We start from the raw sequence: 129,264 nt of genomic DNA on the forward strand, positions 1-129,264 counted from the left end.
TGAACAAGTGCCAACTGTGTATCTCTTCTACTGCTTCTATGCTTATGTGGTTGCTGTGTTTGCTTACCATACAGACAATGTTCACAGAATTCAAAATCATTAAATGAAAAGCCAGGCAAATAACCAGAATGAGACAAGATTTCCATTCCCTTCTTGGACATATGTCCTAACCGGCTATGCCACAAAGAAACGTTCGGCTGCTCGGTTACATTGATTACATTTTTAGAGACATTTGATACATAAATCATGTAAAGTCCTCCAGACTTTACTCCATGTGCTACTGTTATAGAACCCTTGGATATCTTCCACATGTTCTGTCCAAAAGTGGTGACGTAGCCAGCATCATCAAGTAAACCTGTGCTGATCAAGCTCTTTGTAATTGCAGGAACATGTCTCACATTCTTCAGCGTGAAAGAAGAGCCATTTTGAAACTTCAATTGAACATCTCCAACACCTAAGATCTCACATGTCTGCCCATTGCCTAGCCGAACATGATCTTTAGTGGTCACATAAGAGGTAAACCACTCCTTGTTTGGAGACACATGAAGTGATGCTCCTGAGTCTATAATCCAGTCACTCAGTGCATTTCCATCAGATGCTGTAAGAAGAGCTGAGTCCATTGTATTCTTCAAGAAGTAGATGTCTCCTGACACTAGACTGTCATCCTCTGCAACAGTGTTTGTCACATTTATTTCTTGAATCTTCACTGAGGACTTGTTCTTCTCACCATGGTCTTCAACTTTCTCTTTGCCTTTTTCTGCTTTCCATTCTCTGCAGTCTCTTTTCATGTGACCCTTCTTGCCACAATGGTAGCATTCTATGTCACTCTTGCCTTTAGCACTGCGGGACTTGCTACGAGACTGATTCCTCTTTCCACCTTTGTACTTTTCTTTGGTCCTTCCCCTGACAACTAAGGCTGTTTCTTTGCCTTTGTCCATTGTCTTTCTATTGGTTTCTTCAGTAAGCAGACTTCCTTCTACACCTGCTATGTTCAAACCATCTGGAGGTGCTGAATTACTCAAAGCTGTGCGAAAAGTGTCCCAACTTTCCGGCAATGTGATCAACAGGAACATAGCAGAGTTTCCCCTGTAAACTGACCTCTGAACCAATATCAACCTGTCAAATGAACTAAGAAAGCTTCAGATTTTGCATAAATTTCGACAGAGTCTCCTTTGTAAAATGGCTCTAGTGTACTCAAAAACAGACCAAAAAACAGCTCAAAAACACTGTCTCTCTGACACGGTAAGCTGCGGGTAAACCTGTCCTGCACCTGTACTGTCTCTCACTGTCCTGTCACTGTCCTATAAGCATAGATTGCGACAATGCCTCAACGGCAGTAAAGCAAAGATGCAATCCCAACTGTCTAACTCACAGTCAATACATCCTAGCTGCCTATCTAAGGGTGCTCGAGGGATCACTCCAAGACCTGTATCACCGAAAGGATCTCAACATTCGAGAATCCCCCAACTCAATAAAACCTCACTCGACCCTCAAAAAAGGCTGCAGTAAATCTGACAGTACATAGACTTCCCACAAAGTCATACATCCACAAATTTCCCACTGTATGCTATAACCGCTGCGGGGGTTGTTTGCTGCGTGACTCACAGCCAGCAAACCCTCAACAGACATACATCATCTCTGACAATACATCCCATGTGGAAGTACCTACAATGTCAGGATGAAATCTGGAATATCAAGCAGCAAACACAAGCTACCTGATGAACTAGTGGATGTCGACTACAGTCTGTGTGTAGATGTGCCCGTGTCGTATGTGACACGTCTCCAAGAACTGTGAGCCGTCCTTCGATGTGTAGACAGCCACAAATCAACACTCTGGGAGTGTCGATATCCTCAGCACCTGCAATCGTAGGCCGAAAACCCCAAATTTGCAGAGTCGGATCTGCACCCGCCGAGACCACGTAGTCAAAAATGGCCTGCGCAGACCTTTGTCGAAGCCGAACGGTGACCGAGATGACCTCAGAATGAAATTCTGAGAACATCGAGTCCTTCGAGCTCACCCACAGGATTTGGGGCCGTGTCTTCTCCTGTCGAATTTCACTCCAATCTGAGCTGGTGACTCTAGCCTCCTGCAGTGCTGCCCCGAGCCTCGATCTGAGCTCTGATACCAGTTGAAGGAGTACGAGCGGAAGTGCGACGCGAGAGAGAGTGCGAGAAGAAGAGCACGATGATATGGTGAACTCGCTCTACTGTAATGTGTAGAGCATAGTGAGTTCTTATTAGGTTTTTACAAAAGAATATGTGTACATACCTGGCGGCCCGCCCACTTACCTGGGCGACCACATTGGGCTTTATACCCCAACACTTTCTGATCGAGCTGTTCCAAGACAGCTATGTCCTCACAGCTCATGCCCACAAAGTGACAGTGATGCCCCGGGATATCAATTCTCTTGAGGCTGTTACGATTTAGGAACGACAAGACACTTGCATCGGTCCATCTATCTGACAGGAGAATGGACAACATTTTGGCAATCCCTCCAATAACCAAAGTGAAGGTGACGGATGTGAGCACCACACATCATATATACGGCACACATTTGAATGTGGAGCGGACCCAAGAGGCACTTGTGGAAGAGCCTTCAGAGGAGTCAAATGAAAGGGAGATGTTTTTTAGCAGTTGACCAAGCTAACAATGACACCCTACATTTCCTTGGCCCAGCTTTCGACGTAGCACTTCTTGTATGGTGCCAAATTTTGTACTTTCGTTTCGGCCCTCACGAGATAGGTGAAGTGGGAGGGAGCTTACGGACCAAATTATCAACTTCGGTCTCTGGTATATTAAATTATTTTTGCAAAGGTATTTATTTGATTTTGGCTTATTGGAGATCCTCATCAATTAATTTTCTCAATGCAGCATGTTGATTTCGAACCTTGCATGGAATCTACAATCCGAGGTAGCCATTTTGGACGCACAGCTGTCAGTCGTGCTTACCTCGGAGGACACTTCCCTAGTTGAAGTCGTTGATTGGTTTCAACGAGTGAACATGGACACGGCAAAAGTTTTACGTTTAGCTTACAACAAAAAGTAAGTATTTTTTATACCGCTAGTCTTCAATATTTTGTATACTATGAATAGCAAACTAATTCCTCTTTTTGTGCAATCAGTTCACATTAGAGCCTTGTAGGCTTAAACATTGAGCACAAGCATTGCTACCTTGCAAACTTTGCGCATGGTTATCATGGGAATATCCGAAGGTACGTAGTTACTTGTTTCTTGATTTTAAAATTTCAATGCAACGTGTGGTCACCATATGCTATGTATTGCAAGTATGTTCAGAAGCTTGTTGCTGCATGGCAAGCATTGACCCAAGACAATGTTTGGGAAGATATGTTGATTTTGAGTTGCAAGGTTCCAAAGCAAGACGACGCGCATTCTTGTGAATGGAGAGTTCTTGCAAATGCGGAGCTTCTTCTGGAACACATTTATGCTGAGGAGCGTAGAAGTGTAAGTGCAATGTTTTGCTTTTGTAATCCATGCACACATGATTTCTTTCAATTACATATAAAAGCTCTGGAATTCATTTGCAGACAAGGAAGCTGGCAAATTATTCAAACTTGCATGTGGAGGCATTCAGGACAACGATCATTCAAAATATGATCAATCTTGTGGAGACTCGTCCTGAAGGAGTCGCCGATGCATTTGTCGTGCCACCGCCACGACCACAACCTCATCCTCCACCTCGGAGGTACGAAGCACCACCTCCACCAACGACAGACCAAGCACCCAGACCTGCGTCCCCTCGTGCTTCTGGCCACTCAACCTCTAGTCTTTTTATAATACCCAATTTTATTGAGGAAGACGAGGCCACTGCACAATCTTTTCCTCAACCGCAAGCCCATGACCCAACCCCAAACCGTCTCATCAGCCTTTGCATTCTAATCATGATAATTAAGCCAAGGGGAGCTCCCCTCAATTGTAAATGAGGGCTACTAAGATTTAATTGGACATTATTACAATGTACATTATTAAACCCAATGTAATGGAAACTTGAGTCAATTTTTAAAAGATAATTGTTCTCAGACTTTATTTGCAAGAAACTCCTTAACAATGCATTTTCGCATGAATATAGACTGCAAGCTTGATGTCCACAACTTTCTATAATATTCACAGTATAGAGCAATGTGATATATTGTGTGAGCCGCCTTCTTCAATCAAGAGTTGCATTGCACTAAAAACAGTCGATCATCCTTCATCTCTACGCACAGTGTCTTCTTCTCCTTTCTCTGAGACACCTGCATGACAGATAATCGAACAGCTATATTAGACCAATATTTTGTGATGATAACCAACAGTAAATGAAGCACTAATGTTTACATACAAAACATACTACCTTTCGCATGTTGCACTGGAAAAGAAATTTTTGAGGCAAGCTGAGGTCAACCTCATTCTCTAAATCCTCACGTACTTGTCATAGTGTCACATTGCCTCGAATGCTAAGAACAGTTATATAGCAAATCAGGTCCACACCATACCTCAAGCATTCTCAAAGGATTGTTAAAGTCATCAGTTAAATCTTGGTCCAAAGCTACCAGATGACTATTCACTCGATGCCACCTTATGTACTGGAAGGAAGCTATGAAATTTTGAGAAACTATCATGCACTTACACACAATAGACTTCTTATTTAACTTGCATAAAATCTCATTCTCTCATCTTGGACTTAGCCTCTATCCCCTTCTCCCCCCATGTCACTCTCTTTACCTTTGATGTGGAATCCTTGTACCCTAGCATTCCTATCCAGGAGGGACTTAACGCTCTGAGAAGCTCTATCCTTGGCTTCTTTCCCTATCCCAAGATCCTCTTTATTCTCTCCCTTGCCTCTCTCATTCTCAACCATCACTACATCTCGTTTAAAGGCAAATTCTGGCATCAGGTCAAAGGTACCGCTATGGGGTCTAATTTTGCAGTAGTATACGCTTGTCTTTTTCTTTGCTCTTTGGAAGAAGATGGGAAACTTTTCTCTTCTCCTTCTCTCCTATACTTTAAGAGGTTCATAGACGACGCTTTTGGAGTGTGGGAAGGCCCCCCCGCCATCCTAGAAAAGCACCTCCTTGAATATGGGCATCCTCTCCAAGAGCATATAAAGATTACCCCCTTCATCTCTTCACAAGAAGCTTTTATCTTGGACATACACCTTTTTAAAGGGCCCTCCTTTTTTCTCTATGGGGATTTTAGACACACACTACTACCAAAAACCTCTTAACTCTTACAACTACATCCCGTGGCAATCTTGGCACCCCACCCACGAGAAAATTGTCTTTATCTTATCAGAGCTCAAGAGGTATATCATTAGGGAAAACTCGCTTGAGGGCTTTATTTCCATTCGCAACCTTCTTTTCCATCGGCTGAGGGCCAAATGATACCCAACGCCTTTTTGAAAGAGTGTTTTTTGTATGTAACATATGCATCAAGGCCCAATCTCCTTCTTAAGATAACCAAAAGAGTGCCCCACCTTCCATTGTCAAAATCCCTTTCTCACCCTTCACCCGTAAACTCAACCTAGCCCGCTCCATTAACCAACCTCTTTCTAAACTTCTTGAAAAAAAACCCGAACTCCCCCCTACTCCCAAACGAGTGCGTTTTATTTGCGAGCTTTCAATTTCGAGCTTTTGCAATCAAACCCAATTTTGCGAGCTTTTTGATTTTAGATTTAGAGCCTTTTCTAACGACACAAAATATTAATCCAAAACAAAGACATCAAAATATTATACACGACCAAAAAGATCTATAATCTCACAAAAATTTGGCTTAAGATTTTGAGTCTCTTTTAACAATACACACCAAAAACATGTACAAGATTCCAAAAGCCCTAATTTTGAGCTTGTACAATTGTCTAGATAGATACCACAAAGCATGCTTCTCTTACTAAAAGGAGAAATAAAGTCTCATATGTCTAGAAAAGCTACTCCACATCTAATACAAAAGAGAAATCTACTTCAATGCATACCTCTACAGGGCAATCTCTAAGATTTAGACTCACTACACCACTGGCTTTATCTTGCGGGTTTGCCCTAATACAAATGCAAGGTCTGTGGGAGTTAGTGCAGGCTGATGAATGACCATGTGCTCTTTTGGTTGAAGCCCTAGAATATGTACATACACATAGTACATGTGCTTACATGCCAAAAACGCTTTATGTGTAGATTATCTCTTGTGAAAATTGGGACAGGTGCAACTAGGTTCTACCTTAATGTGTACATCATAAAAACTCTCTGTCAATATTCGAAAAACTATGTGTTGTTCACTCCAATCTCTTTTGCGCTTCTTTGGAAATACCATGTCTCCACTTACACTTCCTGCTACTACTGGAGCCTCCTTGTGTAAGAGTAGCATTTGTATTGTTCATGCGTCGTAGTGGTGTTGCAAAATCTGCAAATTGAAATCCATTTTGTACCAAGCTGTCACTCTCTTCCTTTGATAAATTGGTTCCAATATCCACTTGCAAGAAAGTAGGAACGATAGGTGAGAATTTAACTTGCCTCTGTACTTTTTGTGTGTGGCCTACTTCATAATTGTAGAACCATATCCACTGTGCAATTGTCTTGTCTTTAAAAGTTCTCTCAGACCAAAAACAAGGAGCAACCATTCCCACATTACGGCTTTGTAATTTGTTACCACAACTTTTCTTCCCTACCATTCCAAAACATTTCCTCATGCAATTGGCTGGCATCCTTCGTAAAGCCCACTCTTCACGGGCAACTTGGACCTCTTGAATACACCTTGTTGAATTCTCCCCAGGCTGCACTGGAATGCTATTGAGGCGGTCCGGGGTGGGCAACAAGAAGAGCAACCTCTAGACACCCTTCAAGGCTCCCGTGCTGCTCAATGGGGCTGGGGCACAACACAACACAAACCAAAACAACAAACCCACAGCCAAATCCCAACTACACAAGGGGCACCACCTAGTTCAAGAGCAAACTAGGACGCAAAAGAGGAGAATCGTTAGAGCAACCCACAAACAAGTAAGGAATTTACACTAACCCTAACACCAATGGAACACTCTCACACACTAAAACACGAGAGAGAGAGAGAGAGAGAGAGAGAGAGAGAGAGAGAGAGAGAGAGAGAGATGGTGCTCGGGCTGCTTTGAAGTGTATCGTTAATGATCAAGCAAACATAAATATATATATGTAAGAAAGAGAGAGAAGGGGGAAGGGGGTGCTTGTTGCACTAATACCTTCTTACAAATCTGTCATGACAAATCAAAGTGAGATTAGTATTTGTTCAACATAGCTTGCGTAAATTTCACCACAACACATCACAAGAAAAGCCACCCCAATCACTGTCTTAAGGCCAGGGGAGTCCTCTCCACCCTGTCGCCCTCTTACAGTATGTGGGATTTATGGCTAGATTGATGACAACACCAGAGACAAGCTATCAAGAACTTAACAAAAAACACCAAGACACTTACGCATCATTGTTGTCCATTACTTCACGTTGGAAGGGAGACAAAGTATCCAAGCTTAGTCCAAATCCACCCTCCTTGATTCAGCAAATGTTGGGCTTACACTAGTAGGAGAAATGATAGATTTCCTACTCTCAATTGAATGATCACTCTCTCTCTTACAATGGCATAGAGTTCCCTTGCTAATCCCCTATTACAACACATGCACATGCATAAGACAATGAGCTTCCACTCAAGAGCTCCTTCTAGAGAGGTTGAGCTTGGCTTCTCAAGCTATAGCATAGTGCTCTTGCTTATGGCTCTCCCTTTTTTGTGCTAGCTACACCCTCCTTTTATAGCAATTTTGAAGGCTAGGGTTACTCCTCTAACCATGTTTGGGTTAGATTTTCCGCAATTTATCTAATTTCTTTTGCTTGGAATTATCAAGAAGTTGGTGGGGAAAGAGAGAGGAGAGAAATGGAGGTGATAGGACTTTTCATAGTGGGTTAGTGTTAGTAGAGTTAGTATTAATTTACAAATGGAATTGGATATTTACAATGGGAGTATCCATGTAAGATACAAATAAGGAAGAAAAACTCTTAAGAGGTAAGAAAAGGTGGATTTCTTACAAGGTTGATGCTCCAAGTGTCTTGAGTAGGGGCAATTTTTGACGCTTGTTGACGGTCCACTAGCTTTGACGGTACATTTTTTCTCCACTCTTGACCTTCCTTGAGAGACAAGGTAATTGAAGCTGAGTAATCAACCACCATGATGCTGTCTTTTAATAGAAGAGGCTGAATTTTGTGGTTTTTTTGATAGATATGGGTAAATTGGAGGAGGAAAAATGAGACTAGGTGGTCAATTTTGGAATGGAATTGTGTGTGGGAGGTATGAGTTCACCATGGTTTCTCTTATTCTTCAAGGTTGAGGAGAAGGTGAGTAGGGTGCAGATAGGAGTGGTGAGAGAGGTGGGGATGATGAGTGGAGAAGTGTGTGTGAAAGAGGAAAATGATAAAGTGGAAGAGAGAGTGTGGCTGCATAGCATGGGAAAACTGGGGTCCACTAATAAAATCATAGCTCACAGCTCGTAGCTCAAAAAAATATGAAAAAATTTGAGGCAAAAGTTCAGCCCACGAGCTACAACTTTTGTTTGTATCACCTTTTCAAATTCGGAGAGCAAGTGAACTTTAAAAATTCAGCAAAACCGATCGTTTTTTTTCCACTGCACAAGGTCCTTGTGGGGTCCTTCTTTGGATGATTCTTTTGAATACCTCCAAGAGTGATCCCTCCATAGTGTATGTATGCATGCCACCTACCCTTGACCTTATTTGGTAGGTCTATAATTGAAGATATTGTTGAGATTATGATATAAGTGAATAGTACAACTAAGAAAATCAAATATTGAGGGGTCTAAAAAATATGTACATGTCAAATATAAATAATATAAGTGGAAAAAATATAAAGGGGTCAAAAGAAATCTCTCTCATTATGAGGCTACCATAAAAAGATAAATATTTTTGGTGTTCTAATTTTTTAGAAAAAAAAACAAAATAGATGTAGGAAGGGAAAAATCACAATAGTGAAAAAATATACACATAAATAAAACTAGTTTTTTTGGATTTTTGTTGGGGTGGAGTTACACCAAATATAAGAGAAGCTTACATGAAAATATTTCTATATGGAATAAAGAGTATGAAAAAGGGTAAGAAAAAATTGTGGTAATGGTGAGACAATGTACAGAGCATAAATAACACACACCTAGGTAGAAATATTTAAATAAATACCAAAATAAATATGAAAAAAACTTTTATTTAGGCTCTATATACAAAGAAATATTTACATATGCATGGGCCATAATATACTTATATATTTTTTTTTATATTTTTTTTTTGGCTCAACTAGCCCAATGACTAGCTAATTGAGGGTTTTTTTAAGAAGATATGGGAAAAGTCCCGTGACTCACGCACGCCTATGTACAGTGAAATGGTAGGGATAGCCACAGTGTTTGGGTGATGTTGGTAGGGTGAGGTAACTCACTGTGGCAATTACAAAGAGCCGAAAAACGGCTATCACTATCTCCTACTTCACTGTCATTGACAACATATACTTCTTCATTATCCTTTCTATCAAAATGTATACTCCGTGGTCTCCCTCTGGTTTTTCGTTGTCTTGCTTCCATTACATATCCAGGTTTATGTGAGCTTGTACCGACTTCACATGTTTTCTTCTTCCGTTGTATTGTCTCTTTGTCACCTTCCATCACAGGCTCCTCATACAAAGGACTACGAGCAACCAAGCCTTTTAATGTACTCGTAAAATGATTTGGATTTGGAGATTCTCTGCGTTTGGAACTGGCCATCATTGCTTCTATGGAAGGGTCCGTTCCGATGTATCTGCCTGTGGTGTATCCCAATCTTTTTGCACATTGAATATATGCATTCAAAACATCGCTGACACATGCATCATAAAGTGAGATTTTACGTTTACCACCTTCACTTGCCATCCAACTAGCATGGATGCTCTATGACAAGTTTATACTTGGAATTTGAGCTCTCTCCCATGAACTCTTACTGACCTATAAATACAAAACAATTAAAACCATATAAATGTAAATCTTTGTTTTCAAGTATTTAATAAGAACCAAAAAAATGATTGATATACCATTGTCTCAGCGCTTCCCCAATGGGCAATCCGTTGCTCCCACCAATTAAACCATCTCTCTAAAGCCTTTTTATTATCCCCTATCACATATTTCACCCACAATTCTCGTATTGTGGAAGCTATACGAGATGTTGGAATTAGGGTTGCAGAGAAACACACACAGCTTGGAGAAGACGAAGGAAGCTCAAGGCACACAATAGAGAGTGTGTTACTTAGTGTGCTATGGAAAGATAGATAGCCCTAGAGTGATGGGCGTATATACAATGCACGGGGGAAAAAACCTCCTAAAGAGGGAAAAAATGCCCCGGCGGTCCTAGTGTGTTCACACACATCACTACCACATGTATATGGTAACACGAGAGGCCTCATTTGTAGTCTTTGCTAAGCGCCATGCTTCACACATTTCAATGTGATGCATTTGTCTATCTGTAGCAACATGTTTTTTTGTATGTTTGTGTAGACTCTGCTCCCAATGGAAAAGACACGAGCGCTCCGCTCCCTTCCCTCCATTACATTATGCCGTCCACCATTGTATACAACTCGTATTGCTAGCCAATTAGCCCTAGCTTCATCAGACATAAATCCAACAAAGTCTGCTGGTTCATGCCCACACCTCTCCATAACTGTGTTTAAATTTCTCTAAAACAAGATTTGTGTTTCTTCGTCTTCTTCTTTACATTCACATATTGCAATCACTTGCAACGCTCGCATGCTGTACACATAGAACAAATAAGTAATAACATGTGTCTTATATCAAACATGCTATCTAACATATTTTTATAAATTCACTTACCCAGGATCATAAACCGAGCAGGACATAGTTGCCCATCCTTCAATTCGATGAGTATGATCAAAGTGCACCCAAGCACTACTCAAATCTCCTGTCCCTTCTCGCCTCATTCTATTGACTAGTTCAACTCCAGAAGTAGGTCCTTTTGTGGACATTTTGAATACATAACATTTGTCGTTAGGTCCACCTTGGCCTGGAAAACGACTTCTATGAAAGAATGGAAAAACACACCGTTTCTGTAGCAATAGTATATTGTCGTATCCATCACCAACAACCTGACCCTGTTTAGCTTTTTCATTTGACAAAATACTTTTGAATCCCCTATTTTGAACAAGGGGCATCATTTCCTCAAGAAAATGGTTAAGCTCTACATTAGTGGCTTCTAAATCATCTTCTTTAGTCAATGATTGAAATAGCATTTGAGGAGCAACTAACATCTGTACTTTTCTAGGACCCCCCTTCTCAATCTTTAAAACTGTCTTAACAAGATTGTGCACTTTTTCAAGAGCTGCCCTTCTAGTACATGGCTGTACATTGTGGTCATGCACTCCCAGATGGATCACCAAACGTGTTATTGTTGTTTCCTTTGGCATCACATAATAGATCATACACTTGCAAACATTTGAACAAGTGACTATTCTGTCACAATAGTGGCAGGTTATTTTAGATTTACCTTCGCTAGCAGGATAGCCCGTGTTGATTTGTTTTTCCAGATGTCCATGAAAGAAGGCATCATTGTATTTCCTTTCACCAAGGTAAAAAGGGCATGTCACTCTACAACATTGAAGGCTTCCAAGACAATAACTCAAACGCACAGTGCAATCTATGGCCATGTTGGTCGATGCTGGGCGAAACCAAAGGTGACCATCGTACTTCTGCTCCATACCGAGCATCCTATTATTGTTGTGAATTGGAGGAATCTCGAAACAAACATTGCCATTATAAAAATTTGGGAGCTCGTCAACCTTTTTGGGAGTTCCACAAATCTCTAAAAGTTTAGACAACCTGCACGATTTACCTTTGTCTTTCATCCATGAAATGATGGATATATCCTTTGAATACTCCTGCATTGTATGCTCCACCCCATCTTGTGTGTCTTGAAAGGGTCCTGGTGACCTGGTTAGTTCCACTATCTCCAAAACAACTGTGTTTGTACCTTCATCAATATCAACATTTAAATGTGATGGAGTCGAGATTTTGTTACATGGTGTAGCAAACATAGAAGAATCACCGACGTCTTCATTTGTTTCTAAACTGTCAGCCACATAAACATAGCCATCTGAATGAAGAATGTGGTAAGCTGAGGACAGAGAATGGTCAAGAAGGTAATGCTTTTGATCTTCATGATCCCATCTAGGCAACACATTGACCTTAGACTCAAAGCTCCCTGTCTGAACGACTGCTTGCAAGCCTTCAAACTGAATAGAAGGAGGCAATAGGCTTTGAAGAAAATATTCACTAAGTAGAAGCTCTCCATTTCTTAATGAGACTCTATAATCCATATGAGCACCATTAATCGTCCATGAAAGCATTGTTGTAGTTGTAGTTGTCATGTTTGAGACAGACAGGGAGGAATAATACTTGAGGTTTAAAAAAAATGACGAAAAGAGAAGGAAGAGAATGTGCATAAGGTACAAAGAAAGTGTAAAAGCATGCAGCTGCAAAAAGTTATTGCTGCGTTCATTGAAAATTGTTCGAAATTTAATTCATTCATTGAAAAGGTTCTAAATAGATTTGGAATATTCACTGTTTAAGATATGCACAGTCATAGCCATTAAGATACATTTGAATCAGCATGTTGTCAAATCCATCTGTTCACCTATCAAGCTTTCAAAATCTCCCAAAATACGCGCATATTAAAAAATTGAACATAGGAGTTATAAAATATACAATGTTTTAAAAATTATTTATAATATATGTATATGTATATATATATATATATATATATATATATATATATATATATAGTATAGAGTATAGTTTTTTATATAGTATAGAGTAGAGTTTTTTATATTCCCAATTAAGCATTAAAAAATTAAAATGGACATAGTATAGTATATATAGAATATATGGTATTTAAGTATATAGTATATATAGTTACATTACATTATACCAATACCAGTACCGGGCCAGTCCAGTCCAGTAGCAGTACAGTACCAATCAAGTCCAGTCTAGTAGCAGTCTAGTCTAGTCCAGTCCAGTACAATACCAGTCCAGTCCAGTACCAGTCAAGTCCAATCCAGTACTAGTCCACCCGGTACCAGTCAAGTCCATTCCAGTCGAGTACCAATCAAGTCCAGTCCAGTAGCAGTACAGTACCAATCCAGTCCGGTCCAGTACCAATCAAGTCCAGTGTAGTCCAGTCCAATACCAGTCAAGTCCAATCCATTACTAGTCCACCCAGTACCAGTGAAGTCCAGTCCAGTCCAGTACCAATCAAGTCCAGTACAGTCCAGTCCAGTACCAATCAAGTCCAGTCCAGTAGCAGTACAGTACCAGTCTAGTCCAGAACCAATCAAGTCCAGTCCAGTCTAGTCTAGTAGCAGTACAATACTAATCAAGTCCAGTCTAGTAGCAGTCCAGTCCAGTACAATACCAGTCCAGTCCAATACCGGTCAAGTCCAATCAAGTACTAGTCCACCCAGTACCAGTCGTGTCCCAGTCCAGTCAAGTCACATCCAGTCCAGTCCAGTAGTTGTACTGTACCAGTCAAGTTCAGTTCAGTACCAGTATCAGTCCAATCCAGTACTAGTCCAATCCAATATCAATCAAGTCTAGTCCAGTACAATACCAGTACCAGCTCCAGTTCCAATCCATTACTAGTACTAGTACAGTCCAGTACTAGTACCAGTACAGGATAAGTCCGGTCCAAGATAAGTACCAGTCCAAGATAATCCAGTCCAGTACCAATCCCAATCCAGGATAAGTTCAGTCCAGTACTAGTCCAGTCTAGTCGAGGATAAGTTCAGTCCAATACCAGTCTAGTCCAGTAGCACTACAGTACGTTATATAGTATACATAGATTATATAGTATATAATGTTATACTTACAGTAAAAAGTATATAGTAAATAGACTATATTATTTATATATATATATATATATACATATATATATATAGTGATTAACATATATTGTACATAATACAAAGTATAGTAATGTTATATAATATTTATCGTTCATTTCACCATTTTCCACAGTCTAGGACTTTATTCTAATCATTTTCGTGAAGTTTCAAATTTTGACCCGGGACACCTGTTGGGAGCTAGTTTTGAGGATGCTAAGGTCAAAATTTGGAAAAGTTTTGTATGTATGAATTTTAGTCCTCTATACGAGTAAAAATATTGCTTCTTTAAGTTTTTTCAGATTCCTTCATTTTGATACTCGTTTCAGCCCGTAGATTAGGGAAAAAGTGAGAAAATGCTGTTTTGCGCTGTTTTTGTAGAAATTGTCAACTTGCATGTGAATTTTCAGCCAAACTGAGCTGGATATGAATTTTTTGTATCACACAACTCTCGAAGAGCTTGATAAGGCAAACAAATTCATGTGAGTTGGCCCCGGGCAAATTCTGAACCATTTGGGAGTTATGGCTCGCTGAAAATGGCCAAGAATCGTTTTGCTTAAGACTAGAAAGAGGTCAAAAATAGTGAATGTCAAAGCTTAGGTTTAAAGCATTACTACTTTGAGGTCTACCTGCTCAAGCTAACACAGTCCAGTACCATCGTGCGCGCATCATGTTGGTGCCTCCTCTCCTCTCTCTCTCTCTCTCTCTCTCTCTCTCTCTCTCTCTCTCTCTCTCTCTCTCTCACACACACACACACACACACACACACACACACACACACACACACACTTGTCGTTGCGGCGCCAGAAGATAGACCGCAGAGAACCGTTCAACGCGGAAAATAAGGGGGGCGCAGAGCCCGCCCATCATCCGCGTGCGCGGATGATGGGCGGGCTCTGCGCCCCCCTTTTTTTCCGCATTGATCGGTTCTCTGCGGTCTATCTTCTTACGATGACTGGCTTTCTTCAAGTTCTAGTTCAAAATGATTTTGGTGTTCATAAGACATCTATCTGATAAATTGTATGCTTTAATAAGAAATTACCAAAAAAAGGGGGGGAGCTCTGCCCTCCCCCCCTTTTTTTGGAAATTTTGGATTAAAGCATACAATCTATCAGATAGATGTCATTAAATTTTGGGATTAACTCCAAAAAATTAATGAAAATAGCACAAAGCTCACCAAATCTACAAAAAAAGAGAGAGGCATAGCTCCCCCATCATCTGCGCGCTCTGCCTCCCCCTTTTTTGTCGATTTGGTGAGTTTTGTCAACGGTATTGTAGGAAAAATTCTTTTGCTTGAGGTTATTGAAATAAAACCTAAATTATTTGTTCAATAAACACATCAAAAACGTAAAAAGAAAAATGAGGAGACAGAGCAATCCCATCATCCGCACGCACGGATGATTGGGGAGCTCTACCTTCCCCTTTTTTTGTAGATTTGGTGAGCTTTGTCAATGGTGTTGCTGGAAATAGTCTTTTGGTTAAGGTTTTTAAAAAATTTTTCCCCCATCATCTGTGTCGACAAAAAAAGGGGAGGCAAAGCTCCCCCATCATCCGCGCGCACGCGGATGATGGGGAAGCTCTGCCTCCCCCTTTTTTTGCATTTTTTATGTGGTCTTATATAAACTAAAAACTATATTATATGTGTTGTGTAGATAATGGCACCAAAGAGGGATAGCAAGAAAAGAAAACCTATAGTCTCTCCTTTTAGCAACTGTCAAGTGAGCATGAAGCTTAGGTCCGGTTGTATACCAAAGGGAGCTATCGATCAGGAGGCATCATCACAAGTCCGACATTTGGACACTCCACCAAATAAAAAGAACAGGATTCTCAAAAGGTGTGTTTTTATTGATGATGAGGTTCAAGTTTATGAAGACTCCAACAACATCGAAGATGACGTAGAGATCACAGGTAAATTATGAGTGTATGCTATAATTTGGACACTCCACCAAATAAAAAGAACAGGATTCTCAAAAGGTGTGTTTTTATTGATGATGAGGTTCAAGTTGATGAAGACTCCAACAACATCGAAGATGACGTAGAGATCACAGGTAAATTATGAGTGTATGCTATAATTTGGACACTCCACCAAATAAAAAGAACAGGATTCTCAAAAGGTGTGTTTTTATTGATGATGAGGCTCAAGTTGATGAAGACTCCAACAACATCGAAGATGACGTAGAGATCACAGGTAAATTATGAGTGTATGCTATAATTTGGACACTCCACCAAATAAAAAGAACAGGATTCTCAAAAGGTGTGTTTTTATTGATGATGAGGCTCAAGTTGATGAAGACTCCAACAACATCGAAGATGACGTAGAGATCACAGGTAAATTATGAGTGTATGCTATAATTTTATGTCAATACATAGTTTATATTATAAATTTTTCAATGGTAGATTGTTAAATTTGATGGACGTTTTTTTCGTTTGGAAAGTTTGGTAATTAATAACCATGTGGGAGAGTAAGAAAGGGTGAACCATTTTTTATATACATACCATTGATAGTTGCAAGAGAAAATATTAAGTATTGTTTTTGTTTATGTTGGAGAAAAGGTCCTTAAATCTCATGTGAGAGCCCTACATAGGGTGTGCGGTTTTTTTTTTTAAGTTGTCTCCGTACAAAGGAGACTCTGGCAAAATTTCTGTAAATTAAATACTTTACACTATCTAATCCTACTTGCATATGTTTTTGGACAATTGAATGTTTGTCACTTGTTATCTCTATGCAGAGACCAATGTTCACATTGAAGATCATCATGACAATGAAGAAGATAGTGATCCTGAAGGGGATGAGGAGAATAAGCATTCCAAACACCTAGGCAAGAAAATTTCGCTTGGCTTGATGAAAGATGTTCTAAGTCAATTTTATGTAAAGAAGAAGACATTGCCTCCTCCGGTTCCACTTTGTCGACTCATGGTACATGAGGCTGTTAGGTTTGCTAGAGATGATGTAGAATGGCTCATTTCCTCATTTGATTCTGCTGGGTATTTAAAAACTATGGGGCATTTCCTTGTGTCCGTTGGGGATTCTAGAGGAGATATCATTCCCGTGACCGCAGCGGATTTGGAGGAATGGGGACCACTTTGGTGGGAAACAAATGTTGAGTTCGAGAGATCACTTGGTAGAGAATGGTAGGAGCTCAAAGGAAAAAAGTTTCTGGTATGGGATGGAAACCATAGGCTAAAAACATGGTGGAAGAGAATCAAAGATAGTAAGATCTTTCACCTTTTTCACTCTTTTGTTGTAAAGCTTTGTTTTTACAAATGATGATTTTTTGTGTGTGATAGAGTACTCGGACAATGGTCAATACCATGTTAGTGTTCATTGCCAATTCCTTGAGTTGTCCAGAGCAAAAGAAGCAGAGTTTCTTCTTGCACTTGACACTTCCAATGCGTAAGTTTGTTAATTGCATGTAGACTCTCATGTTTTTGCAAGCAATGCTTGTGTTCAACTCTTTGTTTTCAATTTTTCTGCAGCATTTCTAGGGCAAATGTCATGCCAAACATCACTCATGAATTTTATATGTTTCAAAGATTTGGCATGGCAAATAAAGAATCAATCCTTCAAAAATTGACACCTGATATGAGAGAATGGGCTAGGGTGGAGATGACTGTGGAGGCAAGGTACTACCATGGTGCTGCACCATGGTACAACGCTCCATGTGGATTGATATCTCAACTTGTGTGGAAGGTGATACCTACTCTACATGTTGGGTAATTAATGTAAAATTTTTTTATGGTTTCAATACAGTGTTTTGTATTAGGATGAGTTCACTGCATTATATGTCCAAAGAAAGAGCAAAGCTAGATGCACTTGGACTAAATGATGTTGAGAAGAAGAAGATACTGGACAAGGCCACAAAGGTAGAAGAGGAACGGTTGAAAGATAGGGGCTACAAGTACTTGTCAATCGCCAATCCTCTTAATGGTGATGAGTTCTTCAAGTTGCTTTTTAGCAGTAAATGGGATGAACCTGGAATGCTAAAGATTACTAGAGATAAGCTCTATTGTTTGACAAACTCTAAAATCACTCCTGAGAGGTTCTCATTTTTAATTGTATTCATTCAATTTTGTTTTTCTATATGATTAAGTGGTATGTTGTTCTTATTGCTTGTAGAAAGAAGATAATTTTGCACCTCATGAGCCTCACTAAGTCTAAGGATCCACAATATCTTCATGTTGGTGATTACAAGCTTTTTAGAAGTTACATGAAAAAGGAGACTTATTGGGCTCACTTGCATGGGGAGGCTATACTTATGATTGAAAGGATGCAAGTAGAAGGTCCACAACTTCCTAATTCTTTTGACCTATTCTACAAGATGAGCATGAAGAATCATATTTTGCAGGTAGACGTTTGACCATTGTTTTTAAAAGAATATAGACATGTTTAAATTTACACAAGATCAAGTTGAGTGTGCTTTTTTATTGTTACTATGTATGTAGGTTTTTATGTATCTAATGGATGCGGTGAAGTCTTCCGACTCTAGTGAGAAGATTCCGGAGCTTGTGTTGTCGGCTAAGAGAGTGATTTACAGATTTGCATCTTCCACTTGCACTTTTTGCAAAAAAAGAGCATTTCATTTTTTTGTCATGGTTTGGTGATAGTGGGTCATTTTGAGAATGATGAAATTTCATTTTGTGTTTACAAAAAATCCTTAAATTCCCTGTGGAAGCCTTGAATATGGGGTGGATGGTTCTTTTGACAATATGCGTGTGTATAATGTCTATGTTGAAAACACTTAAATCCCTTGTGGGAGCCCAAAATAGGGTTTATGGTTTATTTTGAAAAAGTATTTTCCATACAAAGGAGACTCTGCCTTTTTTTTTTGGGGATACATGACATATATTATGCCATTGCGTTTATATGCTTTTCAAAGTGGATGATGCTCTAAAAATTGTGTAGATGGGTTATGCAATGCGTTGAGCCGCAGGAATTGAATGAAGCCCCATTATTCACTAGAGAGTGGATTGATGTACATGATGAGAATACAATGTTCTCTCCCTCTTTGATTGAAAGGAATCTGACAACATGGGAAGCCAAGGTTTGTCCTTGGTGGTTGGATTATCCACTAGGAGTTATTCCAAAGCAAGAGTTGGAATTACGTAAGAGTAAGTATCTTAACACTAGTGGCTCTTTTATTTTGAGAATGTATATATCTTACTTTAGTACTAATTTATGTGATATTGTGCTATATGGTTGTTGAGTGAAGGGTTTCAAAATGAGAGTGATGAGTACTTACAGGAGACACAAGAAGAGTCTCTCCCTCCCATTTCTCAAGGAGTTACTCAAAACACCATTGAGAGTGGCTCTCAAGGTACTCCACTAGCAAGCAATGTACTCAAGAAGGGTAAAGGGAAAATGGAGCCTCCAAGTACATCAAGGAAATCCACTCCTTCTTCAATGCCTCCCATTGTGCCATCTCCAGAGCCCGGCATGTCCTCTTTGGGAACCACTATACCCCATATGGCACCCTCTTCTATTGTGCCCACTACATCCTCATTGGTGCACACTACTTCGTTTGTTGCAGAGTCTTCACTTGGGCGAGAGGCTTGGGAGAGAAGGCCGATCACACGATCTGTTGGTAAGTTTAAGAAAATTGTTAGCATATCTGTCTTCCATATTTCTTAATTCAAAGCTAATTTGGATAATGCTTGCAGGGTTCCATTACCAACTATTGTAGATGTTTTGCTTGTGGATATATCACAAATTGATAAGTTTGCCCTTGATAGGTCGATTTTCATAGTGCTTACTTCTTTGCATTTTCTTCTTGCATTGTTCTATGATTTTGAACATAATTCATGCTTGGTTTTCTTATAGCATCAATAATTTTTTTGCAAAACAGAATACAAATCTATATAGCAAAGATGGTGTGCCATGTCGTGAGGTTGCTAGGCTTATCTTTGCATATTTTCCTACAAGTTTGCTTGTGGATGGTCTAGGACCAATCCCATTGGGTAAGTAACTTTTCTTTGGACTAGTACCTACAACTAACTATGGTATGCTTACATGTCATCATTCACTTTTGTAGAGGGCATGAATGTTCCCAAGTGGAACACATTTTCCAGGGGTCTAGTGACAGGGTGCATTTATGTTGCTCGTGAGTTTTTGGCCGATGAGGGGTTTTTAGTGACCATGTGCATGGCTGAGCATATTGGAGATTTTATTGCAGATGCAACTAGGGTAGGACTTATGCTCTTACGTACATGGACTCTCATGTGTAATAAGAAGGCATATCGGCATCCACTCACTAGAGAGGCGGTAAGATAACAAACTTAGTTTCATAGTTTAATTTCCTAACTAAAAACATTGTAGCTATGCCATTCATTCTTTGAGTTTTTTATTCATGCAGGTACTTGATCTTACCATGTGTCTTTGGTATCGTATTGGCCATCCTGTGCCACACTATGATAGAGAGGCAGGGGAGAAAATTGCTGAGAGATTGTTTCCAGCATATTGTAGCTACATGATAGATGATGTAGTCTTCCCCATTGAGATTGATGGTGTTATTCTTAGAGGCGGGGTAGAGCGGTCTTCTTTGTTCTTTCGGTAAGACTAGTCCAAAGTATGATACTAGTGAATGTTATGGTATATGTGTGTTTGCATTCGGTTTCTAATTTATTTTTTATATGGTCAGGTGGTTGCTGGCAACATTTACTAAGCCTCATGACTATGTTTTGGACTTGTTTGCGGGGTGTGGTGGTTTGGGCCGAGCTTCTGCGGAAGATATGAGGCATTGCATGTGTCTAGAGCTAGATCATGTGCTCTATGAAAGATGTTTGACCGATATTGCATGTGGACCTGTGAAATGTTGATTGCGGATGCACATTTGGTTGAGGAAACTCTATTCTGATAGTACACATCTTCATGTTTTGATTTATGTTTTTATGTACATGGCAGCCGTATGACATTGACATGGCATTTTGGTATGCTCCATACATTTCATTTGGATACTTCATTTGTGTTTGTTTGGTACATGACCGCCACATGATGTGGAGATGACTTTGATTGGAGCTTTCTTCTGTAGTTAGATTATGTTGACACCATTGGCTTGTGTGTTGATTTTTGTGAGATAACAAAATCATTAAAGTGATGGAAATAAGAGTTTATGTGAAAGAAATGCCATGTGGGAGCCCACGTTTTCAGTACAGCCTCAAAAATACATACAAATGGTGCTTTTTATAAAGTTTCATTTTGCATAAGCATAGACATGCTTCCATATTTCTTAAAAGTGTTTGGTAGTTGAAGGATTGTACTGTAAGGTTTTGAGTTTTTCCACTATACAATGATATTTAAAGATATCATTGGTGTAAAATTTGGGTTCAAAAGCTCGAAAAAACAGTTCCAATTGTAAAAGCTCGAAACTAAAAGCTCGCAAAAATAAAACCCCCCTCCCAAACCGGTCATTTGCTGGCTTAATGCACCTAATCTGGGCAAACTTCTCTCAGATAGGAACCCCCCTCCCCCTTTCCCTTACCTCCTCTCTATTCCTTAAATTTTCCAAAACCCCCCCCCCATACCACCCTCTTATTTCTCCATACTTTTGGTCGTTTTTTTCCCTCCATACCACCATCCTTGTACTCCATACTTTTTGTCTCTATTCCCCCCATACCACCCTCCTCTTACTCCGAAAATTTTGGTCATAGTCACCCTCCATAACACCCTCCTCGTTTTCCATAAATTTCTAGTCCAAGTCCCTTTCTCTTGGTACCCCCCCAATTAACACTCTTTAAACCTCCCTCTTTCCCTCCTTTTCCTACCCCATTTAAGAGCTAATCCCTCTCCATTAAAGTGACCTCCTACTCTTTAAAAACCATGTACCTACCTTGGGAACCCCTCTTCTCTCAAATGGATACCTATTTAAACCCTCCTACTCCTCTTGTATGGTTGACACCACTAAAGAGCTAATTGCGAAATGCGTTTGGTGTTTAACCTATTTTTGCAAGACCTCCTCCCCCTTCCCCACTTCTCTAAACTCTAGAGAATTACTTCTCTCTCCCCTCTCGCTCACCTTTCTTTATTGGGCAAAGTTTAATTTTCGCTCGCTCAGTTTGCTAGCTAGTCAAGTTATTGGGTATACAATTTAAGCAGTGTGATGGTGGTATTGCCTTGTGTCAGAAAAGTTACATAGAGACATTGCTATGTAAGTTTGGACTTGAGGATTCCAAACCTATTGCCACTCCCATGGAAACAGGTTTGAAGTTGAGTCTACATGATGCTGGCAATCCTATTGATGTCACTCTTTATCAAACTGTTGTTGGCTGCCTCATTTATGTAAGCAACACGAGGCCATATATTCAATTTGCAGTCTCACAGGTCAGCAGATTTATGCATAGCCGAGGGTCTAAGCATTGGCAAGCTGTCAAGAGGATTTTTTGCTACCTTAGTGGCACTTTACATCTTGGCTTGTTTTATCCCAAGGGGGGGGATCATTGCCTCCAGACTTACATGCTTTTTCGGACTCAGATTGGGCTGGTTGTTTTGACATGCGAGTTTCCACATCAGGTTTTTGTTTCATGCTTAGAAGTTCATGTATATCATGGTTGAGCAAGAAAAAACCTACTGTGGCCACTTCGAGTTGTGAGGCTGAGTCCAGGGCAGTCTTCACAGCTACGGTTGAGTAAAGTATGGCTCAGACGCCTTATAGCTGATTTGGGTGTTGGACAGAACACTGCCAACACTATCTACACTGACAGTCAGAGCGCATTGGCAGTTGTGAGGAACCCATTTTTTCATGCTCGCACAAAGCACATTGAGGTGCATTACCACTATGTCAGGGAGAGGCTCTCAGTAGGAGAGATCAGCTTGGCTTATGTGCCAACACAGGACAACCTTACAGATCTTTTCACAAAGGCATTGTCTCGTGAGAAGCTTGAAGCTTTCCGCAAAGCTTTGGGCTTACTCCCCTTTGTGGACTGATCATGTCGTTAGGGCATGGCACTTCCCTTTACTCATGTGCCAGCTCTCGTTCACTGCATCACTCCAGGGGGGATTTGTTACCATATACATGTGGTAGTGATGTGTGTGAACACACTAGGACCGTCGGGGCATTTTTTCCCTCTTTAGGAGGTTTTTTCCCCCGTGCATTGTATATACGCCCATCACTCTAGGGCTATCTATCTTTCCATTGCACACTAAGGAACACACTCTCTATTGTGTGCCTTGAGCTTCCTTCATCTTCTCCAAGCTGTGTGCGTTTCTCTGCAACCCTAATTCCAACACAATGGCTATTTGGGTTATTCTCGAGGGATAATATTTGAATCACTTAGTAGTTCTAAAGAACTTACAGAATTACACTAATGAAACACATTGTAGAATCTCATTACTCAGCTACATTTGTTGCAAACTAACTATCTCTTTGCTTAGATGATCCCTTGGAAAGCATATTCTCTAAGAACTTTGTGCTTGTTTGGTTTGGGCTTTTCTGTTTTTTTTACATAACATAGTTTTTGTCTCATAAACTGAGAAATAATCTCCTTTTTTGGAGTGTGTTCGATAATTTACTTTTTTAAACCTTACTATGACTGATGCTAGCTACAATTCTTGATAAAATGGGATGATTTGCTGCTAAGAGAATATAATTTTCCTCTTTGATTGGATTTGAGCTACTTATACTAGCTTAACAATGTTTTAGAAAAAATATTTTGAAACCCTTTTAAACAATAGGTGGATGATTTGATTTTTGTTGCTAAACTTGATATGTTATTGCTAAACAATGGATGAGGCTAACTTACATGCCTAGTACCTCAGACATAGAACCTCCTTGAATTTATTGTGTTGATTGTGAGAAAAAAACATAGGAATTTACTGATTTCTTATACGTACAAATTGTGATTTTGTGGTTTCAACCTTAAACTTACTACTAGGAAATTTGCCAAGGTCCTAGTCTCAACTTAAATTGCTTGGATTAAAGCCTAGATTATGGCTTGTGCAAAGATTTTTAGCTAGTCTTGGATATATATGATAGTTTTCAAACTATTGATTTGCCACTTACTGAGGAATCTGAGTGAAGAGTGCGTGCGAGAGCATGTGTGTGTGTGCAACAATGGAGAAGAGAGGAGACACAGGTTTGGGTGGACTCCAAACACAATAGTGTTAGGGTTATGAGTCCTTATTCTTTTGCATAGAATGAATGAGTGCCCGACAATGTGCAAACCGCTCTGAAGGTAAGCCCTTTGTTAGAAGATCAACAGGATTCTCAGTGGTGTGAATTTTGGCAAGCTGCAATCACTTGTCCTCAAGCACCTCACGAATGAAGTGATACTTCACATCCACATGCTTTGTCTTTGCATGGAATAGTGGATTCTTTGCCAATTGTATAGCACTTTGGCTATCGCAATGTAATACAGGCATCTCAATATTGATTCCCAAGTCTCCCACTAGCCGACCAAGCCATATAGCTTCCTTGCAAGCTTCTGAAGCTGCAACATATTCAGCCTCTATAGTAGACAAGGTAACACAATCTTGCAAACGAGATCTCCATGAAACTGCACCTCCAATGAATTCAAAAACATAGCCTGAACTTGTCCAAGTCTCCTGCATAATCTGCATCTGTGTAACCAATGACACATGCTTTCTTTCTTCCAAAGAAAATTCACATGTCTTTTTTACCATTCAAATATCGCATAACCCCTTTCACTGCCTCCCAATGTTTCTTGCCTGGATTTGACATATATCTGCTAACAACTCCCACTGCAAAAGCAATATCAGGACGTGTAGCAATCATAGCATACATCAAACTTCCAACTACAGATGAATAAGGCACTTTTTCCATGTCAGTCTTTTCCTCTTCAGACTTTGGGCAATCATTTTTAGAAAGTTTCACATATGGAGGCAATGGAGTACTCAATGTCTTCCCCGTCTCCATATTGAAACGCTTGAGCACTTTAGCAATGTACTCAGATTGAGACAAATAGACCAATTTCTTGCATCTGTCTCGCTTAATGCGCATGCCAAGGATATGGCTTGCTTCACCCATGTCTTTCGTTTCAAAGTTTGCATGTAACTCTGACTTCAAGACTGAAATCTCATCCCTGCATTTCCCGGCAATTAACATATCATCCACATAAAGGACCAAAATAAGTAACTACCATCTTTAGCTCGCTTAGTGTAGAGGGAATGATCCATATTGCTACGTTTGTAGCCTTGAGAGAGCATGAATGAGTAGAATTTACAATACCACTCCCTTGATGACTATTTTAGACCGTAAAGAGTCTTTTCTAACTGACACACCAAGTCTTCATTGCCCTTCTCAACAAAACCTTTTGGCTACTGCATATAAACTTCTTCTTGAAGATCACCATGCAAGAACGCCGTCTTGACATCCATCTGGTCAAGTTCCATGTCGCCTTTAGCAACCAACGCAAGTACACACCACGGAGTAGTCATCTTGACAACCGGAGAAAAGATTTCATCAAAGTCAATACCCTGTTGCTGCTTAAATCCTTTAGCAACAAGCCGTGCCTTGTACTTGGGTTTATTATCATGAGGTGTAATTTTCTGCTTGTACACCCATTTGCATGGTAATGCCTTTTTACCTTTAGGCAACCGAACCAACTTCCTAGTTTGATTCTTATGCAACGAGTCCATTTCTGATTGCATAGCTTTCTCCCACTTCGCCTTGTCATCCATGGACATGGCTTCCTTATAGCAGGAAGGCTCTCTGCAATCTGTCAACATAATGTAGTCCAATGAGGGAGTAAATCTATCACGAGGCCTTGAAACTCTTGTAGACCTTCTAATAACTGCTTGAGCCAGTTGTCCCTCAGCAACATCTTGTACTACAGGAGGATTTTGCACTTGTTGTCTAACATTAGGCACTTCAGCCCTATTGTGGAAAATTCCATCTTCTTGGAAGATAACTCTCCTGACCTCCACTGTATGCACAGGCTTCTTATGCATCTTTTCTTCATTCATGTATACATCATTGCTGCGAACTATCTTTTTAGATTCAGGATCCCATAAGCGAAATCCCATCTCGCCAGGATTGCCATAGCCAAGAAATATGCATTTCTTTGACTAGGGATCCAACTTGCTTCGAAACTCCTTTGGAACATGGCAATACGCTTCACAGCCAAAGACTCTAAGATGCTTGTAAGAAGGGGACTTCCCAGACCAAATTTGTTCCTTCCAAAATGGGAAGTTAGTGCCATCCAGCTTCTCAATGCTGAACAAAGAGTTCTCCGATGATGAAGCCATCATTTGACAAGAACAAAAGTGATAGATCCGCTCCACTAAAGAAGATGATAGAAAACTTGGAAAATTTCGGCAGAGTCTCCCCTGCAAAACTGACTTCTGAACCCAAAACAAATGTGTACAATGACTGAAACGCTGAGCAAAGTAGCTAAACCGGCAAGATAAAATCTCAAAGAACTGTCACTGTCAATGTCTCCAACTCTGGAAGAGTGTCTCTGACCAACTGAACGCAATCAAAGGCATACGCATAAAGATGACAACAATGCCAACAATGGCGGGTCAGCATGCACACCAATACTGCACTAACCGCATAAACATACATCCTATGTCGATGCCGAAACTATGGGGATGTCGTGGGCTCGCTCCAAAACCTGTATCACCGAAAGGATCTCCACATTTGAGAATCCCCCAGCTTAATAAAACCTCACTACGACCCTCAACAATAGGCTTTGCATATTTCCATCACAATACATAAACCGCATAAGATCTTACATCAACCACAAAAACTCTTTTTTGTAACCGCTGTGGTGGTTTGTCTGATATAACAGACCCTCAAGACCTTACATCAAATATGCATGTGACAGACATTGCAGAAAGAGTCTGCAACGAAAACATGTACGTAGAAGAACCGACGAGGGTAGACCACCCTGCTGTCTGAACTGAATATCTCTCAAACTGTGCAAAATTTGCAGAAACTTCCACCGCATAAACATACATCCTATGTCGATGCCGAAACTATGGGGATGTCGTAGGCTCGCTCCAAAACCTGTATCACCGAAAGGATCTCCACATTTGAGAATCCCCCAGCTTAATAAAACCTCACTACGACCCTCAACAATAGGCTTTGCATATTTCCATCACAATACATAAACCGCATAAGATCTTACATCAACCACAGAAACTCTTTTTTGTAACCGCTGTGGTGGTTTGTCTGATATAACAGACCCTCAAGACCTACATCAAATATGCATGTGACAGACATTGCAGAAAGAGTCTGCAAGGAAAACATGTACGCAGAAGAACCAACGAGGGTAGACCACCCTGCTGTCTGAACTGAATATCTCTCAAACTGTGCAAAATTTGCAGAAACTTCCTTCTGCAAAGTTGTAGACCACGCAAAAACGGTAGGGGGACGTGGGAATGGACTTGAAATAAGCTGTTTTTATAGATCGAAACAGATCTATAAAAAACTGCAGCTTCTACTTCACGGCCTACAGGCAGTCTGAGTGATATATCTCAAAATTGGTGAATATTTTGAGAAAACGTTCTTCTGCAAAGTTGAAGAGGACGAAAAATCGGTCAAGGAGTGCGGGAATCGGCTTCAATAAAGACGTTTTGATAGTCCAAAACAGATCTGCAAATACGTGCTGCAATTTTTGCTGCTTCTCTGCCCGCTTCCCCGCTAAGCTCCAATGGTGCTCCCAATCCCTGAGCTCTGATACCAGTTGAAGAGTGCATGCGAGAGCGTGTATATGTGTGCAGCAACGGAGAAGAGAGGAGAGACAGGTTTGGGTGGACTCCAAACACAATAGTGTTAGAGTTATGAGTCCTTATTCTTTTGTATAGAATGAATGGTCAGTGTTAGTTCCCGGTTAGTGTCCGGCCGCCCAACACTCAGGCGCGGCACATTGGGCTTTACCACCCCAACACTGAGGACTTTGCTTGATTTTCACCCCTTGAATCTTGACTTGTTGCAATCCTTTCTCTAATTTACATCATGGTAATTATGGAAGGAGCTTTTGCTTCATATGGTCGTATTTTTGAACTGCTTAGCTTACTTGCAATACATTTACCACACTAACTAGTAATTATGGAAGGAGCTTTTTCTTCATATGGTCGTATTTTTGAACTGTTTAGCTTACTTGAAATACATTTACCACACTAACTGGTCATGATATAAAGCATGATCCTTTTGCTAACTATGAGCACCATCGAGTTCAAAGTGAATGCCTAAGTTGGAAGAGGATATGGGAACTATACTGCATCTGTGTGATTCAGTTCTCAAAAAGACAATGAAATTTTGTTTTTTTCTGTCTCTATAATCATAAAACCTTGGAAAATTTTCTTCATTACTTTTTTAACTCAAAAAATCTAGTTGATTAAGTCAAATCTATTTAAAACATATTACTTTTGTATAAAACAAAACTATATTAGGTTTTTCTAGGGAAAAAGACCGCTTAGTGGTCCAAAAAATTATATAAAAGTATAGCCATTTGCATCGGAAGGGGTGATGGCCTTCTGATGCTTCACATTTTATAGGAACATTTTAGGACAATACTTTAAGTCAAATTTTTTAAGTAGAGCAAGGCTAACAACTGATAGATTTGTTGGCACGAATGTTGTCTTGTTTATATGGATGTAGGTGAGAATTCCATCTTTGCTTAAAAATCTTTAGCTTTACTACAGTCTGACCTAGAAGATGAAGACGTATTTCATCCTGTGAATATGGTTTAGTCATGTTGTATAGGATAACTGGAATGAGATGTCATTCTGATCATATTGTACAAAAATGAGTCGAATGCAGGAATGTTTTTGTACAATCCACCTTCCAAACGTCTAAATTAACTTGTCTTTTGAACATAATGTTCTTTTGTGTATAAGTAGTATTTGAATATCGCAACACACATACACACAATATCGCAACATACACACACACTTTTGATAATTTCTTTTTCACTTGCCAGCTTAGGTAGGGTTCTTCACCTTGATACTATAAGCTTGACTTTCTCAAAACTTGGAGGGATTGCACTTTGCTACACTAAACGTGGTCTCCCTCCCTCCCTCCCTCTCTCTCTCTCTCTCTCTCTCTCTCTCTCTCTCTATATATATATATATATATATATATATATATATATATATATATATATATATGCCCACCTTTTTCGGGGTCGTGGCAACACCCCAAAGATGGAAAACCTTGATCATCTTCAAAATGAAGTCAAAAGACTCCGCAAGGAGAACAAGGATGTGAAGCAAAGACTTGTCACCATCGAAGCCCAGATCACCACAATGGAGAACTGCAAGAAAACGGATGGAAATCAAGCTCAATTAAACAAAGGAAAAAATAGAGCCCATCCTCACTAAGGAGTTCAAGACTCAACTGTAGGATTTCATCTCCCACAAGGTTGAAGATCATGTGGCATCCACACTACATGAACGACAATGCCAAGAGGATATTGCCCTCAATGTTCGCATTGGTGGGCCTCCAAGCGATTGAAAAGGGGAGGGGGACCTCAAGTTCAATGAGTCCTTCGATTGCATCCAAACAACAATCCACATGGTACAGTGGGACCCATCAACAGTCACCTCCCTTATACACAAACACCACAACAACCATGCAATCCTCACTTTCAAGACCAAGACAAATCGAATCAAACTCATTGAGCAATTGAGGCTTCTCAAGGAAACTAAAATTTGGTTTGCAGAAGATCTTACACCAACCCAACTCAAATAGAAGAAGAAAAAACTCCAAAAAATGCGAGAAGCGCGCACAGTTGGGAAATGGGCAGTTTATTGAGGAGGTAAAGCCATTATCCAAGAGTTCTGAACTCCCAAACCGGCTCCCTCCTCACCTACCCCTCTTTATGTTTTGCTCATTTTTACCTTATCTTCTCTTTTCCACCACTCATTGGACCCTCTATCCTTAACTGAGATGTATCTAACAACCCTTTACTTAGAAGTAATGTTTCATTTTTGTTCTCAAAGGTCATATTTGACCTCCATGGACAATGATTCGATATACCTATCTATCTATTCATCTCAACACCACTATTTCTTCCCCCAACTTATGTATATTGACACTTTGGTTATCCCTATTGCTCATAAATTTAATTTCAAAACCATTGCATTGTGGGATACTTCCCTACCAAGTGGGTGGTTGGAAGTAAAGTATTCATTACTTTTGATTCTCCTCTCTTTATTACACATCTCACTCCTTGTTCCCCCCAACAAACTTTGTGCCTTCAAGGAAGCATCATGCTAATTCTCACCTCTCTTTCTGACAATTCCTTATTGCGATATCTCTTTTGATGTACTAGAAGGTCCCTCCAACTCCGATTCACTAAATGGTTCTCCATCCTACTTTCTATGTATGCAGCCAATGGGCTCTTTTTACTGTTGTAAGATATGCAGACTTACCCCTCTTTGATTTGAATATGGCCCCATGTGGGCTTGAAGAGAATCCGAAGGATATGCATCTTACCATTTTTTTTCCAAGAAAAAGATCCTTCTATTAGTTAATGAAACTGCCCATAGGGCTACAACCACCTCTTTGAGAGAGGGCTACAACAACCATGATGGGGAGACTCTCCCAATGAAAAAACATCATATGTACAATGAGGCTAAATCATGAAATGGGGGGAGGCAAAAGCCACATAGGTGGATGGTAGTTCCATCTGAGTACACCCTGGACCATGGTGAAAAAAGGCCCAGGACGCCAAAGTCGAAGGAAGGCCTCTCTGTGCTCCCTCATGCAGTCGGAGCTGCCCTACAGTCTCTCGAGTTGTCCTCTGAGGATGTGGATTAGCTCTAACCAAAGATCGCGAACAGTCTCTGTTGGTGGTACAGGGCAAGCCTCAAAGATGCGGAAGCAACGGGCCCACGAGATGAACCAGAGTGTCAGGCCACTGATGAGCTCCCATAACTCCTCTCTCTCAATACACCACTCCTGTGGAGTAAGCTCTGTTGGCAGACTGGAGTGTAGGTCGCCCCCCCCGCATCACTATCATCCTGCTGGTAGAAGATAGCTCAAACTGAAGTGCCGGGCTCGTGAGAGTGGACCAAGCAGTTGTCCCCCAAGTGTACTGCCGAGCCGTGGAAAGAGCAGGCATCAGCCGAAGAACACGAAGCCACACTTGCTGTGCCAAGGGACAGTCCCAAAGACACTGACGCTGACTCTCCACAACATGGTCACAAGCTGCACATGCGGCCGAGAGACCACTATGCACTAGCCAACTCCCAATTGTTGTAGCTCTCTGTGCGACCAACCACTGAAACAAAGTGATTCGCCTCGGTTGTCTGGAGTCCCAAAACCTCTCCCAAAAAGCTGCCAAGAACTCAATTGTGAGACCCTCCTCCTGCCAATGAGGTGTTGTAGCAGGGCAAGCCTCTCTCTGTGATGCCAGTGTGTGATGTCCCAGTCGAACAGTGTACTTGGGTGGTATACAGAAGAGAAAGAATCCCTCCATAGCCACTTTCCAGGATCCCAATGTACTCGTGCCAGTGCACTCCCAAGCCCACAGTCTCCAATGTCTAGTCTCAAGAGCAGCTGGGTCAAGATCGATGACACAAGTCCTCCCACAGATGCCCACCACTCGGATCCTCTGAAAACAGCACTCTGCCACCTGTGGGGCCTCTACTGCAATTCAATGTAAGCGTCCTTCACTCTGTAACTCAAAAAACAGGGAGGGAACAGTCTCTAAGCATGCCCAAACTGAGATGAGAACCTCCAGTTGCGTGAAGGCTCCCATCCATCTGGGTGCTGCTGACTCGAGAGGTGTGAGCCACTTAGTTGGAACTGCTTCTGAGATGTCCTGGCACATGCTCTGCACCCCTCTCATGCCTAGAAGCTGAAATCCATGCAGCTCTTCTGACAAGCCCGAAAATTGTAACCAGTCACCTAAAGAGCGTGTTGGACCCGCTGCCATGGGACCCAGGAAACATGAGGCCGACTACCAACCAAGTGGCCTCTCTGAGTGCTAACCATGGGGTTCCAAACAAGGGGCTACAGGCACTCCTCCGTGCAAGTAGGCTGCCGCTGCTCTAGGCCTCGTCGCAAGTGCTCCCAAGACCGAAGCAAACCCACAGCGAAGCGGTCCTCCAGTCTCTCGCTCAAACCAACTCTGCCCATCTTTGTGAAGATCCATCTGGTCAAAGGTTGCCAAGGGCCTCCTACCTAAGGCACCCTATCATGAAGCCACTATAGCCAGAACTCCTTCCAAGGCTCCTCCTGGAAGAAGTCCTCGGATGATGAACTTCCCAGGAAGAGCTCTGCTCTGTTGTGCTGGGTCAATGATCCCAAGCCCTCCCTGTGAACAAGGAAGAGTGATGACCTGCCAAGCCACTTTGGCCCGGGCTGTTTGATTGTCACGCCCTGACCAAAGGAAGTTCCTAATCAGTCTCTCTACCTGGCTGATATAAGAACTCAAGAAGATCCAGCAAGAAGTGATGTACACATAGTAGCCAACAACACCTGGTTGGCCACTACAACTTTGCCAGCCAACGAAAGTCAGGCGGAGCTCCAATGTAACAACTTCCTCCTGATAGACAGGAGGAGGGAGTGCTAAGCCTCGTAGTCCAATAGCTCATCTCCCCGAATAGGGAGTGCTAAGCCTTGTAGACCAACCTATTGTGACACCAAAAGCCTGCTCATCGCGTCAGCATAGAACAGGAAGAGGAATAAAGCAAGAGGGCAGCCCTGTCTGACCGAATGTGTGAGCATGAAACGATCACCCCTACCTCCTGACAAAAGTACCTAACTATGTACCCGTCCGTATAAAGCTAACACCCCTCTGATGCAAGCATCTGAGAAGCCCATCTTGCGTAGAGTGCCCTCCAGAAAGTCCCAGTCAACTCTATCGTAGGCCTTCTCAAAATCGAGAAGAAGAATCACCAAATCCTCACCACAAAGCCACGCTAGGGCAGAAGCCTCCCAAAAAGTAAAGATGTTGTCAAGGATACTGCGCTCCTTGACAAAACCTGTCTGAGTCCCATGTATAAGGCTCTCTAGAAGTGTGAATCCTTAAACTCAGAGCCTTGGCAAGAATTTTGTAGGCTAAGTTGAGGATGGTGATAGGGGCGCCACTGTCGAATCTCATCCAAGGAGCCACCCTCATTGGAAACGAGGTAGATGAAACCCTCACTCATGCTGTCATGCATCTCTCTTGTGTGCAAGATGTACTGAAAAGCACTACAGAGATCTGGGCCAAGCAAGTCCCAGTACTCCAAGAAAAAACTGGGAGTCAAGCCATCCTCACCTGGACAGCTACCACGAGGGAGTGCACTAAGAGTCATGTGCAACTCCTAAAGCTGAAGTGGTAGCTTAAGCCTTTGACACATCTCCTCCGTCAATCACAAGGCAAGGCATCTGTGTCCACACCTAATCCCTGCATGCATCTTGACTCTTTGACTGAGGCTCTGCAGATAGTAACTCACGGTAAAAGTCAGTAGCAACTGTATGCATGTCCTCTGGCTCAGAAGCAACTGATCCGTCGGGCATCCTCAACTGACTGATCTTGGCACGCGTATGCCGAGGTCCCACTGCCTCAAGCACCAGCCACTCTGTCACCCACTTGTGTCCACTGAGAGGCCTGTTGATGGAAAGCAAACTCATGGCGCCGCTCCTCTGTGCTAACAAGCTTCTGGCGAGCCTATTGTAACTGTTCCTCCAACCAAGGACTGTCTGGATGTTGCTCCTGCATCCTCTGCAAGAAAGCAACACCCCGTCTGAGATGCTGCTCCTCCTCTCTCACTGCAGCCAGGCAAGCCAACGACTCCTATAGAAAGAAATGACTAAGCTGAGCTAGTCCTTAGGCCACTCTGTCAGCAAGAGAATCTTGCATGTCCAAGCTCTCTGTCTAGAGAGCCTCTACTCGCTCTCTGAGTGCAGAGTCCAGCAAGACCCTCTCAGGGATGCGAAGCATTGTGCTCCCCCTCCTCTGTCTATCTGCCACTCTGAGGATCACTCGTGCATGGTCCGAGAAGGAAGTCCCTGCCAAAATGCAACCTGTCCCGCCCAAGTCACAGAAATGGTCACTAGTGTAGAAGCGATCTATGCGCAATAGATTCACTCCTCCCACTCTGCGGTCCGAACAAGAGAAGGCCAGGCTGTCTGGGGGCCTCACAAAGCTAGAGTGTTGCCACACAGCGAAACCCTCAGAGTCATACAAAACCTCTCCTAAGCTACCAGCTCAACTCCATGCACATTAGCATGGCTACTACCAATCCTGTCAGAAGGGTCCTCCAACATGTTGAAGTCACCCCCTATGCACCACTACTCTGCCTACGGCAGAGACTCAACAATCTGTGACCAAAACTCTGCTTGTGCACTCGCCAAATTGGGCGCATATATGTTCAGGAAACCCACAAGGCAACCCTGAACGTGCATAGTGATCCACTGAGCCCTGCCTGGCACAATATGCCTATGCCCACAATGGCCTGGTGCAAAGAATTCACAATAGTCATGCATACCCCACCCTGGATGCCTCCAGGTCCAAAAGCAGTTGACCAAAAAGTATCATATCGTCCATGCAAGAGCTGACCACAACGTCTAATGCGGCTCTCAGACATATGATGCTCCTGTAGCGTAAGGAGATCAATCTCGCCTCCCACAAGGCAACGTTGAAGCTCCTGACACAGTCGACCCCTCTGACACTGAAACTGAGGCCCACCTAGACCCTGCACATTCCATGAGACGGTCCTCATGGGGAGCGAGAGAGAATAGATGCTGTCACAACAGCTAAACGTGCTATCTTCGAGGCTGGCTTGGATGGGGAGTAATCCGCACGCGAGCGTCCTCTAGATAGGCGTGACTGCAAAGAGTACCTGGCCCAAGCCCAAGTAGACCGAGCTGTACGTAAAGCAACCTCCTCTGTGCAGGAGTCTGCATATGTGTACATAGCATGGCAAGCACTACGTGTCAGCAAAGAAGTGAACCACAATGTTTCTACATCCTGCTGCATCTGGAGGGGTCACCGCAAACTTGGCGAATGGCCACAGAGTCTGAAGCATGTTCTTAACTCCTAGGTCTTCGATGTGGTGAGAGAACTCTAGGGCCTGTGTATGCAACCACTCCAACACTGAGTCGAGAGTCCACTCAGTCTGGTCCATGCCGCAAAGGGGAAAAGAGAAGCCAACTACTGAGTCCAAGGCCTCTATCCCCCTAGCTGCAAGGAACAGAACATGAACCCTGAAGCAGGCTGCCTCATGGTCTGCTGAGGAGTCACCGAGAAAGCGTGTAAAGTCATAGCCAAAGAAGTCTCGGCACCGAATGTCAAAGCTCGTCAGACCATGAGGGACTGCTGCAAAGGGAGACGTTTGTACCTGTAAAGGGGGTCGCAAGAAAGGTTGTCTCTCTCTCGCCAAGCGACTCATGGCAAAGGCGCTACCAAGAGATCTCCTAGCAGCCGGGGATGGCCCTGCCCCCTGGGGCGACTGTGGAACTAGAGCGGGAGGGGGGTGTAGGAGCAGGGGGAGGTGGGGGAGAAGAGGGGCGAGGGGGATCGGCAAAGGTAGAGGGGCGAGGAGGAGAGGCAGCGGGAGCAAAAGGTGGGGGGGGGGGGGGGGGGGGGGGGCTGTCGAGGGTGAAGATGAGGTGGGGGCTGGTGCAGGGACCTCATCCTGCTCAAGAGGATCGAATCGATTCCCCATGGGAACCCATTACTGTTGGGCAGGCTCTTGAGGACCACCCTGAGTGCCAGGCTGTCGATGTGGCCCCTGCCGTGTTCAACCACGAATCTGCTGCCATCCCTCCTCTGCTGGAGCCCCAGGCTCGGAGGGTGTCTCTGCTTGTGTACTCTCTGTCTCTGCCTGTGGCTGTTGGCTAGCCCTTGCAGGCTGGGACTGAGGCTGTGGTGTAGGTCGGGGCCTCCTTCGTGGACAGGCCTTCGCAAGATGGCCCATCTGTCGACAAACGAAGCACTGGTTCGGGAGGCCTGAGTACTCCACGCTTTGTCTAAACCAACCCCCACTCACCCGAGGAAGGAGGATGACCTTTGGGAGAGTGTGAGTGTCCCTAACCAGAACGCGAACTGAGGGAATGCCGGCTGCCTTGGCAGCTACTGAGGCTGTTGCGCGAGGTGTCTCCAGGACAGTACCAATCGCTGAGCCTATCCTAGCCAAAAGTGGTAGGTACTCCCTCCGCAAACCAGGAAAACAGACGGAGATGGGAATGTCTGCCTCCTGTACCAAAACATCTGAAGCAGGGTCAAAACCATGTTTCCACTGCCGAAAGTAGGCTCGAGCTGTTCGGATGGTCAAGGGGCTCATGGGGATGACCTTGGATGCCATCTCAGAGGTCTCAAACTTGATCTGATAATAGCCTCATTCGAGGATCTGAACGTCCAAGATCTTGCCCACCTCTTCGAGAAGGTGGGCCTGGAGAAGGTCACGCAGCTCTCCTCTGCTAGGTCTGGTGCCGAGAATCTTGCAGATGACAGAAGTCGCTTGCAAGCGCTCTACCTCTGTGGCTAGGCTTGCTTGCTCTGTCGATGAAAGAGCAAGTCAAATGGTGGGCTCAGCGGGGTCGGGCGAGGGGACTTCGGAGGAGTCCCTCTGTGGCGGAGCTTGAGCCTCCATCTGTGTCTGCTGTTGTGAAGAAAAAGCAAAGATTCATTGACGAGAGGAGGCCGGGGATGCGAGGATGCGAGGCGAGGCTGGCGGGATTGGGAGGTGGGGCTAGTGGGTTGAGGCAAATGGCGGGGCGACAAGCGGGTAGGGCAGCGGTGATGGGCGGGCAGGCGAACAGTGGGCAGGGTGACGGACGGGGTTGGGTAGCGGGGCAGCGGGTGGGGCGGGGGCGCAGGGCGCGCGGGGGGGGGGGGGGGGGGGGGGGGGGGGGATGGCGAGAGGGTGGGCACGGCAACAACAGCAAGCAATCTTGATTGGCAAGAAACACCGTTTTTATGCATCTTACCATTGCATATGGTGGTTGTGAATATATTGGTACATTGGATGCATGAGTGTTTACCCTTCTCAATTCTTGCAATAAACTTTATGTCTACAATGGTCTCTGCCTCACCTATCTCATTTTTAAGATACACAGTTTGTAGGTAGACTTTTTGGGCTTAGCACCATGCAGTTTATAGTATGTACCTATCTTGCTGAAGGTTCAATTGCTTTAATTTGTCCTGCCTAACATGGTTCAATTATCTTGTTGTATTTAATTCCTACTAAAAGTGGAGTTGGACCTAAATGATACCTTGTTAGATAGTGAAGTAGCTGCCTGCTTAGACCCAAGCCATAACTCTATTTAAAGGTGAGGGATCTCTATCCCTAACTTAGCTTTGTGTGTTTTATTTTCATGGCCACCAAAAAATGAGTGTGTGAGTTTATTGAGGTAGCGATACTCTAAGAAAGGGAGAGCTATTGAATCTTGGGCATGCTAATTTTTTGTATATGATGAAAATAATGGGCTTCACTCATCTTATCCTCGTGGATTTTATGGGAAGGATGTTCCTCATAGGTTTTTTCTTGATTCATTAAAGTCTGTCTTTATTTTAATAGGAAAATTGGATGGCATGCACTTTGTGGGGGAATCTAACCATGACTAATGGCTTTGACATTTGTTTACAATCCTTGGATGGGTCAACTTCCTAGTTTTAAAGACTCCTTGCTCTAAAAAAATCTTCGTTTTGAAGGTTAGTTGCTATAAGATAATGAAAAGTGATGGAGAGCTTGGCTTGAATATGTATCATTTCTATCAAAAGGCTTGATAGATATTTTGAAGGTTAGTTGCTATAAGATAATGAAAAGTGATGGAGAGCTTGGCTTGAATATGTATCATTTCTATCAAAAGGCTTGATAGATATTTTCCTTTTTGAACTCTTTGGTCTTGATTTGAAACTAGGATGTTCTTGTGGATCTAGTTAAACTTGGAAGCATATTATAATGATTGAGAGATCCCAATACTTCTTGCTTTGGCATTACCTAGTAATATTTTATATGCTATGAATAAATGAGAAAAACATGACCCAAGGGTTTTTGACACTCTTGGGTCGGCATGCCTAAATACTCTGTCTATTCATGTTGTGCACTAACCTTGAGACTTCAAACCAATAAACCAAAAATGGTTTCTGACACTTTTTTTATTCCTATGATTGGGTGATCCCATAACTTCTTGCTTTGGCCTATGTTCAATTAATTGAATGTGCTTGGAACAATTCTTTGAAGTAGAATACTAGCCTATTCTTATTTAAGCCCGGTTAGATTTATGAACTGGCATTCTAAAGATATGGTTATCTAGGTTTTCAAAGTGATGTATGGCCTTATTGAACCACATATCACTTTCAAAACCTAGCTAAAAAATGTATAACTAGATTCAACAGTCACAAAAATTAGGTTAAAGTTGCCATATATGGACCAAACTCTTTTAAAACTGATTTATAACTATAAATGAGATCAGCAAAATCTTGTTGTTTACCACAAATAGTTAGCCAATTAAGCCAAAGGAGCACCAAATTCTGAGATAGCCGAGATTAAGGTAACCATAGATGACCCTATCTTTAGATTGGCCTCACTCGCTTGTATTGATAAATTTTTGCTAGAGTATTCTTGCTATGATATCTTTTGCCCTCCGACTATACTGAGAAATTCATGAGGGACCATTATGTTGTTGATGATTGTGTCCTATCTCTATGACTTAAAAGGATGCTATGATACTATAAATTCTAAAAATACTTTGTGTGGCCTTACCTACTTTTGAATTGTTGCTCGTTTGATATACTTATGTCTAGGCTCCTGTAAAACTGGAACTTAGCATGCTTGTAGGACTACCTTAGACATCGATTTGGAACTATGGCTGCAGTCTCACTAATCACATAGTGACTCTTGCTCTGATATTTGGTGCTCATTGGATGTATTGGGAAATTCCTTAAGGAGTGTTCAAATATTTGTGATGAACTTCAAAGTTTCTCAAAAGTTTTTTCAGTACGATTGAGGATTTTGGTAGAAGAAGTTTTGGCTTCTACTTTGATGGCTTGGAGGCCATGTGCTAGTCTGGCAGTGCTCTATCCAAATCTCATGATATTGATACATGGATTCTAAAATCTGTCATGATAATTCATAATCTATACTTGCTAAGAATGGTTTGGGTGTTCCTTGGAAACACTTCTATTGATGGATGTATTGCTAGCTATGGGAGCATCCTTTTTATCTTGATTCTTCTTGGTCTTTTTCTTTGTGTGTTGCGTTTATATAAGCATTTGACACAAGACCCTTGGCTTAAAGAAGTGCATCTTGCATGTGCATTAGCTTTGATTTGGTTTGGGATGTAGTGTAAGATATAAGCTCGGGACATTTCCCTACTCTAAACATATTCCCAAGCTTAAAAGGTATAGGGAGATGCTTTGAAGACTATGTTGCAATTTTCTTTTGCAAAACTTTGGTTTTGCTCTTAGCCTGGAACACCTTTGCTAAATTGAGGTTTTTTGACATTTTTGAGTGATGGTCTGTAGACTAAAAAATTTAATTTGCTTTGCTAAGGCTTTTTTTGGAGTGTCTCGGCACTAATAATTTATTTATTTTTGAAATTTGGGGATGGGACTCTTAAAACTAATCCTTGTTTACTATTAAGTGCATTATTGTTTGAAGTTTTGGCCCTTGACTGATCTTATTTTTTATTGGGATGTCTTTGGCAATAGATCTTCCAGTTACTAGAATTCAAACATGATGCTCTTCCTATGGCAAGTTGGAATTCTATAGCTCTTGTGATTATGCTCTAAAAACTATGGTTCTATAGTTTACTTAATGCATTGATGGCAAGGATTGACTTGGATATGGATGATTAGTGATTTGGTTCTCTTTTACACGGATTTTTGCCCTCTTAATTTATGCCTTGCTCGATGGCTCCGACTTCAGGTCTCAACCATAAAATTATTGAGGATAGTGCTAGGAAGGATGGAATGGTTAAAAAAGAGGGAAGAGTAGCTCAGGGTTGCTACCTCAGATTGTAATTTTAGCCCTTGAATGGGGATTATTTGATCACACTTGAACTGCTTAATGATAGATAGAATAATGATTTCCATAAGGTGGTTAGCTGGTTTCTAAGTTGCAGCTAAAATAGAAGGAAGATGTGTGATTTGTATTTAAAAACACTTGGACTCTATGGTGAGTTGCATCAAAAAGTTTCCAAGCTTCTTTAGAGAGCATTAGATTTTCTTCAATATTTTTAAGTAAGCTTCAAAAGGTTCAAAGGAAAGGACAATTTTCTAAGCTCAAGTATGGAATCGAATAAAGAAAACGACTACATCTTTCTTGAAAATTCTTTTGAAACAATTATAGCCATCCCCATCAAAAGAGGTGATGGCCTTTTGATGGTAATCAGGAGTAACACTTCTTAAAATTTTACTTCCATACCTCCTATTGATGGTTGAAATCTTGTGGAATAATTACAAAACATACTCTTTGATTTGTTTGGACTAATAATCTTTAACACTATTTTGGTGTCAAAGCCTTTTTTTTACAAATGCTACTTGCATTAGACAATGTATTTTAGATTAATTGTTACTTGCATTAGACAATGTATTTAAGAAAACCCTCTTGATATGCTTAACTATGCCACTTATAGGTTCTTTCAAAATATAACCTTGCATTTTAAAAGATATCATGATCAAGAATTACAATCATCAAGTGGACCCCCATACAACTGCGATTGATGCTTTGAAGAGATCAACCTTATAAGCTCATGAAAAAATGAAGAGACCTTGTAGAAAATTGTATGTTACTTTTCCACAATTGTGCTATCGATAATAGCAAGTTTCATATGTAAAAAAATAACTTAAAAGTATATAAAATAATGTGAAGCTCCACGTGTTTGATATGGCCATTTCAAGCATAGCATTGTATATAAAAAATATGTTTCCGATATATTTGTGCATTTTAAAAAGTGACACATTTCTTACCCTCTTCATTGAGACCTCAAGTTGGCAAGTCACAAGTGCTTTGGGAAGCAACAATTATTGGATCATTTCAAATATTTCATACTACGCATAAGAAAACTTTGATTTTTTAATTCTTGAGACATAAGCATTCAAAACCTCAAATAACTTCAAACTTTCCACATAGATCAACTAGATGTGTACAAGTACATGGTACTGACACAATTGGGACACCTAAACCCTTGGTTTCAGGTGGAGGACTCGAGATTTTCAAGAAATTTTGCACAATAAAAATTTCAAGATAGGGTTCAACCAACAAGACTTAACTGAGTTAGGGAGCCAAACAAAATACATATTTTCTTTGTTTCAACATATAAAGTCATTTGTAGTTGCCAAACTCCATTAGAATAGCCCCAATTCCATAAGAGGACCTTTGGAAGGCCAAAAGTATGCTCATAGTCAACACATGCTCAAGTATGCAATTATGTCTATAACTTGCAAGTGGCTTGGAAACTAGTCTTTGAAGGGCTTTCCATTGGTTTGTAAAAAACATACTAACAATTGGCTTTTACAAACATTAAAAAGTTCATCTCCACAAAAAGATATAAGCATTTTATGATTTTTTCGGCAAAACAACTTGAAAATTCTCTAAAATTTACGACTTAAAACTTACTACAATTCTTTTCATAGGGCTTGTATTTTGAGTTGGAGAAAAATCCAATGTTTTCTCCCTCATAGCCAACCTTTGGTAGAAGCAAGGTCTAAAAAACTTGTTTCTGGCAAATAAATTGCCAAAACTTTGTAGGAAAACAGGACACTTAAATGTCCAATTACAGGACTAGTGTTAAGTAGGATAAGGATAACAACTGATAGGTTCTTTGATACCTGTAAAATATATCCAAAGCTAACAAACTCGCTGTCTTGCTTATGCAAGTGAGAAGTCTACCTTTGCTTAAAGAGGTTTAATGTTGCTATAGTCCGACCTTGGAGATGAAGGCTTATTTCATCATCATAAACTAGTGTAGTCCTAATGTATAGGATAACTGGATTGTTATTTCATTCAGCTCATATTGTACAAAAGTGAAACAAATACAAAATCCTTTTTGTGCAAACCACCTTCCTAATGTCTAAGCCAGTTGTATTTTGAAGAAAACGTTCTTTTGTGTATAAATATTATTATATTACAACAACATACACATATGTACTTAGAATCTTTCTTTGTTTGATCATAGGGGCTTCCCAAATGAGGTACACTAAACAACGAGGTAGTGTGAATGAGCCATGGGAAGATCAAGTAAGGGCAAGAGAAGGTCATTTGCCTCAAATAGTATATATTAATGAGATACCATACTCGACATACTAAAAGAGTGTAGACCATACTTCTCAAATCATGGCTAGTTCAAAATACACTATAAGGGTGATTATTGTAAGGGTTGTCACTTACGTCGTACATGTTACCATATACATGTGATACTGATTTGTGTGAACACACTAGGACCGCCGGGGCATTTTTTCCCTCTTTAGGAGGTTTTTCCCCCCGTGCATTGTATATACGTCCATCACTCTAGGGATATCTATCTTTTCATTGCACACTAAGTAATACACTCTCTGTTGTGTGCCTTGAGCTTCCTTCATCTTCTCCAAGCTGTGTGTGTTTTTCTGCAACCCTAATTGGTATCAGAGCAGGTTGCGTCCTCCCGGTCTTAGTCGCCAGCAACTCCAACACATGCTTGCTCATTTTTCTCCAATTTCAGTGAACTTTGGCGAGCGTTCGCAGGTCGACAAAAATTTCAGGAGAACACGCAGAGCTTAGTCTGCTCAGATTTTTGATTCAGGCTCATTTCGGCCTCCGTTTTCACTATGGCTAAGTTTGCACATGCAATTTTGTCATTTTGTGAAAAATTTCTATCAGTACCAAATATCGCAAAACAGGTCCCATACAGTCTACCGTGGGTTGTGCTATATAGCACGTGCTGGTCTCACTCAAGTTGTCCTCAATTTGGGACAGTTTTCACATCAAGTGTAGGCATTTTCCATGGTTGACAACAACACGAATGTGTTCAAGATGTTTGCTGCTAAGGACAGATTGGATGGGGACAATTACCCTATGTGGGCTTACATGATGTAACATGTTCTTCCGTCAAACGGCGTCTAGAATATTATGCAGGGCATTGATGTACAGCCTGGTTCAAAGGATGTAGGCGATGTTGAGGATGTGGTAGGTCTTGCTGCAAGGATTGCTGCTATTAGAGTTGTTTTGCCTACGGCAGAACAAGATCATTGGGAAGTAAAGGATGCACAAGCTCATGCAGATTGCGTTGTCTGTGAAGCGCACCATTACTCCTCACATTCATTTAGCGAAATCTACAAAACAAACTTGGAATATTCTGGCTGACCTTTATGCAAGCCGCAATGAGGAAAAAATTGCATTGTTGCATAAAGAGCTGGAGTCAAAGAATATGCATAAGAAAAATGATATGGACACTTTCCTTGTTGGTGTCAAGGATATCAATGAGCAACTTATTTCTGCAGGTGAAGTTATTTCAGACAGTTCCTTTATGCAAACTATTCTTGATGCTTACCAGATTCTTACCAGACTTTTGCTAGTACTTCGAGACTTATGACCCAAAGAAATCCTGAAGTTGTCAAGTTTGATGCATTGTGCACATTGTTGTTGCAAGAGTCACTTTCCAAAATAAACAGAAGTAGACAGTGTGCAGTTGAACAGGATTTTATTGCTTCTCAAAGAAAGGGTGGTAACAGCAATGCAACCACTTCTTATGGTTCTTTTGCGTTATCACATGTTCCTAATGCTTCTGCTGGCAGCAATTCGTCTAAAAATTCTGGTGATAAGGGCAAAAAGAAGATGAGTTGCCATTATTGTAAAGCTAATGATCACTTGATCAAGCAGTGTCCTAAGTTAAAGGCCAAAGAGGCTAAGAACAAAGGGGGTGGTTCCACTGCAAATGTTGGTTCCACTATAAATACAGTCATTGTTGAGTCTTCTGTGAAAGGAGACTGTGGTGCTGATGTTGATGTAGAATGGGATTTTAGTGCAGAGTGCACTTACAATCCTGTCGTCCATGATGCATACATCTCAGTTGCTGCAGATTCAATGTGTGGTATTTCGACAGTGGTGCTACAAAGCACATTACCTCACATCGTGAATTGTTCACCTCTCTCAAGTCCCGTCCCTCATGGGAATCCAATCACTTGTGCCAACAATGTCTCTTATTCAGTTCAAAGAGTTGGAAAGATTGTGCGTACTGCTACAAATGGCATTTCTTTCATACTTGTTGATGTACTTTATATACTTGGGATCAAGAAGAATCTTTTGTTTGTATATGCACTTGCTAGACTTGGACTTATAGTCAAATTTGTGGATGACAGATATACAGTTCATGATCTCAATCTTAGTTATGAAATTGTTGCATCTGGTTTTTTGTATTGTGGGTTGTATAAGCTCACTTTGTATGACAAGTGTTGACAAAATTTTGCAAATGCAGTTGCAGATTCAAGGGCTATTTCAGATGCAAAACTTTGGCATGCACAATTTGGTCATCTAAATTTTACCAGTTTGTTGCATTTGTAGAAATCTGATATGGTTGCTTCTTTGCCACCTCTTGAAGCACCTGTCAGACATTTTTGTGAAGGCTATATTTTGGGTAAGATGCAGCGTTCAAAGTTTCCAAAGAATGGTTCAATTAGGGCCACATGTAGGTTGCAGCTTGTGCATATTGATGTTTGTGGGCCCATGTAAACTCTATCCTTGGGCAATTACCTTTACTTCGTGACTTTCATTGATGATTACTCCATGCATGCATGGGTATTTCCGCTTAAAGCGAAGTCCGAAGTTTTTATATGTTTCAAGCAATTTCTAGCTATGGCTGAAAATGTCTCGAAATGTACTATGGGCACCCTTCGTTCCGATTAAGGAGGAGAGTATATGTCTCATGAATTTAATGCATTTCTGGCTAGTCGTGGGATAAAATACCAATGTATGTATAGTGCCTCATACGCCTCACCAAAATGGTGTTACTGAGAGGAAAAACATGTCACTTACAGAAATGGCACGATGTATGGTCAAAAGTCAAGCTTTGCCGCATTCTTTTTGGCTACTGGATTTTTATAGGGAAGCCGAGAAACCCAATACAAAGACCACACATAAAGTCGAGTTAAGAACATTGGGTGTCACCATAGCCGATCCTCTCACACAAAATTGGACATGCCCAATATAACCAACAGTGCAGAAAAAAAGAAGCATACCATCAAGGAGAAGCAGACCCACCAGGGGCAGACCCGCACAAAAAGCTCTGGTTCGAAGTTACGGGCGACCATCAAGAGCATCCTTTGGCTTTTGCAGGCGATCTAGACATCATTCCGGAGAGCCAAGACCGCCAACGGAGACAGAGCCCACCAAGAAGCAAAGGCAAAGCAGGCCATGAGGGGGGCCAAGTCCCTTCAAAAGAGAGTCCCATTGCCAGTAGCCCAAGACGCCTGCCACTCGCCACAGGGCTACCGGGACAAAAACAAGCCTCCATTTCCTCCCGTGGGAGAGGAGGAGCGAAGCAACATCGGGGAATGGTGACACCCTATTGCTCCGATGTTCCCCTTGCGGCCCTTAACACCCAAGACGCCTGCCACTCGCCACAGGGCTACCGGGACAAAAACAAGCCTCCATTTCCTTGGTTATGCGAAAAGAGACAAATTCACATATATATAGAACTTAACGAGCTAATTAATTTTGGTGGTACCCCATAGTCAAATAGGAAATGCATCAAGCAATGTATTCTAGGTGATAAAGGAAACAGAGAACAAAGACAAAGAGCAAAGATCAAATCAAGGGTACAATGGAATGATAAAGGAAACACTATGACCTTCAAGGTTTTGGAGAATAAGAAAAAGAACAAAGACTAAATCAAAGGTAATTTGCTTTTAAGAAAACAAATACCGTTTGTAAGCACACTCATGCAATGTGTTATAGGTAAAGTAGGACAATTAAGTAGAAATAGAAAGTGCAATGACATGCTTGATTATAGAACCATTTGAGAAACCAAGATATCTAACCATTATTCGTGTTCTGATTAAAGGAGATCACTTTGCGTGAGACTAAACTACAAGAAGATTTTTACTGTTTTGAGTTTGATAAAGCACAATACATACATGCAAAAATTAATTGTTCATTGTTCATGTTGTAGTTTGCATTAGACCAAGCTTAATATGGCGGCACATACATGTTAATTCATGCTCATATTTGCAAATGAAAACTCTCATCTACATCATGGTATCAAGGGCCTAATTATTGGATTGTGTTGCTAGACCATTGCAGATGATTTCAACATGATAATTGAAGTATTGATTTTAATTCCTCCAAATTGGGATAGTTCTTTCCATAATTTTGTGGTTGGTGTGGCCATAAGTTGCTGCTAAAAACCTATGCCAATTGTTGGCTTGAATGCACAATAGCATTTAAGTGTAAAATTAAGCAAGTGTTTTAGAAGATTCTCCTCTGATTTTGGCAATGACTGATGAGCATGTTATTCATCATTAACCACTAAGTACTTTCTCACTGAGTTTGTCATCAAAATTTCATCGATTGTTTAGTTAAATTAAAGATCCAATGGTTTCATGATTCTTGTTGACGCTCTTGTTTTGTCCTTTCACACAGCCAAGTGCTACTTGTTATCTTCATCACTCATCAACTAATTTTGAATTGGGCATTGCTCACCTTTATCCATGATTAACTCTTTAATAATCACATCGTCTCTTATGAACGCGTCAGCAATAATTGGATAACATTGGAAGGTAATATCTATTTGTATTACCTCACGTTTTTACAAAATCTAAAGGCAAAAATTTACCAATGTAATTCACCCTTTAATATCCATGTCATATTCATAACTTGTGACATTTCTTACTCCTTTTAACTTTCAGAAAATGGAGTTTGGGGGGGGGGGGGGGGTCACACATATATGTGCACATAGGAAGTGAGTTCAACAAAAGGGGTTATTGAGCCCCAAATTTTTTCTAACCTCCTTAACATAGAGAGAAACACCAATTGAAGGGGACATACATGAGCTGAATTAGAAAAGGGCATATTATACGCATAACTCTAACTCCTTCCACATAGTGCTCACATATCACAATTTCTACTGTAAATTTTCCACTCGTGTTCGTCTTCAATGTAACCCTTGAATTTTTGCAACATCTTTCATGCTAGAGAGCTTTAAAGCAATAGAAGAAACACTCAATAGCGAGCTTTTACTAATACAAATGTCAAAACAGTTTACAAGACATCCCAACCAAAAATGATTAGGCATTGAGTAGTACAAAGTATGACAGATTTGTATGAAGCTCTTTCATTAAGTAGTATAGAGTTCTGACAAATGTCGCTAGTGTCCATAAGAAATTGATGTTCACAAGTGTCGGTACCAATTTTATCTATTAGCTAGCTATCTAGAAAACATAGCACACTATGCTAAGATGCTACTTGGCGATATTGAGTAGTAACATATTGATATGTCGCCAGTGTTTGTATTAATTTTATCTATTTGCTATCTATCTAGAGAATATAGCATACTGTTCAAAGATGCTACTTGGAGATCTTTGCAGCTAACTCACGTACAAGCTTGGCAGCAACCATGGCTGTCATTCCATCAACTGTATCTCGTTGAGGATTGAACTCGACAACATCCCCTGCTACAATATCGCCCTTCAAGTTCTGTAAGATATTCATCACATCTCGAAATGACAATCCACCAGGCTCTATGTGGGAGACTCCTGGTGCGAAAGCTGGATCAAGGCAATCACAGTCAATTGATACATACACGCCCTTCACACCCACTCCAAGCTCCTGTAGAAGAACAAAACAATCCAAAAAATGAGAATGTGTTTCTGAGATACTGCGCGGGCTTTAAAATTGAGAAGATGAGACAAAGGATGCATGAAATTATTATTTCTTTAAAAACAGCTCTCTCCCAAAGAAGTATGATGCTGAAAAATAGTAGTATGATTTGAGAATGTGAGAAAAAAACCACTCCAGAAATCTTAGTACACCAATGACAAACTAAGGGATGACTCCAGAAAATGTTGTGAAAAAATTAACTTTGATTAGCAGGCCTTCTACAGAAAGGCAAACAAGTACATAGCTATAAATCACCACCCTAGGGAACGGGGAGCGGGACACAAATTTTTTTCTCCCCGGAGGGGGGGACCCGATGGTGGTGCATTGAGACGTACCTATAGATCATAAGAGTTCAGCAAATCAGTAGGACGTTCGGAGGTCCAGTCAAAGGTTTGGCTCACAGCAAGGGACGGCGACAGCAGGAGATACGAGAGTCCTTGAAAGGAGGGGGATTTTGATTATTCTGCTAGCTTTGCTTCTACTTTAGATGTTCCATTGTCCAGCTGAGACTGCCACATTTTCAATTTCGTCATGGAGGATGAGTAAATTCCTCCCCACATGTTTACCAGTATGGCTTTGCAAGAGGACTACAGCTTATTTTTGAAGACAACATAGAGATCTTATGAGCTGGATGCAGATGATGTTAGAGAGACAGCACAGGGATTTTTGGTTCAGTGGATTGTATGAGACACCACAGGATTATGCTTTCTGTAGAGAATGATCCTTGAGGTCACTGTGATAGGGAAAGCTGGACTAAACGGTTTCCCTATGTTGTTTTGGGTGCGAGTAGATTTATGTGTCATCTCTCTCTCTTTCAGTTCAGTTGTTATTGAAGTGCTAAAAGTCTATTCAATCTGTTCTTTTCCGTTGGCATGTGGTGCCCGTCTTGTGACAGTGGTATTAGAGCATCAGGCGTGTGCTTTTCTGAAAGCATACGGTCCTACCAAAGAGCAAATAGAGCAAGATCGCACTTCCAAAGTTCATTGGAAATTTTAGCTTCATGCTCCGACCCCAGACTTAATAGCCATTACCACCCTTACTTCATCGCGCATCGGGCGCACTCCCGTCTTCACCGGCTTATGTCTTACAGGGCATAAGCCAAAAAGATCACTTGCAAGAGAAGGATCCAAGGTTTGTTTCAAATCACTGTTTTTTCTCAAAAGCAGTGCCATGCAGATGTTGATGTCTATAGCTACCAAGCAGCACACTCCAAGTACTTGGCAAGCTTTCAAGAAATTTTTGCCCGAAGTTAGATGGTTTTTGACATCTTCCTTCGAAGTCCAACTTGTGGCAGAGTGGGGTATCCTGAAATGCTTGCCATAAAAACCCTAGCAGATTACAACTTGCAATCTTTGGACATCTCTCACCAGGTGTCTCATCTCAAGCTGATAACGTCTTCGGACTACCATTGCTGCCAAAGAAACACTGTCTCTCCAAGAGCTGACTTTTCGAGCTCGGCTGATGTCGAGATTGTTTTTTTAAGTTTGAGTTATGTTTGAGAAATTGTTTGGTGATCTTGTTTGAAATTTGTTTAAAATGGATGGTATCTATTTTGAACCTCTCTTGGTGCCGATTTGAACTGTTTGACTCTCGTTTTAATATTGATTTCATTGATTGGTGATTTTTGCTCCCGGTGGAGAAGTGAGAAATACTGTTTTGGTATTGTTTGAACCTCATAACGGCGCAGGCCAATGCCTGGGGAGCGTTTCGTTGTATGTTTGAAAATCTCAGAACGACGCAGGCTGATGCCTGGGGGCGTTTCGTTGTATGTTTGAAAACCTCGAAACGACGCAGGCCGATGTCTGAGGAATGTTCCGTTGTATGCTAGAAAACCTCCAAATGACGTAGGCCGATGCCCGAGGAGCGTTTGGTTGTATGCTTGAACCTCCAAGCGATGCAGACTGCAGTCTGGGGAGCGTTTGGTTGTACAGTCCTCTGAGCTCATGGCCCGGACCTTTTTTAGGTTTTTTGCGGGGGAGTGACGAGGTAGTCGTTGAGTAGCTTCATACCGCAGACCGTTTGTCTCGAGGGAGTGCTCAGCGGCGCTGTTTGTTGTTGTGAGGATTTGTGTTGCATTGTGATGTGACAACTACTGAATATTCCTAACTGGATGAGATTGCCTGGGTATGTAATTTTAAGTGCATCAAGACACCCGTGGAAGATCAGTGCGGTCTGGGTGTGAAGGCTAATTTTACTACGCCAGCATATCAAGAGTTCCGATCTGGACGAAAGGAGAAGCCAACTCCTTGATCAAAAGAGCCGAAAGGAGAAGCAAACTCCTTGATCAAAAGAACCAAAAGAAGAAGCCAACTCCTTGATCAAAAGAGCCGTAAGGAGAAGCCAACTCCTTAACAAAAAAAACAAAATAACAAACCAATTGTCCCTCGCAAATTTTTTTAAGCTAACTTGGAGTTGTTTTGCAGATATGCTGTTATCGCGGACGATTACTTTCTTTCAAGAAGGGGGGATGTCACAAACTGCTGACGTGTCAAGCCCTGAAGAATGGAGCCAACTTGCAGATCATGGCCGAGGGGCCTAAACCCTAAGTGAAGAGGCAGAAACAGCAGAAGATGAACCCGAATTTCCGTTGGCACATGGTGCCCGTCTTGTGACAGCCAACGCAAAAGAACAGACTGAACAAACTTTTAGCACTTCAATAACAACTGAACTAAGAGAGAGAGACGACACGCGACACGGAGTGGTGGAATTCCACCCCAGAGATATTGGCCCCAAACCTTGGCGCCCCTTTCGGTATTTCTTTATATTGCATCAACATAGTACAAGCCGGTACTCCGGACTCTGCACCTTCTCCAGGAAGCATGCCAAAGAATGAGCCCATGGCCTCATATTTAAAGGCCCTAGGCCCCAAAAGCAATTTACGGTGAAAAGCAAAAGCTTCTAGTGCAAAAGCAATGCCAAAAACCTGCCAACGTAAATCACGGATTTCGTACAACTGCCACATCAGCAGTCAGCCCAAAACGTGGAAACCTGTACAGTCTGCCACGTCATCATGTCAGCGCAATTCACCGGATTCCGTACAGGCAAGGCAACGCGAAATCCGGATTCATCTACTGCTGCTTCTGCCTCTTCACTTAGGGTTTAGGCCCCTCGGCCATGATCTGCAAGTTGGCTCCATTCTTCAGGGCTTAGACACGTCAGCAGTTTGTGACAAGTTTCCTCTTCTTGGTCCATGAGACACAAGGACAGTTTCCAAAGGCGCTGCATTGTGCGCGCACCCCCCCCCCCCCCCCCCCCCCCCCCCCCCTTTTCTCTTTTCTCTTTTCTATGCCAAGAAGGAAGCAAGACTTCAGGCAGTGGTTCCCACATTGGCAGGATATTCAGCGGTCTGCAAGCTTACCAGGGCCATCACACCAAAGGCGAGCTTCACACGACCCTCTTAAGAGGTATTTGCTGGAAGACGTTGGCAGGATCACAAACAAACAGCCCATTGGTCGCAATACCCTCTAACCATGGTGGCAGGGAAGGACAGCCAACAGACCAGACGATTGCCGCCATTTGGAGGTACGACAAATGATGCTCTTGATGGGCATCACCAAGCAGCAGTCATTGCTGAGGGCACTATGGACCTTCACAATGCATTTCATGCGAGTCTATTGCGACCTTTCAAAGGTGAAGTGCCAGTGGACAGGGAGCTAGATGAGCAGCCCGAAGTGGAAAAGACAAAGGAGATTCTCATTCTCGAACATGTCTTGGGAAAGTAAAAGGTAATTTGACACGACGGTATTTGGTCATGTTCGGGAATAATCCGGCTCTTGATGCCAGTGGATGGAAAAGGAGGACCTGGCAGATACTCCTCACATATTAGAGCTTTACCTTGAAGCTTTTGGTTAAGCACAAAAATATTCCAAGAGTTGCCGATGAATCGCAGGTTGAATCTGGTGCAGAGCGGACTCCACAAGAGGAGAGTTATTCCATCCTTTGTCACAGGTTACCTCAATGGAATAAAGTCGCTGATTTCAGGGATACTGACACAGTGGCCCGTACGTTCTCATAGGGAATCATTTTGACATAGTCCAAGATCGAAGCAGGGTGGGCACCTCGCAAGACCCAGTCGAGCAGCTGATTCTCACTCCTTTAGATTCTCACCTTCATCCCATCCAACACCCCAGACTCTTTTGCCACACCTTCGTCAGTTCCTGCCACCACGTCGCCCTGCCGTCCTTCCCCTCCCTTGGCACGACTGGAGCATGGGAAGTTCCTACATCACTTGGGGTGTCACACACTGGTGACGTGGCTGTCGAGTACACACACACACCCTCTCTTGCAAGGAACCCCCGCTGAAATGCTGCTAAAATGCTGACGTGGCCCTGCCGTACTGTCCCCGCATTTCACGCTGACGTGGCATGCTGTACGGACGCCCTCTTTTTGCGACGCTTTTTACGGAAGACACTGGCAGCTTTTGGCTACGCTGGATCCTACGCAAGAGGAGAGAGAGAGAGAGAGAGAGAGAGAGAGAGAGAGAGAGCTTTTATTTAAAAGCCTTGCTTTATTTCTGCCTAGCAAAGGGCTTGAGAGAGAAATAAAAAGACACCTTTATTCTTAAAAGTGCTTTTAATTGGCAGCTTTTGGGGCTCTGCTTTTAGCATCCCTTGTAAACCTATATAATAGTGGCTTGGGCTCTCACTTCTCAAAGCATCTGGACGCAGAGTTTGAGAGTGAGTCTCGACCACTCCCTTGTACTTTGAGTTGCAGATTAATACAAAAAGAAATACCGAAAGGGGCGCCAGTCTTTGGGGCCAATCTCTCTAGGCACGCAACTCCGCCGGGCCAGTGTCAAATCAATTGTGAACTGTGAACTGTTTTGAAGTGAATTCTTGTAGTGTCGCGGTAGATTCTCGACTTGGAGTGTCCAAGTCTGTTACAGTGGTATCAGAGCGCGGCCGATTTCTCTTCTACCGGAAAATCCGATCCTTTTTGCGCGGCACTTACGGATTCAGACAGAGATCAATCGACTTCCTTTGCATCTGGAGATGCGGGAAGAGATCACGAAGAAGATTCACGCGAGGAGTACGGCCGACCTCGGCCTACTCCGGCGGAGCTTGAAGAAATGGAGCATCAACGATTGATTGACGATGCAGGAAAGAAGATGTTAAATTTTGCGAAGGACTCGATATTTGCAAAATTTATGACCCAGACCTCCTTCGACGAGGTGTATGCACAGTGGCAACAAACCACAGAACCACCCCCAAACCGGTACTCAAGAGACCTTCTACTCCAAGGATGTTTACTGAGCAAGAATTAGAAGAGGTGGTTGATGAACGGATTTCTCAGCTTTTTGACAGGCAAAACAAAACTGAAAAGCACCCGTTCCCCGTTCCCCGTTCAAAGCTCCCGTTCCGAATCCCCGTTCCCATTCCAAGCTACCATTCCGAATCCCCGTTCCGTGTTTCAAACGTGAGTACCTGTAACAGGGAATGGCATTTTGTTCGGTGTTCCCGTTCCGCGTTCCCGTTCCGGTTTCCCATTCCTAGTAACTATGTCCTATAGAGATCCGAGATCACTGCTTAGAGAAAAAGTCAAATTCCATTCACGAATTGATGAGTCATGCAAAACGGGGTTTTGCCATTCACTCAGGCAATTTGACCTACCCACAGATGAAATCATGACACAGAGGAATGAACAGACTTCGAACAATTAAAGTAGAAAGAAGAAGAGTAACCAAGAACAGAAAGAAAAGGATGCACGACCCCAGCTCACTCTTCGAGAGACGGTCAGCTATATCAAAGAGGGAAAGTGCTTTGAATGCGGGGAAACTGGGCACATCTCCGCGAAGTGACCTAAAATGGCATCGAATGAACAGGATGAAGAAAGGTCAGAGAGTTTGAAAGCAACTGAGGAACGTGGCAGAAAAGGCAAATGAAAGCAGAACTGGTACCACATTGTGTGGAGCCCGAACCGAATCAAACAAATCAAATAAATGGAAGTACAAAACTTTGCTGCTTTTAGGGCAAAGTGAAAAATCAGGAAGCCCTCTTTTTTCTTTGATGAAGGAGCCAAGGCCAACTTCTTTTGGCGGCTCGATTTCGAATTACACCCGACAGGCTGAGGCCACAGGCGGAGATACTTCTAGCGGCACCCGGACGGGATGTTGCCATTACACCGATCGTTGGCAAACTTCGTTTGCAATGTCAAGGGTGTTTAGGGCACGAGGATTTCTACCTAATTCCCTTGGGAGGTTGTGAAGTCCTACTCGAAATCTGTTGGCACCACAAGAACAACGTCGTGGTTGACTACCGGGCCGAGAAAGTGACTTTGACAAATGAAGGGCACGCACATTGTACTTGATGAAATTCAGTTTCTTTACTTTTTGGAAAGGACTGAATGACGATTGAAGGTCGAATATGTTTTGACCTCGAAAAAGAATGCCAAGATTTTCTCCACACTCATGCCGATTGCTTTTCAGTGTGCATGCCAAGCGAGTTGCCACCAGCTCGTCCTAAGGATCATACCATTGATCTGATACCTGGAAATACACCACCGAACCGGCCACCTTACCGTGTGAGCCGAGCCCAGAGATACACTGTTTGGGACACATTGTCTCAGCAACAAGAGTGCAGATGGACCCGGCCAAGATAGAGACTATCGGTAATTGGCCCGATTTGAAGAATGTCCATGAAGTTGGAAGCTTCTTGGACTTATGTTCTTACTACCGGCGGTTCATCAGAAAGTTTGCAGAGGTTACTTACCCCTTTGCATTTGTTGGGAGTTCTTTTCTCGTGGGGACCCACAGAGGTAACTCCCTTCAGAAATTGAAACGGAATTTGACTACAGGACCAGTTTTGACTTTGCCGGATTTACAGAAGTCGTTTGAAGTATAGTGTGATACTTGTGGTCGTAGTCCGGATGCGGTCTTAATGCATGAAGGCCATGTCATTGCCTATGAGAGCTGATTGTTTTCAAGGCCGGAATTGACAGTACAGATATGTGAGAAAGAGCTTTTGGTGATTATCCATGCTCTTACTCAGTGGCAACATTACCTACTCGGAGCCGATTTTACGACAGATGGTTAGTTTACGCTACTTCTTGTCACAAAAGCAGCTATCGGAAAAGCAGATGCGGTGGGCAAACATCTGGTCACACTTTTACTTCCAGATTGTCCATGTGCAGGGACAGAAGAAATTGGTGGCAGATACTTTGTCCCGGAAGCCGTTGGTTCTGGCTAATTTCCGCGATACATCATAGAAGCTTCAAGGATATGGTCGGTGTCACGTGACACATCAAACCCTATGTGTCCGTGGACAAGCTACAACATGATCAAGGTTCAATTCAATCAAGTCAGTCTAGAATAGGAAGTGGTCTCACTTTTGTGAGTCTGTTCGCAGACTGTGCATGTCCAGACACTTAGATTCGATGCATATCCTCTGGTTGCACACAGCATGATCATCAGATTACAGTCAAAACCCATCAGTTGCATTTTTACAGTGCATAGACCTATTTTCCCTATTTTTGACATTTTTCACTTATTATTTTTAAGTGACTTTTGTTGGAAAGTAGGTAGGACAATTTTGCTAAGTTTGTATATAAGAAAACCTAGCGCTAGCACTTTCTGGCAGAAGAGGCAGCAGGAGCACACGCCAACAGGCAACTTCTCAGCAGAACCAATGTCACGTGACACATCCAACCCTATGTGTCCGTGGACAAGCTACAACATGATCAGGGTTCAGTTCAGTCAAGTCAGTCTAGAATAGAAAGTGATCAGGCACTTTTGTGAGTCTGTTCGCAAACCGTGCATGTCCAAACACTTAGATTAGATGCATATACTCTGGTTACACACAACATGATCATCAAATTACAGTCAAAACCCATCAGTAGCATTTTTACAGTGCATAGACCTTTTTCCCTATTTTTGACATTTTTCACTTATTATTTTTAAGTGACTTTTGTTGGAAAGTAGGTAGGGCAATTTTGCTAAGTTTGTATATAAGCAAACCTAGCGCTAGCACTTTCTAGCAGAAGAGGCAGCAAGAGCACACGCTCAACAGGCAACTTCTCAGCAGAACCCCCAAGAGGCCGAGCGTTTTTGCATCACAGCAGAAGGCTGGCGTTTTTGGACCAGATCAGCCAACGTTTTTGCATTGGCAACAACTTGGCGACAGCAAGAAGCAGAAGACTCCTAGCGTTAGCAAATTTCCACCGCAAGACAGATCAGCCCTAGCGTTTTTGGAGCAGCATACACAGCCAGCATTTTGCAGTTCCGTCGCGACAAACCCCCACAAGCATCAGCGTTTTCAGTTTTCAGCAGTCAGACATCGCAGATCTCACCTTCCCGTAGCAGATCCTCGCCGCACGGTCAGATTCCGCAAGGTTTACAGATTCAGCCCGGAAAACGCACATTTCAGCATCTGCGTTTTCAGCGAGTCGTCGTTGCATCATCGTCATCGACATAGAGTCTGAATTCGGCAGATAAAGATTTGCAGATTTCAAGCCTTAGCATTTTCAGATTTCAGCCCGTCTCGTCATCGTCGACATCGTCGGCAAGTCCAAGCATTGTAGAGATTTGTGCAATCATAAGTAGACCACTCTCGTCATTGAGAGTGGGGCCCTTGGAGGAGGGTTTGACAACTTTCTGGTGTCGTATTCTTCTCTCTCTATCTCTCAATCTCAGCACCTTCACGCACAGTGTCTATTCACTTTGTTGTGATCACTTGCACTCTCTCATTAAAGAACGGAAGGCTCTCCCTTCCCTAAGTCAAATAAAGAACCTTGAGCATAGTTCAGAGCACTCATTTTGAGCAAAGTTCAATATTCACTTCCACTGCACCTTACAGTCGGTCAGTACATCACAGATACAGAGATGTATTCAATTGAATACAGAATGGGGAGGTAGTAGCGGAATATTCCATTCGGAATGGCTACTTGATGAAGAAAACGATGTGCGTTACATAGCCGTTGAGGGAAAAGGTTTTAACTGAATGCCATTGTCCACCTTTTACGGGTCACCGCGGCATTGTTACCACGTTGAATGGTGTGGAGAGATACTTTGTTTGGCCGAGACTCAAGAAGGACGTGGACGATTTTGTACGCAGTTGCTTGATATGTCAGAAGGTCAAGTTTTGACAGGCATAAAGCACAGGGAAAACACAATGTGGGCACGATTGTTTATTGCCCAGATCTTCAGATTACATGGGATGTCTGAGACGACTTTCCCCCGACATGGACCCCAGATTTACGAGTTTGTTTTGCACGGCTATTTGGGAGAACATCAGCACGCGGTTGCAATTCTCGTCATCATTCCACCCGCAGACTGATGGGCAATCAGAGATTGCTAATTCAGTGGTACTGGATTTATTGAAGTCTTACATCTCGGATTAGAAGACACATGGGAAAGGTTTTTACCTTTGGTGGAATATGCCTACAGAAACACGATTAACTCTTTGATGGGGAAGGAGCCATTTGAGATTATTGAATTTGCTACGAATATTCCACTCTTCCTTGGCACGAAAGATATGATTTTTCTTTAAAGCCGACCAGTTCACGACGGACATGGACTTGGTCCGGAAGGCTTTAGAGGAATCTCAGAACAAGGCAGCAGATTGACATCGTCACGATTTGAAATTGAAGGAGGACCATTGGGTGTTCTTACATTTTGGGAAGGCACGCCCTGAGAAAGAAAAAGGGACATGAGCGGCATTCTCGAAAGCTTAGCATGAGATACTATGCACCTTTCCAGATTTTCCGAAAAGATAAAAGATGTCTCCTTTGGACTGAAGCTGCCCGATACTTGGAGAATTCACAATGTTTTTCATGTGAGTCTCTTGAAGCCTTTTGAAGGCGATGTGCCCGACGATGGGGAGCCTAATCAGCAACCCGAAGTGGAAGAAAACGAGTAGATACTCGTTCCAGAACAGAGATTGGCACAGAAAGATAGAAAGATAAAAGACAAAGCCATAAGACGGTGGTTCTTGGTTTAATTCAAGCCCTACTCCGCATTGGATGCGAAGTGAATGGAGGACCTGGCGAATACTCCTCGGATTGTGAATCTTTACCTCAAAGCATTTGGTTTAGCATAGTCTATTTTAAATGGAACCCCGCACTCAGCTTGGATGGAATCTAGTGCAGCGGGTATCAAGGTTACATCCGTACGTACGTACGGATTGTATCCATACCGTACAACCATACCGTATCGTATCGTATGTACGGATAGGTTCCGTACAAATGTTTTTTTTATGAAAAAAATTCAGCCCTATTTCAGGCGTTTGGTCTATTTTCACAAAACGCCTTCTGCCGCTTATTATTGAGAGCTTCTAGTTAGAACTTGCAAGTATTGTGCAAGGTGCAGTTGCCTAGTGAATGCTCCTCTCTTGCAGATGATCAGTAAGATGCCTCGCAAACCCAACCCACTGTGGGACACGCACACCCATGTGATCAGAATAGTTTTTTTCCGAGAAAAAGATCCTTCTATTAGTTACTGAAACTGCCCATAGGGCTACAACCAGGTCTTCAAGAGAGGGCTACAACAACCATGGTGGGAGACTCTCCCAATGACAAAACCAACATATGTACAATGGGGCTAAATGAAGAAATGGGGGGAGGGAAAAGCCACACAGGTGGTCGGTAGTGCCATCAGAGTACACCCTGGACCATGGTGTAGAAAGGCCCAGGACGCCAGAGTCGAAGGAAAGCCTCTCTGCGCTCCCGCATGCGGTCGGAGCTGCATTGTAGTCCCTCGAGCTGTCCTCTGAGAGTGTGGATCAGCTCTAGCCAAAAATCGCGTACAGTCTCTGCTGGTGGCACAGGACGAGCCTCAAAGATGCGGAAACAACGGGCCCGCGAGATGAACCAGAGTGTCAGGCCACTGATGAGCTCCCAACACTCCTCTCTCTCACTGCACCACTCCTGCAGAGTAAGCTCTGTAGGAGGCTGAAGTGTAGGTCGCCCCTCCTGCATCACTATCATCCTGCTGGTGGAGGATAGCTCAAACTGAAGTGCCGGGCTCGTGAGGGTGGACCAAGCCGCTGCTCCCCAAGTGTACTGTCGAGCCGTGGAGAGAGCAAGCATCAGCCGAAGAACTCGTAGCCACACCTGTTGGGCCGAGAGACAGTCCCAAAGACAATGACACTGACTCTCCACAAGATGGTCACAAGCTGCACATGCGACCGAGAGACCACTATGCACTAGCCAGCTCCCAATTGTTGTAGCTCTGTGTGCGACCTATGTGCGACCAGCCACTGAAACAAGGTGACTCGCCTCGGCTGTCTGGAGTCCCACAACCTCTCCCAAAATGCTGTCAAGAACTCAGCTGTGAGACCCTCCTCTTGCCAATGAGGTGTTGTAGCGGGGCAGGCCTCTCTCTGTGTTGCTAGTATTTGACGTCCCAGACGAACAGTGTACTGAAAGAACGAGACTCCTGGATGGTCTGCAGAAGAGAAGGGATCCCTCCATAGCCACTCACCAGGATCCCACTGTACTCATGCCAGTGGACAACACTCCCAAGCCCACAGCCTCCAGTGTCCAATCTCAAGAGCTGCTGGGTCAAGATCTATGACACAAGTCCTCCCACAGATGCCCACTACTCGGATCCTCTGAAAACAGCACTCTGTCACCTGCGGGGCCTCTACTGCAACTCGCTGAAGGCGTCCCCCACCCTGGAGCTCGAAGAAAAGGGAGGGAACAGTCTCTGAGCAGGCCCTGACTGAGATGAGAACCTCCAGTCGTGTGAAGGCTCCCATCCGCCGGGGTGCTACTGGCTCGAGAGGCGTGAGCCACTCAGCTGGAACTAACTCTGAGATGTCCAGGCACATGCTCTGCACCCCTCTCATGCCCTGTAGCTGGAGATCCTGCACCTCCTCTAACAAACCTGTGAACTCTAGTCAGTCACCTAAAGAGCGCGCTGGACCCGCTGCCATGGGAACCCAGGAAACATGAGGCCGACTACCAACCAAGTGGCCTCTCTGAGTGCTAACCATGGGGTTCCAGACGAGGGGCTGCCGTAGGCGCTCCTCCGTGCACATAGATTGTCTCTGCTCCAGGCCACGCCGCAAGAGCTCCCAAGATCGAAGCAAGCTCACAGCGAAGCGGTCCTCCAGTCTCCTGCTCAAACCTACTCTGCGCATCTTTGTAAAGATCCATCGGGTCGAAGGTTGCCAAGGGCCTCCTTCCTGAGGCACCCTCGCACGAAGCCGTTGTAGCAAGAACTCCTTCCAGGGCTCCTCACCTGGAAAAAGTCCTCTGACGATGAACTTCCCAAGAAGGGATCTGCTCTGCTGTGCTGGATCAATGATCCCAAGCCCTCCCTATGAACAAGGAAGAGTGATGACCTGCCAAGCCACTTTGGCTCGGGCTATGTGAGTGTCACGTCCTGACCAAAGGAAGTTCCTGATCAGCCTCTCTACCTGGCTGATACAAGAACTCAAGAAGATCCAGCAAGAAGTGATGTACCACATAGTCGCCAGCAACACCTGGTTGGCAACTACTACTCTGCCTGCCAAAAAAAGTCGTGTTGAGCTCCAATGTAACAACTTTCTCCTGATAGACAGGAGAAGGGGAGCAATCTGCTGCTCGGGAGACAAGTCCAAACCCACCTGACAGCCCAAGTACCGAACTGCAGTCCCTGGGGGAATCCACCTAAAACCCTCTCCTGGCATCCAATTGGGCAAAGGAGCACTACCAACCGAGAAAGCCACTACTGTCTTTCTCCAGTTGATCAATGCGCCTGATGCACAACAGAAGGTCTCCAGAGCCTGCTCACACCTGTGAAGGTTGGCCTCCTGGCCATCTAAGTACAAGGCTGAGTCGTCGGCAAACTCAGCGTCCAGTAGCTCATCTCCCCGAATAGGGAGTGCTAAGCCCCGTAGACCAACCTGCTGCGACACCAAAAACCTGCTCATCGCCTCCGCATAGAACAAAAAGAGGAAGGGAGCAAGAGGACAGCCCTGTCTAACCGAGCGTGTAAGCATGAAGCGATCACCTCTACCTCCTGCCAAGAGTACCTGACTATGAGCCTGTCTGTACAGAGCTGACACCCCTATGATCCAAGCATCTGAGAAGCCCATCCTGCGTAGAGTGCCCTCTATTAAGTGCCAGTCAACTCTGTCATATGCCTTCTCAAAATCAAGAAGAAGAATCACGAGGTCCTCACCACGGAGCCGTGCCAAGGCAAAAGCCTCCCAAAAAGTAAAGATGTTGTCAAGGATACTGCGTTCCTTGACAACCTATCCGAGTTCCATGTATAAGGCTCTCTAGAAGTGGCTGAATCCTCAAACTCAGAGCCTTGGCAAGAATTTTGTAGGCTGAGTTGAGGATGGTGATGGGGCACCACTGTCGAATCTCATCCAAGGAGCCACCCTCCTTGGGAATGAGGTAGATCAAGCCCTCACTCATGCTGTCAGGCATCACTCCGGTGTGCAAAATGTACTGAAAAGCACTACAGAGATCTGGGCCAAGCAGGTCCTAGTACTCCAAGAAAAAACTAGGAGTCAACCCATCCTCACCTGGACAGCTACCACGGGGGAGGGCCCTAAGAGCTGTGTGCAGCTCCTCAAGTTGAAGTGGCAGCTCAAGCCTCTGACGCATCTCCTCAATCACAAGACAAGGCATCTGTGCCCAAACCTGCTCCCTGCATGCATCCTGACGCTCTGACTGGGACTCTGCAGACAGTAACTCACAGTTAAAGTCAGTAGCAACTGCATGCATATCCTCGGGCTCAGAAGCAACTGACCCGTCTCGCCTCCTCAACTGGCTGACCTTGGCATGCGAGTGCCAAGGTCCCACTGCCTCAAAGAAGGCACCAGTCACTCTGTCGCCCACCTGGGTCCACTGAGATGCCTGACGGTGAAAAGCAAACTCATGTCGTCTCTCCTCTGTGCTAGCAAGCTCCTATCGAGCCTGCTGTAACTGCTCCTCTAACCAAGGACTGTCTGGATGTAGCTCCTCCATCCTCTGTAACGAAGCAATGCCCCGTCTAAGAGGCTGCTCCTCCTCTCTCGCTGCAGCCCGGCGAGCCAGAGACTCCTGGAGAAAAAAGCGGCTAATCTGGGCTAGGCCTCAGGCCACTCTGTCAGCAGGAGAATCCTGCCTGTCCAAGCTCTTTGTCTAGAGAGCCTCTACCCGCTCTCTGAGTGCTGAGTCCAACAAGACCCTCTCTAGGATGCGAAGCATCGTGCTCCCACTCCTCTGCCTGTCTGCCACTGTGAGGATCACTCGTGCATGGTCCGAGAAGGAGATCCCTGCCAGAATGCCCACTATCCCTCCCAAGTCACTGAGGCGGTCACTAGTGTAGAAGCGATCTATCCGCGATAGATTCACTCCTCCCACTCTGCGGTCCGACCGAGAGAAGGCAAGGCTGTCTGGGGGTCTCACAAAACCAGACTGCTACCAAACATCCGAAACCCTCAGAGTCATACAAAACCTCTCCCAAGCTGCCAGCTCAACTCCATGCACACTAGCATGGCTACCGCCAATCCTGTCAGAAGGGTCCTCCAACATGTTGAAGTCCCCTCCTATGAGACTCAACTATCTGAGACCAAAACTCTGCACGAGCACTCGCCACATTGGGCGCATAGATGTTCAGGAAGCCCACTAGGGCACCTTGAACCTGCATAGTAATCCATTGAGCCCTGCCTGGCACAATATGCCCTCTGCCCACAATGGCCTGCTGCAAAGAGTCCGCAATAGTCATACATACCCCACCCTGGATGCCTCCAGGTCCAAAAGCAGCTGACCAAAAAGTATCATATCGTCCACGCAAGAGCTAACCAAAACGTCTAATGCGGCTCACACAAATGGTGCTCCTAAAGCATAAGGAGATCAATCTCTCCTCCCACAAGGCAGCGCTGAAGCTCCTGACGCAGTCGGCCCCCCCGACGCTGAAACTGGGGCCCACCTAGTCCTTGCACGTTCCATGAGACGATCCTCATGGGGAGCGAGAGAGAACAGATGCTGCTGCAGCAGCTAGACGGACTATCTTCGAGGCTGGCTTCGATGGGGAGTAATCCGTATCCGAGCGTCCTCTAGAGAGGCGTGACTGCAACAAGTGTCTGGCCCAAGCCCAAGCAAAGCGAGCCGTACGTAAAGCAACCTTCTCTGTCCAGGAGTCCTCATGAATGTATACATAGCATGGCAAGCACTGTGTATCGGCAAAGAAGTAAACCACAATGTGTCTATATCCTGCTGAGTCTGGAGGTGTCACCACAAACTTGGCCAATGGCCACAAAGTCTGGAGCATGTCTGTAACTCCTAGTTCTCCCATGTGGTGAGAGAACTCTAGGACCTGTGTGTGCAACCATCCCAACACTGAGTCGAGAGTCCACTCTGTCTGGTCCCTGCCGCAAAGGGGGAAGGAGAAGCCAACTGCTGAGTCCAAGGCCTCTGTCCCCCTAGCAGCAAGGAACAGAACATGGACCCTGAAGCAGGCTGCCTCATGGTCTGTTGAGGGGTCGCCGAGAAAACAAGCGAAGACATAGTCGAAGAAGTCCCATCGGCGCCGGATGTCAATGCTCGCTAGACCACGAGGAATAGCTGCAAGGGAAGACGTCTGTACATGCAGAGGGGGTCGCAAGAAGGGCTGTCCCTCTCTCGCTAAGCGACTCGTGGCAAAGGCACTGCCAAGAGATCTCCTAGCCACCGGAGAAGGCCCTGCCCCTTGGGTCGACTGTGGAACTGAAGCAGGAGGGGGGGGAGAAGGAGCTGGGGGGAGCGGTGGAGAAGAGGGGCAGGAGGGAGCGGCAGAGGTAGAGGGGCGGGGGGAAGAGGCGGCGGGAGTAGGAGGCGGGGGAGAGGATGAGGAAGAAGGGGGGAACTCTAGGGGAGGAGGGGCTGTCGAGGGTGAAGCTGGGGTGGGGGCTGAAGCAGAGACCTCATCCTGCTCAAGAGGACCAAACCGGTTCCCCGTGGGAACCCACTGTTGCTGAGTAGGCGCTTGACGACCACTCTGAGTGCCAGGCTGACGATGTGGCCCCTGTCGTCGTCTACCACGGGCCTGCTACCATCCCTCCGCTGGAGCCCCAGGCTCAGGGGTGGCTCTGCATGTGTGCGCTGTCTTTGACTGTGGCTGCTGGCCAGCCCTTGCAGGCTGGGGCTAAGGCTTTGGTGTAGGTCGAGGCCTCCTCCGTGGACAGGCCTTCCCTAGATGGCCCATCTATCGACAAATGAAGCACTGGTTCGGGAGGCCCGAATACTCCACACTCTGTCTAAACCAACCCCCACTCACCCGAGGCAAAAGAATAACCTTCGGGAGCGGAGCGTGTGAGTGTCTCTGACCAAAACGCGAACTGAGGGAATGCCAGCCGCTTTGGCAGCTACTGAGGCTGCCGTGCGAGGTGTCTCCAGGACAGGCCCAGTGGCTGAGCCAATCCTGGACAAAAGTGGTAAGTACTCCCTCCGCAAACACGGAAAGCAAACAGAGATGGGGATGTCTGCCTCCTCTACTAGAACATCCGAAGCAAGGTCGAAACCATGTCTCCACTGTCGAAAGTGGGCACATACTGCTCGGATGGTCAGTGGACTCATGGTGATGACCTTGGACACCATCTCGGAGGTCTCAAACTCGATCTGATAGTAACCTCGTCCGAGTATCTGTACATCCAAGATCTTGCCCACCTCTGCGAGAAGGCGGGCCTGGAGAAGGTCACGCAACTCTCCTCTGATAGGTCGGGTGCCGAGAATCTTGCAGATGACAAAAGTCGCCTGCAATCGCTCTACCTCTGTGGCAAGCTCGCTTGCTCTATCGGCGAAAAGGTAAGTCGAATGGTGGGCTCAGCGGGGTCGGGGCCGAGGGGGCTTCGGACGAGTCCCTCTGTGGCGGAGCTGGAGCCTCCATCTGTGTCTACTGTTGTGGCGAAAAAAGGGCGGTGGAGAGAATCTGCAGACAAGCGCCGAGCACTGCCCAAAAAGACAGTGGGGGGGGAATAGTCAGGTAATGCGCGGGTGCACAAGCAGCAGCGAGCGGGGAGATTGGGCGGGGGGGGGGATGATGGGGGGATGGCAACGCGAAGGGGGGCAGTGGGCGGGGGGTAGGGGGGGGGGATAGTTCAGGCAATGCGCGGGTGCACAAGCGGCAGCGAGCGGGGAGATTGGGGGGGGGGGGGGGAGGGGGATGGCAACGCGAAGGGGAGGAGCGGGGGCGAGGGGTAGCGGGCGGGGGGGGGGAGGGGAGGTTAGCGATGGCGCAGTGAGGGGGGACGAGCAACAGTAGCGAGCCGAGGGGAAGTGATTAGAGAATGTGTGTGTGTGTGTGTTTTCCACGTGATCAGAATAGTTACTATGCCGGGTCCAATTTTTGGCATTCGTAACGATGTACTGTTGATTTGCTAGTCTTTATTTGAAGTCTTGGTGAATGCATAAGTAAACGTATGAAATACTCTCAATTTTAGGCTTTGTGAAAAAAAAGAACGAACTTTTACGTACCTAAAAACTCAATCCATTATGTACTACGTACCTTACCTACCGAATTTGCACCGAACACTACATACCTAACTACCTTGGTGGGTATGCACAAGAGGGGAGTAGCTCCACTCCTGTTTCAGGGATACTGTGAGCTGACACTATTCTACCGTAATGACTTTATGAACTGGAATTCCCGAACATGATACTGACTTGTCCTTGACTTGTTTAAGTGCAGACTGTAGCATTTCGGTTTGAATGATCTTGATAGACATGGTTGCAATGGGGATTAGTCAATCGGGGCATCTATGAGGTCTTGAGTGGATCTAGATGCGATTGCTAATTGCATTGCCGATAAATCATGGTCTGAGATCCGAATGAATGTTGAATGTGATTTGTCATGTGATGTCCTGTTGATGTCAAGTGATGTCCTGTGATGTCGTGTGATGTGACTATCGATTGGTACATGTGCTAGATGTGTGTTCCTAGTACGTCGTTACTAACAGTCAGTGTCTCCTAAGACAGTTTATGGCTTCTGTCTGTTTTGCAGGCGTAATCGAGAGCGATTACAATGCTTTCAAGAGGGAGGTATGTCACAAACTGGTGACGTGGCTGCCGAGTACGCACACACCCTCTCTTGCAGTGAACCCCCGCTGAAATGCTGACATGGCCCTACCGTACTGTCCCCGCATTTCACGCTGACATGGCATGATGTACGGACACCTGCTTTTTGCGGTGCTTTTTATGGAAGTTGCTGGCAGCTTTTGGCTACGCTGGATCCTACGCGAGAGAGAGAGAGAGAGAGAGAGAGAGAGAGAGAGAGCTTTTATTTAAAAGCCTTGCTTTATTTTTGCCTAGCAAAGGGCTTGAGAGAGAAATAAAAAGATAGCTGTATTTTTAAAAGTGCTTTTAATTGGCAGCTTTTGGGGCTCTACTTTTAGCATCCCTTGTAAACCTATATAATAGTGGCTTGGGCTCTCACTTCTCAGAGCATCTGGACGCAGAGTCTGACAGTGAGTCCCGACCACTCCCTTGTACTTTGAGTTGCAGATTAATACAAAAAGAAATACCGAAAGGGGCGCCAGTCTTTGGGGCCAATATCTCTAGGCACGGAACTCCGCCGGGCCAGTGTCGAATCAATTGTGAGCTGTGAGCTGTTTTGAAGTGAATTCTTGTGGTGTCGCGGTAGATTTTCGACTTGGAGTGTCTTACATGGGGGGCTAGGACCATCCTGCCTCTTGATCGGAGTCTAACTTTGTGACCCTACAGGAGGGTATCAACAGTGACCACAGTTTTGTTGTTTCCGTGTGATGTCTACTGGTCAGTCGTATCAACTTGGTGCTGCATTCACCAGTGACCACAGTTTTGTTGTTTCCATGTGATGTCTACGGTTCAGTCGTATTAAAATGTGACAGGCCCCGGACCAAAAATAAAATTGGGGCATGATACCATCATTCAAGGCACTGTGTTAGCTGCCTGGGACTTTCCTTGCACAGATGTATGCATGACAAATGCATCATCTCCCACGCCCACTTCATTGGCAATTTCTTGGTCAAACCTGAGTGGAGATTGTGACACAGGGATCTAAACCGACTGGGACTACTAATCAGGTATGAGTAGAAAGCAAAGGTAGATACAAGTAACTGGAGATGAAATCCAGCTAACAGCACACTTGCACAGAGGAGGAGGGAGTGAGCAAAATAGAAGTAAGAGGGGTGAAGTTCCCTCTTACACAGATAGACCCCTGAATAGGCATCCCTAGTGGTATTTCCTTTTTGCGTGAAAGAAAATAAGAGTCTACAAAGAGCTCTTTCAAGAGTACAAGGTGCCCTCTACCTGAGAGAGAGAGAGAGAGAGAGAGAGAGAGAGAGAGAGAGAGAGAGATCACCCAAAAACTGCTCTCCAAAAGTGAATTACAAAGGGCCCGAAGCCTTTAATAATAGCACTAAGCTACTAAACCGACTGAGCCACATGAAGGGTAGCTTCTCGAGCAACTCAGCAACTTGTCAGATAATGTCTAAATTATTATGTCTTACATTTCAAACAAAAATAAGGCAGAGGGAATAAAATGGACTATTTTGTAACAGCTAAACCTTTTTAAGTCTGTTTAAACGCGACCTCGGGTTTTTAGGCACTGCAGATTACTGTCTTTGCTATATGTGGAGACAGGGATTGGCTGTTGATGTATCTCTGCCAAGCCACTCGTAGAGTAGCTGCCCACGTTGCCTCTGTGCATACAACAGCTGCACGTGTGAAACTCATCATGCAACAACAGCCCACACATGGATATCTGCCCGGGCAAAGCTGCCACAATGGCTGGAATGCGGTCTGCCACATCATCTGCCTGGGATAATGGCCACCTCATGTCCTGGTGCTGCCAAAGTAGCATCCAATTGTGGCCCCATCTTCTAAGCTTCACTCCAAGCTTTGCTGCAATTCTGGAGCTACGAAATTTGCCTTGGCCCCATTATTGAAAAATATCAAGACCTCTTGGTCCCTGATCTTTATCCAAGCTCTACACAATTCAGTAGGCTTGTCATGCTGTTGCACTCCAATGATATCAAGCACTAAGCCAGCCAGATGTAGTTTTGGCTCTCTTTCCTTAGTGCTCCTCGGCATCATCGGAAGTCTATGCCTTGCATTCAGTCTCTCTGGCAGGGCAACCCAGCTCCATTACGTGCCCTTCTACGATACTTCCGAGGAAATGTCACAGAAGATAGACCTTCATGGCATAGCCATAAACAGATCTTCATACGACACTAGGGAGGCAACTGAATATGCGAAATATCTCTTGATGATACGGACCTGCAAAGAATTATGACTCAATTTGGCACCCTCTTAAATTCTTGTGATCTTGACCGACTACTGGATGAAACTCTGACCATAACTAGGGAGAGTGGACATTGCTTCAAGGAATTACTAAATACACCCAATGCTTGCTTCCACTATGAACTAAATAGCCACAAATCAAGGAGGGCCCAAGCCACAAAACATAATGTGTTATGTAGAGTGCCTTCTCATGAAGCCCTGCCAAAGCCAACCTTGTTCAAGATGGAAAAGCTTTTGTTTAAGGATTAATATATACCCCCCTGTTACAACAAACTCCGCATTTCAATTTTGCCCAAGTCTTTCATGTAAGCACGAAGTTTACCCACCCCCCCTCACCTTCCAAAAAAAATAAACGCAAAGCTGATGCTTCAACTCAGAAGATGGTTGCATACCAGGTTTTCCAAAAACTCTCTATCCTTACGGAATTTCCTCATCTCAAACAGCTCAACTCCGAACTTTCTAATTTGATCCCTGCCTTCCTTGTTTATGGATCGAACTCCAACCTGTCCAAATAGAGGAAACATGCACCTTTCAGTATAGTCCAACTTTATCTACAGTTACCAGAATGGAGTTGAAAAAGGCAAACCTGTAATAGGCGACGAGCATGACCAGCTTCCATTATACGTGCAAAGGATGATGCATGAGAATATATGTTCCCTTCAAAAGCGTGATAAATGTCTGGATGTGCATCAAAATGTAGAATATCCACAGGTCCTCCTAACTGCTCTGTGACAGCCCTCACAACCGGGTATGTTATGGAGTGGTCCCCACCAAGAATTAGAGGACGTAAGGGAGACTGTCAACAATCCAAATTGTCAAAACATTACATAGAAGTTCTTAGCTTCCACTTCAACGAATACAACATCCAACAGTTCAAAACTCTCCATTAAACTTTTAATTTATCAAATCTACAGATCATAAGCCAACCGAAGTAAGAGAACAGAGAGTAAACACTCAATAGGCGTTTGCATGAAGACAATAGAAGATCATAACTAACCTAAAATTGTACATTTATACTGAAGTACGACTCTAAATAAATTTATAAAACAATCAGGGTAGGTCTTTGAAGTCCCAATCCTCAATAGCTGCAATATCTCCAATTCAGAAGTATGAGTTTATAAAAACTAAAACACAGTTCACCAAAAAAATTCTGCCACTGAACACAAGTGGGATCCATGATTAGGCACTAGAAGTTCATAAACAGTGCACATCCCATACGACAATACGATAAGGAAATTACGCTTGCAAAAGCTGGATTTTGATGATCTCAACTCCTCTCATTGAGGAGGAAGCTGTCTTACTCTCGCAAAGTTTCAAAAGGTGATGAATCAACACAAGCTACATCGAAAACAAAAAAGCAGTCTAGAAGCCGTTGTCACAATTGTGGAAAGAGGGCCATTTGTCTCGGGGTTGCACTTCCAAAGGCAAAGGCAAGAGCTCTCTAAAGAACAAGGGCAAATGCAAGCTTGATGAGGACAACAGTGACTATGATTCTACAAAGGACCCAACCGAGTATGTTGGTGTGGTGCAACATGCTTTAGCCACAAAGAGGCACCTGAGGCGGCAGAGAAGGACAAGCGGTGCTCCTGTCACAAACTGCTGACGTGTCAAGCCATTGAAGAACGGAGCTAACCTGTAGATCCCGGCCAAGGAGCCTAAACCCTAAGAAGTAGAAGTAGCAACAGAAGAAGAAGAAGCAGAAGAAGTCTTACCCACGTATGGGACCCCTTCCGATGGGGCCTAAGTGACACAAAGATAATCAATAAAGCAGAAACATACTCAGAAGAATACGTAAAAACTGATGACGTGGTAGTCTACCGAATCCCAGAATTCGCACTGAGATGTTGACGTGGCAGCTATACGAACGCCTGCAATTTGCGCCGACATGCTGACGTGGCAGTTGTACGGATTTTCGCAAAACGTGCTGGCAGCTTTTGGCGCTAGTACCTTTTTGGACTAGATGCTTTTGAGTTTGAAGCTTTTCATGTAACTGCTTTTTAGGCCAAGAGCCTTTAAATAAGTGCCAGGCTCTTTCTCTGGCATGCTTCAGTGTGAAGGTGCAGGGATTGGAGTACCTGTAAGGATTCTAGTCGCTAATCCTTAATTAAGTACTTAAACTCATGATTAAGACTTAAGAAACTGAAACTGAACTTAGAACAAGACTTAGAAGACTCTGTGTTTGATTGATTGAAAGTGTGATACAAGGGTTCCTTTTATAGGAATTGAATAGTCATCAGTGAAGAGGCATGTCTCTTTGTGAAGAGACATGACTTAGGCGAAAAGACACATCCTTTCGACGAAGAGCTGCAACCATTGGGTGAAGAGTCGCATCCGTAAGGTGAAGGGGTGTGACCAGTCGTCGAAGGAGTGTGGCTTTTGGCGAAGAGGTATGTCTTGTGGGCGAAGGGGTGTGACCATTCGAGAACAGGAGTCCTCCTGGGTTAGTCACACTTCGCATCTGCATCTGTAATGAATCAAGAAGAGTGTAACTAGTCACAATCGTGACATTCCCTCCCATTTACATTAAAACCCCGTGTTCAGATGAAAATCTTCCGCTTTTCAAAGAATTCTTGACGGAGGTTTGGGTACTGCTGCATATCTTCATCCGTCTACCAAGTTGAGTCCGACTCATCAAGATCCATCCACTTGACAAGAAATTATGTTGTGATCTTTCGTGTTGTTTCTTTTTTTCTTACATCAAGAATCTTTTCTGGAACAAGAATTATGTGTTCATCTTCAATTTCTGGCACATAAGAAGATAAGTCTGGAATTGGCGAATCTCCTTGTATGTATTGTTTGGGCCAAGAAATATGGAAAGTTGGATGAAGTTTTCCCCATGAGAGTGGAAGTTCCAACTTGTAACTGACAACTGAGTAATTCTTGATTATTTTGAAAGGTCCATAGAAGCGAGGGCACAACTTTGGAAAGACCGATTTCACAGTTTTGTAGCGATGAGGTGCTACATATAATAAAACCAAATCTCCCTCTTGGAAATCTGCATGTCGTCGATGCTTATTGGCTTGTTTCTGGTACTTTTGTTGGACATGAACCAACTTGTCACGTACTTGAATAAGTACATCTTGCATTTCTTGAACCAACTGATCTGCTAGAGCTACTTTGTGTTGAAGAACAAAGTTTGTCGGTATAAGAGGAGTATGCCCATAAGCTGCTTGGAATGGAGTCATGCCAGTTACTGAATGGATAGAGTTATTGTATGCGAACTCTACAAGTGGCAAATACTCTTCCCATGATCCCAATCGAATTTGTATGTAATGTCGAAGCATTTCTTCCAAAATTTGATTCACTCTTTCTGTCTGCCCATCAGTTTGAGGATGGTATGCTAAGCTGAATAACAAATTTGTACCAAGGGATTTGAAAAGGGATGTCCAAAAATGCCCTGTGAATTTTGGATCTCTGTCTGAAACAATAGACTTTGGTAATCCATGTAATCTGAAAATGTGTTGCACAAATAATTGCGCAACGTCTGGTGCCGAGGCAGCTTTCTTACAAGGAATAAAGTGTGCCATCTTTGAAAATCGATCCACCACTACGAGAATCTGTGCATTGCCTTTTTGAGAACGAGGCAATGTAGTGATAAAATCCATGCTGACACTTTCCCATCTTTCTTGAGGTACGGGCAAAGGATGAATTAACCCTTGAGGAAGTTGTCGAGAGGCCTTCATTGTTTGACAGGAATGACAAGCTTTGACAAACTTGATAACATCTTGCTGCATTTGTGGCCAAAAATATGTTGCAGATAACAATCTGTATGTCTTGTTGATGCCTGGATGAGCAACAAAAGGGACTTCATGATGTTCTTGGATCAAAATTTCCCGCAATGGTGTATTGTGTGGAACACAAATGCGATCAATGTAATACAGCAAGTCATTGACAATGGTGTAAGCTGCGAACATATTCATCTCTACAGAAGTCGGAGTAGAGGATTTAAGGGCTTGAAATGCATCCCCAAAATCTCGATCTGTCAAATACTCATGCTTGAAACAAGCAGGTATTTCCATCTGCACACCGGAAATGGCAAAGTTGATGGCTCGAGGAAGACGGCTTAAGGCATCTGCAACTGCATTTGCAAGGCCTGCCACGTATTGAATAATCATATGAAAATTTGCCAAGAACTCAACCCATCGTCCTTGACGAGGATTCATCACAGGCTGAGTAAAAATGTATGTCAATGACTGATGATCTGCCTACACCACGGAATCTGCGCCAAGAAGATAATGTTTCCAAGTGCGGTAAGCATGAACAATGGCTAAAAATTCCTTGTCATAAACTGGGTATCTCATTTGTATGGCTGAAAATTTGCGGCTGTCAAAAGCAATGACACGCTCATTTTGCATAAGAACACCTCCAGAAGCACGATCTGACGCATCGGTCATGACCTGAAAAGGTTGAGTAGGATCTGCAATAGCCAAAACTGGAGTTGTCGTCAAGGCATGTTTAAGGGCTTTGAACGACTGTTCTGCTTCTTCAGTCCATTGAAGTTTATCCTGCTTGGTAAGCTCAGTCAAAGGAGCTGCAATGTCGGAGAATTTGTGGACCTTGGTATGATAAAAGTTTGCAAGTCCCAAAAAGGAGCGCACATCTGAGATGGTGAGCGGTAAAGGCCAATCCACTATGACCTGTATTTTCTTGGGATCGACTGCAACGCCACTGGCAGAAATAATGTGACCAAGGTATTCCACCTGATTCTTGAAGAAATCACTTTTCTTCTTATTGATGTATAGTACATTGGTTCGCAAAACTTGGAAGACAAGCTTCAAATGTTCCTTGTGATCAGCCATCGTTCGACTGAAAACTAAAATGTCATCCAAATACACGATCACGAACTTGTCCAAGTATGGTCCGAACATTTCGTTCATCAGCGTCATGAAAGAGGCCGGGGCATTGGTTAACCCGAATGGTAATACCAAAAATTCATAATGACCATACTTTGTGCAAAAAGCTGTCTTGTACTCATCACCAATGCGAATGCGAATTTGGTGATACCTTGATTTTAGATCAATTTTGGAGTAGATCTTTGCTCCCAGTAACTGATCGAATAACTCGTCAATGCGAGGCAAGGGAAACTTGTTTTTGATCGTCAACTTATTCAAAGCACGATAGTCGATGCAAAGACGCATAGATCCATCCTTCTTTTTGACCAACAGAACAGGAGCTCCAAAGGGACTTTTGCTTGGGCGAATATGACCTTTATCCAACAAATCTTCTAGCTGCCGCTGTATCTCTTGAGACTCTGAGTATGAAACTCGATAAGGGGCTCGAATTGGTGGAGGTTGGCCGGTGATCAAATCAATGGTGATCAAATCAATGGGATGATCCACGGGACGCCGAGGAGGCAAAGTTGTTGGTAGCTCGTCAGGAAACAAGTCTAAACGTGGTTGAAAGAAGGGTTGCTGCAAATAGGCAATATTTGAGGAGGATTTAACTTCTGCTTCTTCTGCACCGGGTTTAACATCTCTTAACATGATTAAGGCAGTAGCACAATCACGTTTTCGAACTAGCCGTTTGACTTGTAAAGCAGAAACCAATATAATGGGTTTGGCACTGAAAAGACCACGAAGCTCTATTTCCTGTTGTTTGTGAAAGAGCCGAATTGAGTGATCTCTGAAACTGATTATTGGATCATACTGAAATAACCAAGATTGGCCAAGGATCAAGTCGTAATGTGACAAGGGCATAACTGAAAAACAAAGCTGATCTTGGTAATCTTGTATCTGAAAATCCAGCTTTTCAATCCTTTTGTTGCACTCGAGGAAGAAACCATCAGCAAGTTCTACTTGGTAAGCTACCTCACTATGTTGAGTTTGAAGGCGCAATTTAGTAATCAAAGATGTACTGACGAAATTAGTAGAACACCCACTGTCCACAAGAACATTGATTGGCTGCTTGCCAACAAAGCCAAGGAGGCTGAGAACTTGATTCGAAAGATCCACTGGAGCAGTAATGTGATTCCGAGCATTCATCATTAAGGCACTTACAACCTTGGAAACTCGAACACAACGTGCTGCTTGTTTGCCTTTGTCTGGGACGGGAGGTTGGCTGTGGATAGGTTCTGCAATTGTGGTCTCCATGTGAGAATTCTGGCGAGGATTTGAAGGATTTGGCTTCTTGGGGCATTCATACCATCTGTGATCTCCGTGACAAATTGTACATAATCCTATACGGTTGGAGTTAGAGGTTGAAGGAGCTGATGAAGAGGATTGTTGTCCAGAGGACGTATTCGGCCGAAAATCACAATGACCATTCCTTCTATGATTGGGACGATGGTTTCGTCGATTCTGATTATTTGCCGAAGAGGAGGCTCTGGAAGTGGCTGCTTGTCCAGAAGATTGGGGTCGGAAAGAAGTTTGTCCAGCAGAGTATTGTCTCGAAGAGTGAGCTCCTGAGAAAGAACGTTGATTCTGACCACCTTGTCCTTGGTAATTACGTTGTGAAGAGCTTGCAGAATTGGAAACTCGATCTCCAGGAAGGAAACTTCTGAGTGGGCGCCGATTGTCACCAAGACGCTCAACATAAGCGATTGCAGCATCCAGTGTGGCAGGGTTAAATTTATGGACATCATCTCGCAGGGAAGGCTCAAGTCCGTCAACAAAACTGTGGAGTTTGTCGGAAGGACTGAGAGGCTCTATCTCAAGAGTTAATTTCTGAAACTCTGAGATGTACGCGGCCAAGGAGCCAATTTGGCTCAGGCGGCGGAGAGAAGACCGGGCGTGGAAATCGGCATTTGCAGGCTCAAAAGCCTTGCAAAGAACGCGCCGGAATTTGTCCCAAGTAGCGGTGATTTTCCGATCTTTGATGCAGCGACGCCACAAAAGGAATGCAGTATCCTTTAGTAGAGAGCTAGCCAAAGCAACTTTCTTGCTTTCAATGAGATCAGTATTTGAAGAGAAAACCTCCATTTTGAAAAGCCAATGGTCCAGCACGCGCTTATCGCGGCGACCGTTGTATGCATCAGGCAACTTTGCATCTATCTTTTTCAATTCAGGATTGTCTACCTCTAGTTCCGGAGCGTCGACTTGCTCAGGAACTGACTCTGCTACCGAAGAAACTGAATGGGTGGCTGGCTGCGTCCTCGAAGAAGAAAAGGCCTGCAGAACATCCAAACGTGCGGTCATCGATGCAAGACCGGTGGAGAGGGCTTCCTGGAGGACGGACATCTGTTCTCTGAGGATGGCTATCAGATCGTCTGGTGCAGCACTGCCTGTCTCTGACATTCTGACGGCTCAGAGGGAATATCTCGGAGAAGCTGGAGAGGTGTGGTTGCCGTAAAAAGGTGAAGCTGCTGCATCCGACTCCTCTAAGAAATCTGGTCCAAGCTCCGAATCCTCGATATCTTCCACCTCGTCGATAGGAGTGTGTCGTCTGGCGTCAAAGGCGTGTAGTCCGGAAGCTGTAACTCGCTGTGAACCCAAACTAAAGGCTGCTGGGAAATGATGTCGTTTACTGAATCCACGCGACACTCCGTCAGAGAATAGGCCAAGTGGGGGTATCGGCTCAGTATGTGCTCGTAGTGTGGCAAATGAAGAGGCTCGCATGTAACGATGATATGCCACACCACCCAGCCCTGTGAGCGCGAGGCATGCCGATGAGTGACATAAACCAAGTAATTTTGGGGCAACATTGCTGGCTGTAATGTAGGTACAGGAGCAGGCTCGAGTGCCGGAATGAAGTCAAGAACCTGTCTTTCCTCTGGAACTGGAACTGGAGACGGGGAATCCGAAATGAGAATGACTTCCGGTTCGAATGCGGGTTCCGGTTCGGGTACGGGTTCTGCTTCAGGGGTATCTGGTATAATTATCACTTCGGGAGCCGGAGGAGGATTTTCTGGCAATATTTCTTCGGGCACCTTGTCTATGTACGAGAGAAAATTGATGGGAACGTCGAAGGCATCGTCGTCCATGACTCTGAACAAGCCCGCGTGCGCGTCTGTTGATGGCCAGAATTGGTGGCGCTAGAAGTTAGCAGAAGAGGGTGCGCTGAATTTCTCTCACGATGGCGCTGTTTTGTCATTGCGCTGGCTGCCGCTGGCCTCTTGGTATTTTTTTTTGTTTAATTTTTCCACAAAGGGGTGCCCACTTAAAATTAAGTTGGGCGGCCGGCCAAAAATCCTTTTAAGTAAAAGGGTGGCCTTGTTTTTAAAAATCCAGCGCTGGCTTTTTAATGTAATCTGAAACGCTGCGCAACTGGCTTTTTAAATCGCACGCTGCTGCCTCTTGGAAAAACAGCCAGCGCTGCCATGTTTGGGCTGCCGTGAGTGAGGTGCCGGGTGAAGGGAAGGCCTGGAAGCACTGCCTTGTGAAGGGATGGCCTGGAAGCACCGGCTTGCGTCAATTGCTCAAGAAGGAAAAAGTGCAGATCATCCTGTCCTTGAGAAGAGCCTGGTATTGCAACCGGTACGCTGTAACACTTTCTCTGTCTGCCATCTTCTGCTTATCTTTATGTATGTGTTTGAGAAAAGATTACCTCATGCTGACATGGGTCCTGGCCATCTTTCTTCTGCTTCCATACAACTCCGGGAAGGGGGAGAGTAGCGGCGAGGGTGAGAGGCTCACAACCTTCGGGTCCCGGGAAAAATTTGCTCTAATACCACTGTAAGGATTCTAGTCGCTAATCCTTAATTAAGTACTTAAACTCATGATTAAGACTTAAGAAACTGAAACTAAACTTAGAACAAGACTTAGAAGACTCTGTGTTTGATTGATTGAAAGTGTGATACAAGGGTTCCTTTTATAGGAATTGAATTCTTCAGTGAAGGAGGCATGTCTCTTTGTGAAGAGACATGACTTAGGCGAAAAGACACATCCTTTCGGCGAAGAGCTGCAACCATTGGGTGAAGAGTCGCATCCGTAAGGTGAAGGGGTGTGACCAGTCGTCGAAGGAGTGTGGCTTTTGGCGAAGAGGTATGTCTTTTGGGTGAAGGGGTGTGACCATTTGAGAACAGGAGTCCTCCTGGGTTAGTCACACTTCGCATCTGCATTTGTAATGAATCAAGAAGAGTGTAACTAGTCACAATCATGACAGTACTGGCATTGTACTCAGTTGAAACAATATAAAGAAATACCGAAAGGGGTGTCAATGTTTGGGGCCAGTACTCTTTGGGGTGGAATTCCGCCACTCTGTGTCCCGTGTGCTCTCTCTTTAGTTCAGTTGTTATTGAAGTGCTAAAAGTCTATTCACTCTGTTCTTTTCTATTGGCACGTGGTGCCCGTCTTGTGACAGTGGTATCAAAGCTTCATGCGTGTGCTTTTCTGAAAACATACCAGTCCCACCAAAGAGCAAACAGAGTAGACCGGCGCTTCCCAAAGTGAACTGGGATTATATTTGAAGTATCTTTGTGTCCCGACCCCGGACTTATTAGCGACTCCCACCCTTACTTCATCGCACATCGGGCGCGCTCCCGTCTTCACGCTCTATTTTACAGGGCATAAGCCATAAAGAACCCAAGACATGGCGTTTATGGATTCAGCAGAATACTTGCAGTTTCTCCTCGAGAACAAAATTGCCTACGCCGTACTACCCATAGTGGAAAAAAGTCTAAAATGAGCCCCAATAAAACTTTTGATGACCCTAAGATCAAAGATCTGTCAATGCTATGTAGAAGCCGAACTCCGCCTCTCCATGTCACAAACTGTTGACGTGTCAAAGCCTAGAAGAATGGAGCCAACTTACAGATGCCGGCCGAGGGGCCTAAACCCTAAGAAGAACAAGTAGCAGAAGAAGTCGTCCTACCAACTTATGGGGACCCCGTTCGATGGGGCCCCAAGTGACATAAAGGATTAAAATAAAGCAGGACCCACACACACACAAAGAAAGGCTTGTGCATGAGCTGATGACGTGGCAACTGTATAGAAAATCCGAAAATTGCATTGGCATGATGACGTGGCAGATTGTACGGATTTCCATGTTTTGCGCTGATTGCTGATGTGGCAGTTGTACGAAATTCCGTGATTTACGCTGGCAGCTTTTTGGCATTGCTTTTGGGCCAGATGCTTTTGAGTTTGAAGGCTTTTCACTGTAAATTGCTTTTGGGGCCTAAGGCCTTTAAATATGAGGCATGGTCTCCTTCTCCTGCATGCTTCCTAGAGAAGGTGCAGAGTTTGGAGTACCGGCTTGTACTGTGTTGATGCAATATAAAGAAATACCGAAAGGGGCGCCAAGGTTTGGGGCCAATACTCTCTGGGGTGGAATTCCGCCACTCCGTGTCACGTCTCTCTCTCTCTCTCTCTCTCTCTCTCTCTCTCTCTCTCTCTCTCTCTCTCTCTCTCTCTCTCTCTCTCTCTCACAGTTCAGTTGTTACTTAAGTGCTAAAAGTCTTTTCAGTCTGTTCTTTTCTATTGGCACATGGTGTCCGTCTTGTGACACTCCACCTCAGCATCTCTCTCTCTCTCTCTCTCCTCTCTCTCTCTCTCTCTCTCTCTCTCTCTCATTCTGCCTCTTAATCTCCATCTCCTCTACACTGTCTATGAGCTGAATTCCGTCTTCCTTTATTGAGTAAACCTAAAAATTGTGTATTCTCTCTACCTATAGTTCATCTGTGATCTTAATAATCTCTCTTTCATTCTCTTCTTTGTGCTAAAAACTATAGGTTTATTGTCTTCCGCCGCCTGGTAAGTATCATTGGCCGATTACACTGGTATTAAAAAAAACAACCGATTGCTCTTCGGTTGACAATCAAATCCAGATCTCCCTATCGTTCATCTGCGATCTTAATAATCTCTCTTTCATTCTCTTCTTTGTGCTAAAAAATGTAAGTTTATTGTCTTCGCCGCCTGGTAAGTATCATCGGCGGGTTACACTGGTATCAAAAATCAGCCAATTGCTCTTCTGTGGACAATCCGATCCAGATTGGACCAAGGTAGAACCATACATAAAATCCAGTACGTAAGGTACGCAATCCTATATGAATTGAGGTTTAAGGTACGCAAACATACGCACCATTGGTAAAAGTACCTTAATAAATAGAGAAAAATAGGAATTTTGCAATAAAGCCTACAAACATATAAACTATCACTCTATAGCTGATTGAACAGACCTACCTACCCGGAATATCAGTCAAGTGACATTTCACTTGCAACTTGTATGCTAACAATTGCAGAATAATCATTACCATGTACATGTACTTCAAAGACAATATCTGTGACCTATATGATGATAAAATCTCAAAACAGGTGTTTGGTCCTCTTTGCACTCTTTGCAAAGACTACTTGATTATAACTTATGCTCCTCACTAAAGTCGGTTTCAAACTCTAGTTAAAGGGCTGAAAAAGACCTCGCCCCACCTAACAAAACTCATAAGAACAATCAGGCTTGAGAAGGGATTGAATTTAACAAACAAACAAACGGTTCCTATCCGTACGGTAATTATACGTATTGTACAGATGAATCGTACTGATGGGATAACTACGTACATACGGGTCTACCTTGGATTGGCCAACAATTCACAGTGGCTATGGAGTACACTCCAAAAACATCAAATCAAGAGAAATTGTATGAAAATTTGAGAAAACAGAGAATAAAAGGACCAATGAAATCAAACGAAAAACACGCTCTAAAAACACATTTCACCCACACCCACGTATCTACGCACCCCCACCCAGAAGTCAGTTTACAAAGCACTAGGAAAACAAAGATTGCAAAAGACAAACTCTACACACACACATACGTAAACTAAAGCAAGGGAATGCAAGCTGAAAGAAACCAAAAACAAAACAAAGCAAAAAGAAAGGCAAACCTGCCCATCAGTTTGGACCAAAGATTCGCCAAATTGAGCAGAGTAGAGTCAGCACAAAGGGGCGGAGTTCCGCTTCCAAATGCATTGGCCCTTGAGTTTGCGCCCCTTTTGATACTTCTTTCTTTATTGATATCACAAAGTGCAACTACCGGAGAGAGTGTATCTGCAACCATGCAATGACTTGCTAGATACCCTCCCTCAAGGCATTTATAAAGGCATTGAATGAGAAGCAGTAGGGCATCCCCAAAAGCATAGCATCCAAAAATCACCGCAAATAGCTCTTTGGCCATATCATCGGCCCGTCGAGGGGCCTGCCACATCAACATTGCATTATAAAACTACCACGTCATCAATTTCTACCGCTTAGATTATTTGTACGTCCAATTAGTCTTGCCTTTTAATGTCCAACTTGCCACGTCATCAAAATTGTAACATACCCCCCTCCTTAAAAGAAGAGTAATCGCCCTGGATTATGCCTGCAAAATAGACAAAGGACAGAAACTAGCTCAGTAGACATTGACTCTATGCACACATGCCACATCTTGCACTTGCACAAAGACATCGGTCACTGAACATCTATCATCCCATTCACATCATTACCCCCATTGAGATCCCATGATCGTTGTAACGTATTTAGCAATCACATCCAGACTGCACTGATCTATTCACGGATGTCTTAATCTACTATATCTCGTTACTAACATATTCACATCACCCACCACGACAACATATAAACTGTTGCAATCACTTCCAAGTTCCAACACATCTCAAACATGCACACACAAGAGAGAGTACATGTAACAACTTTTTGATGTACATTTGTCATAAAGTCATTCTGCAAAATACCATCAACCAGAGAGAAATTAGTTGACTCCAATTCTTCTAGGTAATCTGTGACAAAGAAGTGGAGTGGCTCCCCTCTTGTGTTGCATGCATCGAACGACATTCAACCTACTAATTTGACATGCACTTCTGGAATAGTCGGAGCTAGATCAAAAGCCTCAAGGAACAACTCTAGTGACCACGGGGCATCTACTAGGTCATCCTCCTCCACGCACTTTGCATCAAGAGCCAGATAGTTCCTGAACTAGACCAAATATCAGCGGACCAGCTTACCTTTCAATTTTTTTCCCTTGTGCACTAGGAGCTGCCTATCTCCGCACTGGTGAGTTCTTCAGTAAACGTTATCGACAATCCAAGTATTTTGTCTTCTTTTGATTTAGACATTTTACATGTTAATGGACGTAGCTGCCCGGGCTGTCACATTAATAAGACTATGTTTGGCCCGCATGATCTTCTCCGCAGTAAAGGAGAGGTCAATGGCCACGCTATGACGATCTTATTCGGCAACCGCTCTACTCATAATTTATTTCTTCTTGTGTGGTACGCACTAAAGCTCAACACGTCATAGACCATTCATATGTGGTCCGTTATGCGGAACGTATAAGCGATCAATGGATTGAGTTGTACTGCAACTCGACCTCCGAATCTAGCATTACCACGAAGTCTTAGATTTTCGTATAATGGACCTTGAGCATGTAGATGTTATTTTAGGCATGCCATGGTTTTACGATAAGACAGCTTCCCTGTCTATCGATTATGCATCGCATACAATTTTCTTTGAGCTTGATGATGCGTACCATGTGGTCGAGGGATCTCCTTCCTCCCTAACCGCCGAGTATGATGTAAACCTACTTTCGGCTAATGAATCCAAAGCGTGATCTCATGACCCTAGTGTACAACATGCAGTTTGTTGGGCTAAAAATTCTATTGTTAATTTTTCGTCTCATTGTCATTCTCTTCTTTCAAAGAGTGTTGTTACTGCATCAGAAACTTCTGAGTTTGCATCTGATCATGATGTTATTGTTAAGCGTTATTTGGATTCCATTTTTGCTAAATTTGCAGACGTATTTCAGTCGTATTTACCAAATGGGTGGGCCCAATCTTGATCACGAAATAGAGCTTTTGCCCGATAGTCATCCCGTTTCTTGACAATCTTATAGGTTCAGCCCAAAAGAAGAGGACGAGATAGCTAGGCAACTTCAAGCCTATCTTGCGAAAGGATTTATTGAACGAAGACTGTCTCCATGGAGCACTTCAATTCTTCTCGCTAAATACAAGGATGGAGGAGGGATACACTTCTGCGTCGATTACAAAGGTCTCAATAATATTACCATCAAGAATAAGTATCCTTGCCTCGCATGGACGACCTTATGGATCGACTTTGAGATGCTCGTTATTTCACTAAGATTGATCTATGTTCTGGGTACCATCAGATACGGATACATCCACGTGATGTCCCGAAGACCGCATTTCGTACACGATATGACATTACCAGTTTTTGGTTTTACCCTTTGGGTTAACCAATGCTCTTGCCACTTTCTAATAGATGACTAATGATCTTTTTCGTCCGTATCTGGGAAAATGAGTTGTTGCATTCCTCGACGATATCTTAATTTACGGTAAAACACTCAAGGAGCATCTACAACACCTTGGTCTCGTCTTGCATATTATAAGATCGGAAAAGTTGTATAGGAAGCAACCTAAGTGCAATTTTTTTCGCACGGAGTTGTTGGATCTGGGTCATGTCATCTCGGCCGATGGCATTCGCACTGACCCTGGAAAGATACGTGTTGTGCTTGATTAGCCCATTCTTTGCACGATTGGGCAAGTGAAATCCTTTTTGGGTTTTCTTTTCTTCTTTCGGAAATTTATCAAGGACTACACCCGTATTGTTGAACCCTTTGCTCGTTTATTAAAGGGTGTCTGAAGAAAAAAGCGTAGTGTTAGTCCGTCTATTCAATGGACTGACGAGCTCGATCAATGTTTCCAAACATTGAAGCAACTAGTTACTTCTGAACCGATATTCTAGATTGTGGATCCGAACAAACCCTTTGTGGTGGAAATGGATGCTAGTGACTATGCAATCAGCACTGTCCTATAGTAGGATGGGCAACCTGTAGCATTTGAAAGTCGCAAGCTCACAAACGTACATACAAATTATTTCACACAGGAGAATTAATTGTTGGCGGTCATTCGTGCTTTGAAGGTTTGGGGCCATTACCTCTTTGGTGCCCACTTCGCCGTATGGATGGACCACCGCTCTGAAATATCTCTGTGATCACCCCGACCTAGGCAATTGAGAGGCAAGGTGGGCCAAACTCATGCAGTAGTTCTCGACTGACTTCTCTCTCTCTCAAAGGGCGTTGCCAAAACGATCATCACTTTGGTGCAATCTCGCAACGAATCCAAGAGGGAATACGTAGCCCTGAAAGCTATGGGGCAGTCCGGATGCCCCTAGGCTGGCTACGGAGAGAAAGGTAGTGGAGAAGTATTCCATTCATAATGGATTACTTTTCAAGCAAGGCAAAGCGTGTGCACGTCAATGAGGACATCCGCAAACAAATTTTGTTCAAGTGTCCTTATGCACGAAGTGCAGGACACCCTTGCATACACCGTACTTTGGCCTTGGTTGGCCGGTATTTCTATTGGCTGCACATGAAAGCTTTTGTTGAAAAGTATGTGCGGAAATGCATGCAATATCAGCTCAAACAAAGCTGAACATCAAAAGCGTGCTTGGTTGATACATCCTTTCCAAAGTCCCGATAGCAAATGGACAAGCACTTCAAGGGATTTTGTAGTTGGATTACCCCGAACCAATCGTGATCACAATGCCATTTGGGTCGTTATCAATCAACTCACGAAGATGGTGCAAAAATTAGCTCAGCTCTTTGTGGAACATTTATACAAATTATATGGTTTGCCCGACAAAATTATGAGTGATCGTGATTCAAAATTCACAAGCAATTTCTAGTAGACGGTCTTTCAAAAATTGGAGACCCATTTGTGCTTGTCATCCTCAAATCATCCTGAAATGACAGACAGACCAAACACACAAATCAAACTATCAAGGACATGCTATGAGCATACGTCTCTCAACGTCAATCTGATTAGGAACGCTATCTCCTGCAGATTGAGTTTGCCTATAACAGTACAAAGCACTCGGCTACTGGCTATAGCCCGTTTATTCTCATGTATTGTTATAAGCCGAAACCACCAAGAGCTACCGAATTCAAGTGGGTCAAGATGCAATCAATAGCCAATTTCTTACGCAATATGCAAGAAATGCTCAAAATCGCAAAAGAGAGCATAAAGACGGGACAAGATTCTGTCACTTTTTACGCTAATCAGCATCGACAACCCCGCAAACTCCAGGAGGGCATGTGGGTGTATCTTAGTGTAAGGTGCAGCAGAATGAATGTTTGCGCTTTGCTCAAGATGAGTGCTCCGAACTGTGCTCAAGGTTCCTTTTGTTCTTATGGAAGGGAGAGCCTTTCGTTCTTAATGAGAGAATGCTATGATCACAACAAAGTGAATGGACACTGTGCGTGCAAGTGTATGAGACTGAGAGATAGAGAGAGAAGAGAGATACGACACCAGAGACGGTTGTAAAACCCTCCTCCGAAGGCCCCACTCTCGTCAGCGAGAGTGGTCTCCTTATGATTGCACAATCTGGTACAATGGGAATGCATGTGACTGATGCAAGTCTAGGCTATGTCGGCGATGACGACGGGGACGACGAGACCGACCTAAGGGCTGAAATCTGCAATCTTTTATCTGCTGTCCAAAAACGCTATGGACTGAAATCTGGCCTGCTTGAAAATGCTAGGAAAAACATGGGTACCTGCTGTCTTTAAGGCTGAAAATCTGCACTTCCTTAGGGTTGAAACTACAGGGTCTGTAACTAACTTGGACACTCCAAGTCAAGAATCAATCGCGACAACACCAAATAACCACTTCAAAACAATTCACAGATCACAATAGATTTGCACTGGCCTGGCGGAGTTCCGTGCCTAGAGATATTGGCCCCAAAGACCGGCACCCCTTTCAGTATTTCTTTTTGTATTAATCAGTCCAAAGTACAAGAGTGGGTCGGGATTCACTCTCAGACTCTCCGTCCAGATGCTCTGAGAAGTGAATGCCCAAACCACTTATTTAAAGTTACAAGGGATGCCCAAAAGCTTCTAAATCAAAAGCTAAAAACTTCTCTCTCTCAAACCTTCTATAGTGCTTTTTTTAAAAATAAAGCAATGGAACTCTCTCTATCTCTCTAGCTCAAATTGCGTAGGAGAAAAAGCATTCATGGCTGTCGTATTTCACGCCGCAAAAAGCGAAAATGACCGTACAGTGCCACGTCATCATGTGCCCGCAATCTCCGGAAATCTGTACCTGCTGTCACGTGGCATTTCCCCGCCAGAATTTAGGGTTTCCAACCTGTTAGGGTTTTCAGCCAGCAGTTAGGGTTAGGGTTTCCAAAAATTAGGATTTCTATAAAATTAGGGTTTTTGGCAGAAATTAGGGTTTGCAGGATTTTTAGGGTTTCTGGCAGAAATTAGGGTTTCTGCTGTCGGTAGCCACATATCACTTTGTGACATACCCCCCTCTTGAAAGCATTGTAATCGACCGCGATTACACCTACAAAACCGACAGAAGCCATAAACCATCTTAGCAGACACTGACTGTTAGTACCTACGTACTAGGAACACACATCTAGCACATGTACCAAATCGACAGTCACATCACACGACATCACAGGACATCACTAGACATCACAGGACATTACATGACATTCAACATTCATTCGGATCTTAGAGCATGATTTATCGGCAATGTAGCTAGCAATCACATCTAGGAACCTCATCGATGTCCAATTGACTAACCCCTATTGCAACCATGTCTATTCGAGATCAATCAGACCAAAATGCTACAATGATTTCGTCTATCAGTTCCTGCACTTAAGAGAAGTCAAGAACAAATCAGTATCATAATCAAGAATTCCATTTCATAAAGTCGTCCAGTAGAATACTGTCAGCTCTTAATATTCCTGAAGCTCAAAGAGACATCAGTGACTTTAGTATCAAAATCAAGGCATCTGTTGACAAAGGAGTGGAGTGACTCCCCTCTTGTGCATCCCACTGCACCAGATCTCCGGCCAAGCTGAATTCTGGGTTCCGTTTGGAATAGACTATGCTAAACCAAAAGCATCGAGGTAAAGTTTCACAATCTGAGGAGTATCTGCTAGGTCCTCCTCCTCCATCCACTTCGCATCAAATGCAGGATAGTTCTTGAACTTAACCAAGAACCGCCTCTGGACTTTTTCTTTCTTCGTATCCCTATGTGCCAAAATCTGTTCAGGAACAAGGATCCTCGTTTTCTTCCACTTCGGATTGCTCATCAGGCTCCCCATCATCAGGCACATCACCTTTAAAAGGTTTCAAGAGACTCGCATGAAATGCATTGTGAATCCTCCAAGTATCTGGCAGTTTCAATCGGAAGGAGACATCATTTATCTTTTCAGTGATCTGGAAAGGTCCGTAGTATCGCATACTAAGCTTTGGAAAAAGCCTCTCCTTTCCCTTTTTCTTTCTTAGGCGTGCCTTCTCAAAACGTAAGAGCACCCAATCATCCTCCTTCACTTTCAAGTCACGACGATGGTGATCCGCTGCCTTTTCCTGTCGTTCTTGAGACTCCTGCAAAGTCTCGCGAACCTTGGCAAAAGCCGTATCCAAATCTCGCGAATATTCATCCGCTTCAAATATCTAATCTTTCGTGCTGAGGAAGGATGGAACCTTCGCAGCACTTTCAACAATCTCAAATGGCGTCTTCCCCGTCGAAGAGTGTATCGTGTTATTGTAGGCAAATTCCACCAAAGGTAAGTTCTTTTCCCATTGAGTCTTCTCATCCGAGATACAAGACTTCAATAAGTCTAAAACCACTGAATTGGCAATCTCAGATTGCCCGTCAGTCTGCAAGTGGAACGATGACGAGAACTACAACTGCGTGCCAATGTTCTCCCAAATTGCCTTCCAAAACAAACTCATAAATTTGGGGTCTCTGTCGGAGACAATCGTCTCAGACATGCCATGTTATCAAAAATCATCGTGACCATTCTGTGTTCTCGGGAGATCAAAAATGAAATCCATTGCAATACTTTCCCAGGGGTGGGTGGATATGGGTAAAGGCTATAACAATCCCTGTGCCTTATGCCTGTCAAACTTGACCTTCTAGCATACTGAGCAACTGCGCACAAACTCTTCCACATCCTTTTTGAGTCTCGGCCAAAAGAAGTATCTCTCTACTCCCTTCATGGTGGTAGCAATGCCACGGTGACCCATAAAAGGTGGACAATGGCATTCGGTCATAACCTTTCCCTCAACGGTTGTGTAACGCACAACATGGTTTTTCTCATCAAGTAGCCTTCCAGAATGGAGTACCTGCTACTGTCGCCCCATCCCGTATCCGTGTGAAAAAAAATCTGCAAAACCTGTATCTATGGCATACTGATCGACCATATCCTCAAAGCTCCTATGATGTATCACGGACATAGCCAAGACCAACGGCTTCCGAGACAAAGCATCTGCCACCACATTCTTCTGTCCCTGCTCATGGACAATCTGGAACTGAAACTATGACAAGATGTTTGCCCACCGCATCTGCTTTTCCGAAAATTGCTTCTGTGACAAGAAGCAGCGCAAACTCTGATGGTCTGTAAAGACAGTAAAATCCGCTTCGAGTAGGTAGTGCCACCACTGAGTAAGAGCATGGATAACCGCCAAAAGCTCTTTCTCATATATCTGTGCTATCATCTCGGGCCTAGAGAACAATCGGCTCTCGTAAGCAATGGCCTTCTTGCATCAAGACCGCACCCAGACTACGACCACAAGCATCACAAAATACTTCAAATGACTTCTACAAGTCCGGCAAAGTCAAATATGGTCCTGTAGTCAATTTCTCTTTCAATGTCTGAAAGGCAGTCACCTCTGTGGATCCCCACGAGAAAGGAACTCCTTTCTGTATCAAGATATGCAAAGGGGAAGCAACCTCTGCAAACTTTCGAATGAACCGTCTGTAGTACGAACACAGTCCCAAGAAGCTTCCAACTTCATGGACATTCTTCAAATCGGGCCAATCACGAATAGTGTCTATCTTGGCCGGATCCATTTGCACTCCTACTGCTGAGACAGTGTCCCAAAAAAAATTGTATCTCTGAAGCATATGATCTCTGTGTTCTGCTTCATTCTTGGAGAAAACAAAGATATCATCAAAAAAAGTGCCAACAAATAGCTTGCACTCTCGAAAAATCTTGTCCATCATCCGGTTAAATGTTGTAGGAGCATTGGTTAAGCCAAAAGGCATCACCAAAAACTCAAATAATCCAACAAGTAGTCCGAAAGGCTGTCTTGTAGACGTCTCCCGTCGCGATTCGGATCTGATGATATCCACTCTTCAGATCAATCCTGCTAAAGCACGAGGATCCCTGTAACCTGTCGAGTATATCATCAATCCTAGGAATCGGAAATCTGTTCTTGATGGTGATTTTGTTGAGAGCTCTATAATTGATGCACATTCTCCAAGATCCGTCTTTCTTCAAATCCAACAACAGTGGAGAGCAATACGGTGAAGTACTAGGCTGGACAAGACCCTTTTCCAAGAGGTCTTTCACTTGGTTCATAATCTTTTCAGTCTGTACTCAGCTCACACGGTAAGGTGGCCGGTTCGGTGACGTGCTTCCACGTATCAGGTCAATGGTCTGATCTTCAGGCCCTCTAAAAATCAATCGGCATGAGTGTGGAGAAAAATCTTGGCGTTCTTTTGATCAGGTCAAAACATATTCAACCTTTATCCATCGTTCAGTTCTCTCCCAGAAGAATGAGTAAAGAAACTGAAGTTCATGAAGTACAATCTCTGAGCCCTTCATTTATCGAAGTCGCTTTCTTGGCCATGTAGTCAACCACGGTGTAGTTCTTGTGGTACCAAGGGATCCTGAGTAGAACGTCACTCGCGTGCCCTGAACACCCCTGTCATTGCAAACGAAGTTTGCCAATGAACTACCTCCGCCTGTGGCATCAATCTATCGGGCGTAATTCCAAATTGAGCCGCCGATTCCAAGTGAAAAGAAGTTGGCCTTGGCTCCTTCAAAAGAGCTTCCTGATCCTTCACTTTGCCCCAAAAGCGGCAAAGTTTGTACTTTCAGTCATTTGATTCAGTGCACGTCCCGCGCCATGTGGTACCCGTTCTGCTTTTCTATCTGCCTTTCTTGCCACATTCCTTAGCTGCTCTCGAACTCTCACGCCTGTCGTCGTCTTTATCATTTTGTCCTTTTTGTGCCGTTTTAGGGCACTTCGCGGAGATGTGTCCATGTTCCCTGCATCCAAAGCACTTCCCCTCCTTGATAAATCAAGCTCACTCCTGAGGAGTAAGCTTGGGTCGTGCATCCTTTTTCTCTAGGTTGCTCTTTTTCTTTCTACTTTGATTCCCAGAAGTCTGTTCGGCTCATTGTGTCATGTTCTCATCTGTGGGGTAGGTCAGACTGCCAGAGTGAATGGCAAAGCCCCGCTTCGCATGACTCATCAACTCCTGAATAGAAGCTGACTTCTGCTCCAAGCAATGATCTCGGATCTCTGTAGGTAGACCCAAGGTGAGCCGCTCAATCTATTCTTTGAACGAGATCTTCTTGAATGAAGAGGCGGGTAGAAAAGAGCTCCAGAATCTTTCACAGTAAGCATTGATTGTATCTTTCTTGGTCATCCGAAGATGGTTCCAAGTAGCTAGTATATCTCGTTCATATTCTTGCGTCAACCAAGAAGAAATAAAAAGCTTTTTAAATTTCAGCCATTTCACTGGCGCAGTCTTGTTTAAAAGAAGCGTAGACCACCAAGTACAAGCATTCCCCTTAAGGTAAGAGGTAGCTCTTCGAATCTTGGAGTGCTCTGAATAGCGTCCTCCCGCGAAAGCAATGTCAAACTACTGTATAAAAGACAAAGCCTTCGAAGCATCCGACTATCCTGAAAAAGTATCAAACTTGATCGAGTGGCCACCTTCCTTAAACTCTCGGACTTTCTTGCTTTTATCTTCGAGAAAGTCATACTGGTTTGCTTTGTAAAAATTCTTCTTGTTCGCGTAAAAGTTTCCATCATCAGAATCTGAGCTGTCTGTAGACAAGTAGAACTGTGGGCGAGATTTAGCCTTTTTTGCCTTTTTCTTGCCCTTTCCAAAGCTTTGTTTCTTGCTTCGCTTTTTACCTTTTCTGTCTTCTTCGCTCGAATCTAAAGAGCTAGAGGAACTGTCAGAAGAAGAAGGAGAAGAAGAACTGGGTACTCCTTCAAATCGAACACGCTTCTTCTATTTCTTTGCCTTGTCAAAAGTCGAATGACGACCCAAGTATCCCGGGAAGTCAGTGCTTTTCTTCTGCTTTTTGCCGTGCTTTTTGGCTTTCTTTTGCGCGTCAAAAAGCTGAGCAATCCGTGCATCAACCACCTCTTGTAATTCCTTATCTGAATACTGTTTGTGATCAGAAGGTTTCTTGAGAGCAGGTTTCAATGGTGGTGTAGTGGTTTTCTGCCACTGTGCATGCACTTCCTGAAAAGAAGTCTCGCTCATATATTTTGCCAATTTCAGATCCTTCGCAAAACTGAGCATCATCTTTGTTGCATCGCCGATCAATTGACGCGCTTCATCTCTCTTTGCTCCGCCTGAGTAGGCCGAGGCGGGCAATACTCTGTCTGAATCTTTGTTGTGATCCCTGCCCGCATCTCCAGATACAGAGGGAGTCGACTGATCCTTGCGTGAAGCCATAGGTGCCGCGGAAAAAAATTGGGGATCGGATTTCCCATAGAAGAGAAATCGGCCATGCTCTGATACCACTGTAACTGACTTGGACACTCCAAGTCAAGAATCAATCGCGACAACACCAAATAACCACTTCAAAACAATTCACATATCACAATAGATTTGCACTGGCCCGGTGGAGTTCCGTGCCTAGAGATATTGGCCCCAAAGACTGGCGCCCCTTTCGGTATTTCTTTTTGTATTAATCAGTTCAAAGTACAAGAGAGTGGGTCGAGATTCACTCTCAGACTCTACGTCCAAATGCTCTGAGAAGTGAATGCCCAAACCACTCATTTAAAGTTACAAGGGATGCCCAAAAGCAGAGCCCCAAAAGCTTCTAAATCAAAAGCTAAAAACTTCTCTCTCTCAAACCTTCTATAGGGCTTTTTTTTTAAATAAAGCAATGCAATTCTCTCTAGCTCAAATTGCGTAGGAGAAAAAGCATTCATGGCTGCCGTATTTCACGCCACAAGAAGCGGAAATAACCATACAGTGCCACGTCATCATGTGCCCGCAATCTCCGGAAATCTGTACCTGCTGCCACGTGGCATTTCCCTGCCAAAATTTAGGGTTTCCAGCCTGTTAGGGTTTTCAGCCAGCAATTAGGGTTATGGTTTCCAGAAATTAGGGTTTTTGTAAAATTAGGGTTTTGGCAAAAATTAGGGTTTTGGGCAGAAATTAGGGTTTGCAGGATTTTTAGGATTTTGGCAGAAATTAGGGTTTTTGCTGTCGGTAGCCACGTCATCACTTTGTGACAGGGTCTTAAGGGCTGAAACTGATGGTCCTTTTGGGCTGAATCTGCTACTCTTTTAGGGCTGAATTTGCAGGTTCTTTATGGCTGAAAAACGCTGCATGTTGAGGTTCCATCTGCTGAAAACGCTAGCCTTATGAAAAACGCCAAGGCTGCAATCTGGAAACGCTAGGTCTGGGGGTGTGTGGCGATGATATCCTCATGCAAAAACGCCAAGGACTGGGACTTGCTTGGAGGGGAGAACCGCCAAGGTCTTGCTTGAGAAGTTGCCTGCTGAGCTTGGCTCCTGTTGCCTCTTCTGCCAATTAGTGCTAGCCTAGGTTTGCTTATATACAAACTTACTCAATTTGCCCTACCTACTTTCCAACAAAACTCACTTAAAAAAAATAAGTGAAAAATGTCAAAAATAGGTAAAATAGGCTAAATGCACTGGAAAATTCCCCTGAAGGATTCTGATGGATTCTGATGGGAATGCTTATGATCATGCTGTGTGCAACCAGAGGATATGCATCTACACTAAGTGTCTGGACATGCACGGTCTGTGAACAGACTCACAAAAGTGCCAGATCACTTCTAATCTAGACTGACTGGACTGACTGAACCCTGATCATGCTGTAGCTTGTCCACGGACCCATAGGGTTGGATGTGTCACGTGACACTTAGGGTACCAAAGAATTCGAAACGATTCGTACCGGTCAACGCTCGAAATTATCTTCTCGCTAGTGTAGTCCATTTCAAATCACAAAGAAGATGAGTGGGGTTTCTTACAAGTTGGATCTGCTTCAAGGCATTGCTATTCATCCTGTGTTCCACGTGAGCCGTCTAAAAGAATGGTTGGGGCAAGGTGACTTAATGATTTCCCCCGAGGAAGTCCCGAACTTAAAAGACGCCACCCATTACGTCCATTTTAGCCCGAATCGATTCTGGATAAAAGGGTCCGCAAGTCTCGCAAGACTTCGTACCCCGAATATTTGATCAAGTGGAAGCATTGTCCTAAGCTACTTGGGAGTCAGTTAGATTGTTAAGAATTCGTTTTCCCGGTTTTATAAGAATATCCTCGATTTTATAACCGAAAATATTGTTGAAGACAACGATTAAAAATAAGGGGGGAAGGGTTACGTCCCTAGACATCATGATGGGCGCTTGCTACATGTCCGCCCCGTGTGAACCTGGCCCTTTGGTTATGAAGTCCTGTAAATAGGACTTAAGTCTCATTTGTGAATCCTGTATGCACTTGGACTCTTAGCCCATGGCAATTGTGTCCCCACACCCGTACCGGTGTACTGGTGTGGGCTTGGTGGTATGGGACACCGACTCGTGGCAGAGGCTAGCCCGCTTGGCTACAAGCTCCCGGGCTCGAGGGTGAACCCGCATTGGCTCTATGGCTGGGAGGTGAGCCTGATGTCCGCTCACTATGCATGTCTAAGTGTGAGTTTGGCTTACATCATGTCATGTGTGCAAGATGGATCCAGCAAGGAACTAACATGGAGCACCTACAAAACACAAACACAGTAGCATAGAATTGTAGATCTCATGAACAGCCATCACTTGCTGCTCCCAGCACGGAAAACAACCTCCATACGCAAATTGCTCACAAACACTTGTAGATTCGTCGCAGTAGAGTCTCCTCTTCCTTAGCCCTGACAACTCCTCTAAGAGTTAGGCACCCTTGCTGCTTTTATAGGCTCCAAAGGCTGGCAAGAATAGCAGGGGGGCTGGTGCTTTTCCTCCCGACAATAGCAGGTGGGGGGAGGGTGGAAAAAATAGCGAGCAGAGAGAGGGCTGGCGGCAGCTTCTAGGGAGAGGAGAGAGAGATCGCTGTTGTTCTGATGTTTTTAGCCAAACAACGGTAGCCTTCTTTTTTTATGCTTTATTTTAATAAGTGGGCACAGTATGACAGACACCTTTTAAAAATTGTGTGCCCACTCAGTTTAAAACTTATGAGCTGAAAACTAATGCTTACACATCACTCAATAGGCGTCCTTGGATGCAACCTCATGCGAAGATGCAATGCAGACATAGACTCCCTCACGAAAAAGCATCTACTTTCCCGGAAAGCACTCAAAAACATCCTACTTTTATTCAAAGCTTCTCAGAACCCATCTTTTCTCATGTGCTTGCATCTTTACAAGTAAATCTTACCCAGTTCGAATTTCGTCCTCATAACAATGGAATATTCCCTATCCGATGCTCCCGTTACCCATCTTCTGATGCATCGAGAATACCCGCTACTTAGTCTCTCCCACTGAACTTATGGAACAACTCCTTTTTTTGCGATGCTTGATATCACCCATCACATGACACATCAAAGATGCCCATTTCTAAAGGCTTTTATCAGTTCTTGTAGATCTACAGTTCCCAACTTAATAGTTCAAGTGCACACATTTAGATATCCTAATTTCATTGAATAGAAATTTACTCAAAAAATTAGAAACTAGTCAATTTAGCAATAGGCACCCCCTCCCTATATGTCAAAAAATAAGAAACTAGTCAATTTAGCAACAAGCATCCCCTCCCTATACAAAACAAGCCAATAGGTGGAAAGCAGTTGTACGGCGTGTCTAGGAAAAATAATCCCAACCTAGGACCACCAACAGGCAAATTATATGACACTGCCAGCAGTACAAGGCGAGCAACAAAAGGCAGATAATGAGAAAACTACTTGGGCACAACCACAAAACAGCCCACACTCCCTACGATGAGCCCTTGGAAATATTGGGCCACTAGCAGCTCCACAAGGACCAGTCGGAGAGGTGACTAACTCTAACAAGCCCATGTAGGCTTCAAGTAGTCATACATAATTGGCCACTAGTTGTAGCTTCGTTGCCGTTCAAAAATCGTAGTCATACATAATTGGCCACTAGTTGTAGCTTCGTTGCCGTTCAAAAATCGTCATTGACGTCGACGTCCTTGTCTTCGTCATTCTCGGTAAATCATAGCGTCCCTCTGTGTTTGTGTCTTCTCTTCCGCCGTCCCAAAATCTTGTCTTCGTCCTCCTCTACATCGTCCAAGTCCTCGTCGAAGTCAACTCCGTCCCTATGGTGGACCCTTGCAGTCTTAGGTTTAGAACTGCAACTTTCCAATGAACAAAACAGCCAACGTCTTGCCATGAGGCTCACCCTTGCATAGCAAGAAGGGATGATTTCATGCTTGAATAGTAAAATTCAGACTAAAACTCATAGGCTTACCTCATTCATCACAAGCTTGACAGAGTCGCTGATCGTCGTCATCAGAAGCTCATCCCTAATTCCACAATCCCGCATTTCTTGAATTGGAACATCTCCAACATCTGTCAACACGCGTGGATCTGCCAGCTCCTTTCCTGCATGCAGTTTGAAACAGGTTGTTAAGAGCTTGTGAAAGACCAAGGAAAGGAAAACTTACTTCATTTCACTCTAAATTCCAATTCAAGACTGTACCAAAAAAATTATGAAGAGCTTGGCAAGAAGGGGAAAGAAAACACTGTTACATCACCTGCTTCTGTTGTGGAATTGGTGCTTCCACACCAAATAGCCTCTCTGATTCTTGGAGGAGCAAAAGCTGGTCCTTGAAGAAAGGATGAGTTGTGTCCCAAAGGCACTCCGAGAAGACAAGATGATGCTTTTGCACCACCCGCAGCTCCAACACACTCACCCTGCAAATACCAGCTGTCATAAGCACATGGAGAATACTGCTTGAAAAAACAATATGACTTGCACAAACAAAAAGCCTGACCACAAAAAAAAAGGAAAAGAAAAAACTCTTACACAATATCCTCGAGCAATTAACTGCTGTAAGTTCATCAGTGCATAAGAATTTGTAAGTTCATGAGTGCATATGAATACAAATTCAAGAGCAACTTGAAGTGTGACAACAGATGCAACAAAATAGATGGTTTCCAAGAACAAACCATCAAACAGGAAACCCTTCACATTGAACCTTCATAACAATAAGTCTTTTTAAGCAGTACATGACTGGAGAAGCATGCACACAAGCACAAGCATATGCATGCGCGCACGCGCGCGTGCACACACACACAGGCACGCACACACACAAAAAGATTAAGAAAGAAACGATTTTCAAGATACTACTCTCAAACATCAAGATTTGCAATGAAACAACTATAGTGAACTCAAACTATCCATTATCACCTTTAAGCGAGCTCGCTCACGTATCAAAGTTAAAGAGGCCTCCACAACACGATTTTGCATCTCTTGAAGTGATGAACTAATGGTAGAAGCATTCCTTGCACTAGAACTCGTCAGATATTTCAAACACTGAGCAATCCTCATGAGTCAATTTATATCTGCCTGCCAACACAATGTCCTACAGAGTCTCAGTCAGTCTCTCTCTCTCTCTCTCTCTCTCTCTCTCTCTCTCTCTCTCTCTCTCTCTCTCTCTCTCTCTGTGTGTGTGTGTGGTTTTTGAGGGAGGGGGGGGGGGGGGGGGGGGGGGGGGGGGGGGGGGGGGGGTTTTAAGCACCTTGCTCGTGTAACTGTTGTTACTTGTAGTACCTTACTGTGTCGGGATGTACGAGCGATCTCTCTCGACACACACAAATGAGGAAGGTGGCAGGTACCGCAGCAGCTTCCTAAGCAGCTCTCTCTCTCTCTCTCTCTCTTCTCTCTCTCTCTCTCTCTCTCTCTCTCGCGCGCGCGCGCGCGCGCTCTCTCTCTCCTTCTCCTGCACCCGTGACCCGTCTCTCTCTCCCTCTATCACTGCGCGCTGTCCGGTGCTCAAGGCGGCCGGTGGCCCGGTGCAGTGCTTTCTTACGGCACCTGACGATATATTGTATGGATGGCAATGACATTGCTTTTATATAAATTGTACTTTGGTAAGCCTAATGTTGGGCCATATATTGTATGGATGGCAATGACAAAACTGCAAATTGATTTAATATAAATTGTACTTTGGTAAGCCTAATGTTGGGCCATTTCAACCTTCATCTGACGCCTTTGATTGAGGGTTTAAGCTTCATTTTGAAGCTCACAATTTTCTCTTAAGCCTCTACGAATCTCAAATACATACATATAATATGTGCAAGGTATGTGTGTGTGTGTGTGTGTGTGTGTGTGAGAGAGAGAGAGAGATTGTCTCCTATGAACCCATGTGACATGTCAGACTGGGGAGCACAAGCATTGATGCCTTGAGTTTTTTTTTTTTAAAGTCGAACTCAGGGTCCACATCCCCCACACTTGCCCCTTTCGTCAAGGCGCGTGTTTGTCACCCTTTAAGAGACGCGGCTGATTCACACATGGTAGCCCATTAACAAAAGTAAAACTTGCAGTTGAAGGAGCAACAAGGTGCTGGATCCTGCATGGTTAAATCCATTGGCTCCACAACGGTGGGGACAAAGGTTCAAAGCTTGCTTGCAATTGGCGTTGAAAAGGGCATGGACATGCCTCTCGTTCGAGGAGGGAAGGTTGCTCGTAGCTGTGGTGGGTTCAAAAATTGAAGTAGATTTTTTCAACCAATTGCGTTATGCCAATGCACGGAGGTTATGCAAATTCCAGGCAATCTGAACGGCACTTTAGTCATCATATCAGTGACAATCCACCAATCGAACAATTTTCTCAATTTTGGGATTAAAATAAAAAATAACCTTCCCTTTTTCATTAGACAAAAGGGGAGGCATTGCTAAGGCCTCACCCCTTTGGGGTAGGAAAAAAACCATTTTCATCTCTCTCTAAATGTGATCACATGTGCTTGCATCATGAAGGTATGTGACATTATGCAAGACGTTGACACGAGCGAACATATGCACAAACCATTTGTGATGAGCTTCCTTGCCAGGCCTAAGGTAAGATGGACCAGGGCCAAGGGCCAGAACTCACATGCAGTACGGGGGTCTAAATGTAGCTAAGAGCCAGAGGGCCAAGGGCCTATATAGTACAATTGGGAGGTTATTGGCATGTACAGTTACCCAGAGTCTTACATTGGTATCAGAGCTCAGAGCAAATGGGAGATATGGAGAAGGGGGAATGTAGACAGAGATGGTGGCGTTGTTCTTCTCTCTCTCTCTCTCTCTCTCTCTCTCTCTCTCTCTCTCTCTCTCTCTCTCTCTCTCTCTCTCTCTCTCTCTCCTTCTTCTTCTTCTCTCTCACTTTCTTGTAGGGCGTGGAGGGTCTTGGTTATTTTTTTCCCAAGATTGCATGGTTATGCATGGCTATGAGGAAGATCTTGAGGCCCAACAAGGAACCTTGGGAGAGGAGTGAGATTGGCAACTTGCATGGCAGTGGAGAAGGGCGTGAGATCGGCATCTTTCATGGCGATGGAGCCGATTGGTGAGGGTTGTAGGAAACGCCCCTTGCACACATGAAAGCCGAGGGTGAAGCTGCGCCAACATTCCACGGGTGCTGCTAAATAGGGGTGCCTCGCCATCAAGAATGCAACTCGACACTGCATTGGAAGCTATGTATGCCCCCACAAGGGAATGCAAGTCCTTTTTCCTCTCCTGTGATGTGTTTGAGTTGCCCACCATCACTGCTCTTAGCTTTTCATATTAGGTGAATAAATATTAAAAAGGGACACCAACTTTGGGTACCCTCCCTGCTAAGAGGCAAACCCCATGTGAGAGAGCCGTGCAGAAATCCGCAGCAGAGACCCCAACGATCACCTTGAAAATTGACTTCGGTTCATGGACTCTTATACCTTGATCCTCCATAGAAGATCATGAGAACTCGCATGAGGTGATTATGCAGGGTGTGAATGTTATTTTAATGAATCGACTAAAGCAATGGCGAGAATTGTGAAGGTCATGCAAGCTAATGGCAAAATCTATGCAAGGCATTTCGGCAAAAATTCAAATAACACCATGCTCATCAAGTTCACACAAGGTCTATGGCATACCCACATAGGCAAGGCCTGTTGCATGTAAGGCAAAGATATTCGGCATGGCCAACTAGTTGTTTTTCGTTTATGAAGTTGCGACACGCAAAGGACATTCAACAAAAAGTATGTATTGAGGAAAGTTTCAAAAAGTTGAGGCCTTCTTGGTTTCATAGTGGTCGGCATGCAAGGCATGCCCAAAATTGAACCAAGCCAGTACGACAAGGCCAGTCAATGCACGTACTTCAAAAGGTACGCAATAGCTTTCATTTTGTTTGACATGTTATCAAAGAATATGATGAGTGGCTATGGTATGCACTGTGTATGTGTGATACCAAGCAAGATTTTACATACTTGTGCAAGTAGGGCTTGTGAAAGTTACTATAAACAGCAAATTTACGATTAAAAAAACATTGTCAGCAAAGAGCACAGACAAGGTTAAACGCCACAATCAAGCAAGTACATGCAAGGCCTGTGACTTGTAAGACAAAGGTATTCGGCAAGGCTGACCATTAATCATAATTTCAAGGCATGGCTCCTAGGCAAGTTTGCAACGAAATGGCTCCTAGGCAAGTTGTTTGCTATTGATGCACCCATTGTTGACAAGGATATGATCCACCCATTGTTGGCAAGCATGATCCAATGAGTTTTCAAAGTTACTTGGGAAGAAGTGCATGCATACAATATTGGGCCGGTACGCTTTGTTTATGCAATCTGATGATTCTCAATAAGATGCATGATCCGGAAAGGCCGATTCTGTATGAAATTTTGACAAGGTCGATTCTCTTTTGCTTTGACATATGTGTGTCAACAGGAGCACCTATTAGCTATGAGTACTCAGGTTCTGTTCTATCTTATCTTTTTTATGAACTTATGTGAAGCAAGGCTTCACTTCAGGGCATCTTGCATAGAAGTATCCAAGGTTTGGAATATGGCATTAGCATACGGACTTCGAGAAACTTGGAACAATGTCTATCTGATTTTCTATTGAAGGTCGCTATATGACCCAAGCCACGATGGCATGTTGCGTATATCTAATAGCTCTAAATTTCTCAGCATATACGGCTACAAGCCAACTTCAAGAGAAGACAACCGCTCTCAGAGAGGCAACAATGTTAGTACATTTCAAGTTATATTTATTTTTTCTATAATTTAATCTTTCATTTGCAAAAGATTTCTCTGCTGAGCAAAGCAAAGTGCTTCTCCAGTCTTCATGCGAAGCAAGTCTTCTATCTTGTATCACGGTATTATTCATTGACTTCATATCAAGGATAATGGTACGCATATTCTGCTCTAAGTGGATATAAGCTCACAGTTTGCATTTGGCAATGATGCACTTCGATTATCCGTGTGCGTGTAATCGTGCAAGGCATGTATAGCAGTAGCTCACAAGGTTGAGACTATCATTGAAGCCAAGGGCTTATCAATCTATTTTTCTAAGATGCATGCATGGCGTGCAAATAAGATGGCAGTATGTCCACTCCATCACTGTTTGCACTTCCATAATAACATCAACTACTATGTCCAAGAAGATTTGAGATTGGTATATTGGCTTTCGATCGTTGTATATGTATACAATTGTGAGCACTTGATATCATTGGCAGTACGCATAAGGTGCAACTAATCCAATTTTGACAAATTTTAGGGGTAGCAAGTAGGCATGGAATAGCTATTAAGCAACTAATTCATAGCACGACATAAATAGATTAAGAGAGCCTCCATGCAAGTAATCTCTTATAGAGACACCTGAGAAAATCTAGTATGACTATTTTCTTCGGGAGTATTTCACATCTTTCTCCTCTATTCATGGAAGAAGAACATTCTCTCATGAATTAGATGTGAATAAGATTCCAACTACAAAAGATCTATTGCTTAGTTGCAACATTGATTATGTCTCTAGGGGTGGTATTTTCAGGGTATGACCCAGCTAATACACAATCACTCCATAGGCGTTGAGAGTCATGATTTGAGCTCAGCATAGTTGTACTTTCAAGGAAAGACGTTCACAATCTACCAAGGTTGAGCAGTTTTCATGCAAAGTCTAACCAAGCGGTTTGACATTGAAGAAGCTAACCAAGAGGTTTGGATTGCAAAGGCAACACCCAAGGTTACCAGTTTCTAACGCTTGTTTTTTCTAATATTTCATTTAGTGTTCAACAGGTCACCAATATATTACCTATTTAAGGTTGGTTTATGGTAAGGCATCTTTCCAGTTCTATCTTTTAGGTTTGAAAAGTGCATGTGACTATGGGTAAGTGAGCGTTATGTTTAACCTCCAAGTATGCATATACCTTGGTTTTATTCCCTTTTGAGTATGATTTGCTTGACTTTTTCAAGTTGGATGAATGCTTTTATCCATTTTGCTCTTCAAGGACATGACAAGGTCATGTAAGAGCAAAGAATTTTGGGCTGCAACGTCCCAAATATGTTTCTACATTATGCAATTATAAACCTTCATGTAAAGTCTTCTTTGGCACATGTTGTCACATGGGATACAAGATGGTCTAGAAACTCAAGGAGTTTGGTTTAGCTACTGTGGAGCAAGGTTAATGAGGGTCCCTCTCACTCACGTCGCAAAGCGTTTGCAGTAACCTCCACGCACAAGTACATCTCATACTTGAAGGTTTTTAGACATCCTTAGTTGAGACATAAGCGATATGTGGAGAATATGAGTATCTAGGACTGACATCTATTTCAATTGTGTATTGCAACAAAGTCCCCGGGTGCTAGTCAAATCCGTTTCATAGACCATTTTTCAACACGTCGTATCGGAAACAATTTCAGTGGCCAAGAATTGTCAAGTACTTAGAACGACTTGTTAAGCATTAAGAGAAATTTGGACTCAATTTTGGGCCCTGTAAGAAATGTCAACTCAGCACAGAGAGTTAATCTTGGAAAATACAAAAGGAGTTTTTTGGAATTCTATTTCTCATAGTATGTATGTAAAAGTTTGCTCGATCACTTAAATGTATGCTCGTACAAAATGCTTTTTGAGAGTCCAACTTAAGTGTGCACAAAAATCCATGTTCGTGAATCTTAATGAGTGATGCGATGTGCAATGAAAGAAAATACATAAGAGATGTTTTCAAAATACGAAAAGAATGCCATGGATGCATCCGAAACGTCCAAAAACCTTAGGATATCACTTTAAAACACTGAAATATGGTGTCTCTAGCTCAAGATATAGCATTTTTAAGCCTCGGGCCTCATGAAGCCATAACCAAGCAAATAGAGGCCTTAGAGATCTCTCAGGGGCCTCTCTTTGCTTGGTTCTGACTTCTTCTTGTTAGAATTAGGGTTGCAGAGAGACACACACAGCTTGAAGAAGACGAAGGAAGCTCAAGGCACACAATTGAGAGTGTATTACTTAGTGTGCAATGGAAAGATAGATACCCCTAGAGTGATGGGCGTATATACAATGCACGGGGGAAAAAACCTCCTAAAGAGAGAAAAAATGCCCCGACGGTCCTAGTGTGTTCACACACATCACTACCACAAGTATATGGTAACAAATCCCCCCTGGAGTGATGCGGTGAACTAGAGCTGGCACATGAGTAAAGGGAAGTGCCATGCCCTGAGGACATGATCAGGCCACAAAGGGGAGTAAGCCCAAAGCTTTGTCGAAAGCTTCAAGCTTCTCACGAGACAATGCCTTTGTGAAAAGATCTGCAAGGTTGTCCTGTGTTGGCACATAAGCCAAGCTGATCTCTCCTGCTGAGAGCCTCTCCCTGACATAGTGGTAATGCACCTCAATGTGCTTTGTGCGAGCATGAAAAACTGGGTTCCTCGCAACTGCCAATGCGCTATGACTGTCAGTGTAGATAGTGTTGGCAGTGTCCTGTCCAACACCCAAATCAGCCATAAGACGTCTGAGCCATACACACTCAACCGTAGCTGTGAAGACTGCCATGTACTCAGCCTCACAACTCGAAGTGGCCACAGTAGGTTGCTTCTTGCTCAACCATGATATACATGAACTGCCAAGTATGAAACAAAAACCACTTGTGGACACTCGCGTGTCAAAACAACCAGCCCAATCTGAGTCCGAAAAAGCATGTAAGTCTGGCGGCAATGATCCCCTCTTGGGATAAAACAAGCCAAGATGTAAAGTGCCACTAAGGTAGCGGAAAATCCTCTTGACAGCCTGCCAATGCTTAGACCCTGGGCTATGCATGAATCTGCTGACCTGTGAGACTGCAAACTGAATATATGGCCTCGTGTTGCATACATAAATGAGGCAGCCAACAACAGTTTGGTAAAGAGTGACATCAGCAGGATCGCCAGCATCATGTAGACGCAACTTCAAACCTGTTTCAATGGGAGTGGCAATAGGTTTGCAATCCTCAAGTCCAAATTTACATAGCAATGTCTCTATGTAACTTTTCTGACACAAGGCAATACCACCATCACACTGCTTAAACTGTATACCCAAGTAATGATGCAACAGCCCCAAATCTTTCATCTTGAAAGTAGCATTCAAATCAGCCTTAAATTCAACAATATGTCTCTCATTCGGTCCAGTGATCAACAAATCATCAACATAAAGAACCACAATGAGAAGTACATCACCCTCACGCTTTACATACAATGTGCTTTCTGTTGGACTGTTACGAAAGCCTTGTTCGACCAAATGAGTGTTAGCTTTCTCATACCAAGCACGAGGAGATTGCTTCAACCCATACAAAGCCTTCTTACATTTGCACACTTTGTCCTCTTGTCCTTTCATGACAAACCGCGAGGCTGTGTTACATAAACTTCCTCAAATATGTCACCATTCAAGAAAGCAGTAACAATGTCTGATTGATGTACATCCCAACCAAAATGAGCTGCCAATACACATAGAAAACGCACAGTAGTCATACGACAAGTGGGAGCAAAGGTCTCTTCATAATCTATGCCTTTTTGTTTTGCATAACCCTTTGCAACAAGTCGAGCCTTATGGCGGTCGATCTCACCATCTGGCTTGCGTTTCAACTTGTAAACCCACTTCGTACCAATGGCCTTTTTGCTAGGAGGCAAATCACATAAAGTCCACGTGTCATTTTCTATAAGTGCATCATATTCTGATTGCGTGGCAGCCATCCAATTTTCTGAATTCTGTGCTTCATCAGAAGACAGAGGCTCCTCAACATCATGTAAGCTAGACACAGCCAAAGCATAACAATCTGATGCATAAGATGCATGGCGAGAGCCTAAACGAGTACGACTAGACAAAGGTGCATCCAATTTACTGTCACGCAAAGTGTGCACCAACCATTTTGGCATACCTCTAGCCTGCTCATTTTCAGCCCTTTCCTCATCAAGTACATCATGTACATCTTCATCAGTAATAGGCTGATCTAGAACATTTTCAGAAACCTCCATAGGCTGTACATTTGCCTCATTGGAACTTACATTCGTATTTCCACCACTGAAAAGAGGCAACAAAGTGTCATGTGAGCTTACATTACTGTCTCTAGTACATGACAGCAAGGGCTGAACAGAATCTTCCACAAACACTACATCCCGAGAAACCAGAATTCATTTGCTTTCAGCACTATAACCAACAAAAATACATTTGACAGCCTTATCATCCAATTTTTTGCACTGCACTTGTGGCACCAAAGCATATGCCAAACATCCAAAAACACGCATGTGCTCAATAGAAGGCTTTCTATCATGCCATGCTTCATATGGAGTAATAGACTGCAAAGCTTTTGTAGGACACATGTTAAGTACATAAGTGGCACACATGATGGCCTCAAGCCAAAAAGAATGCGGCAAAGCTTGACTTTTGACCATACATCGTGCCATTTCCGTCAATGACCTGTTTTTCCTCTCAGCAACACCATTTTGTTGAGGTGTATAAGGCACTGTACATTGGTGTTTTATCCATGACTAGCCATAAATGCATTAAATTCATGAGAAATATACTCCCCCCCTTTATCAGAACGGAGGGTGCCCATAGTACATTTTGAGACATTTTCAGCCATAGCCAGAAATTGTTTGAAGCACATAAAAACTTCGGACTTCGCTTTAAGCGGAAATACCCATGCATGCCTGGAGTAATCATCAATGAAAGTCACGAAGTACAGGTAATTGCCCAAGGACGGAGTTTGCATGGGCCCACAAACATCACTATGCACAAGCTGCAACCTGCATGTGGCCCGAACTGAACCATCCTTTGGAAACTTAGAACGTTGCATCTTACCCAAAATACAGCCTTCACAAACATGTTTGATAGGTGCTTCAAGAGGCGACAAAGAAGCAACCATATCAGATTTCTGCAAACGCAGCAAACTGGCAAAATTCAGATGACCAAAACGTGCATGCCAAAGTTTTGCATATGAAATAGCCCTTGAATCTGCAACAACATTTTCAAAAAAAAATCCACACTTGTCATACAAAGTGAGCTTATACAGCCCACGGCACAAAAGGCCAGATGCAACAATTTCATCACCAAAACTGAGATCATGAACTGTATATCTGTCATCCACAAATTTGACTACAAGTCCAAGTCTTGCAAGTGCGGATATAGACAAGAGATTCTTCTTGATCCCAGGTACATAAAGTGCATTAACAAGTGTGAAAGAACTGCCATTAGCAGCAGTAAGCACAATCTTTCCAACTCCCTGAACTGGATAAGAGGCATTGTTGGCACAAGTGACAGAATTCCCATGAGGGACATACTCGAGAGAGGTAAACAATTCACGATGTGAGGTAATGTGCTTTGTAGCACCACTGTCAAAATACCGCACATGTGAATCTGCAGCAACTGACAAGCATGCACCATGGACAACAGGATTGTAAGTGCACTCTGCACTAAAAGCCCATTCTGCATCAACATCAACATTACAGTCTCCTCAACAATGGCTGCATTTGTAGTGGAACCAGCATTTGCATTGGAACCACCCTCTTTCTTCTTAGCCTCTTTTGCCTTCAACTTAGGACATTGCTTGATCAAGTGATCATTAGCTTTACAATAATGGCAACGCATCTTCTTTTTGCCCTTATCACCAGAATTGCCAGACGAAGTGCTGCCAGTAGAAGCATTGGGAAGAGAAGTTTTGCCACTCGCAGAGCAGAACCATAAGAAGTGGCTGCATTGCTGTTACCACCCTATCTTTGAGAAGCAATAAAAGCCCGTTCAACTGCACGCTGTCTAGTCTTGTTTTTTCTGGAAAGTGACTCTTGCAACAGCAATGTGCACAATGCATCAAACTTGACAACTTCTGGATTTCCTTGGGTCATAAGTCTCCAAGTACTAGCAAAAGTCTGGTAAGAATCTGGTAAGGCATCAAGAACAGTCTGCACAAGGGAGCTGTATGAAATGACTTCACCTGCAGAAATAAGCTGCTCATTGATATCCTTGACGCTAGCAAGGAAAGTGTCCGTATCATCTTCCTCATGCATAACCTTGGACTCCAGCTCTTTACGCAGTAAAGCAATTTTAGCCTCATTGCGACTTGCATAAAGACCTGCTAGAATATCCCAAGCATGTTTTGCAGATTTTGTTGAACGGATGTGAGGAACAATGGTGCGCTTCACAGACAACGCAATCAATGCATGAGCCTGCGCATCCTTTACATCCCAACGAGCTTGTTCTGGCGTAGGCAAAACAACTCTAACAGCAGCAATCCTTGCAGCAAGACCTGCAACATCCTCAGAACCAGGACGTACATCAATGCCCTGCACAATGTTCTAGACGCCCTTTGACACAAGAACATGTTGCATCATATAAGCCCACATAGGATAGTTGTCCCCATCCAACCTATCCTCAACAGCAAACATCTTGAACACATCTGTATTGTTGTTGTTAGCCATAGTAAATGTTGCACGTGATGTGAAAACTGCCCGAAAATAGGAGAAACGGAGTGGGAACAACACGTGCTATATAGCACAAACCGTAGAAGACTATAAGGCACATATTATGCAGAAAACAGCACTGACAGAAATTTTGCACAAAATGACGAAATAGCCTGTGCAGTACTGCCTGTAGTGGAAACGGAGACCGAAATGAGCCCAAATCGACCTGCGAACGCTCGCCAAAGCTCACTGAAATCGGAGAAAGTGAGTAGGCGTGTACTGGAGCAGTTGGCGACTAAGCCGGGGAGGACGCAACCTGCTCTGATACCAATTGTTGGAATTAGGGTTGCAGAGAGACACACGCAGCTTGGAGAAGACGAAGGAAGCTCAAGGCACACAACTGAGAGTGTATTACTTAGTGTGCAATGGAAAGATAGATAGCCCTAGAGTGATGGGCGTATATACAATGCACGGGGGGAAAAACCTCCTAAAGAGGGAAAAAATGCCCCGGCGGTCCTAGTGTGTTCACACACATCACTACCACAAGTATATGGTAACACTTCTTAGTCTTAAATAGTACCTATCAATCATTATCAAGTATAATCTGTTTGAATTGCGAGGAGCTCATAAAAAGGTAATTGATGCTTGTGCGAGATGCACATGGACAAGTACCTCACTTTATAGGATAGCAACAACGGGTCATAAAAAGGCGTTCTACACTTGTGCAAGATGTCACTATCAAGTGCCTTACTTTTCTAGTGATGGTAACAATTTCACCAAAATGGTTTTTCATGGACATTTTCAAAAATGAGAAAAAATGCATTTTCTACGTAACCTTAGCCTTCTTCCTATTGGCTAAGGAGAATTCTCTCACTAGAGCTAAAAGGCCAAAAAATGAGTCCAATTTTTTTTTAATGGTTAGAAGTGCTGCTAAACAACATTAACGGATGGTTGTTTATGCATATAGCAAGGCTATGTGTTGTTAATGGAAATGTTTCATTGTCTGTAGCTAGGAGTGACTTATGTTTCACATTCTATTATGGTTCAAACGTTTCAGTAAGGCTTGCAAATGATTGTAGTAGAAAGTATTCAATTTCTTTTCAGAACTATTCACACTCCTCTTTCATGTGTGCTATGAGAATCGCATTAAGTATAGGCAAGTATATGCAGGTTCGGATTTGTTTTTGCTAAATGCATGCACACTAGGTGTCATGGTTCTTAGTGTTTGAAAAAGGCTGATTTGGAGTGCCATGCACGTTCAGCACATAGATCTAACAATCACCAATAGAGGTCATGGCTCGGTTTGGGTACTTGTGGATCTTTCACGTTAACCAAGATGGTTATTTGTAACATGTTGATTACTCAACCATTTTGTAAGGCATTGTGATCCCTGTTTACCAATCAGGGTAAAGGGAATGCGAAGCGAGTACGTTAACACCTAGCAATCCAATTAGAAAGCATGTATCGCTCTAGTTGGAGTTTGCTTACCATAAATTAAAGCATGTTTGCGACTAGGTTTAGTCTCTTCATATGTAAGTCAAGTTCTCAACTTTGAACATTAGTTATGTGGGATTGTTTACTGATGAAAATTGATAACAAGTCAAGACTTATACTTTGCTTATGAGTTACATCAGCTAGTTACTTTCATGGAAAGTAAAAAGAGGTACTCTTTTGGGTACATCGTAGTTGTGATAACTCATTTAGCATACTGAAGTGAGTTCTAAATGAAGTCTACACACTGTGTTGGATATGGGTCGGATACACAAGACGGTTGCAAAGGGACACCAATGTGAAAATCAGGATGTTATTTTTTATTTCATTGAACCTCCTACTGAACCATGCTTCAATCAAACAAACAGCTGGATCATGAAGAATGCCATTGTGAAAAACATTAGTGTTCTTATGACAATACAACCACTTTTGTTTTCGAGGACAAAAACGCTTCCCCAAGGGGGAGTAATGTCAAGCCTAAGGTAAGACGGGCTAGAAGGGCCAGAACTCACATGCAATACGGGGATCTATATGTAGCTAAGAGCTAGAGGACCAAGGACATATATATATAGTATAGTTGGGAGGTGACTGGCACGTGCAATTACCTAGAGTCTTACATTCCTACCCTTAATGTGGTCTCTTGGAACGCATTGATTGTAGGCTATGCCCAACATGCATAAGGCTATTATGCATTGAAATTTTAGTGAATGTGTAGTGAGGGATTCTCTCTATATAATATTTTGGTCCAAGTTGTCTCTGCGATCCGTTTATTACAGGGAGTATCCAACATGGGCAGTGAGGGACTCTTTCTAAACACCTATACCGATGACATGAGAAAAAGGGTCCTAGGTAGGGGACAATTAGGTGATATGGCATAGTGGCCACTAGTAAGGGGGCTTAATAGCAAGGGCTATAAGTAATGGATGGGTGAAGACTCTTATCCCCTAACCCTCTTTCCCATATCGGTACAAAAGCAAGGTGGAGATCTTGAGGAGGGATGAGGGATTGTGAAAAAAATTCCCAAAAGAGGGAAAAAGAGGCACTATTTGCAAGTTGCATGAAAAAAGGGTAGGAGGGTCTATGGAGGTGAACCATAGGCAAGGGAGAGGCAAGGTGAGCATGGCAAGGCCTACTTGCACATAGGGAAACATCAAAGATGACTTGCAAGGATTTGATTGCAAGTGGCAATGACAGGGTTTCTAGCTTATGAGAAGGAGACATAAACATACTATGCATTGCAATTTGTAAAATTTTTATGTGCCAATATGAAATGAAACTTTGCTCTTTAGAGCCAAGTGGCGTTTGATATTTATAAGTGTCTTGAAATCTTTAGAACAACCCCCCCTCCCACCCCACCCCACAAATTTTTGAGGCCCCTCAAAATTTCTCTATTTACCACTCCATTATTACTAGGTAGGCTTTGCAATCTATCACAGGGCAAAGCCCTTCTCTACCTGGCTATAATGAGTCGCTTTCCCTTGAGTTGGTCCATGGTAAGCAAGAGCACGGCGACCTTGAAGGTCCTCAAAGTCTTCCTTCACTTTTGAAATCCATGCTAAAGAGTTTAAAACTTTCATGAAGTTTTAATATCATATATAAAGTGATGTTTTGAATCGCTACAATCTTGGCATGATCCAATTTGGTGGTAATCACTTTCTCATGCATGAGAAGTTACCTTGGGCTCATTGCTTTGGACAAGAAGCCACTTGCCCTGCATTTTGGGCTTACCGTGTGGCAAGCGAGATTTTTCGAGCGAAGGAAAATCCGAGCAAATGAATAAAGAAACCAAATGGGCTTTGATAAGAAATATGAATGAAGATCCTACTTTAATAATAGTAGGATCTTGGATCCCTAAGTAATCATAGCAATATGTTTGTTCAAAATTAGACTCTAGATTCTTTTGCACAGTTGATACTTGATGTCGAGCAATGAGAAACCCAAGCTAGTAGCAAAGCTATTACAAACCATTCAATGATCCACAACTACATTTAACACCATAATTTTTATTTTAACTTTAAATTTTACGGAGCAATCTAATGCAAGTCAACAATGCTCATACATCTACAAAGTTTCTAAAACTGTACTAAGAGAGAATTGCCATATCTTATACAAAAAAAGAGATATTTCTTTAGATTTGTAAGATAACAAGTGGAATATTTAGATGAATATAGAGAACAACATGTTATGCCTCTGCACTCTAATGACAACAAGAAATGCTATGGTTCTATCTCGTGACTATGAAGAGTCACACTTGTCATCAATAAAGACATTGCGTCTCTGACACTTCTTGTGGGTGTCAAAATCGTATCGTATATCAACAGCCATGGTTTTTGCAATCCCCTCAGCATAAACTGGCAACACACTTCCATACAAAAATAAAAAGATAAGTCTCACAATCCACATGCAAGCAATACAAAATCTACATCCTAAAAGCACAAGAAATCTCAAATTGTTGTTTGAATCATTATCCATAATTTTCAAATACTAAACAATGATACAAAAAAGTGACAAAATAGCATAAAAGTATGATGGAAACATAAAATAGGTGGGGGAAATGAAGTGCAAGGTGGACTCTCACTAGTCGTCAAAGGGGTTGACACGCGAAGGCATGTCACCCACATCATCAACATCAAGAGAGGTGGAGGCTCCCTCTCTGCTTCGCTTTTTAGGGCGAAATAATGGTTGCACATAATATGAAATCAAAGTGTCATCAATGTCGACTGCTGCACACACCCGCCCTGTGCCTAAGCATGCTGCCAATACGGGCGTTGTACCACATCCTAACTCCAAACAAATACCTCCAGGCCTACAAAGAAGCTCCACAAAACATGCAATAAAAGAGTGACTTTGTTGCAAGCCACCACGCCATGGCTCCCCTGATGATGATCTGGCTAGAGAAGACTCTGGAAGATGGTGCATCATGTAAGAATCCAAAGGCTGCATGCCAAGCCGATTGAATAGTGGGGTGTTCTCAACCACAAAGCAAGGTGGTTGCATGCCAACCCTATGCACCATAAGTAAGAGAGAACAATGACACTACACCACCACATAGACAATTAGAGGGCAATCACAATAATAATAACACACCAAAATGAGAAAAAAACAAGTTAATATGTAGAAGAGCATTACCTCAATCCGATCACCAAAGCTATTACCATAACCATAAGCTCCATGATGGAGGACCACAATGCGACGATGAATAGCCATCTCTGATGCACGACAAAATCTCTCAACCCAGCCAATGGTATCTCCTGCAAGAGGTTTCAAAAGTCACAATAGAAAACACACAACAAAACTCGACAAGTATTGTATAAAATTATGAATGAAGCAAAAACCTGCCATAGAGACCATGATCAACAACCACCCTGAGTCTGAAAAACTCGAATATGCAAGCTGCATGCCTGCACGAACATAATCCTCCCTACAAACATCCCAAAGGGGTACAATGGCTAATGGGGAACCACCAAAGGGAAGATCCAAAAAAATAAAATCAGCAGCCCATGCGACTGTTCTCCCACCACGCACGCACAAGGTCCCATCGAGGCGTGCACATCCCATGTGCTCATGAACACGAATCCATGTCGGATGTCGAACACCGGCCCTAAAATCAGCAGCAATGGCTATGTAGTCCCCAGAAATGGCCATGCATCGTGAGTCAGGCAATGAGGACAGAGAAGACAAGGGAGTATCAACGATGTAGACAAAAGAAATGGTTTTCTTTGCAACAATCTCCCCAAGAGGTATTGCGATACAAGAGGCAGTACAAAGTGACTTAACTCCAATAAATGAACGAAACAAACAATTGCATCCCAAGTGAAAGCTCACCATGCTCTCCCTCCATGTTTGCATCCACCCTAGTCTCAACAATCACCTCCTTTCCCTTGCGAGAAGTATTTGTAGCTTGAAAAAAGTAAAGAAACACAATATTACCGGTATGTATAACAAATAACTTTAGGAAAAAGAGAATTTAAAGCTCTTAGACAAATTATGTTTGAGGCTATTTTGAGTAACCATTTATCGGATATCACCTCGTGCACTCTAAGAGGGAGAGGCACATCGACGGATGTGCCACCAACTCTCATAGTATCGTGAAGCTCTCTCTCTCTCTCTCTCTCTCTCTCTCTCTCTCTCTCTCTCTCTCTCCAATACATGCCAGAAGCCATGTCTATCCACCATGGACATGCCTCCATCTCCCAAGTAGTGAGCTTATGCATGGAAGGGGAGTACATGCATCCTTCCCCAGAAGATAGTTGTGCCCACTGCTTAGCTAAGAATGGAATCCCTGGTAGAAAGCCTTTTCCAACCAAGAATAATAGAAATCTAAAACAAAATAACATCACTACACACTTCGTAATTATGAAAAGCTTGAAATAAAAATATGATGAGCTTGACCTGTAGGCTAGCTGCTGAAATGCCATGCGTACCGTGTCCACTTTCTTCATAGCTTGCTTGTTAACATCTTTTGTCTTAGCTTCAAGAGAGGTCTCCAAAGGATAAAGATAGGGTCGTGCTTCAAACTTGAGCTCCTCAAAGTAAGAGGCAAGAGAGCAATCATGAGGCAAAAAAATACCACCAGCAATGTTACTCAAGTCCTCCACAAACTTTGTGGCCCTATCAAAAATCCTTTGTAGAAGGCCCTCTCTACGGATCCAACTACATAACAAGGAAGTTGAGAAAAAACTAAAATAATCACAAAAACTAGCAACTCTACATCAAAGATTCTTGAAAGTCAAAAGAAACTTTACTCACATGCGATACACATGATCTCCTTTCTTTAAACCATAAGAGGATCTAGTAATCTTATCTGCCTCAAGCAAGGAAACCCATAACAGTTTGCTCAAGACAAGAGCATCATGCATAGCAATCAAGTTCAGTTTCTCAAGCATAGCCCAACTATCAGGACCCCATTTGAGTGCAAGAACTCGAACCATCCAATCCGGTCCAAGATTCGGATCAACAGTATTTAGCAACTGCAATTTTTGAGGAACGAATAGAAAACCAAGTTTAAACGGCTATTACACTATGTGCAAAACACCCAAAACAAAAATAATTCAACCACCTTCCCAACGTGCTCTCCATATTTGAGTGCTAAATCATTCAATATTTTCTCCTCCTCTTTTATTAGTTCTTCATTTGTCATTGTGTGCCTAGCTTGATCTATTCTTTGGCTCAATTCCTTGGCCATTTGAACCTTCAACACATACTTAAAAATAAATAATTTGCAAAAAAAAGCACATACTCTTTGGCTCAATTACTTGGATATTTTATCCTTCAATACACAATTTAATATATGTAATTTTCACAAAAAGCAAATATAAGATCGTTCCAAAAAAGCAAGCCAAAGACACTCACATTGTATAAGAGCTTTCCCAAGTATTGACGAGTAGGTGGATACCAAGGCTCCACACCCTTTGAGTATTTCTTACGGACTGCAGCAATCAACTTTTGATCTTTTTCTGGTAGCCCTGTTACACAGGCTTCATGATCTGCTGCACAAATGTGGGAGCAGTTGACAAGCTCATCCCTAAGATGCGTGACTACAAGGGCATGTGTATTCATGCTATTCCAAGGTCATATACAATATATACAAAGTCAGAAACACAACATAGAATTTTTCTACTAAAATATATAGAAAGTTATGAAGCTTACAAATTCATTCTTTGCAAGCTACTAATCAGAGCTATCTCTGGCACTCGAGTAGGATCAATAACTGTACAAAGTACACTACAATGTTTCTCTCGATCAACGGAGAATCTCTCTTTAATAGCAGCCATCCAAGTGACCGTTCTATGATTATCCTCCCAAACATAGAACATTTTATTAGAGAGAACTTGAAGGTTTGGTCTTTTAGAAATCTCAGTTTCAAACTCTTTATGTATATCAACCCATATTGGGTCCCATAAAGAAAGAAGGTCCTCTGCAAAAAAGATAATCATAAGCAGAAAATCACACTCAACTACTATTTATGAGAAAAACAAAAAACAACATAGAAATAGAGAGTAGGAAAGACCAAAGCAAAGAAATGAAATACCTGTCACATAAGCTTCCTCCTTCATGCAATTCCAAACTGAAACAATAAAAGCTCCTTTTTCGTGCATGTAGCCCTCCTTTGCAAAAGCAGCTTTCAATCCACTAACATCATCTTGTAAGCCTCTCACAGGGATCAATCGACATAAAGGAATTGGTGGACAGTCAAAACAATTGAACATGCGAGTACATTGAAGAATATCTTGTCCTCTATGCATGTAAAGTTGTGCTCTTCCCCTGTCTCAATCTCTACTGCTACTTCATCTCTTACGACATAAGGCACTATTTGAAAACATGCCTCTTGTGGGGCAAGAGATTCATCAACTTCATTTATGGAGCCAAGCCCCAAGTCCTGACTTTGCATCTCCTCCTCCTGTGTCTCCAAACCATCTGTCATATCTGTGACAGAGACTGCACTTATTTGATCACTGCTCTCTAAGATACTCGAAGCTTGAGTTGAAGAAAGTCGTCTCCCTTTGCGAACTCGTCCACGAATTGAAGGACTTGCAAAACAAAATAAAAAACAATTTAATTACTTCACTAAAATTCCCTCTAGGCGTCCATGCCGACGCGGATGCCTAGAGGCAATTCAAAAAATCAAAACTTTATCTTATTGATCTCCACCTAAGCATCCATGTCGGCTTGGATTGCTAGAGGGGAGCTAACAATTTTAAAAAAAGCATGATCAATTAAAAAATTTATCTCGATAAATTCCCTCTAGACATCCATGTTGGCGTGGATATCTTGATTGAGCTTACTTAGCTTAATAAAACATGATTAAATTCAATGCAAAAATGAATCACTACCCCTAAATCAATGTCGCAAGAAAATACTTCTAGCCATCCACGCCGGCGTGGATGGCTTCCGGCGTGGATGGCTTCAGGTAGTTTTAAGAGAAGCTATGCAGCTCTGACGATTCTCAGAGAGAGCTTATAAACAGGTAGATTTTCACATTCAAAACTCCTTCTAGCCATCCACGCCGGCGTGGATGGCTACAGGTAGTTTAGGCTTAGAATCAAAATGATAAGGAAGCTACACAGAAGTCCAGGCAGAGCCTTGGCAACTTATCCCAACACAAGCACTTGGGTTTGAGTTTCCGCCATGATTCTCCAATACACTGGCTAGAAGGTCTCTCTCTCTCTCTCCTCTCTCTCTCTCCTCTCTCTCTCTTCTCTCTCTCTCTCTCTCTCTCTCTCTCTCTCTCCTCTCTCTCTTTGCGGGGGGTGCACTACCCCTCCAACATCTCTCTTGGGCTTTACAGAGAGCGTTACAGTTACAGAAAGGTTCAAATTCCAATCGAAGAGTTACAGTTACAGAAGGCTTCTCATTTTAATTAAAACATAAGCCTTACAAACATAGCCTTAAAACATTGAAAAAAAAAACTACCTGGCAGGAGGTTTTCGGGCCAAGGTAGACTCCCTTCTCCCTTCTCCGAGCTCCGAGCTTGATTCGAGTTGTGAAGGCGACTGAACTAAACCGGCTTGAGAGATTAACTCATTAGATATTAAGCAGGCCGGTGCACTCAATTAGCGCAGGCAAGAAAGCCTCGGGTGGGTGCAAGCAAGAGCTTGGTGGCGAGCAGGTGGAGGGGAGGTCGCTGCAGAGTCGCATAACGGTGTTCTTGACAAGAAACATGAGGGGAGGAAGGTGAAAGCAAAGAGGCGTGAACGGTTGAAAAAACGCATCAAGAGGCATGCGAGATAGCGCAGAGAGAGATGAGAGAGAGCGCTGCAGAAGCTTTAACGCTAGCCCTATGAATGGCTTTAAAAAACTATAGTAGGGGCCTACAGGGCCCCTTTCAAATTAAGATTGTTCTCTTTCTCTCTCTCTCAGGAGGTAATAGTTATAGTGCATGGAGTTGCCCGCGTATAGCTAATGATCATAGTTAATGATGGCGTGGAGTTGCCCACGTATCAGTGCTCGATTTTTTTTTTTCAAAAACTTGGAAAACCTAATATGTGAAACAACGGAGGTAAATTGACAAAATTTAAAGGTTTTTACACCAAATTACACTAAGTTTTTCAAAATTTTACAGGTTTTTTCACCTTCAAATATAAAATTTAAAGGTAAACTTCAAAATTTGTAGGTGGGATTACACTATATCTAGGTTTTTTTCGAGCTTGATTAAAGAATATGAAACCATGACTCCGTTTTTAATTTCTTAGCATGTAATTTTGTCACAAATTACAATGCAAAAAGGGTAATTATAACTAAAAATAAAAAAGCAATTACTCGTATTGATAGACAATCAGTCTTCTTATGAAAAGCTACAATTTTTTCTGCCTTTCAAGAAATTTTATCTCACGACAAGGGGTACTTTGGGAATTTTGAAAAACTTGAAGGGCATTTTAGGAATTTGTGACAAAATATTAGGGCTTTTTTGGGAATTTTTGAAATTTGAGTGTCTTAGAATTTAATAAACCAAAAACACTCAGTAGTGTGTAAACACCCTTAACTTCGGCATGGGATATTGTGCATGGGACATTTAACTGGGTAGGTGAAGTTCGGTTGTTGTCATTAATATGCTCGATTGACTGAAAATCGTAAAACTCAAAGAACTAAAAACAGGGTCGTTTTTTAGTGTTTTAAAAATTAAAAGCAGGTTTGTTTTTTTAGTGTTTTTAAAACTAAAACAGATTCTTTCTTAGTTTTTTAACACTAAAAGCAGGCTCGTTTTTTGAGCACGTTATATTTCATGTTTTGACTATATTATATAGTGAATTATTATTTCTAATATATATTTTATAAAACAATAATTGTTGTTCGTGTGAACACAAACGTGCAATATTCCTGGCGGCTTGTGCTTATGGATAGAATTTTAAGGATATCAATCTATTCTATTTACACCCGCTGTATCAATCACAACTGTGCTATTCTTACCTTCTGCTAAACACGCCATTACCCCATGGGGAGATGCATTACATTTTTGGTCCAGGCGTGGACATAAGCTAGTGCTTATGTTTGATACCAGAATTTATTCTTTGACAATTGCTTCTTTGCAAGAACATTTTGAGCTTCATGATGCTAATTTCTGTCTTCGTCCACTAACATTATTTGGACCGCAAGTCAAGGTAGAAGCTACTATATCATCAGATGGTGAGCAAACTTTTATGCTTGATCATGAACAACACTACTTCTACAAGGTGGATATGAGAAGTGAGGATCAGATTGATTCTGGCATTGGCAGAGTTTCTCAAGACATGAAAGACAAGAAAGTACCTCTCTCTGAGATCAATGCGAGTGTTATTGACATGATTAAGTGCATGCCATTGCAAAGCAATTTATATATTGCCCTCCATCAAGCCAAGAAAATGGTATGTACTGATGAGCTACCAGCTCATTATGATGGGTATATTGCTTTTGAATTACCGCCATCTGGTAATTCTTCAGGTATGAGTGGTATGTAGCAAAGACATGATAGTCACATGTCGACAGAGTATGTCACTTGTAGCAGTGATAGTTTTAATGGCATTGTCAGATTTAGTAGATGCTCTGGACATTTGCGCTGCATCAACATTGATTGTCCATTTTATTTGCGCTCAAATATGTTCAATGAGTCTCAATGGCGAGGTCGGATTGTTAAATCCAGCCCTAAAGGATTGATCTCTTCTCAATATGGCACACTGGTATGCACTCATTGTGGACAAATTCTCGAATGTGTATCTACATATCCTGCAATAATTTACTATTGTTTGCCTAGAGATAAGCATAATTGTACTAGGTGTGCTTTGCATCTTGGAGAACATAATCATCCATGTGCAGAAGGGAGGAGTCGGATGGTCGAAAGTCACATAGATGAAATGTTGCTTGATCGAGCAATTCGGGACCCTTTGGTGACTGCAAAACAATTCAAGCGGGCCACCACTAATGATCTTATCATGGAAAAGCTTATTGGAGCAGGTTCAACTGCAAGTGCTATGATTGAAGATTTGGAATTTGCTAAATTCCTTGACAGTATGACTCCCCTATCAAATAAAATGAGGGTCGAACGAAGTTTGGAGTCTGCAAAAAGATCAAAGAATATCACTTCAAAAGGTCTTGAGGCAGTGCTTGACTTGAAAAGCAAGTGCAGATATCCTTTTATCCATAGTATCCTTTTTCTAGGCCAATTGGGTGATAAAGTACAACCTCATGTATTTAAAATGTCAATTAAGGGACCGGGCAGTGGAGTTGATTTGGTGAATCGCATGCGTCCTGGAGGTAATTTGGAGCAAATGAGGGTGCACTTTGATCATGTTCATCGTGTTCAAGGATGACCGACTATGTCAGCGCATGTCTACGACCCTTACGTGCGAGAGATACTCACCATTGCAACTGCTGAGTTTAACGTGGATAATAAATATGCTCAGATTGAATTTTGGAAGATGCTAAACAATGTGGTTAAGCTACAGGGTTTTGATAAGCCATAGTTTAGGGGATTTATGGCAGATGAAGCAGTGCCAATTGGATTATTGTGCATACTGTTTATTTTGGGGGAGCAAAGAAGTCTACTCCAGACAAAGAAAGATCATGTTTATTTCATTGGGAGCAAAGTATGGTTCGACATACTGTCAAGTGCATCCGTCCAGCATTTCAAGAGGAGCACAAGCTTTTGTGTCGCAAGTGGAGAACTGCACCTATAGAGAATGCGGCTGAGCATTGTAAGGGAGACCTTAGAAGATTTTGGAAAACAGGAATGGCCATTGAAGGGGAGATTTCTTCATTGGAGACATGGTTGGCTTGGTGGGATGTACGAGTGCCTCATTGGGGGGAAAGATTTGTATCACAAGATGGTGCAGGTATCTTTGTTCCTAACACAAACTTGTCTAAGTCAAAACATGCTAGTATTCGTGCCTCGGTTGGTTACAAGGATCACATAAGTTTGTATGAGGTAGCATGTGCAGATATGGCTTTAGCTGTGATTCAAAGTGTGAAATATAATGCCTATTTGAAAGGTGTTGGGAGCTCCAGCGGTCCCGGCATTAAAGATTTGGCAGATCGCTTCATGAACCGACCTTCATCTGCTTCTGTGGTAGCTGGAAAGAAACTAGTTGACCTCACAGATTCTTCAATGCATGAAATGGGTGTCAATAGTCTAGAAATGAATAGAAATATACTCCAAGAGAAGAGTATTAGAAAAAAGAGGCCAATTTTTGCTGATGCAAATATTGTCTTGGAGGAGGATAGCCACAGGCCAGAGTATGTTACAATGACAACTTCAATTGGTGGGCTTCAACACACAAAAAAAAGCTTCAAAGGATGTCCCATATCCCGAAGTAAATGTAGCAAAGTCAGTTTGGGCAATAAGGAGAACAGAACCTGGGCAAAAGATGACTTGTTTTGGTGTAGTGTCAAAAGATGGAGATTGATGTGGGTGGTTCATTAATGCTTGTTCAACGGATGCCAAAATAGGGGTGCCAGCTCCTTGTTTTTGGGGTCGCAGGAAATATCCTCCATCTGGTTCACAATTGGGAGGCCTTGTGGAAGGGTTCATTTGGTTTTGTAATACCAATAACATGCACACCTGGAAGGTTCACAACATAGTCGAAGGGCCACCAGGTCCAACTCCTGGTGTTTGGGTGGTCGCAGAGGGCACAAATTTGCAACCTCAAGAGGTAACGCAACTGCAAGCCAATGGTTTTGTTTTGCAAGCAGGAGTTACATCAGCATCAAGAATGCATGAAACAGTTCCATTGAACCAAAGAGTGCTAGCAGCATCCGTCCCAAATTTAGAGATGGAAATATTGTGAAATGGAGATCACGATTAACAAAGGAGTTTCATGGCAAGATTGAAGTGGGTAAAACCATGGCAATAGAGTTGGTGCGAGAGGTCATTGTGGTTTGCAATAAAACACATGTTTTCTATGTTAATACTGTGGGGTAAAGTGCAAAGGGAGTGACGTACTCTGTGACAATGTTAGATTTTCCTAGATGTACTTGCGAGGATTTTCAAAAGCGGGAAAGCAAGCGCCTTGTGTATATGCCATGTAAGCACATTTACTTCATATTTTTGCAAGTACTTGGCCTTGACCCTCATGCTCATGAGTTCATGCATCAGGCGGCTTTAACAAAATTGGAGTTACTCCAAGCACTCGGAGGTTCACGGGTGCTGATGCAGCCTTAAAGGCTTGTGGACCTTGCTATGTTTTTATAACAATAGTTTTTTTCGGTGATATGTGCTTATGGCTATTAACTTTTGCCTCAAATATTCCAGTGCGGCATTATTTTTTTTGTTGCACACTCCATTTTGATATGTAGATGCAATACACCTTTTTGGTTAATTTCAATGTTGATGGAAGGTTTTTGGCATGTGTTAGAGATAGAACAATTTAAAATTATTTTATAGGTTAAGAAACTAGGTAGGGAGTATCTCTAACCAACAAAAATCCAAGATATTGTGGTGTGTTGTCGACTCTGCCTACACGACCAAACCAAGTGTGCCTCTCTCTCTTTTGGCACCTCCTTATATTACCATCAAGCGGTTACAACCATAACATGTCTGACCACGCGTAATTTTGTATTACAAGGATATCAAAAGAAAATTATAGTTTGCGTAATTTTGTATTACAACTAATATATTGCACAAGGATATCAAAAAAAATTGTATTGCAAAGATATCAAAAAAAAGTTTATGGTTTGCGTAATTTTGTATTGCAACTAATATATTGCACAAGGATTTTAAAAAAAAATGTTAGTTGTGCTCGGTTTATGGTTTGGTTGCTTTTATTGGCTCGGATTTTGGGATTCCTCATTGAGGCTAAGATTTCAGCCGATCAAGGGCGACCCAAAATAAGCCAATTGCACCTTCTGCCACTAGCAGCAACATCTTGAGCGACTTGACCATATAACATTCTTGGCAGTCCATGGTCGCCTCCCTGAAGCTAGCTCAATCCAAGAATCCTCAGCTTTAAGCCAATTACTAGTTGAAGGTTGTAGATCCGAACCTGTTCCCTCTCCCATTGAAGGTACGTACCCATCATACAATTAGCACCAAGGTAAGGTGTCTTCCCCTCAATTGTATCTCGATTTGAGCCATCAAATTGGACAAATTTATATCATTTGAGGAAACAATCAGTGCCAATTCATTCTTTAATGGGACCTTCAATGGATGTCCCATCATACAACTAGCATCAAGGTATGATGTCTTGTACACACTATGTAACCTTCACTACTCCTCCTCTCTCTATCTGCCTCCTATAGAAGGCTTTTGGAACCTTCTCAAAGTACAAAAGAACCGAGAAGCCAAGCAACCAAGCAAAACGTGGTGTTTATGTTAGTGTGATAATAGCCAACTCACATGGTGGGATTGGGATTGGCAACTAGTTGCCAACCGCTACTTCCCTTGTCAAGTTCCCATGGAAATATATTAAAGAGGTTGCCATACGCGAGAGAGAAGGGAGACATTTCCATTTCAAGAGACTTGAAAGGAAAAATCTAGTGAGAGAGAAGAGTCAAAAGTGTAGAAATTGTTTGGTTTTTACCCAAATTGAATGAGAGACACTTTTCTTCATATGTGGTTCCCACCTTGCTCCACCTTGTAAGCATAGAGCCAAGCTGTAACTCTATGGCAACATCTTGCCATTTTTTGTGGAAACAATTCATGTGTACACAAAAAGTTAGCAACTTGTTCCAAACCAAGTGCTTACGTGAAGTGCACTTTTGACAATTATGAATATGTAAGGGGCGGGCATACACTATGGATTTGATGTACATATTTAGCAAGCGTGGACTCCCAATTTTTTTTGGGTTACATCTCTTTCACATCGATCTGTCACTCTAGCGTTCTCTCTTACTTTGAGCACACAGGCTTCAACCAACAGCTCAAAATGAAGTGTGCAAGTGTGACTGCTGATATGAGCACTTCTCCTAGTCAGAGCATGGTTGGCTAGTTGGCAAGCCGGCCAGTCGGTGTAGCTCAAGGCTCACCCTTCCTAACACGCTCAATGACCACCCTCTTTAGGCTCTACTTGTTCTTCCTACATACTTCTCTCTTGGTTGGCAACATTTGGATCATGATTCTCTGATCGTCATCCGTGTTGTGCTCAAGCCTAAAGCTCATAGCAACAGGCGACCTTCTCCCTCCTTGCTAACTGGCTAGCCACACCACCTTATGTGCTTGAGATCTCTCAATAGCACTCTCTCTTAGGGTTGGCATATGCAATGTGTTGGTGCACCCGTTCGGCCAAAAAGGAAGACGGGTCTACCACAATTTTGTCCTCTATGTCACTGCTTCCTCAAATAGTTGCATTGAAATGAGATTGAAATCCTTATCAAGCGTATGAAAATGTTTGAAAAAACTGGAGTTTGAAATCTTATTTCAAACTTGGGCTTGAAAAATTGGGACTTTTACATATTTAGGGTAGTTAATGAGCCTTGAGCCCCCCAATCCTAACTTTTGAGTCTATGTTTTGTAGTCTCTTTCAAGAAGTTCGTTATGTGATGCACTTCTTTTGCTTAGATGATTGGTGATATTTTTAATATTTTTTCTTCTATAATGGTGATGCATGAAACATCTGGGTTTCTTTCCCTCCTTGCAGCATCCACAATAGCGCAACCATTTCAGCAAGTTCCCTTCGCTCCTACCATTTCCTGTAGCTGCAACTTTTCAACTAGGTTGCTGCAGCGGTCGTGCATGTGCGCAAGCAACAATTTATTCATGCAAGGGGAGTTTTGGGCCAAATGATTGGGAAACGCAAGCATGGGCCCACCTCGTCTGCTCCTGCACACTTTGGTATGATTCATGCAACGGTTCAGAAAGAGAGATAGCATGGAGTGAGGGAAGGGAAGAGGAAGAATATGTATCTTATGAGAAAGAAGTACTTTCCTCACCATAGATTAGTCTTAGAGCTTAGATTGTCATAGTAACATAGATGGTAGAGAAGTGAGCATGCCATTGAAGCTTGACTCTTGGTTGGATCTGCATTCCATAGCCAAGAGGTGTTGGTGTAGGCTCTCTACTTCTCAAGCTTGGAGAAGGAGCTGGAGTTCTTGAATGTGTGAGTGTGTGAGTGAATATGCAAAAAGGAGGGAATCTCCTTGCCTTGGTCGACCCCTCTGTCTCTCTCTCTCTCTCTCTCTCTTCTCTCTCTCTCTCTCTCTCTCTCTCTCCTCTAGCTTGCACCCTATTGGTCCATGCCATGCTTGGCCAATCACAAGCTATGGTCATATCAAGCAATAGAGGTAGCATTTGGACAAGTGTCCTTCTTTTCCCCTTTTAGAGAGAGAGAGAGAGAGAGAGAGAGAGAGAGAGAGAGAGCTTAATTAACTATTTACATTCATCTAAATTCTCATTGGACCTCCCTAAAGGTCACCCAATAGGCTTTAGGCACATTATGAGGGCAACCTAGCTAGGGGCTTGACATGTGTCCTTTATGCCTCTTGTGGAGAGGGTGCCTCTTGAGTGAGTATAAGTGCGTTCTCTCTCATCCCCTACTTCTAGGGCTCGCCTCCCCTTTGTAGACTCCTTGTTGACTTTCAAGCACCTTGGTCATCAAGCACCTCAAGCATATCAAGCACCTTGGTCATCAAGCACGACAAGCACCTCAAAAGCACCTTAGTCATTAAGCACGACAAGCACCTCAAACACCTTAGTCAACTCAAGCACAACAATCACGTTAAGCACCTTAGTCAGCTCAAGCATGACAAGCACCTTAGTCAACTCAAGCATGACAAGCACCTTAGTCAACTCAAGCACAACAAGCACATGCTTAGATTGCCTAAGGTCTAAAGTACCTAAAGGTCCTAGGTCTAAGGACTTTGAACACTAACCTTTGGAGGTCCTTAATAAAGCTAACCCTAAGGCCTTTTAAGTTCCATTAATTTCTTATTGCTCTTTTGTAGACCATCTCCTTTTTGGACCCTCAATGAGATGTATCCTTCTCTCCCTTTTGTCCCGTGCTCAGATAGGTCTAAAAGCACATATCTATATTCTAACTCTTGTACGCATTCATTTTTCCACATTAAATGAGCAGTTCAATATGAGAAAACTATATGGCATGTAGATATTAGATTTTATGACATTACCTCTCTCTTGAAACCATAGTTGTCCTCGACTATGAGGTAGAGAAGATAAACATTAGGCTATGTTTCTTAGAAGCTAGAGGATCCCCTTTTACCCTACAACATCATTCCGAAACGGATGACTAATCCATTTGGTGCTTGGCATACTTAGTTTTTGTAAGCATTTCTACTCTTTAGTCCATATCATACTCCCAGAGTATAGTGACAAATTCTACTTGGTGTTTGGGAGACATCGTCATCACAAACATGATTCTAAGCATGCATACTGCTTAAATTTGTGCACAATAAAAAGAGAACCAGTCTTAAAAGACAAAAAAATTGTTTATTTAAAAAGCATTTACATTTGCTTACTCTAGTGTAGCATTGACAAGGTTCATACTATCCTTAAGATGTGTTCCTTCCTTCCATCTAGCATCTTCAAAAAGATAATTTTTGAACTTACTAAGATATCGTCGGATAATCTTACCATGTCTTAGTATCTTGCCTTCATGTCGAAGGATGGATTCAGACTGGAGCACCTCTTCTTGATCTTCGATCTCGGATGGGTCCTCAATTATTGGTTCTCTTGGTGGCTCTCCTTTGTAAGGCTTAAGTAAGATCACATGAAAAGCATTGTGTATGAGCCAATGATTGGGCAACTTTAGTTGATAGGCCATCTCGTTGATTGGTTTTAAGATTTGAAAAAGAAGCATAGTATCTTTTTGCTAGCTTAGCATAATACTTTTGGTGGCCCATAGGATTTTTGCATGTGGTTTGTCTCAATCAAGCTTTGGGAAACTTGAGTAGGACCCAATCATTTTCCTTGAAAATTAAGGCCTTTCTATGCTTGCTAGTAACAACTTTTTGCCTTTGTTGTGAGATGGATATAGCCTCCTCAATCTTTTGAAAAGATTCTTGTAGATCTCGGCTATACACATCAGCAACGAAGATCTTCCCATGTACCTTAAGTAGAAAGGGACTTTTAGGTCTTCCCTCAATGATCTCGAAATGTGCCTTCCCTATTGTAGTATGGACAATGTTATTGTTTGCATACTCTACAAGGGGTAGGTACTTCTCCCATTGTGAGCATTGATCTACTTCCGTAACATAGGTCTTGAGTAGATCTAGAATCGCAAGGTTAGCTATCTCACTTTGGCCATCCATTTGTGGGTGATAGGTCGAAGAGAAATTTTAACCTTGTTCCTAGATTTTCAAAGAGACCTTTCCAAAAATTATTGGTCATTCTAGGATCTCTATCTAACATTATGGATGCTGGAAAGCCATGGTGTTTGAAAATCTGCGATATGAAGAGGGTTGCCATTCGATGTGCCTTAATAGTCTTTTTGACAGGTATAAAGTGTGCTTATTTTCTAAACTTGTTGACTAATGTTCATATTCCTGTCTTTTCATGGATAAACTTGGGTAATACAAAGATAAAATCCATGGATATGCTCTCCCATGGTGAATTAGGAATTGGCAATGGTTGGAGTAATCCAGGTTGCTTCCTTCTATCATACTTTGTCTTTTGGCATACCACACATTTTGAAACATACTCTTTAATGTCTACTTTCATGGTAGGCCAATAGAAATACGTTTTACTCCTTGAAGAGTATGTTGAATCCCTCTATGCCCCGCATAGGGAGGAGTATGGGATTCGTACATTACTTTCTCACGAAGGGAGTTAGTAACACATAACCTATTGCCATGGACAAGATAACCATCCTTCCCCTAGGTGAACATCCTCATGCTTTAGAGGGGAGATGAAAAAGTCTTCTTTGTTGACATAGTCTTGGACATGAAGCCTCAGTTTTCCAATCAAGGGAGTAACTGCGGCTTCTTGTCCCTTGAAAGCTCCATCGGCCATAACGGTGTCTCCCATCTCATGAGCTTGTATGCCTAACTCAGTGGCCAACTCTATTGATATGGAGTTGTGAGTAGAGCCAAGATAAAAAAGGATGAAGGCATCATGCTCTCTCACCTTTCCCCAAGCATATGAATGGGATGATCCTTTGCAATGAGTATCCTCTTTTGGAGTTTCGACCATGAAAACTCTCGGAGTCTCATTGCGTGAATTTCTTTTGGGGCAAGAACGATAGCTATGTCCTTGCTCCCCACACTTGAAACATTTATGGTCTTTGCAAATAGCTTCTAACTCTTAAAGAAGAGAGTTTATTTTTACCTTTGTAAAATTCTTTCTCCTTGGTCTTGTTGTTGTTGTTGCTAGAATTGCCTTGGGAAGAGTTTTGAGCATTGTTCTTCCCTCTAGGTTCATTTCTGTCTCTAGTTTCCATGGGATTAAAATTCCTTTTAGTCTCTTGTTGAAAATTGATTAATGAAGCGACCATACTATGGTGAATCACTTCAGTGATGGTCCTAGGCCTTTGAGAGTTGACATACACAGCCATATCTTCAGGTTGTCCTGCACAAAATTGTTGCTTTTGTTTGGCGAAGTCTATCTTTAAGTAAACGGTAGCTTTGAGATGTAAATCCCAAAATTTGTCCACATACTTGTGGATAGACTCGTTGGGAGATAGCTTCAAACTTCGCCATTCGGTAAGCACTTTGTCTTTGACATTGCAAAGAGATGCTTCATTATGGAAACTCCTAGAGTTTTCCATGTCTATGGAGTTTCGCCATTACCTCATAGACTAGCCTGCCATTGTTGGGAAAACTTTTCAAAATGCATAGCTACATGATGTAGCTTGGACTCCGAAGCCCTCATCTCCAAAGGCCGCGTCAAATTGTTGGATGAAGGCCAAAACTTTGTCCATAGCACCAAAGGTGCCATCAGAGGTGAGAAAAGAGCTGCTCTTTCCTCCCTCCTTAAACCCCTTAAGCTTGTACGACCTTTTCCAAGCAGCATAGGATTTGTGATGTCCTCTCCTCTTATACTCTTTAGGAGAAAAATTGTTGCTTTTATCGGAAGAGGAGGAAGATTATGAAGATGGAGAAGAGGGTGACCTCTTTCTTGCGTTTTTCTTCTTTTGATTCCTCTCTTCTTTTTCAGAATGATGAGGAGAAGGACTATATGACAATATTTTCCTCTTGGGAGGAGTTGGGGATCTTCGAGACCGCCGTCTTCATGGAGCCACATCTTCCCAAAAACTTGGAGATTGACTTATTTCTCTTTCATGGGATTCATCTCCTCTCTCACTGGAGAGAGTCTTCTTTTGGAAGTCTTTAACAAGAAGACTCCTAAGATCTCTCTATTGTTGGGAAGTTTGGAGAATCCCATGAGTGCGAAGTTGTTGGTTAGCTTTGGCTTGCAAGGCGGGGTTGCCCATGGCTTGTTGCAACCTAGTGACAAAGATAGTTCACAAACACGAGGGCATCATTAGTAGCACCTTCATGTGCAAAATCAAAGTCGTCAATATTCGTTCTACTCTCTTTATTATTGTCAGTCATGCTAACTAAATTTATATATATGCTACTTTGTGCTTTGGCAACCTCAAAACTCTAGCTGCTACTCTTCTTAAATTTTTAAAATTAGCTCTCAAGCAGCCACACCCATGGTTTAGACACTGTTGATTGCAAAGAGTAGTGGAGAGGGTCTAACAATACTCGGTTGATATGGTTCTTGTTGAGTTTGCTAGTAGCTCAATATTGGTTAAGCCAAAGGCAAGCCCCGAAAGACTCCATTATTAAGTCTATGGTTCCAATGGTGTACCTCGAACTTAGTTCATTCCAACCAGGATAATAAATCTATGTCTCACTTACCCTCTTGCAATGAACAACTCCAACCTTTCATGGACAACTTAAGGACCTCTCTTCTTAAGTAAGAAAACAAAAACCAATAGCTCTGATACCAATGTAACGGAATATGGCTAATAACATTGATTGTAGTGAAATTAAAGTAACAATAGTGAGCATTTCCTTAAGACGATTCTTAATGAACATAAGGAGAGTACTTGATTGAAGCTAGCAGAATAAACATTATACCTAGTTAGCTTGGCATGAACAATACTTGCAAAAGAGAGAGAGAGAATTAGAGAAATTGACAACAGGTGAGGACGGATTTGCTTGGATCCGCTCCCCCCTCCAAAAGGATTTTGTATTATAGATTCTCCCTTGAAGAGAGACTTGGTAAAATACATGATTTGTGTTCCTTGAGACCTTGTTGATGCCATGAAGATGGTAAGCTTCATGCACTAATATTATGCACTTAACTAACTTGCAAAAACATGAACTTGAACCCGGCCTCAATCCCAAGACCTCAAACACCTTCAAAGGTGGAGAGAGCTACCAAGGAGTGAGGGAAGGGAAGAGGAAGAAGATGTATCTTACGAGAAAGAAGTACCTTCCTTACCATAGATTACTCTTACAGCTTAGCTTAGCATATTAATATAGATGGTAGAGAAGATGAGCATGCCATTGAAGCTCGACTCTTGGTTGGATTTTCTCATAGCCAAGAGGTGTTGGTGTAGGCTCTATACTTCTCAAGCTCGGAGAAGGAGATGGAGTTCTTGCTCCACACACGAGAGAATGTGTGAGTGAATGTGCAAAAAGGAGGACTTCCTTGCTTTGGTCGGCCCATCTCTCTCTCTCTCTCTACTCTAGCTTGCATCCTATTGGTCCATGCCAGGCTTGGCCAATCACAAGCTAAGGTCATATCAAGCAATAGAGGTAGCATTTGGACAAGTGTCATTTTTTCTCCATTTGAGCGAGAGAGCTTAATTAACTATTTACATGCATCTAAATTCTTTCTCCCTTTGAGAGAGAGAGAGAGAGAGAGAGAGCTTAATTAACTATTTACATGCATCTAAATTCTCATTGGACCTCCCTAAAGGTCATCCAATAGGCTTCGGGCACATTATAAGGGCAACCTAGCTAGGGGCTTGACATGTGTCATTTATGCCTCTTGTGGAGAGGGTGCCTCTTGAGTGAGTCAGGTCTTCGAGCGAGCTCAATGGAGCGAGCTTTTTTTGTTTTGAGGACTGCCGTCCCTACCTCCTCTTTCTCCTCTCACCGCCCATGTGATTCCTCCTCTTCCCTTGCTCCTCCTCCAACATCCTCCCTCTCCTCCACCTCCTTTCTCCATCTACTCCTATAACTGCCTTCCCTTCTTCCATCTTGTCCTCCACCAACCCCCCTCCCTTCCTCAAGGTCCTCCATTCCCTTTTACCTCTCTCTTTTCCTATCACTCTATACCCCTGTCCCCCCCCCCCCCCCCCCCTTCTCTCTCTCTCTCTCGCGCGCGCGCGCGCTCGGTCCCCCTTTGACATGGATAGATTACCCCCTTTTCAAGTATTCACTAGATGCACCCTCCTTGTCTCTCACACACATCAAGATCAATCATCTCATCAGACACGACTTGATTCAGTTAGACACTAGGAGGACATGGATACATCTTATGCGTGTGCCGAAGATGGCTTTCTACAGAGAGCATCTCCTTGAGCTTATAGAGGATGGTTTTGTGACCAAACCTACCTACATGAACACTCATCTATCCCATGGATTACGATGTGTTATTGGAGATATGCGCATATCATCACATCAATTAGAGGATTGTGACTGGGAGATGTAGTGGAGTACCATCAGAGGCTAGGGTTGAAAGAGACCGAGATGTGGGGGGGGGGGGGGGGGGAACTTACATGAACACTCATCTATCCCATGGATTACGATGTGTTATTGGACAGATGCGCTATTGCTTTGCTTCGGGTTTTTTTATTTTTTTTTCCTAAGGTACCCCCTTCCCCCCCACTCTCTCCCTCTTTTAAAGAAAAAAAAAAGGCATAGCCCCCCCCCCCCCCCCCATCTCTCTCTCTCTCTCTCTCTCTCTCTCTCTCTCTCTCCATATATTCCCTCTCCCCCCAACACCTTGCTCTCTCTCAACCCTAGCCTCTGTTGGTACTCCTCTAGATTTGACAACCTCAATCTCTAACTGATGTGATGATGTGCACATCTGTCCAATAACACATTGTAATCCATGGGATAGATGAGTGTTCATTTAGCCCGGTCTGGTCACAAAAACCATCCTCTGTAAGCTCAAGGAGATGCTCTCTGTAGAAAGCCTTCTTTGTGCCAAGCACAACCATAGGCTGTATCCATGTCCTCCTAGTGTCTAACTCAATCAAGTCCTCTCTGATGAGCTGAGTGATCTCGGTCCGTGTGAGAGACAAGGAGGGTGTGTCCAGTGAACACATGGAAAGGGGGTAATCTATCCACGTGAGAGAGAGAGAGAGAGAGAGAGAGAGAGGGAAGATATAGAGGGAGAGAAAGAGAGATGGGAGGGAGG

General features: G+C 43.1%; 2 protein-coding genes and 1 pseudogene across 3 annotated transcripts; all 3 read right to left on the minus strand.

The window, feature by feature from the left end:
* Nucleotides 1–46,937: 46,937 nt before the first annotated feature.
* ARGAH1 (arginase) lies at nucleotides 46,938–95,696 on the minus strand. Of its 2 annotated transcripts, none has more exons than XM_086488531.1 (7): nucleotides 95,435–95,696; nucleotides 95,072–95,230; nucleotides 94,416–94,575; nucleotides 94,130–94,263; nucleotides 68,360–68,569; nucleotides 68,166–68,276; nucleotides 46,938–47,553 (listed from the first exon to the last, which is right to left on the minus strand). In XM_086488531.1, the coding sequence occupies exons 2-7, from the start codon at nucleotides 95,210–95,212 to the stop codon at nucleotides 47,293–47,295; spliced, it is 1,017 nt and encodes a 338-aa protein (XP_086344657.1). In that variant the 5' UTR covers nucleotides 95,213–95,230; nucleotides 95,435–95,696; the 3' UTR covers nucleotides 46,938–47,292. The 2 variants fall into 2 exon arrangements, with proteins under 2 accessions (XP_086344657.1, XP_086344658.1); XM_086488532.1 differs by having other exon boundaries at nucleotides 95,072–95,246.
* Nucleotides 95,697–109,601: 13,905 nt separating this feature from the next.
* LOC147435470 (uncharacterized) lies at nucleotides 109,602–111,106 on the minus strand. The gene is made up of 6 exons (XM_086488218.1): nucleotides 111,045–111,106; nucleotides 110,850–110,926; nucleotides 110,360–110,425; nucleotides 110,154–110,275; nucleotides 110,037–110,060; nucleotides 109,602–109,685 (listed from the first exon to the last, which is right to left on the minus strand). Exons 1-6 carry the CDS (start codon nucleotides 111,104–111,106, stop codon nucleotides 109,602–109,604), a joined length of 435 nt encoding a protein of 144 aa, XP_086344344.1.
* A 181-nt stretch (nucleotides 111,107–111,287) lies between these two features.
* Nucleotides 111,288–115,950, minus strand: LOC147435471 (uncharacterized; annotated as a pseudogene).
* Nucleotides 115,951–129,264: the final 13,314 nt, after the last annotated feature.

The sequence above is a fragment of the Adiantum capillus-veneris genome, chromosome 18 (assembly GCF_014529385.1).
Source record: "Adiantum capillus-veneris isolate H3 chromosome 18, ASM1452938v2, whole genome shotgun sequence".
Taxonomy (NCBI): domain Eukaryota; kingdom Viridiplantae; phylum Streptophyta; class Polypodiopsida; order Polypodiales; family Pteridaceae; genus Adiantum; species Adiantum capillus-veneris.

Coding starts and splice junctions, on each gene's coding strand:
- ARGAH1 (XM_086488531.1), bottom strand. CDS start 95,212: ATGAGGATTGCTCAGTGTTTGAAATATCTGACGAGTTCTAGTGCAAGG. Junction 94,576..95,071: donor GTGAGCGAGCTCGCTTAAAG/GTGATAATGGAT, acceptor TGGTATTTGCAG/GGTGAGTGTGTTGGAGCTGC. Junction 68,570..94,129: donor TCAAGCTTGTGATGAATGAG/GTAAGCCTATGA, acceptor GATTGTTGACAG/TCTCCCTTACGTCCTCTAAT.
- LOC147435470 (XM_086488218.1), bottom strand. CDS start 111,106: ATGAGAGTTGGTGGCACATCCGTCGATGTGCCTCTCCCTCTTAGAGTG. Junction 110,276..110,359: donor GATCATGGTCTCTATGGCAG/GTTTTTGCTTCA, acceptor AACCTCTTGCAG/GAGATACCATTGGCTGGGTT. Junction 110,061..110,153: donor GCTTTGGTGATCGGATTGAG/GTAATGCTCTTC, acceptor GTGGTGGTGTAG/TGTCATTGTTCTCTCTTACT.